General features: G+C 41.8%; 2 protein-coding genes and 1 long non-coding RNA gene across 3 annotated transcripts; 2 read left to right on the top strand and 1 right to left on the bottom strand.

Annotated features, from left to right (window-relative positions):
- Positions 1–246: 246 nt before the first annotated feature.
- Positions 247–12584, top strand: LOC132677569 (glutathione S-transferase A2). Its single transcript, XM_078447002.2, has 7 exons — positions 247–358; positions 5837–5941; positions 6323–6374; positions 7630–7762; positions 9669–9810; positions 11211–11342; positions 12194–12584. Exons 2-7 carry the CDS (start codon positions 5855–5857, stop codon positions 12317–12319), a joined length of 672 nt encoding a protein of 223 aa, XP_078303128.1. The 5' UTR covers positions 247–358; positions 5837–5854; the 3' UTR covers positions 12320–12584.
- Positions 12585–28641: 16057 nt separating this feature from the next.
- LOC132667191 (uncharacterized) lies at positions 28642–52821 on the top strand. Its single transcript, XR_009605032.3, has 4 exons — positions 28642–28920; positions 34478–34529; positions 47089–47230; positions 51700–52821. It is a non-coding gene; the product is annotated as an uncharacterized LOC132667191 (long non-coding RNA).
- Positions 52822–53151: 330 nt separating this feature from the next.
- On the bottom strand, positions 53152–67304 carry TMEM14A (transmembrane protein 14A). The gene is made up of 5 exons (XM_060615733.3): positions 67170–67304; positions 63062–63153; positions 58616–58717; positions 56124–56211; positions 53152–54168 (listed from the first exon to the last, which is right to left on the bottom strand). Exons 2-5 carry the CDS (start codon positions 63129–63131, stop codon positions 54129–54131), a joined length of 300 nt encoding a protein of 99 aa, XP_060471716.1. The 5' UTR covers positions 63132–63153; positions 67170–67304; the 3' UTR covers positions 53152–54128.
- Positions 67305–107069: the final 39765 nt, after the last annotated feature.

The following is a 107069-nucleotide window of genomic DNA, read 5'->3' as shown; positions in this document are numbered from 1 at the left end:
GGTTTTTCATCTGTCTTGGTCCTAGTATGCAATTCATGAAAACCTCACTGTAAATTTCTTCCCAAAGCCATACTTCACTGACTGGCAGAGAGAGTCCAATCAGTCAGAAATTGTTTAATCTTTGAATTGCCAACCTTGAAAAGGAACATATTAAATAGTTGTTTCATAAGAAGATGACTCGCCATTTCCTTCAAATCTGTCACAGAAGCCAAGGCCCTGAACGTTGTGGGAGTGACTTTTCCCCCACTGAACTCTACCCACCTCACAGAGGAGGAGTTACTAACTATCAAAGAGCTTATAAACGCAGGAAGGATTGGCACGCAGCTGCTGAGCCTAGTGGGAAATAGACCTCAGTAAGGTAAGTGCTGCTTTTCTAAGTTTTCAGACATTGCCTTCCATCCTCTTCTCTAGGTCACCAGAAAACTGTGTTCAAATGTGTCCTTAGCACAAGGAAAAGCCTGTTTTATACTCGCATTACATTTCTTGGTGTGTCTGGGGAACAGTTCAAGAGCTGTTTTTTTTGTTTTGTTTTGTTTTGTTTTGTTTTGTTTTTTGAATGTTTATTTTTGAGAGAGAGAGAGAGAGAACACAAGCAGGGGACAGGCAGAGAGAGAGGGAGACACAGAATCCGAAGCGGGCTCCAGCTCTGAGCTGTCAGCACAGAGTCTGAGGCGGGGCTTAAAACCATGAACTGTGAGATTATGACCTGAGCTGAAGTCAGATGCTTAACCAATTGAGCCACCCAGGTGCCCCAAGAGATGTTTATTCACTTGCTGTTGGATACATCTTTACAGAAATATAAAAATAAAGAGATTAGAAACCTAGGACGTAAGAATTTAGGTAGAAAAAACTGAATGATATAAGGGGAAAAAAGAACGATACCATTTCAGCAATCTGAGAATATGACTAGTGCAGGAGAGAGTGCGAGTGTTTTGCCAGACTTACTTTCTCTGTGGAAGCATAGTGGCCCCCTTACGTGTCGTTTGCCTTCTGCGGTTTCAGTTACCTGTGGTAACTGCAGTCTGAAAACATTAAATGGAAAATTCCAGAAAGAAAAATATTCGTATGTTATAAATTGCCCATCATTTTATTATAGCATATCATTAGAATTGTTCTATTATTTGTCATTGTTGTTCATCTGCTGTGCCTCATTTATGAATGAAATTTCATCGTATTATGTATATATAGGAAAAGAACATAGTATATGTAGAGTTTGGTACTCTCCTCGGTTTCAGGCATCCACTGGGGGTCTTGGAATGTATCTCGTGCAGACACAGAGAACCATTATAGTCAACACGCAATAGTTGTGAATTATGATACAGTGATGTGATGTAGGCTGTAAAAATTAAAAATTAAGACTTAATATAAGAGTAAAAATTAATCTGAATGTCAGCAGAACTAGATTCTAAGTCAGTCTTTTCTCTGATTAGCTGACTGGTAAGCCCCATTCTCTTTCTGGGCAACTCATGGCAAACCTAGAGAAGGGCTGGAACAGGGTTTCACAAGCTTGGCCTTCTTGACACTTTAGGCTGGCTTATTCTGTGTTGTGGGGGAGCTGTCCTGTTAATTGTTCTTTTGTTGCCATTGTTGTTTAGTTAAAAATATTTGTTATAGAAATGTGCATTTAATTAGCTTTAAAGAATGTATTTGACAATACTGTTAACATACATATTTTCTCAAATTTGTGAACTTCGACCTTTAAAATATCTACAATGAGAGCTTATTTACAAGTTTTGCAAGAAATGGTTACTTCAGCAGTACTGTTGACACAGTTAAGATTCTCATGGTTTCTTTCTGTTTCACTCAGTACTTCTAGAAAGAGCACAGTGTGGGGGTCAGGCTCTACCCTAGGGCCAGTGACAGGCAGCCTGTGGAGCAGAATAAGTACCAATGGATAATGGGAGAATTACTGCGTTTTCCCAAAATGGCAGTGCATCCTATCCTGGAAAGACTACATAGGTACAATAGCTAATTGCAATCAACCATAAGACATTTTCAACTAAGTATCCAATAAATGTGTCTGTTAGGATAACACGGTTGATGAAAATAAGCAGATAAAATGCAGAATGACTAGTAGGAGACAAAAAGCATTCGGAGGCACATCAAGCATGGTCTCATGCCATAGCAGAGGCATCTCTGATCCCTACCCAGCTGACAATGCAACACTCTCCTTTCTGGTTTTGATACCTAACAATGTCTCTAGACATTATCAGATGTCTTCCAAGGTGTGGGGAAGCAAAATCACCCCTAATTAAGAATCACTAGATCATGTGACTTCTCCAACTCCCAAACTCAAGAAATCTTTTTTTTTTAAATTTTTTTTTTTTCAACGTTTTTTATTTATTTTTGGGACAGAGAGAGACAGAGCATGAACGGGGGAGGGGCAGAGAGAGAGGGAGACACAGAATCGGAAACAGGCTCCAGGCTCCGAGCCATCAGCCCAGAGCCTGACGCGGGGCTCGAACTCACAGACCGCGAGATCGTGACCTGGCTGAAGTCGGACGCCTAACCGACTGCGCCACCCAGGCGCCCCAGCCAAACTCAAGAAATCTTGATGGGAAAAGTAGGTAATCAGCAGAACACTTAATTCACTTTTAAAGGCACAGAAATTCACCTAGCTAGAATGCACGAGTCATTGCAATCAGAATATAAGAGTCAACGATGTGCTGTCCTAAGTGTTAACATTGGTGGGGAAAGACAGGTTTGGACAGGCAAGACTGGAGTTTCAGTGACAGCACTGTAACAATCCAGAAGTTGTCCAGGCATAACAGAATCCACGGGAAAAGATATAGCATGTATGGCAGAAGATATTGAAATGACAGTGAAGAAAAGCACTTTGCAAGATGCTCAAGAGAGCATGGTTGACAAGGATAAGGCACAATCCTAATTTGAAGGGCAGGAAAACAGACAAATGGTGGTCAAAGAGGCAATGAGCATGAACATGTCATGCTGTCCTGGGAGGCAGGAGCCTTGGCTTTCAGCCTGGCAACTTTCACCTTGCTCTGAATTACTTGGGTAAGACAATCATGATTTGGGGGTTGGACCCAATTAAACTGGAGTCACCACTGGGCCTTTTGTGTGCTGCCAGTTATCTCTAAACCCTTTAGGGCAGAGACCAAATCAGGCTCCTGTCTTGTTCCTGTGAACCATCATTTCTTAGTACATGAAACTGATCAATGATGTTAGTCGAGAAAGTTTGAAGGAAACTTTTTGAAAGCAGGATATACGTTACATGTCACCAGAAACAAAGTGTTGAAGAAGGAGCAGTGAAAGGTCTGTTACCAGGTAAGAAACAGGATGTTGGGAGAGAAGGGATAATTTTCAACCCGAGTTGACAGTGAGGCCTTGTGCTAGTGCTGTGACCAGCTGCAGGGAGAAGCAGTGGCTGGAATCCATGCAAAGGGCTGGGGCAGGAAAGACTCCATAGTGCCTGGATCAGGGAGCCAGTGGCATGGGGGATGGGCCAGACATGGAAGACATAAGGGATGCACAAGGCCGGGGCAGAACCAGAAATCTGCTGATATCTTGATCAGGCAAAGTTCTCTGATAACCTTTGCCCCAGCCTTTATCAGGCCTCTGGAGACCTCCCCTTCAGAAGGTGAACAAAGTTGCTTATCAGGGGGAGTCCTATGATAAAATATTACGTAAGGTAAATATCATTTCCTTTAGTAACCTGATCCTCAGTCCATGGGTAAGCAGTGTGAGGGTTTGAATCACAGCTCTGTGACCTGTAGTTCAAAACACACATAGAATGAGCACTATTCTTTTCATTCTGCTGAGTCATAGTACCTCTATTCCCTGTGGTAAAAAAGTACAATAAACAAAATCTCTAATTACACATGACTTGAGTAACTATGTTTCCAAATGGTTCTTTACTTTCTAAAGATTTGACTGTTGAGTCCCAAATGAAAAATGTGGACATTAAAAACATTTTGATATCTAAAATTCTAAAATTCAAGTCACACAGTTTTTCAAAGATGTATCCACTGGGTAAGGGAGGTATATTTTTGTCCCAAACTCCACAACAAAAGTTTGCAAGACAATCTTAACGTTTTGCAAACAGAGCTTGGGATTTGCATAGAAAAGGCAACTGTTCCTTCTTAAGACCTGCCTTGGGGACTCCACCTTTTAATGAGTCCTGTGTGTTTCCATTCACACCTATGATGGCACATCCATTGTTTGAGCCACTGAGTTTTATTATCTGGTTCCCTGCTTTGTTCACTTCCTATGCAGCCTGGGATGGACCAAGGGCTTTCAAACTTCATTGACCAGATACAAAGTATCACAAAGTACCATTATACTGATCAAATGAGTGTGTACTCATGCACAGGCCGGTATACACAACAAACACATAATAGAAGCTAAGACCTCGTGAAACAAAGTTTGTGTTTCTACGTGAATGCACTCTAATATTTTCTATTTTCTCCTACTTCATTTTAAAAATTAGATTTCACAATCCACTGAAGGATGGTCACGCATTTTTTAAAAACACCAATGTAGAAAATAAAGTTTGAGTAGAGGTAGGTTTGGGTCCCAACTTCACCACTTACTTTGGGCAAGTTACTCAAGAAACCTCAGTATCCTCAACTTTAAAATGACACTAATAACAGAATGTATCTCAGGTGATTTTTGTAGGATTAATTGAAGATAAATAGGCGAGAATACCCATTATATGATAGACATGAAGAAATGTTAGTTCTGTTCCATTGACTGTAATGTTAATATGGTAATACCCCTTTTTCAGATTATAAAGTGCACTAAGTAAAGGCAGAATGTAGAATCAAAAAAAAAAAAAAAAAAAAAAAGGAAGGGAATTGAAGGAAATTAGCAATTAGCATCCTGTGTCTATGGAAAGAACCAGGGTTGGGGCGCCTGGGTGGCTCAGTTGGTTAAGCCTCTGACTTCCACTCAGGTCATGATCTCGCGGTTCGTTGAGTCCAAGCCCCGTGTCAGGCTCTGTGCTGACAGCTCAGAGTCTGGAGCCTGCTTCGCATTCTGTGTCTCCTTCTCTCTCTGCCCCTCCCCTGCTATGCTCTGTCTCTCTCTGTCTCAAAAATAAATAAAACATTTAAAAAAAAAAATTAAAAAAAAAAAAAAAAAGAACCAGGGTCTTTTGAGCTGCAGTTAAGCGAGTCTTAGTCCTAACTTTGTTTTAAACAAAAGCAGCATAACAGTCAGGAGTGGAAGCCTGACTCTGCTCCTCATCCTGGTCTTGTCAGAGATGTCCTCTGCTTTCAGTGTCCCTCATAGGCTCCCAGCGCCAGCACTGGAGTGGATTCCAAGCCTGCTCTCTTTTTAGTCCTAGGTGTGGATTTCCATGTCCATCACTAACTAGAGAAGACTATGGACAAGGCTTTTCACCTCTGAGCCTTGGTTTCATTAAGTGAAAAATGGGACTGATAACAAATAGTTCATGGGGCCATTATGATGATTAAAGATATAATGTATCCAAAAGGACTAGCATTGGGTCAGGATCATTAGCAGAGTTTCAAAAAATAGCAATTCTCTAATCCTTCCCCCTCCTCCTTACACCCACACCTGCATCCTTACCACACACTCTCACCTATTAGCCTGCCAAGAGAATCAGACTTTACCTAGTGGAGGTAACAAGCAGGGTTTGGAAGAGTTTCCCAGGACTGGCTAATGATGTATGAGAATTGGGCCTTGAAAGACATTCTAGGGTCTCTTCTAATTCTTCCATGAGGAAGGCATGTACTCCTTAAGCACTGTTGGTGCTATTTGACCAACATCAAAAAGTATGTTTTTGCTTCTGTGATATCGTTCATCTGTTCATTCATTCATTCATGCATTCGTTTGTTGTTTCATTCATGTTTAGAGAAATTCAGAGTCTATCATGGCAGGGAAGCCCAAGCTTCACTACTTTAATGGACGTGGCAGAATGGAGTCCATCCGGTGGCTCCTGGCTTCAGCCGGAGTAGAGGTTAGATCTGAGTTTTGTCATCCTAAGTTAGACCAAAAATTGACTCTATCAGAATACGTTTCTCACATAAGCTAGGAGATTCTTCTACTTTTATAAATGACCTGTCAAGAGTTTTATGTTAAAAGAAAAATTGTCAGCTATTAAGAGATGAACAGATTTCACCTAATATATTATTAAATTTCTTCTCATCAAAGAACTTAAACTCAGAAGCTAAGCATAATGTGTAAGCCTTATCTGGATTTTGATTTAAGCAATCTACAAAATATCATTTTTGACATTTGTGCAATAATTAGAAACATGAATCTTTTTCAAATATCAGATGATTTTAAAGAAGCATCCTTGATATTTTAGGTATGCTAATTCACTGTTTCTGCTTTCCAGTTTGAAGAGAAATTTATAGAAACTCCAGAAGACTTGGATAAGTTAAAGAATGGTAAGACCAGGTATCTAATTCCTCGGATGAGGGGATCAGGTAGAAGTCATAAGTTAGGGTTTGAACACCTACTTGTGAGTGTGGTGGGAGCTGGGGGTGGTGGAATGGAAGATGAGTGGCTCCAAGGTAAGGGGTGGGGCTCCTTGGGCAGATCTTCCACCTCACTCAGGGCTGGGTGGGCTTGAACTCTGAGTGTTTGCTAAAGGAACTATCCCCACCCCCCTACCCACCCCCCACCATGTCCTGTGAATGCCCTCCCCTTGCACTCTCCAGCTTTTCTGCCCCCAAGTGAGCTGGGTCAGTTCAGGATCCCACATAGCCTGCCCAGGCAAGGACTCTCAAACCCACGCAGTAGAATGAAAAGAGTAGAAATAGGCCAGCAGTTGTGTGAGTTCTTTTCTCTGATGGATTATTGCAAGCTTATATCCTAGCAATATCATAGACTCAGATAATAAGATGGTTTAGTTGGATTAATTGAAAGGCCAGGTGACAGTATGAAGATGGAGATGAAGAACAAAGTTCAAGCACTACTTGCATCAGCAGAGTCAGGAAACCAGGGCTTGCCCGATACACACTGTCCAGTGGTAGAACTGGGGGAGCAAGCAAAACACCCTACATAGAAATCTCCCTTCAAATTCGCCTTAATGGCATGAACCCAGAGACTTACTTTGGAATGTTTCATTTGAACTGAATGCGATGTTGGCCCTGGTGTAGCCTCTCTCAACATTTCCTAAAACACCCATGAAAGTAAATCAATCACAAAAAATACAGGAACCTACCATGTATCTGGATGATAAATAAAAAGATAAATGAGGGTCGCCTTGGTGGCTCAGTCGGTGAGCGTCTGACTTTGGCTCAGGTCATGATCTCACCATTCGTGGGTCTGAGCCCCACATCAGGCTCTGTGTTAACAACTGAGAGTCTGGAGCCTGCTTCAGATCCTGTGTCTCCCTCTCTCTCTGCCCCTCCCCCATTCTCTCTCATCTCTCTCTCTCTCAAAAAAAAAAAAAAAAAAAAAAAAATTAAAAAATTTTCCAAAAAAGATAAATGAAATAATAGGTGAAGAGTAAAATGCAGACTGAGATCAAAGAGGATTAGAGGATGCAAAAACCAAAATACAGAGATGATGAAATGTTACCAGGCAATAATTTTTGTTTCCTTTTATATCTTCGGTCATGGCAACAAACGTTTTTCATGTTAAAAGAGTATGATCCATAAAATATGTCACTCTGCTTCTTCTTTCTTTTTTCAAAAGATGGAAATTTGATGTTCCAGCAAGTGCCAATGGTTGAAATTGATGGAATGAAGATGGTCCAGACCAGAGCCATTCTCAACTACATTGCCACCAAATACAACCTCTATGGGAAAGACATAAAGGAGAGAGCTCTGTACAGTACTTTTTTTTATTCTTTCATCAGCAATTAATGTAAAAATTTGGGTTCTTGGGCAGGCAGGACTGTGTTGGGGGGATCGTGGCCAGCAGCAGCACAGGACTTGGCAGTATAGATTGAGGTCCAAAACCACAGAGAGCTGTGAGGATGAGGGATTCCCCTAGGAGTGGATTCACCAAGTGGGATTACAGAAAAGGAAGTGGTCCACATATAGAGCACATATGGTGACAGTCTTTTGCTAACGCTGATGAACTAGGAAGCCAGAAAGATGGTGGAGTCTCTATTCTCAGTACTCAGGCCTTTAGGAGCTGGATATCAGCCAACAGCTAGAGACAAAGGATGAGTCTGAGTGTCCGGCAGATCAGACTGGGGAACAGAAGGATCCAAAGGCGCTGACTCTGAAGGTTCAGAAATGATCAAAATGATGATCAAGAACTTCACTTATCAGCCTGTTATATGGACTGGCCGCTTGACAAGGGTTAGCAGAGCATGGTCCTCAAGATGCCAGGGTTATCACGAGCATTTTGATACAGGACCGAAGTAGCCAGATTTAGTCAATACAACCATATCTGTGGGTTCTCTCTGTGGTTATGGGACCACATGATTGAAATTTAAATCTCAGAAACAACTGTTATGAGTTGCTCAAAAGTGAACCATAGAGTTGCCATATTCCAGCAACTCCATTACTAGGTATGCAAACAAGACTAGCTGAACACATCCACGCTAGAACTTGTACACAGATGTTTATAGCAGTGGTGTTCTTAAAATTCTTAATGTGGAAATGACACAAATGTGCATCAAGTGATGAGTGGTTAGTCTACTTATCAATGCAATACTGTTTGGCCATGAAAAGGAATGAAGTACTGATGCATGCTACAACATGGATAAACCTTGCAAACATCATGTTATATGAAAGAAACCAGACACAAAGGCACATACTGTGTGAATCCATTTGTATGAAATATCCAGAACATTCAAATATATAGAAACAGAAAGCAGTTTAGTGGTTTCCAGGGGCTGGAGGAGGGAAGAAATTAGAATGGGTGTAAAAGCATACAGCATTTCTTTTGGGATTAGGAAAATATTCTGTAATTAGTGTGTGGTGATGGTACAGAATTCTGTGTCTTTACTATAAAAATCACAAACTTAAACACTCTTGAAGTGTACACATTATAGTATTGAATTATATGCTAATAAAGATTTATTAAAAAAAAAACAAACTCTTACAGGAAGCCCAGCTTGGAACATTCAAAACTACTCTGCTGGAATATGTGCTACTTGGAATGCACAAAGTATTTCACCATTTCAGGAGATATTTTAGGTGAAGACTTGAGAAATGCGAACAAGGCCAGAGTTGGGCAACTGTATGTGGACGGAGTGTGGAAACATGTGCTGTGGGAAATTATTGGAAAACCTGCTGACCTTGGTTTAAACAGGCCTGGGTGGTGTAACAGGATGAGAGAGGAAGGGGACATGACTGAGATGGTTGTGCCAGTGACTCTCTCTGGAGATCACTTAGGGGGCACGTCAGCCACATGGAGTCACACTCCATTTGTGCCCAGAACAAGCCACCATGGAGGTGACAGACCCTAGGTATGGTACCAGTAGGTATTTGCAGGATTCCACCAATTTCCCTGTGACTCTGGACAGGTCACCAATGCTCTCTGTCCCTCTATTTCATCATGTGTATAATGAAAGTTTTAGACACATATCTACCTTGATGGCTTGTTCTAGGATGAAATGTTCAAATCAAGTAAAAATCAGAGCTTAATGACTGGTATATAAAAATGCATCAAATGGAGCTGAATTACTTTGCCACTTCCTGATGCCCCATTCTCATATATTTTTCAACTCTAAAATCAAGGCAGAAGACATTTGACAATTTGGTCATTTTGTCTTTCAGGATAGATATGTACATAGAAGGTATGGCAGATTTGAATGAAATGATCCTCGTTTTGCCTCTGTGTCCACCTGATCAGAAAGAGGCCAAGATTGCCCAGATCAAAGAGAAAGTAACAGATCGTTATCTCCCCGTGTTTGAAAAAGTAAGTGGACAGTCATTGAGCACTTTGGGTGCTGGACATAGAGGACAAAGAAAGACAGTGGCTGGCATTCCTTGAACCTTTACGTTCACTTCCAATGAGCCTTCCTGAATACTGACGCAGCACCCTGACTCTCAAGGCGTTTCATAAAAACTGACTGTGAGGAAGAATTGCACCAGTGATACCCAAGTTTTAATTTTCCAACAAGACTTCAACTTACCAGGAGCCAATTGAGAATTCTCTATTTGGCAGACTTTCATGGTCATAGTTAGAGCCTGGGCTGCTGAAGGCTCTGAGAGCCACACTGGACATTGGAGTAGGTCCTGCAGACAGAGCACCACATAGGGGCTTGGATCCAAGAGGACCACAGTGAGAGCAATGCAACAGGAGATACTGTGGCAACATGCGTAGGGAGATAGGGAGACATGAGACCAGCTGCCCTTCGGGAGAAAGTGGCAGTGTCTTGGGGGTGGACAGATGAGGTGTATCTAGTCAGAGATGGGGGCAGTGTGATGAAGAGGAAGATACAGATGGAGAGATGTTAGGGAGAAAAGAATTGACCTACTCGAAGGCATGGCTCTCACACTTCAGAGGACAGCCATGCAAACTAAGGAAATAAGGTTCCATCATTATAGACAGTGCTTATCTCAGTTAATGTTTCTCCTTGGACGTAAGAGGAGAATGTTTCAAGATCCAAACTACCTGAAATCATGCTAAATGGAAACTATGGGCTGGGGCACCCGGGTGACTCAGTTGGTTAAGCATCCCACTCTTGATTTCAGCCCAGGTCCTGATCTCACAGTTGGTGAGACTGAGCCCTGTGCTGACAGCCCAGGGCCTGCTTGGGATTCTCTCTCTCCCTCTCTTTCTGCCCCTGCCCCCACTCGCTTTGAAATCAAAGCGCCCTATGGTAAGTTAAATGAAAAACATATGTTAACATATGGCATTTAAAGTGGTCTTATATTCTTTGCATAACAATTATCCATGTTTCTATATGTGTACATAGTGTGAAAGGGTATTTACCCAAAGTGCCTTAAGCTGGTGATGCCGTGGGGTTTTCTCTTCACGTTATCATTTGCATATTATTGGGATGTTTTAATAAATTTTGTGAATTTCCCCAACATTTTATTAGGAAAAGTTGCATACATCAGAATAGTTGAAAGGGATACACAGGAGCACATGTTTCAGGGAAACGGTAGCTGGGGCTTCAGCTGAGGAGCAGGGAAAGAACAGCAGAGACCTGCTGTCACACTGAGTCAGAGCGCAGCAAAGAGGGTCTGCAGCCAACACCCCCTCAGTGAGGCAGCAGAGGTGGGAAGGTTGGGTTGGAGAGTGCAGGGAGGGGCAGAGGGACCCAGCCTGACCATGCCTGTGCTCATGATGTAATTCCTCAAACCTGCCAGGTGTTAAAGAGCCACGGACAACACTACCTTGTTGGCAACAGGCTGAGCAGGGCTGACATTCACCTGGTTGAACTTCTGTACTATGTGGAAGAGCTTGACCCCAGCCTTATGGCCAACTTCCCTCTGCTGAAGGTAATCTCTCTCACAGCCTTCAGGAGGGAAGGCTCGCATCTCCCCCTCCAGAATCTAACATTTACATTCGGGTCCCATCGTTGCCCAGGACTTGGCTGTCCCCACGTGTCCAGCATTAATTACCTCCTGGGTGCTGGTCGAGGCATGCAGAGAATCTTGTCATGCCCAGAACATTTGAGGTGGATGCTTCCCCAAGAAGAACACTTTGTCTTTACCATGAGAAGGACCCAGGGCTCGGCATCAGTCTCCCCATCCCCATTGCTTTGTGGCATTTGTCCTTGGTTTCTCTGGGATTTCCCTTATCCACCTGTGTCCTTCTCTTTCCTTCCTGTGCCTGTCTGAGGAGGTTTCCTGCCTTCTGATTTCTTCCCTCCGCACCTGCTCCTAAGGGCAGACATCATGTTTCCCTAGGCAGAGTCTCCCTCTCTCAGTGGGATGCCTGGTTTTGGCCAGTCTCATGGTTCAGCTTTCTATATTTTCTGTCTCTCGTCCAGGGCAATTTTCCTACATTTTCATTGTCTGCTTGGAGACTTGATGTGTGTGGATTCTGACAGACACAATCCTCTTCCCTGTATTGCACAAAAGCAATGAAGCTACAGGATTTCGTGTAGGAAAGAAGAAACTGAATAGAAACTGAATAGAGCCTGAAAGAAAGACATCTTTGGGGAAAATGGGATCGAGCTGTCTTTTCTTCCTCCCATCTTCCTGTCTCACTGGCCGTGCATTTCCCAGCCTCACACTGGTGCTGATGGAGGGCACTCAGCTGGTCCTTGTCTAGGAGGGTCTCTGGCTTGTGCCAGGGATGGGGCTGGCCCTGGCTCTGTCTGAGGCTGTGCCCTTGTGTATTGCAGGCCCTGAAGACCAGAATCAGCAATCTCCCTCCCGTGAAGAAGTTTCTGCAGCCTGGCAGCCAGAGGAAGCCTCCTATCAGTGAGGAAGATTTAGAAAAAGCAAGGAAGATTTTCAGGATTAAATGAAGCGGGCATGGATGGCCAGCACTTGCATCTGGGGCTTCCAACAATGACGTGCGTTACCTGATGTGGATCCTGATGATTGTGAGGCTAGTAAAGTTTTCAAAATTATATAATTTCATGTACTATGAAGATTTGCAAAGCAATTTATTTTGTTTTTACCAAATATCAAATCATGATCAGCCCCTAGGACATCTCTTGGACTTAAAAATAAATAAAGGGAGAAAAAAATTTAATGGATTCTTTGATGTATTAAAAAATTGTCATAACAGCTATCATATCATATCATACCATGTCAAAACAATTGAAGTAGAAAGTTTCATGTGGCCTATATTTAGTAACACAAAAAATGCTCTTTTTTTCCCCTTTGTATTTGCTGTATTTCTTTAAAAAATTTTTTTTAATGTTTATTTGGTTTTGAAAGAGAGAACGCAAGCAGAGTAGGGGCAGAGAGAGGGAGACACAGAATCCGAAGCAGGTTCCAGGCTCTGAGCTATCAGCACAGAGCCCGACGTGGGCCTGATATGGGGCTCAAATTCATGAAGTGTGAGATCATGACCTGTGGGGAAGTTGGATACTCAACCGACTGAACCACCCAGGCACCCCTGCATTTGCTGTTTTTGTGATGCAGCCTAAAAGATTCCTCCTCCCTTCACCCTCCTTCCTTCCTGCCTGCCTTTTTCCTTCTTTCCCTCCTTCTCTCTTTCTCTTTCTTTCTTTCTCTCTTTTCTTTTTTGTACAGAACCATTTTCCCTCAGTTGATGAATCTTTTTTCCTGTTTAGTTATGGAGCATATCTTTATGGAGCATTTTATCTTTAATATCTTTAATATAGAACGTTCTGTGTTCCAGGAGCTGGGTTATTAATGATAAACAAGCCAGATATAGTCTTTGCCCTATGGGAGGTTACTATAGCGATAGAAACAAAAAAACAAAAAAAAAAAGGTAATTCTAATCCAAAATCATGCATACCTTGTATATCATGCTCCTAGGGCTGTTGTAACAAATGACTACAAATTTAGTGGTTAAGAACCATAAAGTGTATTCCCTCACACTTTTGAGGTTCTTTGTGTGACATGAAGGTATGAGCCGGCCATGCTGTCTCTGAAGGCTTAGGGAAGGATCCTTCCATGCCTCTTTAGCTTCTGGTGGCTGCTGGCAGTCTTTGACATTTCTTGGCTTGTAGATGCATAAGTCCAATTCCTGCCTCTATTGTCACATGGCATACACATTTGTGTGTGTGTCTATCCAGATTTTCCTCTTCTTATAAGAACACCAGTAATCAAATTTGGGCCCATCCTAATCCAGTATAACCTCATCTTAATTGACTGCAACTCCAAAGACCCTATTTCCAGGTAAAGTCACATTCACAGGTACCCAGGGTTAAGACTTCAACCTATCCTTTCCGGGGGACATAATTTAATCTACAACCTCATGCTGGGGCACAAGATAATGCTGAGCATGAACCTAATCGGGACACCTTTGCCTGAATCTATGAGTCCTTCATGGTCTGTCATGAAGGGCAGTCATAGCTGATGTGAGATCTGAGGAGCCAAGTTGCAGCAGGTAAGGTCGGGGGAGCTTAGGTTGGGCAGTAGGGATGGAATCCAGGCAGGAGGTCAGCAGGATCACTGGCCATGCAAGAGAGAGACTATTTGTATTGGATGAAACAGAAGTCATTAGGTTTGGGTGTAGCATGACAGCACAGGTGGGGAAGGGCAATGATGAGGTGAGATCAGGGAACAAGGCCTAGAGTCTAAGGACTTTGAAGGCCATGGCAAGAAGTTTGGATTTTGTTCCAAGGAAAATAGGGAGCCACTGAAGTGCAGCCATACACCCTGCTCTATGAGCCTGATGTACATATAATAAAATCACATCTTTTCAATATTCATTTTAAGTCACTCAAGCACATATCTTAGACCAGTAGGAATGTTCATTCCCAAAAGCAGTCTCTTTTGCAATGGTACATCCAGCATCCTAGGGGCTCACTCCATTCAAGGAGTCCAGTAGACCCAAGACTGACCAAAACTCCCAGAATCCCTCTGCGGCAGTACCTGTTCTCTGCTGCCCCTCCCACCACATGTAGTTTTTGTTTTCCCAGACTGTCTGGTCTGAGAAGGTTTGGTCAAAACTGGCCACCGTTCGTCCACCTGGGCAGCAGCATCCTCTTTCTCTATAGCTTCAGAGGGAAGGAAGTGGAGGTCTCCCTCCTTGCTGCCACTCAGGCCTGGGATCTCAAACTGTACATGGAGATATATAGTCCTTTACCCCCCGGCCTGTCGCTGTGCAGGGGAGGCTGGAATAGAGTGATGTCCAGCCTCAGTTCTCTACTGAGCTTGAAACTTGAGCTCCCCCAAGAAATGCAGGATCTATGGGGCTGAGCCCAGGGCCCTAGCCCCAACTGGCCATTTTCATAGTGTGAACTTCCCCACAGCTCCATAGGATGGGACAGACACGTACCAGGACGCATGACCTGTGTCCTTTATGCCTACCCAGGGTTAGGTCAGTTCAGCCCAAGCAAGATGTGCCAAGCTGTCCTCCTAGGAGGCTCCCAGTTCCCTTCGCATGGACCTACTCTCTGTCCAGCCCTGGACTCCTCAAGTTGTTTATGAGGAGTTTGTTATCTATTCTTCCTACAATATATTCTTATATTTTGCTCCAGGACAGAGCTTTTCAACCTCATCACATCTAGCCTTCCCCAGTTTCTAACATATTTTATAATCCTTTCTTATTATCCTGAAGTGAACTCCATAACATTTACCTCATTATGGCTGGTGCTCTGAGTACAAGAAGAGTAAGATACCATCTCACCTCAAAAAGGGTGGCTGAAGAGAGGTTAGTGAAATGCCTACTTACAAAGCTGGGGTAGCATTAAGATACCTCAAGGGGTGGTGATACACTTGGGGCTAGCCACAAAGGGAGGCCTCTACCTCTCCTACTCTCGATGGGACAAGGGCAGAAAGCAGTACAGGAACCAAGTTGCAGGTACAGGAAAGGGCCACCCTGACAGAGCAGATGGCCTTTACAGAGGAAGGTACTCACTGGCAACCCAAACTACCAAGGACACAGTGACAATTAATAAACATCACAAATGACTGGAAATTATCACCATGATTTCTGACTGGTTTGCACTATAGCTTTATCCAATATTTTGCCATACATAGTTTGGTTAGAAAACAAAAGGAAATATTGTTTTTTTTTAATGTTTATCTATTTGAGAGAAAGAGAGCATGAGTGGGGGAGCGACTGAGAGAGAGAGGGAGAGAGAGAATCCCAAGCAGACTCCATGCTGTCAGTGTAAAGCCTGACATGGGGCTCAATCTCATGAACTCTGAGATCATGATCTGAACCAAAATCAAGAGTCAGATGCTTAACTGAGCCACCCTAAAAAGAAATATTGTTAATTTTCAGTATATATCCTGCCTTACATATTAATTCATATTTACTATACAGATGTCAAGTGTTTTGAATATCACTCCTGGGTAATCTGTGACATAAAAGGATAGAGATGTTTGTTACAAAATAATTTACATTTGGTATATGACCCTTATACCACCCACCATTTTCTTGGAGGGATTATATAGATATAATTGAAATGAAAATAGATATTAATTTCTCTGACTATACTGGGGAAATTGGGTCAAGATTTGAGGTATTATACATGGTAACTTGCCAATTTTCCAAAATCTTCTTGAAGAACAAATACGTATTAGAAACATTTTGCCAACCAGAGCTGGTTGGACAAGGCATCCATGAGTCAGCACAAGTATTATTAAAAAAAAAATTTTTTTTTTAAGTTTATTTTGAGAGAGAGAGAGAGAGCATGAGCGGGATAGGGACAGAGAGACAGGGGAGAGAGTGAATCCCAAGCAGGGTCCTCACTGTCAGCAGAGAGCCCGATTTGGGACTCAAAGTCACGAATTGTGAGATCATGACCTGAGCTGAAACCAAGAGTTGGATGCTTAACTGACTGAGGCACCCAGATGTCCTGAGGTCCGCACAACTTTTATCTGTATTGTCTTTGATCTATTTTTTCCTCCTACCTTTCTGTCACAATCTTTGCTTACCTCTTCTCTGCACTCAATAGCTATGTTTGAAATATTTGTCCTTTGAAACTTTCAACATAATTGTGACATTCTAAGTCAACAGACCAGCCAAGGATACCTAGTAGAAAAAAAATATTTAGACTCTGATCTCAGAAATTGATGAAATCTTCTCAAGGAAGATATTATTCTCAAGGAAATAATATTTAAATAGTTTATTTTTGTTTCATTCAGTAAACGTTCATTGAGCACCTATTTTGTTCCCTGCATTTTTCTAGGCACAGAGAATGCTATCGTACATATAAGAGCATTTTCCTGCTCAGATGACGAGTAAATAAAGAAATCAATGAAAAATTTATTATGGTTAGTGATAAGTGCTGTAAGGAAAATAAAACAGGGTGAGGTGATGGAGACTTTTTAGGATGGCAATGGAGAAGTGGTTAACTTAAAATGAGTAATCACAGAAGACTGAGTTCTAAATGACAGGAAGAAGCCAGGCATGAGAAGATCCAAGGTAACAGGATATTAGCCAGAGGTATCAGTGAGGACCAGCTCTTGGTCATAAACAACTTTGGTATGTTTCAGGCACAGTAGTCAGGCAGATGTTGTGGGAACATGATGAGAAAGTACTGGAAGATGAGGTCAGAGAGGTAGACTTGGGTGTATCAGTTATCTATTGATACCTAATTAATCAGCCCAAAGTTTAGTGACTTAAAGCAACAAACATTTACTATCTAACACAATTTCTGAGGGTCAGAAGCTTGGGAGAAACTTAGGTAGGTGTTCTGGATCAGGAGGTTGTAGTCAAGCCATCAGTCAGGGTTGTCATCATCTGAAAGCTTGATTGAGGATAGGTGATCCATTTCCAAGATGGTTCACTCACATGGCTGTTGGCAATGGACCTCAATTCCTTGTTAGGTCTGCTTCTCTGTAGGGGCTGCTTCAATATTTTCATGACAGATCAGCTAAGTTACCATAGCGCAAGCAATCCAAGGGAGAGCAAAGCAGAAACAGCAATGTCCCTCATGATCCATTTTCTGAGGTCACACTTCTGATGACAGTGACAGACTAGAGACCCACCTAGGATGAGGAAGCAGTTGGAGAGGAGAAGGCAAGTAGAGTGGGAGCCAGGCAAGAAATCTGAGGAGGTGGTGTCTATGAAGCAGGGGAGAGCCGGGAAAGTGTGGAGTCGTGAAGGAGAGGAGCATGAGGACTGGAGAGTGAACACTGAAGTTGGGGACAGGAGGCCACTGCTGACCTTGATGAGAGCAGCCAAGTGTGGGACAGAAGGCCGACCAGAGTGGGTTAAGGAGGAAATGGGAAGTGAGGAGTAGAGACAGCAGACACTGACCACACTTTTGAGAAGTTTTGCTCCAAGAAAAGGCCGATGAGTGGGACAGTAGACTTTCTCTGAGATCTAAAAAAAGAAAGAGAATGTTAAATAGGTTGGGCTTAGTTTCATTTGCAATTGTGGGAAGTTACCTACGAAGAGCAAGGCTGTGTACTACAGTGACAGATTCCTAAAGGCACTTAAGTTGTTGGTACCAGAAAGGTCCTGTTGCTCTGGAAAGTGTGCCATCTAGTGCTCAGCCATGGCGTCAGAGTCATGCTAACTTCTTAAGAGTAGGTTGGGCCTCTGGTTCACAGCAATCTGTTTGCTGGAACAGAGAAATTGCTTTTTGTTACAAATCTTAAATCTACATTGGAGAACAGCCAAAAGAGAAACTCAACATTTCTGACTGAAAAGCTGAGTTGGAAAGTTCTCCATGCTTCCCCTCAACACCTTCCAGATCATTCCTCTTTATTTCTTACTTCTTCATCTCTTTATCTTCATCCATCAGACCCCTATTAAGTGTCCTTTTCCATTGTCTACAATCTATAATATAGATTGGACTGATGCTCCCACAAGCCAGAGATCGCCATGCAACCACCAGCAGCTAGGGGAGGGGCATGGAACAGATTCTCCCTCACCACCCTCAGAAGAAACCACCCTTGTTGACACCTTGATTTCCAACCTCTGGCCTCCAGAACTGTGTGAGAATAAATTTCTATTGTGTAAGCTGCCCAGTTTGTAGTAATTTGTTGCAGTGGCCACAGGAAACAAGTCCAGCTACTTTTTGATAAACAAGAATGAATACACATCACAACATAGATGAATCTCCAAATAATGATGCAGAGTGGAAGAAACCAGAAAGATCAGAGCACTTATTGTATGCTCCCATTCATATGAAATTCTAGAAAACACCAACTAATTTATCATGATAAGAAGCAGACGGCTAGTATGGGGAGGGGCAGGAGGAAGGGATTCCAACAGGGCATCGGACATAATGTGTTTGCTATACTGATTGTGGTGAGGCTTCCACGGGTGTATACATATGTCAGAACTTATCCAATTGTACACTTAAATTACAGGTACTTTACCATAGGTCAGCTATGCCCCAAACATAGTAATAATACTAATGGAGGCAAATAGCCCCACAAATCTACCCTGTAGATAGTCATTCTAGACAATTTGTCTGCTAACCATTCTGCCTTGCCTGCCACCCTTGCCTCTGGCATGTCACCTTCTAATTACAAACTGACTGAGATCTCTCCTGTCATAACCCCTTAGCCACCTACATCTCCACCCCTCAAAACAAAAACAAAAACAAAACAACAAACCCTGCAAAATAAATCAAAACAGTCCTTCTTTATCCCTGGCTGGTCTCCCCTTTGGCTATTTCCTTCCCTCTTTCTTCTCACTTCCAAGGCTCCAGGAGTCTACATTCTGGCTATACTTCCTCTTGCCAAAGGCCAGAGTCGTGAACTTTTGTTTCATGACCAATGAACTAATCGCCATCTTAGTCCTATCAGTTCAAAGGTGTCTTCTCAGTTCTATGTTGTTTGACCCCTTTATTGCAAATCCAAACCCACTTTCCCTTTCCATCAGCAACTTTCTGCCAGGGCCTCCCTGCCCCCCACCTTCCACCAAACTCTGGTGCTCCCGTAATCCCGGAGCTCCCTTTTCTTAGTTTAGTGATTTATATGCCTTTCTTGCCAACATGCTGTCACACTCATTGCACCCAATCCTGCTTCTTTTCAAAAGGACAGAATTTTCACAAAATTAATAATAAGTTATCAGTGACAGCCCTCCCCTGTCCAGAGCTCGGGCTTGTGAAGAATGTTAGGAAAACCTTCCAGAGTCTGACACTGGGCATCAAATGCAGCATTTGAGAGGGCAACTTGGATGAGCCTCAAGAATGACATGACCACTATCCCACACTCCCTAAGCTCCTTTCCTTCTTATCTTGAAATGTTCTCTCCACTGCTGTCTGCCACTCTCCCAGTGCCTTTTCCATCAAGACACCTTCACTGATGGACTCAATAATACCGGGCATTCCCACAAGTGCTCCTAGATATGAAGTTTCTTTCCATTCTCTGTGTGAGTGTATGTGTGTTCAAATTTTTTAATTTAATTTTATATTTTATTTTATTTTAAGTTTATTTATTTATTTTTGAGAGAGAGAGATGGACAGACAGACAGAGAATGCAAAGACGAGAGAGAGAGAGAATCCCAGGCAGGCTTTAGCCATGTGTGCAGAGCCTGATGTGGGGCTTGAATTCTCCAACCACGAGATCATGACCTGAGCTAAAGTTGGGCGCTTAACCAACTGAGCAACCCAGGTGTGTCCCTTAAATTTATTTTGGAGAGAGAGCACGAGAAGGGGAGAGGGACAAAGGGAGAGAGAGAGAGAGAGAGAGAGAGAATCCTAAGCAGGCTCAGTGCAGAGCCCAATGCGGGGCTTGATCCCACGACCTTGGAGTCATGACCTGAGCCAAAATCAAGAGTGGGATGCGCAACAGACTGAGCCACCCAGGCTCCCCTCCCATTCTGTTTTCATGTCCTTAGGTTATAGTATCCTCAGCCTAGCCCTGGGGAAGATATGCAAGGGAGTGGTAGTAATCAGTAGTGTTTCTACATTTCCTACTCAGTAGGAAGGTGGCTATTAGGCATTGTAGGTGAAAGCTGGGCCCCATGCACCAGAGATGGGGATGCATGGAAGCTGATTAAAATTCTCTCTTTTTTTTGATCAACAGAATCAAATATCCTTCATTTAATATTTATTTTCCTTTCTTCTATGTACATTACAGCAGAACAAAAATTGCAGTACTATTGCCCATAAAACGTTTCACTGGCATATTAACCTCCAAGTTTTCTCTACATAGTTCTCACCCACCTACCCATCTACCTACCTACCTACCAGATGTGGGGGGTGGATGACCTCCCTACTGTGGGGATATGTGTTTATAAGATCCCACAGAAGTCCCCCAAAATGGCTAAAAGTGACCCAAATTCAAAAGTAGTCCTGAATTTTGTCTGGTATCAGCTATGATATGGGCTCCAGACACAATGTGAACCTCTGGATGATGTTATCCTTTGTGCCTATTAACTGCTCAGATTTCAAGATTTCATATTTGCTGGTGAATTTCTATGCCTCACTACCAATATTAGTACAGGAGGGAAGTGGGGTGAACTGTAGCAATGATTTTCAATTTACTTGAGGGGCAGACTGGCATAGTAATTAAGAGCTTGGATTTCTGGCCTTTCAAATTCCAGTTTTGCTTCATACACAATGTATGATCTTGAACAAGCTTCTTGACTCTTTTGCACAGTTTTCTCACGAGTAAATGGGGATAATATTAACAGAATTTACCACATTGGGTTATGAAGATTAAGTGGGTTAATACACATAAACTACTTAGAAAAGTTCCTGGTACTTGGTAAATAATCAATATTATTAGCTATAATTATAATAATAATAATTATTATTTTTTAACTTGTTTTGTTTTTTATTTTTTTAAATTTACATCCAAATTAGTTAGCATATAGTGCAACAATGATTTCAGGAGTAGATTCCTTAGTGCCCCTTACCCATTTAGTCCATCCCCCCTCCCACAACCCTCCAGCAACCCTCAGTTTGTTCTATTTATGAGTCTCTTCTGTTTCGTCTCCCTCCCTGTTTTTATATTATTTTTGTTTCCCTTCCCTTATGTTCATATGTTTTGTCTCTTAAAGTCCTCATATGAGTGAATTCATCCGATTTTTGTCTTTCTCTGACTGACTAATTTCACTTAGCATAATGCCCTCCAGTTCCATCCACATAGTTGCAAATGGCAAGATTTCATTCATTTTGATTGCCAAGTAATACTCCATTGTACATATATACCGCATCTTCTTTATACATTCATCCATCGATGGACATTTGGGCTCTTTCCATACTTTGGCTATTGTCAATAGTGCTGCTATTAACATGGGGGTGCATGTGTCCCTTCGAAATAGCACATCTGTATCCCTTGGATAAATGCCTAGTAGTGCAATTGCTGGGTCGTAGGGTAGTTCTATTTTTAGTTTTTTGAGGAAACTCCATACTGTTTTCCAGAGTGGCTGCACCAGCTTTCATTCCCATAAAATTCTCTTGTTATACCATCCTGACCCTATTGTTCTACCTCAAAACCTACCCATACTTTTTCTGAGGTTGCCCTAAATACTGGCTCTTCCCATGTTATTGTGAGAAAATGAGGAAGGAAGATTCAAGTATCAAAACTTGGCAGCCATCTTACCCTCAATACATCTAATCTCCCTAGTTTAGATGAATAATGGCAGGGGTCCAGAGAGGTTGGGGTTTGTCTAGGGTCAGAGGGCTGGTCAGCGGTAGGAGCAGCCTAAAGGCCAGATCTCCTGACTCAGGCCAAAGCCTCTCTCAGTTACTCATTGATTCAGGAAATACCTTTTGAATCTAGCCTGAGATGTTGCAAGGGTGCAGAGATACTGGGCTGAGCAAGATGGACAAAGGCCTTTGACCTCAAGGAATTTACATTTTAGTAAGAAGAGATAGACCAGAAACAAACAAGCAAATAAATACCACAGTCATAGCTTGTGATAGAGATATGAAGAAAATTACACAAGGACTACAACAGAGAGTAGTTGGGGGGCAGGTGAGGGGAGAGCTCTACTTTATTTTTTCCCAGTATTATGGAGGTATAATTGATAAATAAAATTATAAGATATTTAAAGCGTACAACATGATGTTTGAAATTCGTAAACATTGGGAGAGGATTTCCTCCACTGAGTTAATTAACACATCCATCAGCTCACATAGTTACCTGTCTTTGTTTTATTTTTTGTTTTGTTTTGTTTTGTTTTGGTGAGAACAGGTAAGTTCTACTTTCTTAGCAAGTTTCAATCATGCAGTAGTGTTATCAGCTATAGTCACCATGTTATAACATTGGATCCTCACACTGTTCATCTTATAGATGAAAGCTTATCCTCTTTTACCAGCAAGAGCTCTACTTTAGATGGATGGTGAGGGAACACCACTCTGGGGAAGTGACCTTTAAGATGAGACATACGAAGTGAAAAGAAACCAGGCAGGCAAGGAGAAAGGCAAGAGGGCTCCAGACCAAGGAACCAGCATCCTCATAGGCTTTGAGTGGGAAAGCCCGCAGTGTTTTGTGGACCCCAAACCAGAGGAGGCTGGGCTGGAGAGTGGGGGATAGGAGTGTGGCCTGAGATGGGGTGGAGATGCCAAATGACACACTACTACCAGTCCTGTCCTTTTATTCTAGATGAAATGGGAATCCAATGTGTGGCTTCTTCTGTAAGATTTAGCCCAGATGATACAGTATTTGGGGAGGTATAATTTCACATTATAGATATTTGAAAATATACCTTGAACTATAGAAGAAAAACTCATCTGCTTTTGCACCCCCCCCCCAAAAAAAAAAGGATGACAAGAAAACTGAAAATCAGTCGTAGTGTGTGGATTTGCCAAACTAAATTGCCTTTCTGGAATTTAGTGGATAAGTATGTTGGTATGATTTGTAAAACTTGTAAAAAAAAAAAAAAGAATTATAACATAATGATGTAAAAAGGATGGAGCCCACTAACAACTTTAATTGAGACTACTCTGCTGGATGTAACTCACTGAGAAGGTAACAGTGAATGAAAACATTTTAACAGAATCATTTAAATCTATCAATTCCTATCTATCTATTCCTAAACTTACCAAATCATTTCAAAAACAAAAGGAGCTCTGGAATAGTGGGAATAGTTGCTTCTAATGTTGTACTTTATAAATTAATATTTTAATGCTAAGCTTTCTTGAAATGAAGCTTATAGTACAAGATTGTATTTGTACAGTCACACATATACTCCATGCACATATACATATATGAGGAAAACACATCCTAAATGCTGCCGGGCTGAATTATACCTAAGTGCAAAGTTCCACATTTTAAGATTATTTGACAGTTTAAAAACATTAGATTAATATATAATAGGTCATTGGGATTTGTGAAAAGAATTGATTTTGCTTAAATGTTTCCCAATATAGTGTAAATAAGTTGACTTGTTTGCTTACCTAGCTATTGTCTGATTATTTTCCACCTATTGTAACAATTCAGTTCCAAGAAACAAGCAATCCTCCTGCAGTGATACTGAAGTACAGAATTTTCCAAATCAGAGAAATATGTGTCAGGACAGTCTCTTTATGGGAGCAAACTTCACTTCACTTTATGTCATCAGCAGGCCAAAAATTCTCCATAAACCAGAAAATATGCATTCTATACCCAAGGACACATGAGAATCCACTGTGTGCTAGGCTTCTAGATTAGCTCTTGTAGAGGGGAACATCATTGCTCTTTCTCATAGATTACCCAGGAATCAATGTTACTAAAATCCAGTTTCAGGAGACAAAGCAAAATGGGGGCGTGATGCCAAGATAAGTAGAGATAAAATTCCAGAAGGCTAGGCTTACAATAAAGGAAAAAGACATGCAGTTCCCAGTCTACTTAATTCCTTTTATTCTTACACCCTTTAAACAATGGATTATTACCTTTTTTTTTTTTTTAAATTTCAGATGCTCACTTGAAAGCTATGAAATTATCTACTTAGCAGGTTTACCTGCCTGCTCAAGTTCTTCTACCTAGAATGAAATAAAGCAATAATTGCTTCTAATCCCTTTCCTTTCTGATAATAGGTGCGGGAACGTTGTGATCGGTGCTCTTAGACTCTACTGAGCTTTCTTATGATTTCGCTTGACCTCCATAAAGGACAGATTTGGAAGCAGTTACAAAAGGAACGACAGCTGGAAAAAGTTGGTGGCAGATGGTATTCTATTAATACTTATCGCTGGGAGATCTGTTTGGGGTCCTTTGTAGGAGGAAGTTCAATACTTTCCCTTAAGCAAACAGTTCAGTTGTTCAAATCCAGTAATTATACTACAGTGTGTTTATGTGTAAGTCACAGATACTAATAATATATCTAATGTTTTTATTGACAATAACATGTAGCTTTAATGAAAGCCCAGGTTACAATTTGAATGGTTTAAAATCTATTAACCATATTGATTTAGTTATATTTGCCAAATACTCTTGTTACTCCCTCACCTCACATTAGTATGTACAATTTGGAACAAGTGGACTGGGGACTTAACCATTATATGTTACATATACAGGGGCTCTCCCACCTGTCACCCTGGCCCTTCTCTGGTTTCTTTTTTCTCCAAGGTACAGTTTTCTAGTAAGACTCAGATAAGCTGCCTCCTAGGTCAAATACTCATAAATGTCACAGTCCCCATTTGGGGGGTGAGTGGGCAGATGAGTTGGGGGCAGAGGCCTTTCACATCCCCTAAAAGTTGGGCAGGTGAGGGGGCAGGATACTAGTGAAGCCCTGTGCTGGTCTAGTCACCTGCTGGAGAAGGGGGTGACCCAAGAAATCCCTGGTCCAGAATGCTGGGGATGCCCCCACTTGGGGGAAACCAAGATTTGCCGACCCAAGGGAGAGCAGAGGGGACAAGCACTTGTGCTTCAGGCTGGTGGGTCTCCTGGGAACTGCCCCCAAGAGTGAGTGCTTATGGTGAGAAGGGTCTGGACAGGGCACCCTTGGCAGTCTTGCTGGAGGTCAGGGTACAAGCCCTATGGATGGCAGGTGAAGTTCTGGGTGGCTCGGGTCCTCCCCAGCTCAGGCCCCTACCTGTGCTTATCAGCGCCTCCCCAGCACATGACCCAAGGCTGCCCACTGGCCTCCAGTCTGTGGGAACCAGCCCAGAGCTGATGGAACCAGACACCAGGGACCACAATATCCAGCCCCAGGTCCTCACAGGGGCCTCACCAGGCTCCATGGACTCAGCCCCTCTTAGCCAGCTTCTCAAGATGACATGAGAATCAGAAACTAATTGTCCTTTGGGAGGATTTGTAAAACCTGTAAAAAAAAAAAAAAAAAGAATTATAACGTAATGATGTAAAAAGGATGGGGCTCACTAACAACTTTAATTGAGACTACTCTTTGCGGGATGTAACTCAATGAGAAGGTAACAGTGAATCAAAACATTTTAACCCAAATGGCCAGATGGGAAGGAAGGTCAGCTTGCAAGCTCCCTGGGCCTCAGACTTTTCGGAGAGAACTTTTCAGAGTGGATACCACAGGATGGAGATCCAGGTGAATCAGTTCACAAACTCAAGAGTGCATTTTTTTTTAATATTTCTATAACTGAGTTTAATTTCTATTTTGAGCCCCATTCCACCAAGGACACAAACTAAATCTAGGCTGAGCATTCATCCCACACATTCATCCCTAAATCTGGAATGAATACTGTTCCAGATCTCCTTGTGGTTCAGAAGTCACCCCGGGGCCTTTAAAGCTTTAGTCCTTTATGAATAACATCAGCTTTTGCTGAGCAATTAAAAAATGTTTTTATGATGGGAAATTTCATACATTTAGGAAAATGGACAAAAAGTATAAGAAACCCATATACCCATCGCCCAGGTGCAGTAATTAGCAACAAAATGTCACCTGTGTTATACTTACACTCTCACCCATTCCCCCTCACAACTGGGTTAATTGGAAGCAAATGCCAATATCATACTATTTCATCCATAAATACTTTGATATGAGTGTCTGAAAGATATGGATTTTCTTGGCTTAGAATAACATGCATTTATTATTTCATAGTTTCTGTTTCTATAGGTCAGGAATCCAGCTTTGGGTTAATTAGATCCTCTGCTCAGGGTCTCTGAAGATAAGGATTCTTTCTGAACAACATTCCATAATATCACTATAATACCTAAAAAATTAACAGTAATTCCCTTATCTTAAAAGTCCACAGTTCAAATCCTCCAATTGTGTCATATATTTTTAAAATAATTGCCACAAAAAGTTTCTATATATTGCATTTGTTTAAAGAAACTCTTAAATCTGTTGAACCTATAGCTTCCTCCTGCCTCTCTGATTTTCATGCAACTTTAAAAACTTTTAGGGGCACCTGGGTGTCTTGGTTGGTTAAGTGTCCGACTTCGGTTCAGGTCATGATCTCACGGTCCGTGACTTTGAGCCCCACGTCGGGCTCTGTGCTGATAGCTCAGAGCCTGGAGCCTGTTTCAGATTCTGTGTCTCCCTCTCTCTCTGCCCCTCCCCTGTTCATGCTCTGTCTCTCTCTGTCTCAAAAATAAATAAACGTTAAAAAAAAAAAAACCAAAAAACTTTTTATCACAGGAGTATAAGACTAGAGAGTTCTTTGGGAATGTATTAGTCACTTGACCTGGAGAACAGTGCTTCTCAAACTTGAATGTGCATGTAAAGCCCTTGAGATCTTGAAGTGTAGCTACCAGAGGGTCTAGGCTGGAGCCCAAGCTACCTGCATTTCTAGCAGCTTCCCAGGTGCTCCATATGTTGCTAGCCTCGGGACCACTCTCTGAATAGCAAGCCTGTAGAGTTCCACATTGTAGATTTTGCTGATTTTGCTAATTGCATCCCTGAAGTGCTCATCTGTTTCCTGTATTTCCCATAAATTGGTATCTCGAGGCTTGACTGAATTCCAGGTCAGTTGTTTTGGCAAGAATTCTTCACTGGCAGTGCCGCACACTTTCTACTGTATCGTATTAGGAGGCCTGTCACGTCTGGTTGTCCTACTTTTAGTGATGATAGATGTTTCGAGTGCTCAGCCTAACCTTTCCATGCTAGAGATCTCTATCAGTAGTTTTAGCAGCCATTGTCCAGATCAGTGGTTCTTAATGCTGACTGCACATTAGACTCACCTGGAAAGATTCTAAAAGACACAGATGGCAGGGTCCTTTCCCAAATCAATGTGGGGCCCAGGCAGAGAGAGAGAGAGAGAGAGAGAGAGAGAGAGAGAACATGCATGCCACTTGTGCACCTGCGTGTGTTTTAAGCCCCTAATAGGGTGATTCTAGTAGGCATCACATAAAGCTGAAAAGCCATGATTTTCAAAATGGTTTCCAAAATAATATCCTCAACTATCATTTTTTCTTCATTCATTTTGCTGAGCTTTTAATGGGTAAAAGTGCTGTTTCTTTTTAATGTTTATTTATTTAGAGAGAGAGACAGCACGAGTGGAAGAGGAACACACAGAGAGAGACACAGAATCCAAAGCAGGCTCCAGGCTCTGAGCTATAAACACAGAGCCTGATGTGGGGCTCAAACCCATGAACTGTGAGATCATGACCTGAGCTGAAGTCGGACGCTTAACTGACTCAGCCACCCAGGTGCCCCATAGAAGTGTTGTTTTTAAAACTGAGCCAGGTGATATGCTCCAAAATATATCAGTTCCCATTGAAAGCATGTAGACATGAACTCTTTCTACTCCTAAAGCTACTCCCACCCCTCCACACAGGCCCTGATGCTTCCAGGAACCCCCTTCCAAGTACCTCAAGCCACCTTTAAATGTCCAAAGACTGTCCCCCCACCAAGTCTACCCCTCCATGTCCCATAAACCTCAGATGCTATCTTGGGGTTGTGCGGGATGGGCTTTTGATTTCTATAATACTTTAATTTCTTCAAGGTGAGCAAAGGTTATGTTTCTAAAAAAGATATTTCCATTTTCAGAGGAAAAAGAAAGTGTGAAAAGACCCACTTTGCTTAACTTTGCACTTTTGCTTTAAATCCTAATGAGTCATTGAAAATCCCCTTGATTGCTGTCTCCAGGCTTCAGAGATCGCCAGAATTAAAGTACTGAAATTAATTTGGAAAGTGAAAAGCATCAGCCTCCCCTAATCTCGCCCCATTTAGCCAGTCTGGGCTGTGCCGGTAGGAGAAGGGAGGAGGACCTGGATAGAAAAAAGAAAAAACATTGCAATGCTAACACCTCGCCACCTGCTACCGGAGGAAGAGCTGGTCAGAGTCTTATTTTCAAATTCCTTCCATCTGTCTGGCTTCCTCACTTGTCCTCTTTCTATTTTAAAAAATGTATCAGTGATTCAATTAAGTTTTGAGAACATCAATTTGTGGCGATAAACTCCATTTGTGAGGAAGAGCACAGAACACAGGAAGCCTTGGAGCTGAGGAGCAGCTCTGATTTTGGGCACAGGCCCAGAGCTTTCTGGTTAACTTTGCACTGCTCTCTTCATGTGGATTCCTCTCCTGCTCTGTGTGCAGAACAGTCTTCATCAGTCTCTCTCTGTTGATTTGCAGGAGTCCTTAAGCATGGCGGGGAAGCCCAAGCTTCACTACTTCAATGGCCGAGGCAGAATGGAGTCCATCCGGTGGCTCTTGGCTGCAGCAGGGGTAGAGGTGAGATGCTGATTTATTCATATTATTTTCGTCTTGGGGTCGTTGAATACTTACTTAGGGAGCTGGTGTAGAAAATATGATTGAACAAAAAGCCAATTTTGCCACCTGCTCTTTAGACACTGGGCTGTGAGTGAACCAGTGCATTCTTTTATTAAGAATAAAAGTGCCCAAATAGCGTGGAAATAGCGTGGTTGTTGGCATTGAGCTCACCCAAGGTGAAGCAAATAATGACTAATGAGCAAAGGAAGGGAGGGAGGAAGAAGACGAGGAATAAAGGAAGGGACCCAGTCTGTCAAACAGCTTCTTTTCATTTCATTCTTATCAGCCAAGTATTGGATATGTTTAACTACATTAGTCTCAAGCCTGGGTGGCTTGGTCGGTTAAGCATCTGACTGTTGATTTCAGCTTAGGTGATGATCTGGGCTCAGGTCATGATCTCATGGTAGTGAGATCAAGTCCTGCCTTGGCTTGCACTGACAGTGCAGACCCTGCTTGGGATTCTTTCTCCCCCTTTCTCTCTGCCCCTCCCCCACAGATGCTCCCTCACTCACTCTCTCAAAATAAATATATATGTAAAAGAATATTAAGAAACAGGTAGTTTTCTTTAAATATATAGAACATTCTCATACTGATGTTAGAACATATCATTCATTACCAAAACTATAACTATCCTATACTTTAATGAATTAAAAAAATTCTATTCTCAACATATTTAAAAGCTAAGTTACTGAAGTTTATAAAGACCTTTCAAAGATAAATATTTGTATCTGTAAATATTTATTGTGAGTAGAAAGCATTAGCCTCTTCTGTAACCCACACAATTAAAAAAATTTTTTTAATGTTTATTTTTGAGAGAGAGAGAGAGAGAGAGCAAGCATAAGGGGGGGAGGGGCAGAGAGAGAGGGAGACAAAGAAATGGAAGCAGGCTCCAGGCTCTGAGCTGTCAGCATAAAGCCTGATGCAGGGCTCAAACCCAAGAGCCATGAAATCATGACCTGAGTCAGATGTTTAACTGAGTGAGCCACCTAGGCGCCCCCACACAACTTTTTTTAAAAGATTTATTTATTTTTGGGAGAGCGCAAGTGCTGGCTAGGGGCAGAGAAAGAGAGAGAGAGAGTGACAGGATCCAAAGCGGGCTCTGTGCTGACAGGCTGACAGCAGTGAGTCCGATGTTGGGCTTGAACTCAGGAACACAAGATCATGACCCGAGCCCATGTTGGACGTTCAACTGACTGAACCACCCAGATGCCACCACACATTTTTTTTTTTTTTTTCTAATTGCTCCTAAATGGTCTCTTAGATCCAAAGATGAAAGAACAGGCAGTTTTCTTCACACTTATGGTCAGCTCCACGTGGTTTAACATGAAAATAGCAAGTAACCCCATTCACTTGATATTTGTTAGGATGGTCTACATTCTGTTTTAGCCCTGACAGAATATGTAAGTTAACTTGTTCACTAGGAATGTAGATTTCTCATATGAATGCAGCTTAGAACATGGTTTATTATTTAAATAGTTTGTGAAATAGACCCATTTTATGTTACCTGGTGGTACAGAGGTTTTGAAAATATTTTAGGTGACAATAACAGATGTTTTATACTAAAATCTGAAGAAACCTAAGAAACTATTTGCCAGGAAAAAGTCTGATGTACTGTAGGGGCTCCAAAAAGCCACGAAATACATACCTGGAATCTAGGTCCCCAGGTAGAGAATTTCTGTTGTAATAGGGGCACCTGGGTGGCTCAGTCAGTTAAGCATCTGACTCTTAATTTTTGTTTAGGTCATGATATTACGGTTCATGGGATGGAACCCCACGTTGGGCTCTGCACTGACAATGTGGAGCCTGCTTGGGATTTTCTCTCTCCTTCTCTCTGCCCCTGCCACACTTGTGCTCTCTCTCTCTCTCAAAATAAATAAATAAACTTAAAAAAAAGAATTTCTGCTCTAATAAAGCAAAAAATCTCTGTGAAAACTTCACCAGCACTTTTGTCAAAAATTCCTTTGTTATGAATTTTTTTAATTTTAAATTAAAATTTTGAAAATATGTGAGGTACAAAAAAGCTTATAATGAACATGATGCCACTATGTGGAATGAGCAGTTATTATTATTTTGTCATATTTGCCTCCAGCCATAAAAATAAAACCACAAGGGCAATATATTAATATAATCTTTTAGAAATAAAGCATTAACAGATGAAGCTAAAATTCAGTTGGACTGCCACTCCCATGTCTACTGAAGTAACCTCTATCCAGTCAGTCCAGTCTTTATATTTTTACATTCATGTGTGTGCTCACCAACCACTCGTGTGCCTTTTGAAATAATTTACATAAATGGTGCCTTTGAGCATCATTCTATATTTTCCTCCTTACATTCACTATTATGTTTTTGAGATCTATTCATATGGAGATGGATAAATGATAGATGAATAAAGGAAGGGGGTGAGGAATTAGGGTCATTCTTTTATAATTACTTTTTATTTATTAAAAAATAAAAAAAATTTTTTAAATGTTTTTATTTATTTTTGAGACAGAGACAGAGCATGAACAAGGGAGGGGCAGAGAGAGAGGGAGACACAGAATCGGAAGCAGGCTCCAGGCTCTGAGCTGGCAGCTCAGAGCCCGACGTGGGGCTTAAATTCACGGACTGTGAGATTATGACCTGAGCTGAAGTCGGACGCTTAACTAACTGAGCCACCCAGGCGCCCCCCCAAAATTTTTCAATGTTTATTTATTTTTGAGAGCGAGAGAGAGAGAGAGAGAGAGAGAGAGAGCAGGGAGGGGCAGAGAGGGAAAGAGAGAGACACAGAATCCAAAGCAGGCTCCAGGCTCTGAGCTGTCAGCACAGAGCCTGACACGGGGCTTGGACTCATGAACCATGAGATCATGACCTGAGCTGAAGTTGGATGCTTAATGGACTGAGCCACCCACGCAGCCCTAATTATTTTTTAGATCTCAGTTTTTATGTATTGTTGTTTTAGCATTAGCTCTGAATAAAATATGATAAAACACGTGGGAGACAATGTGAGCCCAAAGCCCACCTGTCAAAAACACTGCAATTTCTTCATGGGGGAGGGCACTATTTTTTAGTATATAATAAAACAATTTGAACTTGTCATTTCTTCTTCCAATGACCTAATTTTTTCAAAACAATAAAAGGCCAATTCTCCTTTCTGAGCCACATGAAGCTCTTTCTGGGATCTCCTGACTCTTCACAGTTCTTATATTCAGGGTTGGTATTGTAGTTTGTCAGAGTTAGAAGAAAATTCTATAGTCAATATTTACCTTCTGTGCCTGACTTTTCTTTTTGATGTAAGTCATAGCAAATTTTCAAAAGTTAAATAATCATGCTCTAGCACAAATGACTTTGCTAAAATGGCTGTGCTTCGTTTATCCTTAGAGCAGAACTTGACAGGGCCCCTCACATAGTAAGTGTTCAAGCAAAAGATATAATTGAAGAAGACACCCCATTAAAAACAAAAACGTTCAGGTGGTAAACCCTTGCTTTGTGGTCTGGTGAAACTCAATCTAAACCTACTAGAAAATTCCTCGGATAGTATGTAGTCTGAGGAATTTCACTGTATTCCATGCTCTTCATGGCCATACCCAGACAATGGGCTCCCGGGTGCTGCCCTCTCCCCAAGTTGCTCTCATGGATTAACCTGGTAACGCCCTGGTTGGAATTGGAGGTTGGGCTTCACGCTCTGAGATCTTGAAGCCTGGCCAAAGCAAATAGTAAAGTTACCCTGGAGTTCCTGACATGAGAAATTTAAGGAGAAATTAAAATCATAAACAAATGTACTTTTCCCCCCATCACACTACATGAAAGTCAAAAGTAATCTTCAAAATGTTTTTTAATGTTTATTCATTATTTTTTGAAAGAGAGAGAGAGACTGAGCGTGAGCAGGGAAGGGGCAGAGAGAGAGGGAGACACAGAATCCAAAGAAGGCTCCAGGCTCTGAGCTGTTAGCACAGAGCCCAGTGGGAGGGGCTTGAACCCACAAACCGAGAGACCATGACCTGAGCTGAAGTTGGAAGCTTAACCAACACTGAGCCAACAGGTCCCTCAAAAGTAATCTTTAAATTTAGGAAAAAAGGGCTTTGGGGGAAGCTTTGTTTTTATACTCTGGTTTCCCCATCTGTATTCTCATATTTGGTGTCAACTTTGGAATATGACTTCTTCCTATAAAAATTACTCAAATACATGCAGCACCTGGGTGGCTCAGTCGCTTAAGCATCTGACTTCAGCTCAGGTCATGATCTCACGGTATGTGGGTTCAAGCCCCACCCATCGGACTCTGTGCTGACAAGCTTAGAGGCCTGGAGCTTTCTTCAGATTCTGTGTCTCCCTCTCTCCTGCCCCTCCCCCTCTCATGCTCTGTCTGTCTGTCTGTCTCTCAAAAATAAACATTAAAAAATTATTTGAATACAAATTACACATTTAGCAAGGTGATAGTGTCTAAAATGTAGTGGGTTTGGAGAGAAGGGACTCTAGCCCTGGTTCTTCCACCTTTTAGCTGAGGGACTTTGGGCAAATCAATTAACCTCTCTGGGCTTCACATGCATCAAATGAAGGCTTGGAAAAGAAGAGCACCCAGAGTTGTAGCTAACGCTCATTTTCAAGGTTTAGGAACAAGGGTGATCAAATACCTCAGTTTAATGTTAACTCTACATATTCAGGAATAACACTGGGAACCACATTGTCAGTACCTTTTCTTAATATTTTTTATCATCCCAAATTGTAAATGTAAAATTTTTAAATTTTTTTTTGTTACAAAGGGGGTAGAATAAAATCTTTGGGGAAAATACTGTTTTCCATTTATGCATTGTGTTTTCCATCTCTAATCATGATAGAAATAATACAGAAAACCCATTGTGTTTAAATTTTACATTAAAATTATACTGTACAAAATGCATGCATTCAGTTTATAGATGTATTTTTTTTTCAGTTAGATTGCTACCACATAGTTTCTGAGATTTGCTGCAGTTTAAGTTCTCTGTGTCTAAATAATAGAATGATCAAACAAACATTTGCTTGTTCTTGAACCCTGGAAATGAGGGACAACAAACACCACCCAAGGGAAAGTCCTGAGGAAAAGAGTAACAATGATCAACATTGAGCCAAACATAAGAGTTCGTCTTCTTTGGTAGGATCTCATTTAACCATCATGACTGTCAGGAGTAGGTATTAGCTTCATTTTCCCACGTTAGGAAACAGAAGAGAGTAACTTGTCTGAGCTAATGAAAGGAGTAGTCTGCATTTAGATTATGATCTGAAAAGTCCATCTGGCAGGTTCCATCCATACAACAGGGGGTATCAGTATTACTCAAGATCAATTGAATTCAGTAAATCCTTTGCTTCGGTTTTATATAAACATTTCCTTAGGTTCACAGAACACAGAAGAGGTCAGCATGGGTTCAATAACTACTTGAAACATTGGTTTAATTGGTGGCTAGACCATTTACTTCTATTCACTTATTTTTCTGTGATATCAAAAGTAATAATAAAGATCAAAATGATGCTGGCAGCCCATTATTATATTCTGTCTTTCATTCTTTAGTTTGGAGAAGAACTTTCTGAAACACGTGAAGAATTTGAGAAATTAATCCAAGGTGAGAAAAAAAGCCTGTTACACATGATGCTGTATTAGATCAGGGATGCTGTATTAGACCAAGGATGAGACAGGTGGTCTCTCTATCTCTGTGAGAGGCACATACCACACACACACACACACACACACACACACACACACACACACACTCTTTCTTTTTTTAGAGAGAGAGAGAGAGAGAGAGAGAGAGAGAGCATGCATCAGGGGGAGAGGAGCAGAGAGAGGGAGAGAATCATAAGCAGGCTCCATGCTCGGCACAGAGCCCAAGCCAGGGCTTGATCTCACAACCCTGAGATCATGACCTGAGCTGAGATCAAGAGTCAGATGCTTAACTGACTGAGCCACCCAGGCGTCCCACACAAAGAGCAGAGAAAATTAGGTAGACAGTATCTGATGTATCTCTATGTCAAGAAGGCAGCACTTGGATCTTGCAACAAGCATATGAGAGTTCAAAGTGGGAGGAGCCCTGCCTCCAAGTTCCTAAATTGTTACAATTTCAGCCCCATCCCCTTGTTTCCTCAGCCATAGGGATGATACTTACTTTCTGCAGTAGCCACTTTCATGACACTGCATTGTCCCTTTGTTGCCTCTCAGTTCTCCAGTGTTGCATCCACACAACTCCTGAAACAGAATGCTACGGGCACCAGTGACAGTCACAACAAAGTTTATTACAATGAGAGGCAAGGCCGACCGATCGGGACCAACACTCTTGATAAGAGTGCGGCCCCAAACAGCCGGGGTACAGAGTTTTTATAACCAATCACATCGTTTTATCATCACCTGGGAACAGAACAAAAAAACAGTTTCCAGATGAGTTAGAAACAGTTGCCTAATGAGGTGTTTACTTTAGACTTTCTGCCTCTAAGTTGCAACCAGTGGATCTCCTTGACCCTGCCTCTGATGCTCTTTTCTTTGAACTTTTGTTTCCTTAATTGGTGAAGCCTAATTTACAAGGGTATGAGGCGTAGTTTACCAGAGCAAAGCAAGGCTGTTATCTTTTAACCTTCAGTGTCAACACAAAGCTGTTATTTTTCAAGGTAAGCATTAGCTCTACACTACAATTTAACCCTTACATTTCCCCCTTTTCTTGTCAGTGAATCAATCCCTTGATTCATCATTAGGAACTAAGGGGATATAATCATCATAATTTTTATTTCACTAACTTGCTTCTTGACATATTGTACTAACCAGTTGATAATGCACGGGCCAATAGTTAACCCAAGAAGTAAGAATAGCAGTGGCCCAGCTATGGCCGTAAGCAGTGATGTGAGCCAGGGGGACCAAGAGAATAAACTCTGATACCAATTATTGCTGGCTCCCCTGGCATGTTCCCTGGCCCTAAGATTATCCCTGACCAAACTGAGAGTGTCTCGGATTACTCCGGAATTGTTTGCATAAAAACAGCACGTTTCTCCGAGGGCCATGCAGAGGCCCCCTTCCTTCATGAAGAGTAAATCAAGCCCTCTTCTGTTTTGTAATACAACCTCGGGTAAAGAGTCTACTTGGTGTTCTAGCCGAGAAATTGAAGTTTCCAAGTAGCCTAGGTCTCGGTCCACTTGCTTGCTTACAGTTTTGAAATTTTGGTCCCCCACCAAGTCACATAAATCAAACAAGCAAACAAACAAACAAGGCACAGTGGAAGAGGTATTAGATGCTATCACCTTCCCTGTGACAGTGTCCCTGAGTTCCCATTGGTATGGCCAAAAAGATAGGGGATGCAATTTCATACAGTCCTCCACACTTATCACCATACAAACCCAGAAAATTATTATTATTCCCACATCAGTCTTAGCTTTAAAGGATCTTCTGGATGCCTTTGAACCTTCCATTGCTGTTTGTTATCTGGTTCTGTATCAGTCTGGGTTGTTCACGCTTCACACAGTTTTTCTTAACCTGAGAGTGATGAATCCAGGTTCGGACACCATCTACCTTCACAGCCGTGGGCGTAGTCAGAATCACGGTGTGTGGTCCTTTCCAGCGTGGCTCCAGGGTTTTAGGCTCGTGCCTTTTTACCCAGATTAAGTCTCCTGGTTGAAAGGAGTGGGGAAGAACAGGAGGATGAGCGAAGGCTTCTCTCAAGGCCCTGGTTATTTCCTTCTGTACATGTTGCAGGGCCATGAGCGAAGCCAGCAAATGGTCCTGTTCCAACTGTTCCATTACATCGTCTCCTAGCCTCGGCAGGATAGGTGGAGGTCTGCCAAATAAAATTTCATAAGGGGAAAATCCCTTGACAAATGGAGTACAACGCGCTCGCAAAAGGGCCAAAGGCAGGACATCAACCCAATTTTCGCCTGTCTCAAGGGACAATTTGGTTAAGGTCTCTTTTAGGGTCCGATTCATCCTTTCTACTTGACCCGAGCTCTGGGGTCTATATGCACAATGTAATTTCCAATCTATTCCCAATGCCTGGGTCAGACCCTGGGACACCTGCGCCGTGAAGGCCGGGCCATTGTCCGATCCTATGCTCAGAGGCAGCCCGAATCTAGGGATTATTTCATTTAATAATTTCTTAACTGTCGCCTGAGCCGTTTCTGATTTAGTGGGGAACGCCTCGACCCACCCGGAGAAGGTGTCTACAAAAACAAGCAAGTATTTATATCTGTATTTCCCTGGTTTAATCTCAGTAAAATCTACTTCCCAAAAGCGGCCTGGCTCAATTCCTCTATCTCTTTTAGCTTCTGAAACCTTCCTATTTGCACCCTGATTTACTTGGGCACAACTTACACATCTTTCAACCACCTCTTCAATCTCTTTTCCCAGCCCTTGTGCCCTGAACTTCTTCCGCACTAATTCCGCCATCTTCATTTTCCCCAGATGAGTCCCTTGGTGGAGCTGACCCACCATGTGCCGCCCGAGTGCCGCGGGTAAGAGGATCTTACCTTCAGGATCCTGAAACCACTTTTGTCCCGGCATCCTACTTCCCCCTTTTCTGGAAATCCACTCCAAATCTTTAGGAGTGTAACTGGGCTCCAGTGGAAGCAGGGGCTCTGTCAAGATCGGTAGCTCCAAGGCACTTTCACTTTTAGTTAGGGCAGCTTCTCGGGCTGCTGCATCAGCCAGGCGGTTTCCGATTGCCTCTAGGGAGTTGCCTTTTTGATGTCCTGGGCAGTGAATGATTGCCAGCCTTGCAGGTTCCCAGATGGCTGCTAGAAGATCTAAAATTTCAGCTTTATTTTTGATGGCCTTGCCTTCTGCTGTGAGGAGACCACGCTCTTGATAAATGGATCCGTGTACATGCGCGGTTGCAAAAGCATAGCGGCTGTCCGTATAAATGTTAACTGACTTGTTTCTTCCAAGTTTTAGGGCTTTTGTTAGTGCGATGAGCTCTGCGCGTTGGGCTGAAGTTCCTGGGGGAGGGGTCTGTTGCCATAAAACTTCACGGTCTGTTGTCACCGCAGCACCGGCATACCTTTGCCCTTGAAACACAAAACTACTGCCGTCTGAAAACATGCTGATATCAGGGTCATGTAAAGGAATGTCCGTAAGATCAGAGCGGAGGGACGAGATCGTTGCCAAGGTTTCTGGGCAAGGGTGTACAGGGGGATTCTGTCCTTTGGGCAGCAAAGTGGCTGGGTTTAAGATTGTGGGAGCACAAAAACGTATTCAGGGCTGGTCGAGTAGCAATGCTTGATAGTGGGTAATCCGAGCATTTGACAGCCATCGCTCTGGGGGAGCCCGCAGTAAAGTTTCCACTTCATGGGGCCCCGTGACAGACAATGCTTGCCCTAAGGTTAGTTTGTCTGCATCTTTAACTAGAAGCGCAGTGGCGGCAATTTGTCGAATGCATGGGGGCCACCCGGAAGCAACTGGATCCAGCCGTTTTGATAAATAAGCCACTGGTCGGCGCCAAGGTCCTAGGCGCTGTGTCAGAACTCCCTTGGCTACCCCCCCCCCCCCTTTTTCAGCTACAAACAAATGGAATGGCTTGATGGGATCTGGCAGGGCCAAGGCTGGTGGGGTCATGAGAGCATCTCGTAAGGCTTGGAAGGCTTTAGTTTGAGTCTCTCCCCACATGAAGGATTCTGGAGACCCTTTGAGGGTGGCATACAAAGGGGCTGCCAGTTCAGCAAAGCCAGGTATCCATAGTCTGCAGTAGCCTGCCGCCCCAAGGAACTCGCGGACTTGTTTGCGAGTTTTAGGCTGAGGAATATCGAGTATAGCCCAAATTCTTTGTTCACCAAGATAGCGCTTACCTTTTTTAAGGTTGTAACCTAGATAGGTCACTGCAGTACGACAGACCTGTGCTTTTCTGGCTGACACTCGGTACCCCAGTTTTTGTAGAAGACTCAAGAGTCCTTTGGTGGCATTCAGGCATTCTAAATGAGAAGGGGCCGCCAGCAAGATATCATCAACATATTGCAATAGAGTTACTTGTGGGTTGGAGACCCGAAATGGCTCTAAATCTTGGTGCAGGGCTTCATTAAAAAGAGTAGGAGAACTTTTAAATCCCTGGGGGAGTCGCGTCCAGGTGAGCTGTCCGGCTTTTCCCTCTTCAGGATCAGTCCATTCAAATGCAAATAGTGGCTGGCTTTGTGGGGCCAGCGGGATGGCAAAGAAGGCATCTTTTAAGTCCAGAACTGTATAATACACCTGAGAAGGGGGAAGCAGACTAAGGAGAGTATAAGGGTTGGGTACAGTGGGATGAATTTCCATTACCCTGGCGTTTACTGCTCTTAGGTCTTGAACTGGCCAGAAATCGGATGAGTTAGGCTTCTGGACAGGAAGAAGCGGAGTATTCCATGGCAACTTGCATGGGATCAAAATGCCAGAGTCACACAAATGCTTGATGTGAATAGCGATTCCCCACCTAGCCTCCCGGGACATGGGATATTGTTTTACTCTTACCAGAAGCGCGGATGCCTTAAGTTCCACTCTTATGGGAGCTTGATGAATTGCCAGCCCAGGTGGATTGGTTTCAGCCCATACCTGGGGAAAATCCGCCTGGAGGCTTTTAAGGAGGGGATCGACTGCATGGACATTTTCATTAGGCACTGGAGTGAGCAGGCCCTCTTCCCCAAGTGGCACAATCACCATTACTGTTGTTGGGCCATCCTGGCCGACTTTAATATGCATACCCCCTTCAGTGAATTTCAAAGAAGCCGTTAGTTTATGCAGTAGGTCTCTACCTAGTAATCCAGGGTAGGGGCATTCAGGCATGATTAGGAAAGAATGTGTAACAGTTTTATGGCCTAAGTCTACTTGGCGGTCAGTGGTCCATTTACAAGTCTGGGACCCAGTTACTCCTTACACCAGGGTTGCCTCTTGCCTGGTGGGGCCAGGATCTTGTTTTAGAACTGAAAATGTTGTCCCAGTGTCCACCAAGAAGGTCTTAGGTTGGCCCCCTATATTAACAGTAACCAACGGCTCAGAAGGGGCCACCGAGCCGCGGCCCCGTCAGTCGAAATCGACTCCCATCATAGATACCTGGGGTGGCCGAGTTTTGCGTTGGGCTAAGTTGGGGCAATCCTTTTTCCAGTGTCCCTCTTGTTTGCAATATGCACACTGATTTTTTCCTAGTGACACTTTAACCCTTTGTTTATCTTTTTTCTTTTGTTCAGACCAGAATTCTTTGGACGTTCCGGGTCCTCTTCCCTCATGGGCATCCAGGACGGCTGCCACCACCCTGCTTAATTTTTTTGTCTGTCTTTCTTCCTGAGAATCCCTATTGTTGAAAACCTTTTGGGCTATTTCAACTAACTCAGATAAATTTTTTCCTTCAAACCCATCTAATTTTTGTAACTTTTTCCGAATGTCTGGGGCTGCCTGTGAGACAAAAGCCAGATTTAATGCCCTTCTATTTTCAGGTGCCTCAGGGTCAATAGGGGTAAAGGTGCGGTAAGCCTCCATGAGCCTTTCTAAGAAGGCTGAGGGGCTTTCCTCAGCTCCCTGAATTACTTCTGTTACCTTAGACATGTTTGTGGGCCGGCGGGCGGCCGCTCGGAGACCTCCCAGTAGAGTCTGGCGAAATAGGGTTAATGATCGCCTACCGTGAGGAGTGTTTGGGTCCCAATTCTCAGGATGCGAGGAAGGAAAAACTTCCTCCAGCACAGCAGGATCCTCGGTGGGTTGCCCGTTTGGCCCCATCACTAATTTCTGGGCCTCACGACGGATCTTATCTTGCTCCTCAGTGGTGAAGAGAACCTGCAAGAGCTGCTGGCAGTCATCCCAGGTTGGCTGATGGGTCACAAATATGGTTTCAAGAAGAGAAATTAAGGTTTGGGGTTTCTCTGAGAATGAGGGGTTTTGAAACTTCCAATTATAAAGGTCGCTAGTGGAGAAGGGTACATAAGTCATAAAGGGTCGGACTTCACCCTGCAGGGGTGGCCCTGGACGAAGGGGTAGGGCAGGGGGAGGGGGATGAAAGGGAGTCCCTGACCAGGTATGAGATGGGCTCAGGGGAGTGTCCTGACTTGGGCTTGCCTCCTGATCTGAAGCATCCTGACTTGTATTTTTTGAGCGAGAACTATAGGGCGGCGGGCAGTAAGTTTCTTCTTCTTCCTCTGGTGCAGGTGATAGAGGGGGCAGCCGCTTAGTCCCTTCAAGATTCTTATTTTGAGCTCCAGATGGGCTGCCTTTGAGTGGTAAAGCCTGTACTTTAGGGAGGCAAGGGGAAAGGGGAAGGAGAAGTTTTAACCAATCTGGAGGGTTTTCGATGAGGGTCCTCCATGCCCCAATATATGGGATTTGGTCTACGTGCCTAGAAAAGACAATATCATGAACCTTATATATCAATGTAAGGTCAAAGGTCCCCTGTGGAGGCCATTCCACTTGAAAGCTGGTCCATTCCACCTCGCAGAGAGTTCGAAGGACTGGCTTCTTAACGTGGAGGCCGAAAACTGAGGCAGCTCTCCTATAGTCCTGGAAATGGGTTAGTATGAGACTCAGAGGGGTGGGGGTACTCTGATTTTGACCCATGACAAAGATAGGCAGAACTGACAAGGACGCACAGACACTCAACAGGAAGAAGACAATTAAGACACGAAGAAAACACAAGTTTGAGATCTCTAGGCCAGTAGGCCGTGGCAGCCACCTGAAAATAGGATCCTTCTTGACAAAAACCAAACCAAATGGGGTCCACCAGCGTCCCGGTAGGATCCCTGACTCTGGGTCTATAGCCGCGTCCAGCAGACCCTCCTGAGTCATCCAAATGGCGCGCCCCAAGAATTCCTTACCTCTCCCAATTCCGAGCTTCTTCCCAGGGGTCGGCGGAGCAATCCGCAGAAAGGGCCCTGTTTCAGACCTTTAACTTTCCCGGCCAATGCACCAAATGTTGCATCCACACGACTCCTGAAACAGAATGCTATGGGCACCAGTGACAGTCACAACAAAGTTTATTACAATGAGAGGCAAGGCCGACCGATCGGGACCAACACTCTTGATAAGAGTGCGGCCCCAAACAGCCGGGGTACAGAGTTTTTATAACCAATCACATCGTTTTATCATCACCTGGGAACAGAACAAAAAAACAGTTTCCAGATGAGTTAGAAACAGTTGCCTAATGAGGTGTTTACTTTAGACTTTCTGCCTCTAAGTTGCAACCAGTGGATCTCCTTGACCCTGCCTCTGATGCTCTTTTCTTTGAACTTTTGTTTCCTTAATTGGTGAAGCCTAATTTACAAGGGTATGAGGCGTAGTTTACCAGAGCAAAGCAAGGCTGTTATCTCTTAACCTTCAGTGTCAACACAAAGCTGTTATTTTTCAAGGTAAGCATTAGCTCTACACTACAATTTAACCCTTACACCAGGACCTAGTTAACTTCTTTGGAACCAGGTTTGGTTAAAGGAACTAAAGTAACTGGTATGGTTCTGTCTCCCAGCTGGACCCCAACTGATGTAATTAGGGAGCAGAGAATGTCCTTACACTGAAACCTGGTGGCAGCAGCAGAAAAGCCAGGATGCTCTCGCCATGGATCCAGTCCAGAGAACTAGCTCAACTTAAGGTGTTAAGTGGGAAAAGTGCCAGCTTTGCTGTTTCCCTTCTGAGGAAGGGTCAGACAGCTGGACAGAGAGGGAGGGAAGAATAGGGACAGAGAGTGGGGTTTAAATCAAACCATTGCTCTCTCAAGTTGTTGTTGTTAAATGCAAAGATTCCCTGAAGGACTGAAACATTCAGCCCAAAACAAAGAGCTATCACCCAGATGGGAGGTCACCGGGATTCTGACTGGGAGAAGGGAGGGAAAGGATGGAAGATTCACACAGAGAGTGGTGTGCCATAATGTGTGGAAAGTGCATGGAGGCACATTTCAAGGAGTGCTTTGAATTCCAGGTTGAGATTAGATATTACTGTCTTATAAGCAAAGAGGAGGAATGGAAAGGTTTAAACAGAGTGCTATGACTCCAGGAAAACAATCAGGCAGTGCATGTGGGGTAGGTAAGAAGGGTCCATCTGATCAACGTTACTCATCGTCAGGCAAATGCAAATCAAAACCACAATGAGATATCACCTCATACCCGTCAGAATGAAACAAAAGGTGTTTTTTAATCAAACAACACAAGAAATAACACAAGAAACCAAAAGTGTTTTTAATTCAAAAAATTAAAAGTAGAATGGCCCTGTGATCTGGTAATTGCCCTACTGGGTATTTACCCAAGGAATACAAAAACACTAATTTGAAGAAATACATGCACTCCTATGTTTATTGCAGCATTATTTACAGTAGCCAAGATATGGGAACAGCCCAAGTGTCCACTGACAGATGAATGGATAAAGAAGAAGAGGTGGTGTATATATATATCTATATTTAAATCTATAGATATGCAATGGAATATTACTCAGCCATAAAAAAGAACAGAATCTTGTCATTTGCAACAACATAGATGGATCTAGAGAGTATAATGCTAAGCAAAATAAGCCAGCCAGAGAAAGACAAATACCATATGGTTTCACTCATATATAGAATGCAAGAAACAAAACAAATGAACAAAGGGAAAAAGAGACAAACCACAAAACAGGCTCTTAACTATAGAGAAAAAACTGGGAGGTGGGGGAGGGGAGAATACAGGAAATAGGTGATGGAGATTAAAGAGTACACTTATCACGATGACCATTGGGTGATGTATGGAATTGCTGAGTCACTATATTGTACACCTGAGACAAATAGAACACTGTATGTTAGTTATGCTGGAATTAAAATAAAAAAACCTTAATTACAAAAATGGAGGGCCCATCTGAGGGCTGAGTTACCACCTAGGACCTTACTATGATGGTTCAGAGGGAAAGAGAGTCTAATTCGTGGAGTGGCTATAGGAATGGAGAGTAAGTGATGAGAAAGGGGCATTCCTGGCCAGAAAGAAAGTTTCTGTGTCTGTACTTTGTTGTATCTCCCAGATTACACAACCTCAAGTCTTGCACTGTACACATTTTTGTGTGAATAAATGCATAAATATTTCTTTTATATCAGTCTCTAAAATATTTTAGTAGTATTTGATTACTTACTCTCATTTTGTAGCAGCTTAAGAGTTTAAAGAATATTTAGTTGCTACCATCAGGGACAGTAAATAATGCAACTTTCCTTTGTATATTTTAAGGTGGAACTCTGATGTATGAACAATAGGGACAGAGAGTGGGGTTTAAATCAAACCATTGCTCTCTCAAGTTGTTGTTAAATGCAAAGATTCCCTGGTCAAAATTCCATGGTCGAAATTGATGGAATGAATCTGGTAGAGACCAGAGCTATCCTAAGATACTTAGCTGCAAAATATGACTTGTATGGAAGGAACATACAGGAACAAGCCTGGTAACAACAATCACTTCTTACTTAAAACAAACAAACAAACAAAAAGAATATCTAACCTTTAGGCATGTTAGCAATCGTAATAGATGCTAGATTAATCATAATAGACGATAGATTAACTGAAAATTCTTTTCTTATTTTTTAACTTCATATTATGGGAAAACTAACACACATCAAAGGAAAGAGAATGGTAAAATAAACCCTATTTACACAATGGTTACTTTCAACAATGATCAATTCATGGCCAATTACACAGTTTATTTCATTTTCTGATTCTTTATCTAGTACAAAAGCAAGGACAAGAACCAGTGAGGGAAATGGGACTCTTTCTCATGAAATCTGTTGTTTGCCTCCACTAGGTGGGAGTAAAGCACAGGGTAAAACACAAGAACGAACAGATTTGGGGCATGAATGTGAAATTGATTCCAGAAGTATCTTTTGGAAACCACCTCGCTAGTCTCCGGCACACCAGATAGCTTCCCAGTCTCCTAGACAGTCTAAATTCTCACGTACACACACCAGTCCTTTTGCAATGGGCAACCTGGTCTACAAACCAGCACAACAGTCTTGTCTTAATCTGGATTTTATTTTGTTTTGTTTTATTTTATTTTATTTTATTTTATTTTTATTTTGTTTTTTATTATTTTTTATCTGGATTTTAAAATAGCAACCCTAAATTGTAAATTATTGCACGGAATTAGAAAACCATTAGTTGGTAAACAACAAACAGTCCATTTTTACCAAATGTGGTGTGTTTTAAATAAATTTCTCATCGTTTTATTCACAGAATGCATTTATTTTCAGAAGCTTAGCTTTAAACTTTTTAGTGCAGTAAGATTTTTGAAATGCATCTTGTATTTTTAAATCTTAAAATAAGTTTTCTCTTGCTTTCTAGCAGATTCTAACTGCCAAATTTCTGCTGATTACATCCCTGCAGTGTATTTTAACACATTCTTCTGTCTCAGTATTTCCTGGCAATTAGTTGTTAGATATTGAGGTTTTATCAGACTCAAATACTAGTGGTTTTTGCAAGGCTATTTCATAAGTATTGGTGCATTCCCTTATCAGGAAGCAAAAAAAAAAAAAAAAAAAATGTCTGCCCGTCTACTCTTTATGATCTTAACAGCCATTGGCATTCAATGCTATCATTCCTTCTGTATTTATTATCTAGAATACTCCTATAAAGAAAAACTCTCCTTTACTATCTGGTTACCTGGAGTACAGTTTCTCAAAAGAAATGCTAGACCTTTGTTTACCAATTTTCCAAATGAGTTGGCTCACCTGCATCCTACAATTAATTATTGTTATTGTTCTAGTATTACTGTGATCTCATCGATTTAAGTACCTTTGATGTGTTTCAATTCATGTTAGTTGTTATTCTTATTTATGCTCAAATTGTCCTACCTTTGGCCAGTGGGAGCCAAGTGGCTCCTGGAAATGTTTGACCTTGCTCTAGTGGTCTCTGATAACTCCCTTATTACCTGGTGTAATATGATGATCCAAATTAATCCTGTACATCTCTTGTTCCAGACCTGGACTCAGCCATTCCTTGAAGGAGCTGTGGTTTTTAAGTACATCTTTCTCACTAATGTTTAAAATGGAAAATGAACTAATAATTTTTAGGTGCCTTCACTGGTATACCATTATAATGAAACCTTGTATGTGTTACATATTTTATATTTTAAAACTCTTTCAACTACGTAATCCCCAAATAACCCTAATGCTCAGAATGCTACTCTTCTGGCTCTCTACTGCTGCAGACACTTTCTCTCACGGTTCTGTGAGTTGACAGGGATCCGCTGGATGGCTCTAAGAGTCTCTCATGCAGGTCCTCACTCATATGTCAGGCACCTGGGTTGGGAGAGCTGGAACAAAGGGCCTGGCAGGGTCTCTCTCTCCCTCCACATGACTTCTCCCTGAGACCAGCTTGAGCTTTTTCTTCCATGAGGTGGCTGACTTCCCTTAGAGCAAGTATGGAAAAGGATCGGGTAGAAGCTGTAAGGCTTCTTATGACCTAGTCTTAGAAGTCTCAGAACATTACTTCCCCACATTGTGCTGGTCAGGCAAGTCCCTAGGACCCATTCAGATTCAAGGGGAAAATGAGACTTAGTCTCAGTGGCAGGAGTAGCAAAGAATTTGAGACCATTTCAAGAGACTCATTGCTATTCTAGGTTAAAGCTAAAAGAACTGTGGCTCCAAAAGATTAAGAGATTCACTGTGGAGCAGGACGGAGGTTTTCCAATGCCCAGACCAGTAGTAGTCTTTTCACTATGCCATGGTGCCTCGCCTAATGTAGTACCTATTTTTCTGTTCATTCTGGCATAGAGATGTGAGTGGCAAGGGGGAACCTGTCGAGTAAGTTCTGTGCCTTCCTAAATTGTTCTACTAAGTTTGAGAACCTTCAATCCAGATGGAGATGTTGTTGGCAGCATAGAGGTCCCTAGTTACCTCCCCCCACCTTGTATAGACATGGGTAATTTCGTTGTTATAACATTTAAGCAGCCAAATACGATCTTTGCCTAATTTATTACTTTAGGACTATTTTAATACATTGTGTTTTAATTAGCATTCATGTCACAGGGTTGAAATTCACACCCACATAATTGCTCACATACTTTAGTCCTAGAATTTTCCTTATTTCTCAAATTGATCTTAATATCTCAAAGAAATAACATGCAAGTAGAAATACTTGCTTTTAACTCATGAGACATTGAGATACCTGCTAACTAGGCAGGTTAAACGGAGGCATTAGTTAACATGCTTCTTTGGCTCATGAAATTATGGTTCCTTTACCTGGAACTCTTTTGATTTATCATCCCTTCTCTAGGATTGACATGTATGTAGAGGCCTTGAATGATCTGAGTGACATGATTATGTTCTTTCCACTCTCTCTGCCTGGAGAGAAGGCGATGAATCTTGAATACATCCTTCAAAGAGCCACTACAAGATTCTTCCCTGTCTATGAGAAGGTAAGTGACAAACTTCTGCCCTGCTCTATGACATGGATCAAGGAGGAGAAAAAAACAACTAAACTGAAAATAAAGAATGTTATTGGTGGATAAAGGTCCCAAAAACACTTTGTGAAAGCAAAATTCTTCCCCCAAGTACAGTGATAAGACAAACCTGCCCTTCTTCCTCTCACTCTGGTCTTCTGCATTATATATTTTTAAGGATTTCATGCTTAATTCCAGGAATATTTGTAGTTCTAGTGCTGACAGAATTTCAGTTACTTGATTTGATTATGGAATAAAACAGAGTCTTATAAAGAGGATTCCAAAGGGAAAATTCCACACTAATTAGAGAGGAGGGGGTGGAAAGGATGGATATTACTTCTAAAATACACTGGATAGTACAGGGCCCAGGACAGTTTATAAGGCTTATCAGAATTCTACACAATATTTTAAAATTAAGTTAAGAAACAAATTGTTATAAAAATAACACTATTTTTCACCTGTCCCCACATTTTTAACAGCTGAAAATAATGTCTGAAAAGCTTGAGCTTTAAGAAAATACTTAGTGCCAGTCCTAACACAAGGGTTGGTTGACTTCTTTAGTATCAGTGCTCTTGACCTCCAGCTGCATTCATTATAATATCAGTCAACATAGGCAAGCATCATGAAAAATGTTAGGGGTTTGGTAAAAATGAGACAGATCAGTTTTCCAAACCTAACAGCAATGCTGGTTTAATCCATCCTTTCTGGGTTGAGTACCAATGGTTGTAATTGAAGGATTTAGTACATACATTGAAATATATTTATATCAACAATTTTACAGCTTAATCATATAATGTAGATTGTTTATTTGATATTTATGTATTTTGTATAGATGATTGATACTCTACCTTCCTAGGTTATACTTTTTCATGTATTATATTAGGTGAGTTATCAGTCCCCTTGGTCCAAGATGGAAGATGAATCAAATTGAATAGTCTATACCTCAGACTTTCTCAGTATCATTTGTTCAAAATCATTTAAAAGATAGTCTATGGGGCACCTGGATGGCTCAGTCAGTTAAGTGTCCAACTTCAGCTCAGGTCATGATCTCATGGTTTGTGAGTTTGAGTCCTGCATTGGGCCCTGTGCTGACAGCTTGGAGCCTGGAGTCTGCTTCAGATTCTGTGTCTCCTTCTCTCTCTGTCCCTCCCCAGCTCACACTCTGTCTCTCTCTCAAAAATAAATAAATGTTAAAAAAAATTTTTAAATAATCTATTCTGGTGTAATTAGCATATAATTTAAGAGATTTTTATCCTACAGTTTCACCAATAGTGGCAATGGAATCAATGTTTAACACCGCTATTCCCAGGACTTAAGTGTTTGTTGTGGGATACTATGAAAAACAGAGACTTCTCTGGTGGTTAAAAATAGTATCAACAACATCATCACCACAAAAACAGTGCTAATCCTATGATGGCTCATTTTTGTTTTGTGCTTACTTTGTGCCAATCACTGTTCTATACATTTTACATGCATGATTCCATGTAATCTTCATAACTCCATCAAAGATGTGCCATTGTTATCCTCATTTTGCAGACGAGGCAACCAGAGCTTAAAGAAGCAAAGTAACTTGCCCAGTGTCATACAACTAATAACACTGAATCCTACAGTCAGGTCTCTCCAACTCCTGATCCCATGTCCAAGCAACACAAAATCACAGAGGTTTAAGGCTAGAAAATACTTTAGTGACCTTTCTACTCCAACCTTTTATATTCAGTTGATTTTAACACAAAGTGACCCATAAGTCAGAGCCTTATTAGAAGAAAATTTTCAGGGTGCTTGGGTGACTCAGTCGGTTGAGCATCTACTCTTGATTTCAGCTCAGGTCGTGATCCAAGGGTCATGGGATCAAGCCCCACCTCTTGGGGAGCCTTAGTGGGGAGCCACTAAGCATGGAGCCTGTTTGAGATTCTCTCTCTCTTTCCCTCTGTCCCTCTCCCTCTCTCTCACACACACACTCTCTCTAAAATAACATAAAAATTTTAAGAAAGAAAAGAAAATTTGTTTATAGAAATGAGGCATGTGTCCCTTTGAGAATCGTGTTCTCCCACAAAGAGCAGCAAATCTAAGGAGCCTGTCCTGAGATGGTGCGAGGAGAGAATTATGATTGCAGACCCAGGAGAGCCACCAATCCAGGCTGTGAGGCGTAGAGGTTCGTAGAGAAGGTACAGGGGATATAATGGAAAGAAGACAAAGGTATATGTGAGATTAGGCTGTTTCTGATGTTCAGAATACTCAGGAGGATTTGGGCTAGTCCACCTCTTTTAGATGAACAAACCGAAGCCCTCAGAGATGGGATTTACTTGTGTTCACACAGCTAGCCAGTGGCCAAGATTAGGGAACTAGGTCTCTAAACTTTTAGAAGACTTTCTGCCAATCACACTTACTTTAAATTATCTTTCCAGGTATAATCCCTAAATCCTCTAATTCTTTTCAACTATGATGCAGGCACTAAGAGACCACGGGCAAGATTTTCTTGTGGGCAACCGGCTGAGCTGGGCCGATATACAGCTCCTTGAAGTCATCTTAATGGCTGAAGAGTGCAAACCCAGTGTCCTCACAGGATTCCCTCTGCTACAGGCAATGCTCTCCAAATAACTCCCAAGAACTGCAGGAAGAATGAATCTTTATCATTTGCTTATTCTTTCATTCAGTCATTCTCATTCTTATTCTCATTCTTATTAGCATTTAAGAACCTACTAACTTCTTTGTGCCAAGCTACAAAGATACCCTCAAAGAACACATCTAGTGGATGAGACAAGCACATAGACAGATAACCTCAATATAAGGTAGTAAATTTAAAAACAAAGTAAGATACAGGAAAGTAGAGGAAGGTCATGTGGGCCAGCATGGGGATCTGGGGCAGACTTCTGGCAGGACTCAAGTCTCAAAGGTTTTGCCCAGAAAGTAGCAGAACCTCAATAAAATGGCTTTCTTTCTCTAGATAAAGTGGCAGGAAAACATTTACGATATTCTCGTCCTAACACAGCAATTGTTTAACAATAACCAGAGCCACTGACTATACTCTTGTGTGCTAAGCATTGTACCAAGCACTGAAAGCACATTACTTCATTGATTTTATTTCATCCTCAAATGGGTAGGAAACGACTCCAAGAGGTCAAAGAACTTTCTTTCAAGTCACACTGTCAGTAGGTGACAGGACTGGTGCACAAACCCTCAGTCTGACTGATTCCATGGCCTGCGTTCTAAGACACTTTGCTATGTTGGTGGATTTCTTTCTAGCCTTTTAAATATATGCGTATTGAAAATAGTTGTATTCCAAGTTATGGTAATTCTGCAGTCTCCATTTCCCACTTCACATTACATTATATGCATGTTTTGGTATTTTTATTTAGTTTGCCTCATTTTTATACAATATGGTATTATATTTTTGAACATTTTCATGATTATATAATATTCCAGTTACTGTGCTCAGAATAACTTACTATTTGTTATTTATTTTTGAGAAAGAGAGGGAGAGAATAAGCGGGGGTGGGGTGGGCAGAGAAAGAGAGGGAGAGAGAGAATCCAAGCTGGCTCCTCAGTGTCAGTGCAGGGCTCGGTGACACAGGGCTCCGTCTCACAAGATCATGATCTAAGCCAAAATCAGGAGTCGGACACTTAACCAACTGAGCCACTCAGGTGCCCCAGAAAAACCTAACTTAAATAGTGAAAATCATAACAACTTAAATATTCAATACCTGAGGAATGTCTACATAAATGAAGATACATCTATTGGGTAGAATTTTATGCACTTACCTAAAGGCATATTTTCAAAGATTACATAACAACATAGAAAAATGCTTATGACATAAAATCCTTATGACTTAAGGACTTCTATTTATTAGTTATACATCAGGATACTCTGGAGTATTTGCTTTTATGAACAATGCTGCAACAGCATCTTCATGGTTATAAATTTTTCCATATTTAAGATGATATCATTAGGATGCAATCTGAAAAATGGGGTCAGTTGGTTACAGCCTATGAACAGTTTTGTGGTTCTTGAGAAATATTGCCAACTTGCTTTGTACAAGGCATCACAATGTATGAAAATTCCATTTTATCCTCTACCTCCACCAGCCATGAGGAATATAATTTTTTTTTTAATTTTTTCTTTTTTTTTTTTAATGTTTATTTATTTCTGAGACAGAGAGAGACAGAGCATGAGTGAGGGAGGAGCAGAGAGAGAGGGAGACACAGAATCAGAAACAGGCTCCAGGCTCTGAGCTGCCAGCACAGAGCCTGACGCGGGGCTCGAACTCACAAACCATGAGATCGTGACCTGAGCCGAAGTCAGTCTCTCAACCGACTGAGCCACCCAGGCGCCCCGTGAGGAATATAATTTTTAAACACTTTCTCTCAGATGCAAAAATGTGCAATGTTTGTATTTTGTCTATTTTGCCCTATTCTCTTTTCATGGATAGTATACTTCTGCATTTTAGGAGTTCAAGGCCAGAATCAGCTGCATTCCCACAATTCACAAATTTCTCCAGCCTGGAAGCCAAAGGAAGCCTCCACTAGATGAAGGCTCCATTGAGACCGTGAAGAACATATTCAGATTTGAACGTGGCATGTTTCTTAAAAACATGGGTACTATAGTAGCCGAGTATTAACAAACGAAGAGGTCTAAAGGCCTCGGCACATCTCACTTCACATTTGTAGCAGTACCCACAAAGGTATCATAAGGTCACTTTGATAAAGATAGGCAAAAGGAAATAAACTACCTAATACTGGCCTGTAAATCAGACAACACTTTTTCTGTTTATAAAACAGTAAAACACCAATCCATCAGAATCATCCAAATAAAGATTCTTCTGCATTCTACTTATTGCAAAAGAGTACAATCCTGAGTAAGCCAATGGGTATTGAAGACTTCTTTAAAAAAGGAAAAGCCCCACATATATACCAGCCATCACGCATTTCCACATCCTTTTGGGAAAAGTCCAGGACAGAGCATAGCTTCAAACTAGTTTCTTAAACGTTCAACCACTAGAGTCTTTTACAGATAGAGCATATATTTTTATCATCAACTTCACACTTGGTTTCTACTTTAGTAATCTAAACTTTGAGTGTAAACTGTTGTCAGTCCAAATCTGAAGGGTCTTCTCAGTCATCTCTATAGTCAGCAAATACACACAGAGCACCCCAGTGATAACCACTTTTTCCAACCTTCTTGTGGTAACAACCTCTTTGCACCATTAGGGTAAGTGGGATTTTTTTTTTTTTAAGTAGAATATTTTTATTTGGTTAAACTCGTAGGCCCCTTCCTGTCTTCCTCCCTCCCTCCCTCCCTCCCTTTCCTGAATTACTTATCACTGGAAGTCTAATAACTTCCTCGAAAGTCAGTGGGGAAAGGTAACTGAACACAAGCATATCAACTCTGCTCTTCTCAGCTGGGGCTCCACTCACCATCTCATGTAAAGAGTGGGTTTGAAATCTGACACCCCTGAGTAAAGACAACAGGATCAAAACTGCGGGCTTTGAGAGCTTTAAGGGACCTGGTCAACCATTTAGTCCAAATTCCTCCTTAAGGATGAGAAACTGAGACCCAGAGAGAGGAAAGACCTTCCAAAGAACATGCAACCAGTCAGTGGGAGAACTGGGCTGGAACTCAGGTCTCTTGATGTTCAGTCTGGGGCCTAAAAGTAAGTGCCCTGGACATTAAGTCATAACTATTTCTAAAAATGAAGTAGTAACTTGGGGACAAAATCATTTTTGTTTCAGAATTATTACTGTTTCAGTGAGAGAGAGTATCTGCTCCTGAGGGAGAGTTCTGGCTTAAAAAAAAACAAACAAAAACCTCCTTTCCAATCACTTGCATTAATAATTGAGCATTTAAATGTTAAAAATCACTTGAGTATATATGGAGAGGACATTAAAATGAGAAAACCAGGTTTAAAACAGAAAGCATTTTATTTAAATACCGAATACATTCAGTCAGTACGCAGAGTGTGCTGAGAAAAAAAATAACACTGGCAGTAGTACAATTAAAATGGAAGAAATATAGTTTCTTTTTTTTTTTTTTAATTTTTTTTAAGGTTTTATTTATTTTTGAGACAGAGAGAGACAGAGCATGAACGGGGGAGGGGCAGAGAGAGAGGGAGACACAGAATCGGAAGCAGGCTCCAGGCTCTGAGCCATCAGCCCAGAGCCCGACGCGGGGCTCGAACTCACGGACCGCGAGATCGTGACCTGAGCTGAAGTTGGACGCTTAACCGAGTGAGCCACCCAGGCGCCCCAAGAAATATAGTTTCTAATACAATGCAAATGACAAACAGATACATGAACATTTTGTAAAGTTCACCTTGGACACTCCATTATCTGATAACTGGCAGTTTAATTTCAACTTCAGACCCAACTGTTTGGAATTATCAAAAAATAAAACACCCCACACATATGAAAACTGGACACAGCGAATGAAAGAGAATGTAATGATTTATTAAATATTTTTAATGAAACCATTATCAGAGAAGTAGAAAAACAGTCGAGGTTTTGTTTAAAAAAAATTACTCAAACTAGTGTTCATATTGGAGTGTTTCTGTTGTTTTTAATGTAGAATAAGACACATAACATTCCATGCTGAAGTTCATCTTTTTTTTAAGTTTACTTATTTATTTTGAGAGAGAGAGAGAACAAGTGGGGAAGGGGCAGAAAGAGAGAGAGAATCCCAAGCAGGCTCTGCACCACCAGTTGCAGAACTTGATGCAGTGCTCAAACTCACGAACTGAGAGATCACAACCTGAGCTGCAGTTGGACGCTTACCCGACTGAGCCACCCAGGCATCCCTGAAGCTTATCTTTTAAATACAAAGTATGTGCTCTGCCCGTTACAGCAGAATCACATGAATTTAGTTTTCAGTTCCTCCATATTTTCAGAGCAGCAGTAAGACAAGTCTCAGAATCATCATGAGGCTGGATTAAGATAAAAGAAAGGCAAAGAGCAGGTCACGCTTACGTGGCATAAGACAGGTTAGTATGTTCACCAAACCCGTACTATTACTAAACTTTGGCTTCCAGGGTTCTCTCTTGCTTCTCCTTGGAGCAGGGGTGATCTCGTTATCCCTGTACTGGAACTTCCCAGACCCAGCTGGATTAGCTACTTAAAAATGTTGATTGACTGCATGAGCAAACTCAGAACTCATTGTTCTGAAAATCTGGGATGAACCTTTATAAGAGAAAGGTTTGGAAAGAAACGCCTTTCATAAACTAGTCAAGGCAAGTGGCTTGAAAAAAATAATGAAGGAGCAATTCTGGGGTGTTATTATTATTATCTCAGCTACTTTCCATTGACTGGGGTCTTGTCTTCTTGACCCAAAAACCCTGCTTCTGATTCTTTCTATCACTAAATATAATTTTTAGAACATAGCCATCACTGGAAGGCAGTCCTTTGTAATCACATTCCTCCCTGACACCCACCCCCAACCAAGCCATAAACATTATACATAGCCACACCAGAAATTTCTATAGTAAAGTAGAAAGGAGAAAATTAGTCATTGCATTACCACCTAGTGATAAACACTATTAACAGTGTGAAGTATTTCCTTCCTATTTTGGTTTTTTATACAAACTTTTGAGATCACACTATATTTGGTTGTTTATTTTGTTTTTATCTCCTATTGTATCATTCTAATTTTCTAACAGAAAGTAGATTTTCTAATGCCACTAAACAGTTTTTGAAAACAGTGCACGTAATGCCTGCTCAGTATTTCATTAAGTAGACAAAACATGTATTGAAACATTTCCTTATTGGTGAAGATTTTTAAAAATGTTTATTTATTTTGAAAGAGACAGAGAGGGAAAGGGAGGGAGGCACAGAAAGAGGGAGAGAGAGAATCCCAAGCAGGCTCCATCCATGTTGCCAGCACAGAGCCTGACATGGGGGGAACCGTGAGATCATGACCTGAGCCTAAATCAAGAGCTAGATGCTTAATCAACTGAGCCACCCAGACACTCCTCAAGTTGTTTCTAATTTTTCAATTCATCATGAGTTCCATTAGAAATAAAGTTGCAGGGGCACTTGGGTAGCTCAGTCAGTTGAGCGTCCAACTTCAGCTCAGGTCATAATCTCGCAGTTGGTGAGTTTGAGCCCCACACCAGGCTTGCTACTTGTCAGCCTGTCAGTGTAGAGACTGCTTCAGATCCTCTGTCCCCATCTCTCTGACCCTCCCCCACTTGCGCTCTCCCCAAAATAAATATTTTTTAAAAAAAGAAAAAGAAATAAAGAAATGAAGTTGCAATAAACATCAGTCTTTGTATACATTTCATTCTTTCTTTGGAAATTCCAAAGTAAAAAAGTAAAAATGTGTAACAAAGGAAATGCACATGTTGAAGGCTTTCAACATAATAAAGACAGCTTCCAGGAAGAACTAAAAATGTTACCTGTAAATTTTTACTTGGTAATATGCTTAATCTCATGGATAGAATTACTAGGATCAAAATAAGAGAAACCAGAGGTTCCCTGTTATCTTTTTTAAAAATATTAACTTTCTTCCCTTAAAAACTCAAAATAAGTGTAGCAGACTATCACTATAACACTCTAAGAGAGACTGAGTATCAGATTGAAATGAATACATTTACTGTTTCAGATGAGTAAATCTTGAGGAAAAATGAGGCTAAATTTAGTTCTTTATTCTGAAAAAGGTAGGCGAGTATTTGTGCTCAGATACTATAGCAACCCTACGTGTACTCCACAAAAATGTTCATCGGTACATCAATACCAAAGACTGACTGATATTTTAAGGTTTTACAGTCACGCTTACTGTCATAAAAATTACTTTGACCTTTCAAATTAAAACTGACTCCTGCCAAAAAGTTAGCACTTCAAAATTATGGCAGAAGAAAGTACAGATCAAAATAGTTTTTCTTACCTTAAACCTGCAACCAGACCAGCTGGCATGATTTTCTTGGATCTCTTATACCTCACTCCCATTATGGTGGCCAGGAAGAAAGCTGTAACTACAAACCAAACCAATGCATGAACTGCAGTTTCAAACACATTCTCAATGCTTGCTTATGAAAAAAAAAATGCATATCATTTCAGCTTTTTAATAGAACTACTATGTGCAAGTACTGAGTTGCTATCTTCTTAAAAAGATAAAGTGCTCTATTAAAAGACTTTATGAGGGGCGCCTGGGTGGCTCAGTCGGTTGAGCGGCCGACTTCGGCTCGGGTCATGATCTCATGGTCCGTGACTTCGAGCCCGGCGTCGGGCTCTGTGCTGACAGCTCAGAGCCTGGAGCCTGTTTCCGATTCTGTGTCTCCCTCTCTCTGACCCTCCCCCGTTCATGCTCTGTCTCTCTCTGTCTCAAAAATAAATAAACGTTAAAAAAAATTTTTTTTAAAGACTTTATGAATTAGCTTATTGAAAAGGTTGTTGAGTAAATAAGCATGTTAAAATCTATTCCTGAAATATCTTCAAAATAAAAAGTCTTGGTCTAACTTAAATGTCTAGGAAGGCTAGGACTGTGTCTTACTCAACTTTCCTCAGGAACACTTGGCGGTATGTCTGGATCCACAAGGGGAAATCGAATAAATGCTTAGTTAACTGAAAGTAAAGAAAATAATTGGTATCTTTTTTTAAAAGTAAGACTTAATGAATAAAAAAAAATACTAGGAAAAAAGGCTGACTGTTTTTAACGTGCAGCATTCAATTTTGGGAAATTGATGCCTGGAGACTAAATAACAATCATCTAGGTAATAATATTAAATTTAGAAGCATCATACCAGCCTTTTAGGAGCTGAACCAATATGGAGAGAGAAGCCGTTTTATTAGGGCACTGATGTCACAATTTAAGAACAGCTTTCAGGGTGCCTGAGTGGCTCAGTCGGTTAAGCATCTGACTTCAGCTCAGGTCACGATATCACAGCTTGTGAGTTTGAGCCCTGTGCTGGGCTCTGTGCTGACAGCTCAGAGCCTGGAGCCTGCTTCAGAGTCTTTGTCTCACTCTCTATCTGCCTCCCCTGCTCATGCTCTGTCTCTCTCTTCTTCAAAAATAAATGAACATTAAAAAAAAATTATAAAAAAATATAAAAAAGAACAGCTTTCAAGGAACAATTGCTTGCTGATATAAAAAAATGATGATAAACATATGTGAAGTACTTAAACACACGAGGATAAAAAGCCTAGTATATCCACATCTTGCTGATATGTTTCTTCCTTTGATACAATTTCATTATTAAAAACTATCCCTAGAGGTGCCTGGGCGGCTCAGTCAGTTAAGCAACTGACTTTGGCTCAGGTCATGATCTCTTGGTTCATGAGTTCGAGCCCCGCCTCGGGCTCTGTGCTGACAGCCCAGAGCCTGGAGCCTGCTTCAGATTGTGTGTCTCCCTTTTTCTCTGCCCCTCCCCTGCTCATTCTCTGTCTCTCTCTGTCTCTCAAAAATAAACATAAAAAAAAATTTTTTTTAACTATCTCTACCTCCTGTTTCAAACAAAGAAAAAAGTAACACACTAAGTCTCTTTCTCTCCCTCAAATACCAAACTAATACAGTTTGTCTTCATTTGTATTTTCTTCCATAACCCACCAGGGCACTTTGAATAATGATCCAATTAAATAGAGACAATTTCCAAACCTCCACTGTATTTCAAGCTGGACTACAGAAATCCAAGCATCCCGGGCCTTTAAATACACATGGGTTTCCATTTTCACTGTGGACATTCCCCTACTAAACCCAACAGGGGAAGAAGCTAAAAAAGAGTCATCCTTGGTTTTTTAGATTAAGTCTTAAGGAAAAAAAACAGGATCTAAAAGCTGCTTGTGAATTAAATAATGTGAGGCTGTCCCTTTTTAGGTATTTTAATAGCAACATGATAACTATGCTAATATGCACTTAGGGAAGTTAACATAAAATCTAGCCATAATTCCTTTAATTTTATAATTTTATTTTTCTAGTAATAAGTTTCACAGAAATATGTTTTGTGTTTGAAAGCTTGGTAGCAATATCCTCATTTTTGATTGGGTCTGTCTAGAAAGGAACAAGAATTGTGTTCAGTCTTGACATATGCATATGCACTTGCCATGTAACTGCGTGTTTTCTTTTTTTTTATATATATATTTTTTTAATGTTTATTTATTTTTGAGACAGAGAGAGACAGAGCATGAATGGGGGAGGGTCAGAGAGAGGGAGACACAGAATCTGAAACAGGCTCCAGGCTCTGAGCTGTCAGCACAGAGCCCGACGTGGGGCTCGAACTCACGGACCACGAGATCATGACCTGAGCCGAAGTCGGCCGCTTAACCGACTGAGCCACCCAGGCGCCCCTAACTGCATGTTTTCTAGTGTACCTGGTATAGGGTATTAAAAAAAACACTCCCAAGGTTTGACCCTTCAGAAGTGGAAAAAAATGCCTTACTTACACAGTGACAGTTTTACATCTCGCTTGTCATTTGAGACTCGGTAAGCTCCATAGCCAGCCAAAAATCCAACAAAAAGACCAGCGATCAAAGATGGAACACCACCTGGGAAAAAAATGGGCTCAGAAAGAGAAATCCCAAATGAAAGGAATTCCTTCCATTCCTTCAAGTATGATACATGCACCTTCAAATGTATTTCTACATTTGGCACTGTAACTAGACAAAGCCAAATTAAATATCAGTCTACTCATGAACAGTTTCTAAGATTTGACTGTTCCCTGCTGAACCTGAAATGCAAGGCAGAGGAATCCCGAATACACAGCAATGCCAGGGTTAGACATGGCTGTATGCCAGTGATGCTGTGAACAAGATACACAGTCATTGCGTCATAGAGCTCACTCTATTTAGAATCTCAGATTGGAATCCATTGGGGTAGGGTCAAGGCATCTTTAGTTTAAAAATATTTATAGGAAATTCAGATTGCAGCCAGGGTTAAATCATTGCAGCAATGAGCACACGCATGCAACACACACATACACACACACACACATACAGAGCAGCATCCTGAATGAGAAGCCATAGGCACTAGGTTCTATTCCTAATTCTTCCATTTGTTGCCTGCAGGACTTTGGCTAAGTCACTTAGTCCTCTGAGTTTTGTCAGCTGCAAAACAGAGTTAATAATATCATCTGTGTCAAATATATAATGGCTTAGAATGTTACAGTTGGAGGTGTTAAATTCTTCATTGTTCCTCCCTTCCCACAAATCTATCTTGCAAACACGGCAACATGATCTCTTAAAAGCGTATATCTGGACAGGTCACTCCCCTAATTGAAAACCTTCAATGCTTCCCACTACGCTTAGGGAAAAATTCAAGTCTGCTCTATTATTGGAGCCTTGGCCTTCTTTCAGTTCCTTGAATATGTCAAACTCTTTATTCCTCATGGCTTCTAGGCACGCTGTTCCTTGCCTGGACTGCTCTTCCCTGCACTATTCACCTCGCCAACTGCCGCTCACCTCCAGATGTCTTTGTAAGTGTTAGCTCCTCAGAGATGTCTTCTGTGATTCACTATTCTGAATGAGGACCCCCGTCAAAGTTTCCTACTATTCGTCATCATATATTTGTACACCTGCCTGTATATTTAAGGTCAGCCCCCTGACTTGCTTGTGAGCACTATCTCTTTTTGCTCACTGCTGTTTTCCAGGGCCTGACATAGTGCTGGCTACTTAGCAGCACTAGATAAATACTGACAAAACGCATGCCTGGGAACTCCCTGTTAGGGGTCATGTTTAAGCAGAAGATGTCAGATTAGAAAAGAGTTAAGGGGACTTAAGTATTTTCTGAAACACTTGACTAGGTCACCTTTATTAAGGTGTCTTCTCAACTCGAGATCTATGACTCTTTTCTGTATTTCCTGATGATTTCTGCACTGCTAAGATCCTCCCGACCTTAAGTATGTGGAGGCGGGAGTGGTGGCATCTGCACCCAAGTCTTGGTGATGTCAGGCAGCAAACAGTGGGGACAGGAATGCACACTAGCAGCCCACGTGAATGAGAACCAGGAAGGCTCCTGGGAGAATTCATCCTGCATGAGGAAGGAGCTGGGACCATGGGCTCTACCTCATAACAAAGCCATGGCTAGTGGAAGGGAGAAAGATCCTGCAAAAAAGCTCACTGTCTATGGTGGGGCTATGAAAAAAGAAGTTCCAAGCTCTGCCCTGCATCCCCTTCCCCCCAGTGCTGACCTGACTGGGGCAGCCTTGGTAGGGGAGTTTTCAAAGGAACTGAAAGGTACACATGGGGGCCTCCCTCCCTCAGAGCAGGACACCAGCTCTCCTGCTCCCCTCCTCCAGAGGGGCTGCTGTGCCCTGACCTTGAACTAGAGTAGAACGGTGTGAAGTCAGGTTCAGTCCTGGTATAGGAGAAGGCCAAGTGAGCCTTCTGGCCATCTTTAGCTTTGGGCACTGGCCACCTGGCTCAGAAAGAGCCTCAAAATCATAGTGTCTCCCTGGCTATGCACTTCTCTAGGGACTTATATGGGAGAGGGGTGAACCCAGAACTCAGTGCTCAGCATCCTGCCACTGTGCTGCCTCTTTCCACTTTCTCTGCCCCCAGAAAGAAAAGAAATCTCAGTCCCTCACTTTGACCCACACTATGTCAGGCAGCTGGTCTAGTATAGGATTCAGATATACTTGTCTTCTTACCAAACACCTTTTGGACATCACATCATTAACCTACCCAACATTGTTCTTTTTTTTTTTTTAATTTTTATTTTTTAACGTTTATTCATTTTTGAGAGACAGAGAGAGACAGAGCATGAGTGGGGGAGGGGCAGAGAGAGAGGGAGACTCAGAATGCGAAGCAGGCTCCAGGCTCTGAGCTATCAGCACAGAGCCCAACGCGGGGCTGGAACTCACAAACTGCGAGATCATGACCTGAGGTGAAGTCGGACACTCAACCGACTGAGCCACCCAGGCACCCCCAACATTATTCTTAATAACTGTCCCTTGGAATGGTCTCCTGACCCAAGTGCACAGGATTCATGTCTCGGGAAGATGTAAGTAAAATCAGAAAGCATCGACTCACTTTATACAAAAGTTCTAAGACATCAAGACCACAAGCAGCTTAGAATATAATACAGAATACAAAACTAGGAAAAGGTATTTTGCTCCACTGGCCCATAGACCCTCCCACTGGCAGGACAGTAACAACAGAAACAACAAGGGTATTAAACCTTTCTTCTGGGCCAGGCACTGTGTGAAATGTGTTACATGCATTATCTTATTTCATCCTAATGAATTAATATACAAACGAGGGATTCAACCCAAAAGCTAAAACAATTCACATGAGTATCTGAGATAGTAAGCAGTAGTGTCATGAGGAGAATCTAGGAATGCTTAATTCTGTGGCCTGTGTGCTCTTAACCTACATTATACAAGAGTGGGCTTCTTTGTGAACACATGCCCCCAGGAGCTTCCCAGATCACTTATTTGGGGGCTCTTGTAGGAGGCCAGGCAACCATATTGTGCAGCTGAGCAACAAGCACGTGCCCTCAGAGACCTTACAGCGAATGTGATTTCATTTGTTCCTGAAGAGATCTGGGGTAGAATGTAAAGTAATCCTTGTCTCTCTGCCCCTCCTCCACCCCTAGCTGCCCCAACACACACACAGCCTTCTTCCCACCCCTCTAAGAGGCAGGCAAAAATGTCCAGGTGTGCTCTTCTGTTCCGTAACAAGAAGTTATTTAGACACATCTTTGACAAGGGAAATGTTTTTCAGTAACAATCCTATCAGAATTTTAAACTCAGTCCTCCTTAAAGTAGATTATAAAACATGAACTTTTGAGTAGTGGTTTACAGGTCTTTGGTGCGATGATTTTTTCATCAAATACATATCCACGATGCTACACATATTGAGAGACAAAATAAGAATAACAAAAAAAAGTCTAAGTGATTTACAGGCTCTTGGAAATCTTAGAAAATAATGTTTTGGGGCTCCTGGATGGCTCAGTTGGTTAAGCATCCAACTTCGGCTCAGGTTATGATCTCATGATTCGTGGGTTCAAGCCCCGCATCGGGCTCTGTGCTGACAGCTCAGAGCCTGGAGCCTGCTTTGGATTCTGTGTGTGTGTCTCTCTCTCTCTAACCCCTCCCTTGTTCACACACACACACACACTCTCTCTCTCAAGAATAAATAAACATTAAAAAGAAAAGAAAATAATCTGTTTAAACCTGCCACCTCTGAGTCCCTACAGAGACCTGTGCTTCTGGCCTTGGACTTTTTAGCAATCTCTAAATAAGGAGTAACTCTAATAACTCTGTAGACCTGGCTTTTTCACTCAAGTTGAAGTCCACCAATGTCACAAATATAACACTCTTTGAAATATAACTTCATTTTTAAAATTTCATGAAAATATAAGAAACAGAAATATGAGACACCATGATTAAAAATACTTCTACCTTAAAACAAAGCAAAATATGAAACTTGGCCTTTTATTTTTCTCCATGAAAGCCCTTTGATTTATCAACTGGGTTTCTTCTTCTTTTGGATACAGATGAAGAGACAACTTCAGATATGATACCTAAGTATTTAACAAATTTTCCTCCGCAAAACATAATCTCAACATAAGTCAGTTTTTGATACCGTGAGTATGTAAACAAATGAAAACAGTCCTTTGATAATAAGCGCATAGCCCTGAGGTAGTTAAATCAATTAATTATGTAATTGATAATGATGGGTGAAGAGAGACCCAGAAAGCCAGGCTAGAATGCTCTGTCACACCCAGCCCCACTTCCCTCTATGGCTCCCTTCCACACACGACATGCTGGTCCTCAGCCACCTCTAGGACATCTTTAGCTTCTTGTCTTACTTACAAACCCTCAGATAATTTTAGCACAATCATCAACCCCCCACCAAGTCCCTTTGATGAAAAATATGGTTAGGGCTTACCTCTCCGCTTATATCCCAAAATGCTTCCAAAAGTCACAAGGGCCGCATAACCAAAACCAATTAGGTCCATTGGCAAGGTTGCAATTCTAAAGCTGGGGAAAGGGATAAGTTTTACAAAATAAAAAGAACTGGGAGCAGTATAAGTATATAAAAATGATACACATTCCACAGAATTACAGAGATTAATTTCTCTAATCTACTAAAAAAAGGAAAGCTCAGTCAAAGACATCCACACATAATCAATAGTAAATCATGGGCGCCTGGGTGGCTCAGTCGGTTGAGTGTCCAATTTTGGCTCAGGTCATGATCTCGCAGTCCATGAGTTCCAACCACACGCCAGGCACTCTGCTGACAGCTCAGAGCCTGGGATCTGCTTGGATTCTGTGTCTCCCTCTCTCTCTGCCCCTCCCCCATTCATGCTCTGTCTCTCTCTGTTTCAAAAATAAACAATTTTAAAAAAATTTTTAAAAATCAGTAGTAAATCACTGAAGAATATTAATGAAACCTCGCACAAAGTTAAGTGAGCTATGAGAATATCTTATCGTGCCTCATAGCAGCAGTTGAAACATGTATCCAGGGGTGAGAAGCTCCATTAAAATCCTGCCCAGGAGTCTATAAGATGTCAGAGAAAGTGTGCTGGCTACAGGCTGGAGATATGGGTACTGGCACTAGCAGGTTGTTGGCCCTTGGACTATGCCCCATCCCTGATTCAACTCGCCCCAAAGCAAGGGGAGTAGACGAGATGTTCCTTGCAGCTTTCAAATTTCTGATTCCTAGTAGTGCTTTACGTATCTTAATGCTTTTACATCTGTATTTCCTCCGTGGGGAAAATATCTTTGTACATACAAGGAATAGCGTATGAGATTTCATTGTAGTTTTATAGTGTTTTCACTGCTCACCATTTAAGTTAACCTGGTCTCTTAACCTCTGTACCAACTGGGAACAAACTGACCCAGAAGAACAGAAGAGAGGAAGCCAGAAGTTAGTGTGAGAAAGGGTCTGCAGGGAGGGAATTTGAGGTCCAGGAGATGATGGCACTGAGGAGGCACTAGTGAAAAATCCTCAATATCCATGGGAAGCAGAATTAAAAGAGAAGAACTCATCTTCTCTGTCCAAGAAATGGTGCTACAGGATTGAACACAAAGGAAGGACCTGTGTTCAAAAACCATTGTCAACTGAATGATATGAACACATAATAATAATGGGGATGAAGATGTTTTGGAGCAATTACCATTCGAGAGCCTTACATCAACACATTTAATTATTACTACAACCCTCTTAGGTAAGTGCTATCATTATTATCCCTGCTTTCCAGATAAGCAGACTGAGGCACAGAAAAGGCCAGCAATACTCCTGAGGCCACACAGGAGAACCAAGATTACAGACTCAGAGAAGTCTCATTCCTAACCACTAGCAATAATACCTCTGATAACTGAGTTAGCTGTTTGAAAAAAGTGAATGTGCAAATAAAACTAATGTTCTTCAGAGTTTTTAAATTCTGGATCAGTCACTTCTGTTTGGTCTCGCTGCTTAAAGCTGTGGCCTTCCATTGGGTGACTTACCATCTTCAGCCCTATGAGCTTCTCATGGTCAGTCCTACCTCCTGTCTTCCCCAAGAATTAATCATATTCCACAATGTATGCTTGCCTCCAAACCTGATGCCACTACTTACTAGCTATGTAACATTAGGCATGTTCCCTAATTTCTCTGCAATTCAGTGTCTCCATCTGTAAAATAGGGATAATAAAATTACCTACCTCACAGAGTTGTGTTAATTAAATGAGATACTAGTGTAAAGTGCTTAGAACAAAGCCTGGCACATACTGAGAACTCAACAAATGCTAGCTGTTCTAATCATGATCATTCTTCTCTTTCACCTTTACACTCATTTTGGGGTTTGACATGTGTAAGGACATAACTATAACAGCACACTGACAAATAACTGAGGTAGTGTGAATTTATGATTCAGGCATTCAATGAATCAAACCATAATATTACAACTTATACTGAATTCCACTTCACAACTATTGGGTGTCTTCTTTGTGCAAGGCAGTAGGAAGCAATGGAAAGCCCTTGGACTTGGCTCTGGTCTTCCAGGACTTGCAGTGCTGCACAGCAGAGGAGGCAGATGTGTTAATGAACCCTAAGAGGAGAGGCATGGGCACCATAACAAGCAGTGGTGCCTAATGAGACATGGGAGCCTAAGGAAGGATTCCTAGAGCAAGTGCGGTCCCAGCTGGGACCTTAGGCAGAGGAGTGAGCCAAGTGAAAAGGATGGCAAGGAAGGGTGTGTTCTAGGCAGGCGGGAGAACATGTGCAAAAGCCCAGGGGCACGAGAAAGCATGGCATGTTTTCAAAATGGACGGGGCTGGTGAAAAAGACAGGGCCAGGACACATGTAAACCCTATAAAGGGAGGCTGGGTTCCGTCTCAAGGGCGGTAAGGGATGAATGAAGGGAGCCTCATAACCAGACTTAATTCCAGCAAGTGCTTCCTGGCTGCAGTAGTGGGAGATGGATGGAGTGAGGCAGGAAAATAAGCTAAGCAAGAGATGATGGCAGCCTGGCCTAGAGACATGGCAACGAGGGTGGGTCAGATTTGAGAGAGGATCAGGAAATAGAATCAATAAGTCTGGATGTGGGAGTGTCAGGGGTGGGGGTGGGAGGATAAGTCAGAGATGACTCATCTCTAGGTCTCTGGCTTGGACCACTAGGAAGGAGAGGTGGGAGGCAGGTGAGCCTTGATGCTATTCTGAGACAAGGAGCACTAGAACAGCAGGAAGCATGTGGTGGCAGGAGGAGGCAGGTCACCAGGAATGATGGGACCTATCTGAGACATAATCTAAGATGTCTGACACACAGTGAGGAAAACACACTTATATAAAGATCTGAAGCTTATGAGAGATCACTCATCATGAGGTAGTAATTTGGGGACCTGATTTTCTCCTTAAGCCAACCACCTGGCATAAAAGGCTGATTCTTCTCCCTCCTCTGAGCCCCCAGCTCTTCTTCTGACTCTCTCCTGGGGCCCCACCCCTTTCTACCTGGTGTAGAGTTAGTTAGGTTGGGCTCCCCTCCGTATCTCCCTCCAAGCCAGTCAAACTCCTCCAGGGCTAAGCTCAAGTCCAGTTCATCTTCCTCCTCCCCACAGCACAAACCTCACTGCCATGCACAAGGCAGGTGCTTAGAAAATACTTGAATGAACGCATGAGTGACCCAAAGGAACAACTGCCTGAAGGAAGACATTCTGTAAGTGAGCCTCAGGATAGCTCTATTGCCAGGATACAGCCTGTTCCTTTAATCTCTTTACTGAACTGAGTGTTTTGAGGAGGCAAAACAAATCTATTCCCAATCCTTGTAAGAAGTCTCTATACTCACAGGGAAAATGTAGACAAAAAGCAATCACCCCTCTTGCTCCATTTCCATGGCAAGACCATATGACCTGCCCAAAACTACACATGAAAGCGATGGAAGTGGGAGACGATGTGCGATGTGCGCTTTGCATCACATGCTCCCATCGCAAACGCTATGCCGGCCGGACACTTGGAAAGGCCAGAAAGCATCTTGGGTGCGATGCAGCAAAATGACTTACTGCACCGCGTACAAACCCAGATGACAGGGCCCTGCCTTGCCCCTAAACCTCCAAAATTTAGGGAACCCGCTAAGAGATTTTTCCGTAAGCTACTATGTAAAAAGCTACCTATCTTTGTACTCGCTGGGGCTCGAAAGACACATTTTCGACTGAAGTCTGGGTGGTACTGGGAAGGTTAAAACTATTTTTGCAATGGTCCGAGAGCCCCATCCCTTCCCCACCTCTCCCTAGCTCCAGGAAAGTAGGAAGGAGGACAGGTGGGAGATTCGGGACCACGGAAGGAAGAAATCTGGGGAATCCCCAAGAGATGGAGCGAAGCGATCCCTGGAAGAAGCAGCCTCCATCCCCTGCAAAATCCTCCCAAGGTCCTCAGCATCTTTGCTTAGAGCAGTGCCTTTACAAGAAAATTCAGGGGAGGACGTTCTCGACTGCGAGGTGTACAGCTCACCAGCAGCCCCGAGCCCTCCCCGCGGATCATAAGTGAAATCTCAGGGGTCAGCTGCAGGCTAACTTCGTACCTGGTATCCGGAAGCGGTCCCCGCTGCCAGCGCCTCCCGACTCTGCGCGCTACCTTCCCGCACTCGGCCCGGGCCGCTTGTTCCGGGAGGCGCCTTCCCTGCAGCGCGCATGCGCCACGGCCTGCCCTCTCCGCTGGGTGTACCCCGCGCAGGCTCGCGGGGCTGAACAGAGGAGGCCAGTCAGCTATCCCGTCACCTGCTTGGTCAGCCGGGCTGGGCTGGGCTGGGCTTTAGACTCTGGACCTGAGCCAGGGGTTGGGCGGGGCGGAGAGGCATCCGCAGAGAGTGGTTTGGGTGTAGCAGGGATCCTAGAAGGTGGAGTTTTAACTGTGAGGCTCATTCATCACTCAGGGGACACTTGGGGACCTCACAACAGCAACCTCGGCCTTTTACAAACTCGATTGTCCTAATTTTCAGTGTAGGGAGCTAAGGTTCAGACAGGTGAAATGATTTAGTTATCCACAGTGTCAGCTCCTAAGTGGGGTACAAAGATTAGAGTCCCAAGTTTATCTGGTTTCAAGGCCAGAGCAACCTCTATTATACTACCCTATCTACAAGGTCATGTAGATGTGGGGAGATTAGGATCCTGATTTTATACCTCAAGCCCAGGATTTGCTGGGCTTCAGTACATGAAGAGAAAGGTATAGACTGGCAGACTTGGAAAGCACTTTAAGTCATGTCCCAGGATAATCCCTGCCTAGGAATGAACCTTAAATGGATTTAGAATTCGGCTTCCTGGCAACAGCTTCTCATCTCACGCCAGTTTTGCTGGGTAAGCCGCATACAGTAGCTCCAACCCAACCCTCTTCCATATAGAACAGCCCTTCATACATTGTCAGAAGTCGGTCATCTAGGAGTCATCAAGCAGCTCTAGGGGTGTTGCTGGACTGGGAATGACAGCAGAGTTTCTTAAAATTAAAAAAAAAAACAAAACCCTAAGAATATTCATTAAATCTTGTGAAATTTGTTTGCCGAACCTATTCCTTGTGCTTAAAAGTGCTTCAGGAAAGGAATGTAACTAACTTATGAGAAGTCTAAGTCCCAGGGAGTTAATATGATTGCTGAAGGTTCACAGGAGAGTTTATGACAGGCAATGGAATATGGAGGAGGGGGGAAGTGGTACCTAAAATTTGACTCTGAGTCCCAGCTGTCTTTTCCATCCCCTTCTATGTCCATCCTTACCCTAGCCCTCCATCCTCCCCGCCCCCCCCCCACGCCCCCTTGCCTCCAGATTCCCAGGACAATTTTCCTATTCATAATAAAACGGAAAACCCTCTTGGAATGCCTCATTATCTTTACCTGATACGACCTTTAGTAAATAACTTGCCCCTGGATTTCAGTGCCTAGATTTATAAGATGCTTCTCAGACTAGGTGCTCTCAGAGATCCCTTGCACCCCTGTCACTGAGGTATTAGAAGCTGGAAACAGTCCCATGCCAGTCCTACTCAAGGCATTTTCACCTGAACCTAAAAGGAACTCTCTATTATGGGAATTCCATATTGTTGGGCATGTGGGATCAGAAAGGTTCTTAGGCAAAGGGGCCAGCGTCCTCTCAACTCATATGCCAGCTAATGGTAAGGTTAGAACACAAGGCAAGGGTGCCACAAAGCATTCGTCTCCACCTATTTGTAAAGCTGTCTATTCATGATCCGCAGTAGAGACAGATGGCACTCCAATGTGCCATCAACCCCCTTTGGAAGTCTGGAAAAATATACACAACCAAATACATAGGACTGCCAAGGAAGCCAGTTTTATTGAAACACAGTTATCAAATTATTAAAAATACATCTGGGATATAATAGATGTGCTGCTGCTTTAATTACAGGATTTCAGAATAGGTATAATAATTACCATAATTCCCAAGTAGTGCTATACACAAACAACACTTTGAAGTATCTGTAACATGTGAATGTCTGTGATTCCTAGTGATGACAGAGCCGCAAGTACTAATCCCACAGGGGTTTGTTGACTGTGAAAGAAATACTAGACTTTAGTTAGAGGTTAGTGGATGTAGAAATTTCTCTTGTCATCCAAGTTCTCAGATCTCCCGAATTCTATCCTCAGGCCCCTTTGGATTTGCAGAACTCCCAATCCATAGTAACACAAGCTTTCATAAATTGTATATAGAGAACTGGAGAAGGGGAGGGCACAGCTGAGTCTGACTGACTGACTGGCCGCTCAGGCAGGACCTCATATTATGTTTACCCCTCAGTGAGTGCTCTGTGGATCTTGAGCCTAATCCTCATTTTCAAATGTTCTGAAACTCAGTCTGCATCAGTTCTTCCACGGGCACCCTAGCTTTGGAAGATTAATTCATAAAAACCAAAGTCCTAAGGGACTTACTGGCTTTTAAGCAAACAACTAAAAGCTGGCTTCAGGTCTGTGACTCTTCCCTTCCTTCAGATCCCACAGGGTTACTTATTATTTAGGGCTCTGCTCATGAGTAAAAGAAATTTTGAACAAGCATCCCTATATGTGTATATTTCTAAATTAGACATATACTGCTGTGCTAATATGCTGTGGATATTTTATTTTATTTTTAATTTAAATCTGAGTTAACATATAGCGTAGTAATTGTTTCAGTAGAATTTAGTGATTCATCACTTATACATACAATAAATATGCTCATACGCTCATCCCAACAAGTGTCCTCCTTAGTCCCCATCACCCATTTAGCCCATTCCCCTACCCACCCCTCTTCAGCAACTCCCAGTTTGTTTTCTGTATTTAAGAGTCTCTTATGGTTTGCCTCCCTCTCTGTTTTTATCTTATTTTTCCTTCCCTTCCCCTATTTTCATCTGTTTTGTTTCTTAAACTCCATTTACGAGTGAAATCATATATTTGTCTTTCTCTGACTTATTTCGTTTAGCATAATACACTCTAGTTCCGTCCATGTTATTGCAAATGGCAAAATTTCATTCTTTTTGATTGCCAAGTAATATTCCAGTGTGTGTGTGTGTGTGTGTGTGTGTGTATACATATATATATACATATATATATACATATATATATGTATATATATATACACACACACACCACATCTTCTTTATCCATTCATCAGTCAATGGATATTTGGGCTCTTTCTATATAGCAGCTAGTGCTGCTATAAACGTTGGGGTGCATGTGCCCCTTCAAATCAGCACTCCAGTATTCTTTGGATAAATACCTAGTAGTGCAATTTCTGGGTCATAGGATAGTTCTATTTTTAATTTTTTGAGGAGCCTCCATTCTGTTTTCTAGAGTGGCTGCACCAGTTTGCATTCCCACCATGCTGTGGATATTTTAAATACAAATATATAATCAAAATAGGATACGTGATGCAAGAATTTAAAAGGAGAACATGAATATAATATGATTAAACAGGTATTTCCTACCTTTAATTAAAAATGACATATTTCTTTCTGTCCCATGGTGCAGTAGACTATTTTTATTCTTTCTGTCTTCTTTTCGAGTAATACTTTTGTAAACTGCTTGCAGCCTTTAGGACATCCTTCTTTTCTTTTATGTAGGGGTAAAAATTGAACACAGGCAAATGTAAAATTCACTCTGACTTGCAGCTTGGCTCTCTGCAAGCCCACATCATACGGATTCCCTGCATCAGTCCAGTGTGATGACATTAGGCTGAATGTCTCCCAGTATAAGTGTCTGGACATGGAATAGTTAAGGTTTTACTATCAACAGTGGGTTTTTTAATTTGTAGGAATTAGTTTCCATTTCTCTAAGAATGTCCACCTACTTTATGTCCATAGTCCACAGGCTTGTTTTGACAAGGCAGCTGTTTGTTAATCAGGTCCTTTGCATCTGTAAGTTCATCCTACAGACTACCCATGTCTAAACTGTCCGTCCTTTTTAGGGGCACCTGCGTGGCTCAGTTGGTTGAGTGTCTGGCTTTGGCCCAGTCATGATAGCATGGTTTGTGGGTTCAAGCCCCATGTCAGGCTCTGTGCTGACAGCTCAGAGCCTGGAGCCTGCTTCAGATTCTGTGTCTCCCTCTCTCTCTACCCCTCCCCTGCTAATGTTCTGTCTCTCTCAAAAATAAACAGTAAATAAAAATAAATAAATAAATAAATAAATAAATAAATAAATAAATAAAAATAAATAAAATGTCTGTCCTTTTTAAACACTCTGAAGCACACTGGATGTCACCATAAGTTAAACATCTCCTTCTCAGGGAAAATGGTTTTAAGGCACAGAGGTAATGTGAACTGGTAAAACTGAAGTTGGATTCCAAATAAGTTACTGCTTTAGTAAAGAAAATAAAGTCACGTTTAACTTGATTGCCCTTTTCTGGTGACTTTTTTGTTTTTTAATTTTAGTTCTGAAGCAGTCTTATTTCTAAAAAATGAATCATTTTTCCACCATACGAGTTTTTGTCTCAACCTACACATAACATCAAACCGCTCAGATGCAGTCAGTTCATCCTTCTCTAAGCTTCTTAGATCATCAAACAGTTTTGGAGAAACAGCATATAAATGTCTGTTTCCTGTTTCTCCATTCTCATCCTCAATATATTTCCAAATCAAAGAAGGACATTCTTCTTGTCCTACATTTTGAAAGTATGATTTTATGGCAGGCAAACAGTTTAGTATCTTTTCTATGGCTTGGAGCAAGGACATCCATCTTGTAGTCACGTGTCTAACGAGGCTATCTCCTTCCACTTCTACAAAGTAAAAAATATCATTAAGAGCTTTTGCACAATTTAAAAAAATGTTTATTTATTTTTGAGAGAGTGTGTATGGGAGGGGCAGAGAGAGGGAGGGAGACAGAGGATCTAAAGCAGGCTCTGAGCTGACAGCAGCAAGCCTGCTGTGGGGCCTGAACTCATGAACTGTGAGATAATGACCTCAGCCAAGTCGGATGCTTAACTGACTGACCCACCCAGGTGCCCTGAGAGCTTCTGTACATTTTGAGGAAACTGAAAAGTGACCCAGACTTTCATTATGAAAGTCTCAATATCACATTTAAGCAAATCACAACCCTTTTTAGCAATGCTGTATACAAGATGTTCAAGACATTGAACAGGTAAGATCTTTTCATTTTCTTTGGTGAGACACTTCTAGACTGAATGGGATTAGCCAAAATTTACACTGGCACTGTTTGATGAATATACAGATAGATGAGCTATGTCTAGTTTGTATTTGGATAAAATATCAACAATCTTCTGCTTTATGATTTCAGCAGTTTCATTAAAATCCTCATAGAAATCCAGAAGACATGGGGCACCTGGGTGGCTCAATAGGTTAAGCCTCTGATTCTTGATCTCCGCTCAAGTCTTGAGTTCAAAATCCACATTGGGCTCCACGCTGGGCATGAAGCCTACTTAAAAAAGAAAAAGAAAGAAAGAAATTAAGAAGACGATTTGAAATCCATTTTTTTTAAGTCAAAGTACCTAAGAATGAGAGGGAACATTTTTTGTTGCCGTGGGTTGATGCATTGCTTAAAGTTGAAGACTGTAGAAAGCATGACAGATGGGGAGAAATGACTAAATCAGCTCTACACCGTAAGGGGCAAACACCTCCGTTATCAAAATTTCTCCTTTTGTTCGCCTGCAGGATATTTTAGTTGCAACCCCTGAGTCAGGAAAAGTAACTTTACTCAGTTTCATAGAGCAATCAAGGGAGCCATATGATAATGTTTGTTTGCGTGGTATACCGAAGCTAATTCAGCAGCTGCTATTTTTGACTGAACATTGGTGTCTTTTGGGGGAATAAAAACACTTTGATTGGTTTAGAGGCACTCGCCTGTCTCACTCTTAACTGGTGAGATTCAGTCTCCATGTGTTTTCACATCCCCTTCTCCACCATGCCTAATCCCCAATTCTTTTCTGCATATTGTGCAGTATGCTCTGTTTTGGTTATTTACCTCCCTGATCCAGTTGTATGTCTCCTTCCATTTGTCATTAAAGCAACACAGTTGATTAGCCTTCTTTTTTGGTGATGGGATTGTTGGTACTATAATTGTTCTCATTTTCATTACCTGACTTCTTAGAAAACATGGTCACGATAAAGTCAAAGACAGACTGTAACATTCATAATTACAACACACTGCAGTCACTCCTCAGTGCAACATGGACAAACCATTACTGTAAACTGCAAATTGTGGTTGACAACACCAGTGGTCAGAAGGAAAGTGGGCAACAGCAACTACAGAAGGTGCAAAATCTCTGCCATATCCATTTGACACTAAAGACAGTGTTGCTTTCAGCCCCTCTTTTTGGGCCACTGGGTCTGGTACTTTTCCTCCAGTCTGCCACACTCATTGCCAAAAACTAAAGCCTATCATACTCCAGGGAAGAGTTTTCCAGGACACGATACTTTCGATGTTAAATTGAGATGACTGATTACCTCACTGGGTCCCCAATTATCCAAGGACTAGCTCTTCAGAAGCAGGATGCCTCTGGACACCTTGCTTCTAGAATATTTATCACAGGTTTCTCTTCTTTAAGAGTGATGAAAACAGAGCCCTGTCTTTTGTTGGACTCTGGATCCAGTGAAAACTCAATGGCCTTGATCTGGAAACACAGACAAAACTCAGGGCTGGTGCCTCCTCCAACTCAGAACCTAAAGGGAACTCATAGGAGGGAAGACACCCAATGTCAGAGGAGGAGAAAGAAGTCCTGCTGAGCAGAACTCCAGCCAGCCAAGGAAGGAAGGAAACAATCAGCCACAGGTGATTGATGGAGAGCATAAACCACACTTTTGGGAGGCACTCACCTCCTAAAATTTGCCAAAGTACTCCCTATCCTCTCCTCTGCAGCTTTGGGGCTCAGACCCCCAATAAAGATTTTCTTCACATGATCCTTCTTCACAGTCATGGCACTTTTGGGGTTCATGCTATGGCCATCCAGCCTGTGCTCCTTCTGGTCTAGGACCTGTTTCCGCAGAGAAGCAGACTGACCAACTGTCCAGGCTTGTCCAGGACGAAGGGATTGGGGGACTTTCAGTGCTAAAACCAGAAGTGAGGGGTTTCTGGGAAGCAGGACTTTCAGCGTGAAAACCAGAACTAAGGGATTTCCCACGTTGAGGGACTAACTAAAACTCGAGACTCGGGTTTCCTGGGCTGTGGGGCTTTTAATGCTAAAACCAGGACAATACCTCCTGAAAAAGGAGTCAGACAGATGCCAGTTCTAATTCTCACTGCCATTTCCTAGCAACATTACCCTGGGCTAGTCCCTTTTCTTTGAGCCACAAGACTCCACCACTGGTACAAAAATAGTTCATCCCATCCAAACACACCACACTCTACCTTGAGCCTGACTTCTAAATTTTCTCTAAACCCGAAATCCAGAAGGTTTACCTAAACACACATAAATCAGACCTTAGTCCCTTAGAGCCTCTGTCCATGCTATATGCTCTCTTCCTGTCCTGGTAGTCCCGATTTAAGCCTTGTTTTTTCCAGAGGTAAAATTGCAGGTCTTAAGAGCACAGGCTGTAGCTGGGCTTCTGGTCCCAGAATCCTCACTGTGCTAACCCTCTACTCACATGCAATCTCTTTTAGTTACCAAATCTTCTCTGGGCTTTAATCTCTTCCTTTGTAAAATGGCACTTAAATAGTATCTATTTTATAACATCCTTGGATGCTTTTCTAATTCTTACATGTGAAGTGTTTAGCACAGTGTCCCAAACAAGCAGATAAACAGATAATAAATATCCACTATCGTCTTCCTGGACCACGTCAACCCATATACCTCTTATTCCCCTCTTAAATCTGTACAGAAACAAGTCCCTAAATTCTGCTTCCCTCAGAGGGCTTGGCCATATATAGCTTAGACACACCGATCATGATCCAGGGATGCTATTCTCTCAGAAATCAAATCCTGTACCCAAGGGCCCTTGATGGACTACATAGCTTGCCTTCTCCACACTGGCTGCATCTTGAAAGAGGATCAGCCCAACCCTCTTGATCTTCCAATGTTGGGATCCATTTTTATAGCATGTCAACAACCTCTCCAAATTTGGCCAAAGCGTCTTTTGAGTCCTTTGTGCTGGTGTCCCAGCTCAGGCCACCAACGAACAATTTTCTGAAATGGTAGGGCAAGACACATGGCAGCAAGAAGTCTTACAAGGAAGAATGTTTTGAAGGGCTTCAAGAAATCCATGAGTTAAGGAAGAAATGAACCTCCCAAAGCTTTTATTGTAAAGAATACAAAGAAATCCACCATCCACAGGAAAGGTCTACACCTACCCATCCTGTCTGTAAAGATTCTACCTTTGACAAACGTTAATAAATCTACACTACCTCCTTACTGAGATCTCAACTCCACACTGACACTAATAAAACTTAAGAGCAAAGCACCCCAGGCTGGGAAGCAGAAAGAAAGGGCAACCTGGCCAGAGGATAGGCCCTGGGCACTCATCACAACTGGAAGTGAGACTGACTTTTAAACACCCTCTGGTCAAAGTGCAATCATCTGTCTCTGTCTTCCCCTGTGCCCATATGGCTCTCAAGGAACTTGGCCTTCCTGAGAGAGTCTAGACAGTGACTCCATTCCCACTTGGAGGGGAGGATGGAGAAGGATGGAGAGGATAGACGGAGGAGGGTGGGAGGGAGAACGGCCCCTCCAGCACGTGGAGGGGCCCAGACCTTGACACAGCTTGGTCCCGGGTCGGAGCGCACACCTTACCCTTGGCCACCTACCCTCTCCGCCAGGCGGCTGCGTGATGGCACCAAAGTCCACCCAACAACTCCCGCCAACTCCACGGCCATCTAACTTTCTTGTTCTCCTCGTTCTTGCTCTGGTTCATCCCGGGGCCATTATCTGGTCGGCCTCGCGCCGTTCTGGCTCCTAGTGGAGGCCTCCTGGTCCCGGCTGGAGACTCACCTTCGGGGGACAGCCTCGTGTTGGTTCTCTGCCGGGCAGGTGGTTCCCACGGGAGGCTCGCCCTCACCTGTTTCCGACATACTGGGCGGACCCGGCCGCTCCCCTAACCGCCGGGAACGCCGCGCAGCCCGCTTGCTCGCCCCGGCCCCAGCCCGGACCATGGTGGCTTTGCCGGAGCCTCCGCTTGACTTAACGCTCACGTTCCGGGACCCGGGACTCTGGACTCGGGGTGGGGGTGGGGTGGGGGAAGGGAGGGCGAGGACTAGCGGGCGGGGAGGGCGGACCCACCTCTGCCAAACTGCATGCTCATTGGCTGAACCCACCTGACACTCAACTCTGCGCCGGCGTCCAATTGGCCTCAACGGCGCGCGCTCTAAAACTGCGGTGTCCAAACGCTGCCGCAGAGGGCCCCCGAGGTGGAGACGGAACTGAAGTGTGTCCCAAATCGCCGGGGCGCCCGGGCGCACCCTCCACCGGCTGAAGTGGTAGCCTTTCGCCCCTGCGCGCCGGTCTCAGGGCTTCACCGGAGTGAAAACAGGCAAGAGTAAGACAAAAACCGGTTCAAATCCCTAAAGCAGAACATCCACAGGCCAATTCAAAGAAGGCAGATACATGAGGAAAGTATAATTAAGTAAAAATCCGCTTTTGCAACGGCAAAGCAAACAACTGAAATTCAAGCGTGGGAATTCCATAAAAGAAGACGTGAATCTAATTTCAAACTTCGGTATACCGGTTTCTGTTTAGACCTCGATAAGCAAAATTTAACTGCCTTTCCGATGAAAAGGCAGCAGGGGGCACAAATGCCCTCGTTTCATTCCGGTAGGCGGGTTGTTTTAGCCTGGTCAGAGTTCTCAAACATCAAATAGTTTTGCTCTTAAGAAAACAGGGATGGTTATGAAACTGAACGGTAAATGGGGAAAACAGGACGATGGGTTACGTAGAAAAACGTACGAGAAAGGTATACGATTAATGCATTACAGTCTGTTGGCTAAGGAGTACAGTTGCCTTAATATTGTTGGTGTGTGAGGAGGAGAGGTCAATTATAGGACATGGGGGAGTTTTGAGGTGGGCTCTGACAGCGAGCCGGGGCAGTGGAGAGTGACCACAGGGCACTGGCCAACTTCCTGTCCTAAGCCTGCCATTTGGACCCATTCTGAACTTTTGCCAAGGATGCAGGACTTCCCGTGTGAAAAAGGGACTGAGGGGTTTCTCAGGGTTGGGGACTTTCCTATAAACAATAATAATAACAACAGCTAATATTTAATTAGTTCCTGTTGTGTGCCAGCCACCTTCCCAGCATTTTACAGGTATCAACTTTAATCTTCACAACAACCCTCTGAGGTAATACGGTATCATCCCCATTGTGTACAGAGGAGGAAACTGAGGCAACTTGCTAAAGGTCATGTAAACAGCTGAGCAGTGTCAGATCCAGGTTTAAGGAAAGTGTGCATGTAGGCTCTGCAGTCATTCTGCCTGGGTTCGAATCATGACTCCCATCGTGTACATTATTAATACAGAAAAGCACATAACATTATGACTAGCACACAGGAAATACTCAAGTGTTTGCTATTCTTACTCAAAGAGTGGTCCTTGGTTTCCAAGAGCTTAAAATATACTTTAAGAGGTTGGTAAGATTGCACCTATCAATGGATGAATGCATATTCATAGATCCATATTAAGTGTTCAGAGGAGGGAACAATTGTGAAACAGTAGTCAGATCTGGGTCGCAGCCTGCTTGGGTGTGGCACCTGCTTAAAATTCTACCCAAGTAATGCTCCAGTCTCTGATCCTCAACGGCTTGAGCTATAATCATTACATTCTCTGTGTTTGATTATCATATGGGTGTGTATGTGTGTTTAAAAAACATAGTCATTTTTTGTTAGTCACTAAAATTCTCTTAATGCTGTGATATCTACTTTTTCAGCAGGAGGAAGCTTTAATTAATTATTAATTTTTCAGAGGAAGCGTTTATTCATTTTGCAAATAGTTATCTATTAGAGGGCAAGCCCTAGAGTAGGACTCAAAAATAAACGGGGTTCCGAGTCAGAAACTGACTCTGGAATGAGGGGGATGGGAAGGGATATTATTTTAATTGAAACATGAAGTCTGAGAGGGAGCCAGTGGGCAAGGAGTCAGGGGAACCACACTGGGGGCAGCAGGAATGGTCTGAGCAAAGACCCTTGGTGGGGAAAGGGCTCCATGCCTTGGGAGAATCAAAGAATGGTACTCAGTTGGGCCTGGAGAATTGTGAATTTGAAGCAGAGTGAATTGGTTCTGCAACAAGTTCTGTTCACAAAGAGCCAGGGCGGAGTATGGTTTCCTGCCTCTGAGTCTTCTATTTAAATCATCTGGACTGTGCAGCCTGCAGATGTTGCTGTGTGGAAACTTTACTTCATGGGTGAGAGGTAATCTTTGTGCACAGCTTGTTTTTCATTGGTCGTCCTCAACTAAGTTTAATGCTATGTGTCTGTGTATACTTAAATCCAGCAGAGCCTCTGTCTTGAATGAAATGACTCTTCACTCTTGTGTTTTGCTTAACTGTAAAAGAATTGTTTGTTTCTATGGCAAAATGGATTTACATACATTCACTAGCATATGTGCCTAACTGCAATTTTTCCAAAAGAGATTTATTTCCCCTTCTTCTTCTCTTTCTTCTTTCTTCTTCTTTCTCCTCCTCCTCCTCCTCTTTTTTATTAATAATTTATTTATTTTTTAATTTACATCCAAGTTAGTTAGCATATGGTGCAACAGATTTCAGGGGTAGATTCCTTAATGTCCCTTACCCATTTAGCCCATCCCCCCTCCCACAACCCCTCCAGCAACCCTCTGTTTGTTCTCTATATTTAAGAGTCTCTTATGTTTTGTCCCCCTCCCTGTTTTATATTGTTTTTGGTTCCCTTCCCTTGTGTCCATCTGTTTTGTATCTTAAATTTCTCACATGAGTGAAGTCATGTGATATTTGTCTTTGACTGACTAATGTCACTTAGCATAATACCCTCCAGTTCCATCCATGTAGTTGCAAATAGCAAGATTTCACTCTTTTTGATTGCCGAGTAATACTCCATTGTATATATATACTACATCTTTATTCATTCATCCATCAATGGACGTTTGAGCTCTTTCCATACTTTGGCTATTGTTGATAGTGCTCCTATAAACATCCTTTGAAGCAGCACACCTGTATCCCCTGGATAAATACCTAGTAGTGCAATTCCTGGGTCGTAGAGTAGTTCTATTTTTGATTTTTTGAGGAACCTCTATACTGTTTTCCAGAGTGGCTGCACCAGTTTGCATTCCCACCAGCAATGCAAAAGAGATCCTCTTTCTCTGTATCCTTGGCCAACTGTTGTTAATTGTAATTGTAGCCCTTCTGACAGGTGTGAGGTGGTATCTCATTGTGGTTTTGATTTGTATTTCCCTGATGATGAGTGATGTTGAGCATTTTTTCATGTATCCGTTGGCCATCTGGATGTCTTCTTTGGAGAAGTGTCTATTCATGTCTTTTGCCCATTTCTTCACTGGATTATTTGTTGTTTGGGTGTTGAGTTCAAGAAGTTCTTTATAGATTTTGGATACTAACCCTTTATCTGATAGGTCATTTGCAAATATCTTCTCCCATTCCATCGGTTTCCTTTTAGTTTTGCTGATTGTTTCCTTCACTGTGCAGAAGCTTTCCAGTTTTCCCAGGAGCACCATTTGCTGGAGAGACTGCCTTTATTCTATTAGATAGTCTTTCCTGCTTTGTCAAAGATTAGTTGACCATCCGTTTGTGGGTCCATTTCTGGGTTCTCTGTTCTGTTCCATTGATCTGAGTGTCTGTTCTTGTGCCAGTTATCATACTGTCTTGATGATTACAGCTTTTGTAATACAGGTTGGAGTCCAGGATTGTGATGCCTCCAGCTTTGGTTTTCTTTTTCAAGATTGCTTTGGCTATTCGGGGTCTTTTCTGGTTCCATACAACTTTTAGTATTGTGAAGAATTCTGTGAAGATTCTGTGAAGAATTCTGGTGTTATTTTGATAGGGATTGCATTGAATACATAGATTGCTTTTGGGTAGTATTGATATTTTAACAATATTTGTTCTTCCTATCCAGGAGCATGGAATATTTTTCCATTTTTTTGTGTCTTCTTCAATTTCTTTCATAAGCTTTCTATAGTTTTCAGTGTATAGGTTTTTCACCTCTTTGTTTAGATTTATTCCTAGGTATTTTATGGGTTTTGGTGCAATTGTAAATGGGATCAATTCCTTGATTTCTCTTTCTGTTGCTTCTTGTTGGTGTATAGGAATGCAACTGATTTCTGAGCATTGATTTTATATCCTATGACTTTGCTGAATTCATGGATCAGTTCTAGCAGTTTTTTGATGGAATCTTTTGGGTGTTCCATATAGAGTATCATGTCATCTGTGAAGAGTAAAAAAAGTTTGACCTTCTCCTGGCCGATTTGGATGACTTTTACGCCTTTATGTTGTCTGATTGCTGAGGCTAAGGCTTCCAATACTATGTTGAATAACAGTGGCGAGAGTGGACATCCCTGTCTTTTTCCTGATCTTAGCGGGAAAGCTCTCAGTTTTTCTCCATTGATGATATTAGCGTTGGGTCTTTCATATATGGCTTTTTTGATCTCAAGACATGATCCTTCTATCCCTACTTTCTTGAGGGTTTTTATCAAGAAAGGATGCTGTATTTTGTCAAATGCTTTCTCTGCATCTATTGAGAGGATCATGTGGTTATTGTCCTGTCTTTTATTGATGTGATGAATCACATTGATTGTTTTGTGGATATTGAACCAGGCCTGCATCCCAGATATAAATTCCACTTGGTCGTGGTGAATAATTCTTTTAATGTATTGTTGGATCTGGTAGGCTAGTATCTTGTTGAGGATTTTTGCATCCATGTTCATCAGGGAAATTAGTCTATAGTTCTCCTTTCTAGTGTGTCTTTGTCTGGTTTTGGAATCAAGGTAATGCTGGCTTCCTAGTAAGAGTTTGGAAGTTTTCCTTCCATTTCTATTTTTTGGAACAGCTTCAAGAGAATAGGTGTTAACTCTTCCTTAAATGTTTGGTAGAATTCCCCTGGAAAGCCATCTGGCCCTGGACTCTTGTTTTGTTGGAAGATTTTTGATTACTAATTCGATTTCTTTATGGGTTATGGGTCTGTTCAAATTTTCTATTTCTTCCTGTTTCAATTTTGGTAGTTTATGTGTTTCTGGGAATTTTTACATTTCTTCCAGATTGCCCATTTTATTGGCATATAATTGCTTATAATATTCTCTTGTTATTGTTTGTATTTCTGATGTGTTGGTTGTGACCGCTCCTCCTTCATTCTTTTTTTTTTTTAATTGTTTTTTTTAACGTTTATTTACTTTTGAGACAGAGAGAGACAGAGCATGAATGGGAGAGGGTCAGAGAGAGAGAGGGAGACACAGAATCTGAAGCAGGCTCCAGGATCTGAGCTGTCAGCACAGAGCCCGACGCGGGGCTCGAACTCACGAACCGTGAGATCATGACCTGAGCCGAAGTCGGACGCTTAACCGACTGAGCCACCCAGGCGCCCCACATTCTTGATTTTATTTATTTGGGTGCTTTCCTTTTTGTTTTTGATCAAACTACCTAGGGGGTTACCAATTTTGTACCTCCTTCTTCTTTAGAGAGAGAGAGATAGGAGCAGAGAAAGAAAGGGAGAGAATCTCAAAGGCCCCACTCTCAGTGCAGACCCCAACATGGGGCTCAGTCCTACAACCCTGGGATCATGACCTGAGCTGAAATCAAAAGTTGGATGCTCAACCAATTGATCCACCCAGGCACCCCTCCAAAAGAGATTTCTTAGAAATAAATTTTTTTAAAAAGCAAAAATTAAAGATAGCTCAATTTTTCCTGTTCTGTTAGTCCCCATGGAGCTACTACTGTTTGTGATACTTGAAGTGTAAAAATCAAAATAGAAAATTGGGTTGATGAGAAAGAGAACTTGATGTACACACAGGGTTAATCCATTCAGCTTCCTTAGATCTCTTTGAGCAGACAACGCTTAATGCAATAAAAAGGGCATCTTTGAGGAAAAGCAGATTATCTTGTCTGATAAGGCTAGTTTTTCTCATTACATTAATGTTGCTTAAACAGTGTTTTTAATTTAAAAGAAAAAGACCTAAGAGAAGGTGTAGGCTGAAAAATAGGGCATGATAATACTTGAAGACATGCAATTGAGGAGCATTCTAAAAATCCTCTCAGCAGGGCAGTGAAGCTGACTGTAAAGGTGAAATTGGGTCCAAATTTAATGAGAGGAAACATTCAGTCCCTTTCTCTGTCCTTACAGTTCAGTCTAAGAGGCAAATTGCTATTGCAAGTTTAGTTGGAGTAGTATCTCCAACAAATTTCTTGGAAAGAATGACAATGAATATTAAAAGAGCTGAAATTAAAATCAGGTGTGGATAGAATGTTACTTTAAAAATAACAACACACCCGGTGCCTGGGTGGCTCAGTCAGTTAAGAATCTAAGTTTTGATTTTGGCTCAGGTCATGATCTCACAGTTTGTGAGTTCAAGCCTCATGTCAGGCTCTGAACTGAACAGCCTGGAGCCTGCTTGAGATTCTCTCTCTCTCTCTCTCTCTCTCTCTCTGAAATAAATGAACATTTAAAAAAAATAACAACACACCTGTATTACCTTAGGCAGGCTCTGGAACACTTAGTAGCATTTGTGTATCTCACCACCAGGTTAGATTTAATGAAGATTATTGGGATGAAGTTAGAGAGAAAGAAGTTTCATTATTTATGAAATGGCTTTTTATTTTTTTTAGAGAGACAGAAGGAGCATGAGTGGGGGTGGGGGGGGAGAGAGAGAGAGCATGGAGCTGGATGTGGGGCTCAATCCCATGACTGTGGGATCATGACCTGAGCCAAAATCAAGAGTTGGATGCTCAACCAACAGTCACCCAGGTGCCCTATGAAATGACTTTTAAAAAATTTTGGTAAATGATTTCAGTGAGCAAAGTGGTTGATCATGTTGGCTGGCTGTTAAGCTTAAGTTCAATTAGTGAAGCTTCAAGGCCCCAGCAGCCTGCCAGATGAATAAGAAATGGCCAAGGCTGGGGCTCCTGGATGGCCCAGTTGATTGAGCATCTGATTTTGGCTCAGGTCATGATCCCAAGGTCATGGGATTGAGCCCTGCATCAGGCTCCATGCTCAACGTGGAGCCTGCTTAAGATTCTCTGCACTCACCCCCGCTTACTCTCTTTCTTAAGAAAAGTAATGGTCAAGACCTCTCCCTCATATTGCCTGGGCCTGTGGCCAGAATGTTACAGGATGCTTCTCTGTAGTTCCCTTTTGCAAAGATGTACCTACAGACAGAACTTTAAGAAAACGTTTTTTCCTCATTTTTCTTAAATATTTCCTTGGAGGCTTCTGAGATGTTTAATTCAGTGGTTTTCAAAAATGCTGCCCATGGGAACCACCTGGGCATCTTTAAAAATTACCAATGCCTGGCTCCCATCTCTAGCTATTGTAATTTACCCGGTATGGGCTGCAACCCAGAAATGGGAAATGTTTTTTTTTTTTTAATCTAACCTTTTTATAATTATAAATAATTTTAGATTTATATGCACTTGTAAGAAATAATACAGAGATTCCTTGTATTCTTTACTCAGTTTCCGCTTATGGTAACATTTTCCACAACTATAATAAAATATCACAACCAGGTATTGACATTGATATAGCCAAGGCACAGAACATTCATCACAACAAGGATCCCTCCCTCATGTTGGCTTTTATTATCACACCCACTTCCCTGCCCACTCTAACCGCTTGTAACTTCTGGCAGCCACTAATCTGTACTCCATTTCTATACTTTTGTTATTTTGAGAATATTATATAAATGGAATCATATATATGTAACCTTTGGGGATTAGTTTTTTTCACTCAGTGTAATTATCTGGAGATTGATCCTGGTTGTTGCCTGTATCCCTAGCTAGTTCCTTTGTATTCCTGAGTGACAGTACATGGTATGGACGTACCATACTTTGTTCACCCATCTGGATTGCTTTCAGGTTTTGGCTGAAAGTTAGTAATAAACTGATATAAGACTTCATCTACATATTATTATGTGAACACGTATTGTCACTTCTCTGGGGAAAACGCCCAGGAGTAGAATTGTTGGATTGTATGATAGGTGTATGTTTGGCTTTTAAAAAAATGCTGAGCTATTTTTTGGAGTGGCCATCCCATTTTATATTCCTACCAACAGTGTATGAGCAATCCAATTTCTCTGCATCCTTGCCAGCATTTAGCATTGTCTCTCTCTTTTTTTTTTAAATTAAAAAAATTTTTTTTTATATTTATTCATTTTTGAGAAACAGAGAGAGACAGCGCACAAGTGGGGGAGGGGTAGAGAGAGAGGGAGACACAAAATCTGAAGTGGGCTCCAGGCTCTGAGCTGTCAGCACAGAGCCCGACGCGGGGCTTGAACCCATGAACCGCGAGATCATGACCTGAGCCGAAGTCGGACGCTCAACCAACTGAGCTATGTAGGCACCCCAGCATTGGTGCCTTGTCTCTCTTTTATATTTTAATCTTTCTGATAGATGTATAGTGCTGTCACGGTGTGGTTTTAATTTGCATTTCCCTAAAGGTGAGTGATGTTGACTGTCTTTTCATGTGCTTTTGTGCTACCATTTGGCAAAATGTCTTTTCGTGTCTTTTATCCATTTTCTACTTGTATTATTTATTTTTTTACTGTTTTGAGTTCAGAATTCCTTATATATTCATATATGTGGCTTGCAAATGTTTTCTCCCACTCTGTAGAGAGATGTTCCAGCCAGATGAGGATGTTCATTTCTGTTTTCTTGTTTAGTTGTGTTGACTTGTTAATAGATACTCATGGTTTCAGAGATACCACATAGACATATAGGTAGACTTAGACTTAGAGCTTCCCAAGATTTGAACTGCAAAACTGCTGCATATCAGATCTGGTCTGTGACATTACAGACAAGATCCTCTCAAAGATCTCTCTACTTGTGGGTGCACGGAGTTGATGAATATAGGGATAATTTCTGCACTGTCACACACAGGCCATACAAGTTCACCAAAGAAATAGTTCATTGTGTAGAGAAAAAAAAGATGTATTGCCATAATGGGAGGAGGTCAGGAAAAGGTTCAGATGTCCCAAATGGAATTATAGCTCATTCATTTGAATGGAGTTACTACTCATTCATTTGAAAAATTAAGTGAGTATATTAAGTACAATCCAAGGGGATTATGAATTATGGGCAGTGTATTTCTTATTTAAAATGTAGAGGGAGGAAGAATTTTTGTATAGTCAGAGCAGTGAATTCCAGTGGCTGAAAGTTTTCAACCAGACCTGAGACCACCACATAGCAGGGCTATTGGAAAGGTGAGTCAGGTACTAGGAAGTAAATTACTCTAGGTGAGCTTTGAGAGTCTATCCGATCCTGACAGTCTCTGACATGATGACCCTTCTCCAAGGTAATATACAGAAGTGTCCTACAGAGGAAGAACATAGGCAGGACTGATCCCAAGAAATTTGGCCAAAGCAGCAGGAAGCAGCCAGATGACTAGACAAGAACCTTCTCTAGATAAAGTTAGATTTATGGAGCTGGGAGAGGCTTTGGAAGGAGGTTTCTCATGCTCTTGATAAAGAGATGGAGAAACTGTATTAATGAGGCTGGACTATGATGCACTAATAAACTATGAAATCTCAGTGGCTTCACACAAGAAAAGCTTATTGTTCCCTTGTGCAAACTCCTTTTTGAATGTTCCTGAAGTGGCTCTCCTCCAAGTGATGACCCAGTGACCCAAGTTCCTTCCATCTTGTTGCATGGCCCTCAAACACATGGCCTCTAAGATCTACATGAAAGGAGGGAGAGTTCAGGAAAGGCACCTGGATAGTTTAGATATCAGCCCTGAATGTTTCATGTGTCACTTTCACTTACATCCATTAAGCAGAATTGGTAATATAGCCAACCTAATTTTAAGGGAGGCTGGCAAACGGATGACCAGACATATCATTGGTGCACAACAATAGTTTTGACCACAAGAAGTCAAGACCCAGAGGGTAATGGTCATGATTTCCATGATTTCATTATGACGACTGTGTTTATGTTGTTAATGTGTTAATGTTGACAGAACTGAGAACAGATAGGATGAGTGATAGGGTTAAATGTGATATATGATGGTATTTGAAGCCTTCCATGGCCTGGTCCTGGACATTCCACCATCCTTTTCTCTCCCCGTGCCTGGAAGCTAGTGCCCCAACAAAGTAGAACTGTTTGTAGTTCTCCATGCCCACCTGTCCATCTGTCTTTGTTCTTCCTGCCCCTTACTTAAGTGTGAATACTTTCTACTTCTTCACCTAACTTCTCTTTGTATACTTAATGTTTCAGACTTTACAATATCTGTTCTTAGGAAACTGATCCCAACTTCCTGATTCTCCACTCTTCAGATTGGGTTAGATATACTTCTATGCTCCCACATTTTCCTATCCATATCTCTTACAGCATAAGTACTAAAGGTTATGTCATTATCCATTTATGATTCTGTCTCCTGCACTAGATTGGGTACTTCTTGTAAGCAACTCTACTTATTAGAGCTTAGATTTTCCTAGTTCTTGGCATGCTGCATAATTTTGGGTTGTATCCTAGATATTTTGGAGATTATTTTATTAGACTCTGTGGAATGTTGACATTCTTTGTTTCAGCAGGCAATCAACCCAACTGGTTTTATTTTATTTTTTTAATATGAAATTTATTGTCAAATTGGTTTCCATACAACACCCAGTGCTCATCCCAACAGGTTCCCTCCTCAATGCCCATCACCCACTTTCCCCTCCCCCCCACCCCCATCAACCCTCAGTTTATTCTCAGTATTTAAGAGTCTCTTATGATTTGCCTCCTTCCCTCTCTGTAACTTCCCCCCTTCTCCTCCCCCCTGGTCTTCTGTTGGGTTTCTCAGGATCCACATATGAGTGAAAACATGTAGTATCTGTCTTTCTCTGCCTGACTATTTCACTTAGCATAACACTTTCCAGTTCCATCCACGTTGCTACAAATGGCCAGATTTCATTCTTTCTCATTGCCAAGTAGTATTCCATTGTATATATAAACCACATCTTCTTTATCCATTTGTCAGTTGATGAACATTTAGGCTCTTTCCATAATTTGGCTATTGTTGAAAGTGCTGCTATAAACATTGGGGTACAAATGCCCCTATGCACCAGTACTCCTGTATCCCTTGGGTAAATTCCTAGCAGTGCTATTGCTGGGGTAGATCTGTTTTTAATTTTTTGAGGAAGCTCCACATTGTTTTCTGGAGAAGCTGCACCAGTTTGCATTCCCACCAACAGTGCGAGAGGGTTCCCATTTCTCCACATCCTCTCCAGCATCTATAGCCACTCTGATGGGCATGAGGTGGTATCGCAGTGTGGTTTTGATTTGTATTTCCCTGATGAGGAGTGACGTCGAGCATCTTTTCATGTGCCTGTTGGCCATCTGGATGTCTTCTTTAGAAAAGTGTCTATTCATGTCTTCTGCCCATTTCTTCACTGGATTATTTGTTTTTTTGTGTGTGGAGTTTGGTGAGTTCTTTATAGATTTTGGATACTAGCCCTTTATCTGTATGTCATTTGCAAATATCTTTTCCTATTCCATCTGTTGCCTTTTAGTTTTGTTGATTGTTTCCTTTGCAGTGCAGAAGCTTTTTATCTTGATGAGGTCCTAATAGTTCATTTTCGCTTTTAATTCCCTTGCCTCACCCCAGTTGGTTTTAAATACCTTTTTTTAATGTTTATTTATTTTTGAGAGACAGAGTGAAAGGGGGGGGGGGAGCAGAGAGAGAGAGACACACAGAATCTGAAGCAGGGTCCAGGCTCTGAGCTGTTAGCACAGAGCCCGATGTGGGCTCAAACCCATGAACTGTGAGATCATGACCTGAGCTGAAGTCGGACATCCAACCAGCTGAGCCACCCGTGTGCCCCTCAACCCAGTTGGTTTTAGACTGCAAGTTCTGACCAACATTCTGTGGGTTGTGGTTTCAAAGTCAGATGTTTTGAAAGCCTTTGCAGTGCTGTTGGGATCCATCTGATGTGTATGCCACCTAGTGGCCAGTCTGACCACCTGGGCAGTGATTGCTCTCATGGTTCATGTCAAGTCTAGGATGCATACACTCTTTATGGTCAAATGCATGCACAGCCTGGGAATAAGCCCAAGTTCTTAAACGATTTGACCACTTCCCCCAGCTGCCTTGTCTCTGAGATATCCCTGGTGCTTTCTGGTTCCCTGAAGTGTCCCTTTTTGGTCCTCACCTGCTGTGCATTTCCTATAAGTGCCCATATCTGGGGATGTTTTCATTCAGCAAAAATGGGATGAACCTCCCCCACTCTGCGCTGTGCCAAAAAGAATTTTTTATTTGGGTATTAAGATCAATGATGCCATACATGCAATAAGGAAGCATGGAAAGGGTTATTATATCATGGAACTTTCTGGAGAGAGCAGAAGGCTCCCAAGCTGGTCTGAAAATGGCTTGAAAGAGCCAGGAATGGGGACAGGCTTGGTGTTTCTCATGGCCAAGGGGTGCAGCTGGGGCGAACGTCCCTGCATACAGTTTGGAGCTCCATGGTCTGAAGTTCCCACTGGTGATAAAGGAGCAACTGAGCCTTCTCGCCTCTTTGCCCAGATGTGGGGCAGAAAGGGAAGGGGGAGTGGTGAGACTTGAATGCTGTCAGCAGTCAAACATCAAAAATAGAGTCAGACTCTTCATTATAGTGGCCAAGAGGCAGGAAGACAGAGAGGGGAAGAAAGCAGCACTCTTCTTGGGCCACAGTTCTTGCAATCAGAGAGAAAGGAACCTTCCTCAGAGTTTTAATCACAGGCTGGGGCTTTTGAGAGATTAAGGAAAAGAAAAAGGAAGAAAGGAAATGGGAAATTTCTTCCATTGCTCTGAATGTTGGGAGATCCTTTTCCCACTGCTCACGTCAAAACAAAAGGGCCTTTCCTGCAGCTCTCTCTTTCCTTGCCAAGGCTCACCTCTAGGTTTTAGGCTGCCTTGAATCTAGGCCAGGGGTATCAGAGGGAGAAAAGTGGTAAGCTCACCACCAGCTGAGTCGTACTTCAGATTCCCATCTTTTCCCCCAAGCTACCTGCTACTATTTACTTTTCCTACTACATACTGGCTCCATGTGTTCTGTCAGGTTTTATAGCTGCATTCAGTGGGAGGGACAAGGTTAGGTTCTCCATCTTATTCCATTTTACATGGAACCCTGGAATCTATCTGATTTCATGTTATTCACCCTGTGCCTAGCACAGTGCCTCATACATGGAAGGGACTTAACAGATGTTCATTGAATAACCACAATGTATGGATGGATGAATGAATGAATGAATGCATGAGTAAACAAATCAAAGTCATATGATTTACTTAAAAATAGCACAGAAATCCTCATGTTTCCAATGACAAATCTCTGATATCTACGCCATGGTCAGTTTTCCTCTATTCTCTTCCTGGGAGAGTATGCAATCCTGTGCAGAGAGGATCTAAACTAAATTAATAAAATTTTTTTTTTCTTGTTTAATCTTTAAATCAATTAAGTATTTCAAAAACCTAAAGTTTCTATGTCTCTGAAAAGGCTTTGGGTTGTATAAGTTTGAATGTACTTTCTTAAACCTTGTTCCTCCCTTGCCTGTTCTAGGATTAAAATGAAATAAGACAAAACTGGGAAAGCACTTCCTTCAGTGGCACATATTTACAGTCTAGCTACCACCCAAACAGGCCGAACTGTATGTTTAAAAAGAACAGTGCAGAGCTCTGTTGTTCATTCATCTCCTTCTAAATAGTCCGCATGTAAATTATGGGATCCATTTACAATCAGAATGCTAGAAACCTCCAAGTATTTGAATAGCAGGCTCTTTAATCTTAAGCTGCTGTGACCCCTGCCTGTGACAGAACTCAGCTGATGAGTCCAACATGAAATCAACTCCAGCTCATCTTTTCCATTCTTGAATTTGGCTTTGACAGGGACCACAGGAGTCAATGGGACCTCTGTGTGTGGATGGGATTCCCAGGAGAGTCAGGAAGGGACTGATGATTCATGATATAAAACATCCCAAAGGGACTCTGCCTCCCTTTTAATTTTGTGTCAGTGTGAGGAATTTTGAAAACTGATGCTGACAGGGACAAAATTCCCATCGTGAGCTAAACAGGATCCCTGACAGAAAAGAAACACAAGCTTCTGAGAACCAGGATCCAATTCTCTTAACAGAGGCCACACCATGGAGAAGGGCAGCTAGCCAAGCGGGGTGCATGCTCTTTTAAATGTATCAGGGACTTGGCCCCCTTCTGCAGAACGTTTTTTCACTGATTCCATAAGAATGAATCAGTTACCTGCTCTGAGTTATTGAATGCCATTTCTCTCTGCATCTGCTTTTTCTCTGCTTCCTTTTTGTTCCCTCTGGGTGCTTTGACTTTTTGAATGCTTTTTTTCTGTCCTGGTTTATCACTGGTATGAATTGCATCCATATCAGGAGGTCTCTCTTATGGCAGATTTGGCATCGAATGGACAAGTTAAAACCTTCCAAATAAAATCTTTAAAAAAAAAAAAAAAAGTGGTGGGGGCGGGAATTCCTGGCTGGCTCAGTCAGTAGACCTGAGACTCTTGATCTTGGGGTTGTGAGTTTGAATCCTACATTAGGAGTAGAGACTACTTAAAAATAATACCTTAAAAAAAACTTTCATAAGTCAAATCCAGTTCCAAGGGGCTCCAGGGAATTATTCATATTCTTTTGACAGTGTTGGTTTTGGTTTTATATGAGCTTTGTATTATTTACTGAAACCTGGAACATCTTTGGTTGTACAAGAATTTTTGTTGACATGGGACTAGTTTAGCCACAGAATCCATTCCTTGCCCCCACCAGCACAGGCCCAGAGGCCCAGTAACCTGCTGTGGTATATCCTCCAAGTCAGCTATGATTCTTAGGTAGCTCCTTGAGAAGGACTCCTATGGGTGCACTTTTGTCCTCTAAAGACCTGGCCTCCTGTGGGGGACCTCCTTGCCTCCACTCCTTTCTGGTTTTTATGTATGGATTTAGCTAATAGAAAGGAGAATAAAACTATCCATTTGGGGTTTTTTTTTTTCTTCCTTTATTTCTCCTCTCCTCCCAAATGCAGAGAAATGCAGATTAGAATCATAAGTGCATCTTTCCCACAAGTGTTGTGAGTCTCTAAATTTTCTTTCATTTTAGAGGATTCCCCACTTGTAAAACTGCTCAAGTAAATTGTGTTTGTCAGAGAAAAACTAGAAGAGATCAGTTTAAAAAAAAAGAAACATCCAAAAATACCTTCGCAATAAAGAAATCAGGCTTCTCAATTACTTTGCTCTTTTCAGTCTTTCTGAGACTCAGTTCCTGCTAATTTTCATCAAGTATTGTTCTTCCCTTGCACCCAGACAGTGCCACTAGCCACCAGCATTCCCTCCACCCCACCACTTTAACTAAGTTGCTTTGAAGAAAGTGTTCTCTCAAAGTGCATGAGGAACATGTGTCCATAAGAGAACAAAATATTTCAATGGGGAATTTAAACAGCTCTCTTACAAGGAAGCTTTGCCTTGATACTGCTTTTTAGGTGGGCTTCCTCTGACCAGCCTCAGTCCTTATGCTTCTTGACCCAGGACAATTTGGCTGTTGTAGGCGACTTTCAGAGTTCTCTTCTTAGAGTCTCTGAATGGCAGTTTCTTGCCAGGCCTGACCAGTCTGTCCCAGCTCTCAGCCTTGTAAGTGACTTATTTCCTTGCATGGTCTTAACTCCATGCATCTACAAATTCCTTTTCCCATTTTGGGGGCAAGTATAGTATATATAAACATCAATCTGCAAATTCAGGAACGCAAAATACTTAATTTTTTTTTGTAAGCCACTTATTTTCTACTTCAAACCTCCATCTCATCTGATCCCACTTGTCAGTGTGGGATTTATACACACACACAACACACACCCCTAGTCTAGGTCACTATCTATCCTTGCTGGCATCCCCTGAACTTCACCTGCTCCTGCTTGTCCTTTGGACTATGTGGGTCACTGCTAAGTCATCCTTGACCCAAGTCCTCCAGCTCCAGCTTGCTCTCAGCTCAATTCTTTACTACTTTGAGGTACGAAGGATGGGTCTTCTCTTTCCACACAATGCTAGGGAAAGTAAGTGAAAACCTCCATGGGGCTATCAATGGCCTTCATCACATCTCAAATATTCTGGGGTCCAAAGATGTCTGGGGCGTATTTCAAACCCCATGCGCTGGCTGCCTACATCATTTGCTGGACCCAATGCAAGATAAAAACATAAAGCTGGGTGGGCGTGGGGAAAGTAAACCTCCCCCTCCCATGGGCCCACAGCACCAACCCACAGCAGACAGATGATCCCAAAGGAATTGCAATCCTTATGCCACACATACGTGCCATACACACATACATACATATGCCCCCATGCCTGGTCTGGGGGTGGACCAGAGACCACACTGAATTGCCCACCCAATGGCTGTGGAACCTACCACCTGAGGCCAAATGCATCTGCCTTGATTCTCACTTTCAGATGCCTTGAGATGTGTGCACCAGGGCCTGATACTCTCTCCTCTTCTCTGCACCTGTACTCAGGCCCATGCCAGGTATGGAAGGAAACCAAGCAGGGCCACCTATGGTACCAAGGGACCAGGGAGTGAGTGGTGGGGAACTCAACCTAGGAGACAGCTGGAAGCAGGATTACATGTGAACCAAGGCTCCAAACCCCAGGTGCATGCTCCATTGCCCTGTAGCACCCATCTTTATGAATCATTCATCCAAAGTTAAAGCTGTTAAGAATTACAAAACAGCCACTGCAGAGCATTAAACCCAAGTGCCAGGCCATTCTGAGCACCGTGTCCTGTGCACCTGCACTGGCTTGCTTATGTACCTAGATACACAAAAGCCAGGAAACAGACTTCTTTCTTGTATTACATCATTCCTTGGGGGCAATGAGAGTAGAACATTTCTAACTTGTTGCCTAGAACAGGGGGGTGGGGGTGGGGTGAGAAGACTAGGGAGGGGAAGTTCCTGGGAGTAATAGAAATTATCAGAACAGGAAAACAAAACACCCAAATTCATATTTTAAAACTGTTTTCCTACCGCATAAGCATTTGCTGATCCTAGCTCTCATGGACTTCTGGCTGTAGTCCTGTACCTGATTCACCAGTGCACTCACCTGTGGGACACCAGGGGCCTCCCCCTCCTACCATTGCCCAGGTTGCACCTCAAACTGTAGCCTGTATCTCTGCTGTGGTGGGAAGGGGACTTAATTTCTAGGACTAGGGCAGAGTGCTACCAAGGTTTTATGTCACCTGGCCAAGCTCTCTCGGAGCTGTATTTTAAAATCTAAATATGTTCTTCAAAGTATGATGCCTCCCAGACCTGCAGCATGAGCTTCACTTGGGAACTTGTTAGAAAATGCAAATCGTCAGGCCTGCCCCACACCCTCTGAAACTGGAATTCTAGGGGTGGGGCTCACAGAATGTTTTAACAAGTCTCCAGGGACTTAATGCACAGTGAAGTTTGAGAACCGCTGCTCTAAACCTGTTACATGGGGAGATGTTTTTCAGAGTTCTTTAGTAAGTTTTCATTTACAATCCTATAAAATAAATATTGGACCTACTGCTCAGAGCTGACAGTTCAGAAAATTGTAAGATGGTTCAGCAACTCCAAAATATGTCCTGTAACCACATAGTATGATATTTGGAATTCCTGCATTAGAAATGTATTCCTCTGGGTTCTTTTTACTGTTCTCTTTAAAAGGTAAAGGTTCTGTCTGGTAAGTTCACATAAAAGTATCAGTGATATCTGTCTTATTCTGCTTACCATCACTAGGAAGGGAGAGAAAGAACATTATAGACAGGGGAATTCACTGAACAAAGGGAAGCATTACTTAGGGGTGGCTTATTGCGTAGGGCTGGTGTTTTTAGAGCTTATGAAATCACATGAGTAAAGACATTTATTGGAAATGGTCCCTATAGCTTAATTTTAAAATAAAATAAGGGGGAGAGAATGAACGAGTGTGTTCATTGGGGTACATGATGAATAAAACCTCATTTCATATGTTGCCACTAATTAGCTAAATTCATAGATAAGTTAAACTCAGTTTTTGTAGAATGTGGTGATACATGGTCTCCGAGACATTATATCACTAGGATGTGGATGCAAGTGACAGAAAATCTAACTCAAATGGTTTTAAACTTTTAAAGAAAAAGGTAATCTATTAGCTTTTGTAAAAAAAAAAAAAAAAAAAAAAAAAAAAAAAAGCTCTAGAAATAGTTCTGACTCTAGAACAGCTCGATCAGTGTCCAAAACAGGCCACAAGAACCCAGTTGTTCTTCATTTTACTCTCTGCTGCTGTGTGTGTTGGCTTCATTTCCAGACTGTATAAGTTGGCAAGATGGCAGCCGCAGCTCCAGCCAACATGGCTCCATGGTTCAAGTCTGGATCTGAGGGCAAACCCAGGAGCCCAGAGAAAAACCCCAAATGAGACCGATTGGCTCTGATTTACCTCCCTGGAATGATGTGCCTGTCCTCGAACCAATCACTGACCACAGAAGAAACTGATGCTCTGGACCATATGCCAAGCCTGGGTCATACACTGTCCCTGGCGTGGTGAGGAGGTACTGTCACTGCCACAAAAACCACGAGGACTGAAAGTGGGAAAGGGTGGCTCCCCCACAAATATTGGAGGCTTTTACTGGAAAAGGGTAAATGGATAGGGGTTGGCCAGGAAACCACACACGTCCACTATGGGGATCTCAGTTCCAACATTCTGTAATTCTGTGAGGTCCTCCTGTGGCCCACAGTGCTGGCATAGAAATCGTATTCACCCCCTGCCCTCCCGGTGGAGCAGAACTAAGCTTGGGAGGAAGGAATCCTGTTTCTATTTAGCATGACTAAACTCATACCCTCCAACAGCCCTGACTGGGAAGGCTGTCCCTCCTGGCAAATCAGTCGGCTTCTCATTTCTCCACAAGAATGTGCCTGGCTGTGTCCCTCTGCTCACTGCCCTCTTCTTGTTCACCTCCATCTGTCTTCTGTGCTCCTCTCTCTCAGCATGTCTGTCTCTTTCTTCCTTTATCTCTTCACCTCTCACCATCTCTGTCTCCTGTCTGGTTTTCTCTGTTGCCTCTCTCTGTTTCTCTCTTTCCATTACTGACTGGCCGTCTCTCTCTCTCTCTGTTTCTAACTCTCCCCGAATTTCCATCTTGGCTTCTTTGTGTTCTCTCTTTCCGAGGTTTCCCTGTCTCTGTCTCATTCACCTTCTGTCTCATATTGTCTGTTCTTTTCTATCTCTGTCTATTTAAGTAAGTAACTGCCTGTCACGTCCTCTACCTGCCAATTTAATTCTTTGTGTCTACTTTCCTTTCCTGTGTGCCTTTGTCTTTATTTTTCTTTGTTCTGAAATAGACCGTTTTCACTGCTTCAGACAGGACTCTAAAATGTTCACAAAATACTGCTTATTCCGTATGTTTCTCAGCCAGTAGACAGTTTAGAGGGATGGAGGGGAGACCTTGAAGGGAGGGAAATTTAGAAAGAAAAAGGAAGCATTGATGAGACACCTGAGGTCTGTCACTGTGAACAAGGGATTGTTCAAACCAAAAGATACGTAAGTAGCACGTGTGTACATGTGTGTGTGTGTGTGTGTGTGTGTGTGTGTGTGCTCTCACACATACACACATAGTAAAGTCACACACTACCTTCAAGCAGGCACTCAGCTTCTCCATCATAATTACAGTTGCGTTTGGTTGAAGTTTTGTTTTTCTTAGTTTAACCAAATAGCTGTTCCCTGGATTTCTAAGTAGTTTGGATATCTGTAACTGAGACACAATCTCAGCACTTTAGCCAGCTACTTTATAACAGAGACAGTGAATGAACTGACACTGTCATAGTGTGCCTTTGTGAGTCCTACTCTGTGCACAGCTCAGCCTCTGTTTTCTTCCTTGTAGCCACACAGGTCCTCCTTCTCAATGACTGAATAGTCTCTAATACCCAAATCAGTAAGGACTAACATCAGACCCTTACCATCAGTCTGCAATTTCCAACTCAATAGGAAACATTGCCGGGTTTTGAACAATAGACTGTGGAATTATAAGGAAATATCTATCCAACAGGTTATGCACCCAGATTTTATTTCTATGTAGCTTAAAAACTTGCTTCACATAGCATCCCAAGGACTGTCCTTTTCATCTTCAACAGAGTTAGTCTTCACTTAATCATGCCTTCATTTCAAAGGTCAATACATTGGCTTCTGTAGACACTAGCATATTCTTTATTACAATGTAAATGGCAAAAAAAGTATGAGGTCATAGGACCTTTTTTCTTTCCAACTTTAACACTTAACTTCTCTATGATGCCAAGCACATAATCTCTCTGAATCCTAATTTCCATATTAGTAAAATAAAGGATAACAGGTGCCTAGCACTTAGTAGGTGCTAATTAAGTGTGTTCATTCATTTAGGACAATGATGCTCAGCTTTTGCTGTCTGTTAGAACTTCTAGGAAGCTTTTAAAAACTCTGAAGCCCAGGCTATAGATTACCAATTACATTTCTGAGTCTGGCAGCAATATTTTAAAAAAATCTTACCACACATTCCACCTCACATGCTTTCAGTGTGCAGCCAAGCCTCATATCATCGATTTAAGAAGAGGTTTACATTAGCTATGTGCTTGCTTTGTACTTAAGAAAGGGTCAAAGGCCCTGATTTTTAAAGTGTGCTTAAGGACCCAGAATTTAAACTTGGACCACAGTTCTCATGAATTAATTTCCCAATTTCCGAAGATTACCTATTCCTATAACCTCATCCAAAATGAAAAGTGACCCATAAAATATTCTTTATTTGGCTAAGGGGAAGTACATGTTAAACATTCAGTTCAATAGCATGTACTGAATATTTTCCAGTTTCTAAGAACTAAGCTAAACCAAAAGTCTCTATCTTCAGAAAATAATCCATAACTTCAGATGGCACACCACAAGTGAAAAGCAGTTCTGTATAAAACAAAACAAAACAAAAACTTCCTCCCCTTCCAAGTTGAGCACACACCCTGCCAGATTAATTTTCTGCTGAACATCAGCTCTCCTACTGCTTGTAATGATGGACCTAAGAAGAGGAACAGGAAGTTTGCAATGATGTGGGAGGTTTACTGGAAAATTCTCTTCTAAGAAAATAATTTCAGTGGTCAACATTGCTAACAAAAATACATGGGGCTGACCAAAAAAAAAAAAAAAGTAAAACAAGCTTTGTTCATGATGGAGTACAGTGGTTTTAATCTAACAAAAGTATGTAGTGTCCTATGTGTACATTCATCAATATCTTTCTCATTTGGATGATACTCTTGACACACTCTGGAAATGATACGGGTTTCTATTGTCCTTTGTTCTTCCCTCTGCATTGGTTGTTCCCAATCTGGAGCAAGGATGTAATCTCAGAAAGGGGATGTATGGGGCGCCTGGGTGGTTCAGTTGGTTAAGTGCCTGACACTTGATCTCAGCTTAGGTCGTGATCTCATGGTTTGTGAGTTTGAGCCCCACATTGGGCTCTGTACTGACAGTGTGGAGCATGCTTGAGATTCTCTCTCTCTTCCTCTCTCTCTGCACCCCCATGAGCATGTGTGTGTGTGTGCGTGTGCATGCATGTGTGCTCTCTCCCTCTCGCTCTCAAAAATAAATAAATAAATAAATAAATAAATAAATAAATAAATAAAAAAGAAAGGGGATGTGTGGAAGGGGATCCCACTCAAGAGAGTCTATCAGGGGCACCTCTTGACTCAGCCCTGCAAGCGATTGCTGTGATGATGGTCATCTGCCATATCTCATGTTCACCTCCTACACCTCCACTCTCCCTCCTCGTTCTCTGGATCCCCACTATCACAGTCTGTGCTTCAGAAGACATTGCCCCAAAGTTTTCTTTTCTGCTGGCCACATCAACTTTTAGTACTACTTTCAGAAGAATTGAAACTAGTATCCAGCCTGGACAGCCCATCTAATGGGAAAGACTTGGAACTAGAAGGCCAGGATTCAGGACCCAGTTTTATTCCTTACCATCTATATGTTCATATCAAGCAAGCATATAACCTCTTTAAGCCTTTCTTTCCTCATTTATAAAATGAAGAATACTAATATTACCTATCTGGTAAAGATTTGTCAACTTACAGGCACATCTTAGAGATATTGCAGGTTCAATTCCAGACCACTGAAATAAGGTGAAGATTGTCATAGAATCCATTGACTTTTTTGGTTTCCCAACGCATATAAAAGTTATGTTTACACTATATGGCAGCCTACTAAGTATGTGGCAGTATTATGTCTAAAAAGCAATGTACATACCTTAGTTAAAAATACTTTCTTGCTAAAAAATGCTAACTATCATCTAAGCTTTCACTGAGTTATAATCTTTTTGCTGTGGGGGGGTCTTGCCTCAATGTCGATGGCTGCTGACGGGTAGTTGCTAAAGTTCGGGCAACTGCAGCAATTTCTTAAAATAAGACAACAATGAAGTTTGCCTCATCAATTGGCTCTTCCTTTCATGAATGATTCTCTGTAGCATGCAAGGTGCTTTGATAGCATTTTACCCAGAATAGAACTTCTTTCAAAATTGGAGTCCATCCTCTCAAATACTGTTGCTACTTTATCAACAAAGTTTATATAATATTCTAAATCCTTTGCCGTCATTTCAACAGTCTTCCCAGCATCTTCACCTGGAGTATATTCCATATCGTAAAACCACTTTCTGTGCTCATTCATAAGAAGCAGCTCCTCATTCATTCAAGTTTGATCACGAGATTGCAGCAATTCAGTCACATCTTCAGGCTCCACTTCTAATCCTCGTTCTCTCACTGTTTCCACCACATCTGCACTTACTTCCTCCACGGAAGTCTTGAACCCCTCAATGTCTTCACTGAGGTTGAAATCCACTTCTCCCAAAGTCCTATTAATGTTGGTATTTTGACCTCTGCCCATGAATGTTCTTAATGACATCTAGAGTCATGAATTCTTTCCAGGAGGTTTTCAGTTTACTTTGCCTAGAGCCATCAGAGGAATCATTGTCTATGGCAGCTATAGCCTTATGAAATGTGAATTAAGTAACATTTGATTTAATTTATATTATAATATTTTTAATATTTATTTATTTTGAGAAAGGGAGAGAGAGAGAAAGAGCGTGAACAGGGAAGGGGCAGAGAGAAAGGGAGAGAGAGAATCCCAGGCAGGCTCTGTGTCAGCGTGGAGCATGATATGAGGCTTGATCTCACAAACCATGGGATCGGGACCTGAGCTGAAACCAAGAGTTGGATGCTTAACCGGCTGGGCCACCCAGGTGCCCTGATTTAATTTATATTATACATCCTGTAATTTATGGAATTTAAATATGAATTAAATAATAAGACTTGAGAGTTGAAATTACTGCTTGATCCATGGGCTGCAGAAAGGATGTTGGGTTAGCAGGCATGAGAACAACATTAACCTTATTGTACATCTCCGTCAGAGCTCCCGGCTGACCAGGTGCATTGTCAGTGAGCGATAATATTTTGAGAAGAATCTTTTTTCCTGAACAGTAGGTCTCAACATTGGGCTTAAAATGTTTAGTAATCATGTTATAAATAGATGTGCTGTCATCCAGGCTTTGTGTTCCATGTGTAGAGCACAGGGAAAGTAGCTTGAGAGTAATTCTTTTTTTTATATATATGTATTTTTAAATGTTTATATTTGAGAAAGAGAGAGAGAGAGAGAGAGAGAGAGAGAGAGAGAGAGAAAGCAGGGGAGGGGCAGAGAGAGAGGGAGACAGAATCCAAAGCAGGCTTAAGACTCTGAGCTGTCAGCACAGAGCCCAACATGGGGCTCGAACTCACAAATCATGAGATCATGACCTGAGCCAAAGTCAGATGCTTAACCAACTGAGCCACCCAGGTGCCCCGAGAGTAATTCTTAAGAGCCCTAGGATTTTCAGAAAGTCAATGAGCACTGGCTTCAATTTAAGTCACCAGCTGCATTAGCCCCTTACAGGAGAGTCAGCCTGTCCTTGGAAGCTTTGAAGCCAGGCAGTGACTTCTCTGTAGCTATACATCCTAGATGGCTTTTCCTTCCAATAGAAGGCTGTCTTCATCTACAATGAAAATTTCTTATTTAGTGTAGCCACCTCCATGAATTCTCTTAGCTAGATCCCTCTGCACTTTTATGTTACAGAGATGACTTCTTGCCTTAAACGTTATGAACCAACCTCTGTTTGCTAGCTTCAAAATTTTTCTTCTGCAACTTCCTCACCTCTCTCAGCCTTCATAGAATTGAGGAAAATTAGGGCCTTGCTCTGGATTAGACTTTGGCTTAAGGGAGTGTCGTGGCTGGTTTGATCTTCTATCCAGACTGTTAAAACTGTCTTCATATCAGCAATGAGGCCATTTCGCTTTCTTATCTTTCATGTGTTCACTGGGGTAGCACTTTTGATTTCCTTCAAGAACTTTTCCTTTGCGTTTATAACTTAGCTAATTGGTGCAAGAGGCCTAGCTTTTGGCCTGTCTGGGGTTTTGCCATGCCTTCCTCACTAAGCTTAATCATTTCTAGTGTTTGATTTAAAATGAGAGACAGTAGCTCTTCCTTTCACTTGAACACTTAGAGGCCATTGTAGGGTTATCAACTGGCCTAATTTCAATATTGTGTCTGAGGGAATAGGGAGGCCTAAGGAGAGGGAAAGAGATGGAGGAAACTCTCATCACTGGAGCAGTCAGCCACCTACAACATTTATCTGTTAAGCTCACTGTCTTATACAGGCATGGTTCACGGTGCCCCAAAACAATCATGATAGTACCATCAAAGATCACTGATCACAGACCACCATAACATATATGATAATAATGAAAAAGTTTGAAATATTGCGAGAATTCACAAAAATGTGCTCACAGAGACACAAGTGAGCAAATGTGGGGGTAATGGTGCCTATAGACTTGGTGGATACAGGGTGGCCACAGGCCTTCAATTTGTAACAAATGCAGTATCTGCAAAGTGTAATAAAGTGAGGTACATAAAATGAGGCTCGCCTGTATAGGCTGACATCATGGTATATAACTATTTTATATAATACTCTGAATCTATTTTCTTTTATTTAAGTTTGGAAACATTTCACCCTTAATACGGAAAACTTGTAATAATGACTTGAATGAACCAATCAAACTTTTTCTACAAACTTTAGCCTGCAAACCACCTAGCACACACCTTAGTGCAATCCTGTTCCTTCTGAATAGATAATCCTGAATACTCCAGGAAGAAAGTCAGATTTCAGAACACTTCACCTTGTTCTTTTCTCTTTTTTCAGCTGTGGCTTCCCAGGTAATTTATTACAGAGATCTGGCTGAGCTTCACAGTGGAGTCTGGAGGCCTTGTGGGGGATGACAAAGGAGGAAACGGATCTTGTCTTTAAACAAAGCTGAAGGAAGGGCAGAGAGCCGGTGTTTGGCTATGTGAGAGGCCTCCATATGCTGGCCCTCCCTGCCCACACACTGGGGACCATTGTTCAGAGTTTGAGAATCATCACTGCAGCCTGTACTGATCAGTGAAGGAAAAAAAAACCAACAACAACCCCCACCACACAACAAGAAATTGCCTTCCAAATACTCTTTCATAGAGAGAAATAGAAACTGCAAACAATAAGCAGTATTTCATCACTAGTTATTATAAAATGTTGCCTATGTTCTTAGAGATAAAAGGTGAAGATCTCTCAGCCTTCCCACCCTTGCCCACCTCGATCCACCCATCCCCACCTCACTTGAAAAATAGTTCAAATTGGACTTGTGTAAGTTACCCAAAGAATGTCCAGATACCTGTAAAATATGAAGGAAAAAATGCTCTTCTATCTTGTCTTCCATTAAGGAGTTCAGGGAAGGCAGTAATATTTAGTGAGCTCCTGGCATATGTCAAGACATTTCACAGATGGTATTTAATTTCCATTATGATACTTTGAGATAGAGATTCTCATGCATGTTGATGTGGAAACTGAGGGTCAGAAAAATTAAGAGATGCATTCAAGATCACATAGCAAATAATTAGTAGGCACAGCATTGTAATGTAAATTTACCTCCTTCCTTCCTTCCATTGATTCCTCTTCCAAAACATGAATGGAGAGAAGTATAGCAAAAACTATCACTATATTTCCTTAGCTGGCAAAATGGAAAAAATATTGAGCTTATTTTAAAATAAATCAATCAATCGTGGTTGTTTTCCTCCTAAGAGGCAACACAGACTGGTAAAAAGTCCTTAAAAAATGAAGCCTTCCTGGTATTTTAAAATGACCACATTTTTTCAGTAGGTCTCTGTGGATCAAATTTTGATTTTCCATCAAAATCCCTGGGAAGGTAGAAGATACTACCATCTCTCAAACCATGAGATCTGTCAAAGAAACAAACAAACAAACAAAACCTCCTTTCCTTTCATTAGAAAGTAAACACAATTATTCTTGGCTCACAAGCGTATAGGGATCAGTTGTGATATGCATCTTAAGCAATTTTTTGCCAGTACTTGAAGTTAACAAATGACTGCTCAAATACGATGGAGTGTACATTCTACTTTTCTTGTGTGTTTAAAAATTTACATTAACGGAAAGATTTATTTTAAATTTTTCTCATTTTTGTTGAAGTATAGTTTATATACAGTGAAATGACAGATCTTAAGTATATAGCTTGACGAGCTTCAACAGTTGCATTCATCTGTATAAACCATACCCTTTAACAGTACAGAATATTGCATGACCTGCAAAATATCCCTTAAGCCCCACCTCGGTCGGTCCCCACATGCTCCCACCTCCACAGACACTGTGGTCCGTCCCCACGTGCTCCCACCTCAGACACCTGATTTCTGATTTCTTTTCCTGATTTCTTTTCCCATAGATTGGTCTTGCCTGTTTCAGAAACTCATACTAATGGAATCATACACTGTGCACCCTTTTGTCCCTGTCTTCTTTTACTCAGTATAATGATATTGAGGCCCATTCACGTATTGTATCAGAAGCGTTTTAATTTTTGTTTTTTATTGCTGAGCAGTATTCCATTGTATGGATACACCGATTTTATTTATTCATTCTTCTGCTGATGGACATTTGGGTTGTTTCTGGTTTGTTCCTAGTCTAGTGGTTAAGGCCAAGGCTGGGAAAAGAGAAAACAAGGTAAAATACTTTGAAATCTGATTTTCTTCCTGAAATGTTCAGGATTAAGAGGAAAACTACTACTATGATCATCCATGCATGAGTCTGTTCTTGTTCAGTGTTTTTTTTCCTTCCAGAAGTGTATTAGCTGAGTCATAGAGTAGACGTGTGTTTAACTTACAAGAAACTGCGAAACCAATTTTCAAAGCGGCTGTACACTTTTACATTCCCATTAGTAAAGTGTGAGAATTCTGTTGCTCTACATTCTTGACATTTGGTGCTATCAGTAGCGGTATCTCATTGCAGCTTTCGTTTTCATTTCCTTGATGACTAAGGATGTTGAGCAGTTTTTTCATGTGTTTTTTGGCATATCTGTTTTCGTGAAGTGCCTGTTCCAGTCTTTTGCCCACTGAATTTGATTTTTAACTTAAAAACCATGTAATCTCAACACCTAGATATAACAACCATCATTAACATTTGGGACTTTTTTGTATGCATTTACTTATTTACACACATATATTCTTTACAAAAAAATGGGTTCATGTTTATAAACTGTTCTGTAAACATTTTTTTTTTTCATTTAGCGATTGTTCGTAAACATCTTTCCCTATCAGTAAATATACTTCTATGCCATCATTATTTACCCAGGAATGTTCACTGTAGCTTCGTGCGCAATAGCCCAAACAGGAAACAACCTTTCATCTGGTGAGTGTGTAAACAAAGTGTGGTGTTTATCTATGCAATGGAATACTACTCAGCAATAAAAAGGAACAGACTACAGATAAATGCAACCTACATGCAAAACTATTATGCTGAATGAAAGAAGCCAGATGTAAAAAGTGTAAATATAAATTGGGGTGCCTGGGTGACTCAGTGGGTTGAGTGTCCAACTTTGGTTCAGGTCATGATCTCGCAGTCTGTGAGTTCAAGCCCTTGTCTGGCTCTGTGCTGACAGCTCAGAGCCTGGAGCCTGTTTCAGATTCTGTGTCTCCCTCTCTCTCTGTACCTCCCCTGCTCATGCTCTCTCTCTCTCTGTCTCAAAATTAAATAAACGTCAAAAAACCAAACAAACCGCGTGAGCGGGGGAGGAACAGAGAGAGAGAGGGAGACGCAGAATCTGAAACGGGCTTCAGGCTCTGAGCTGTCAGCCCGACTTGAGGCTCGAACTCACGAACCGTGAGACCATGACCTGAGCTGAAGTCAGCCGCTTAACCAACTGAGCCACCCAGACGCCTCATGTTAAAAAATTTTTTAAGTGTAAATATAAACTATAGTGAAAATGCAAGTATAGTTACTCCACAAACTTGGGGCTGAGGAATGGACTGCCAAGAGGCAATATGAAAGTTTTGAGAATGGTAAAAATCTTCTCAATATTGATTGTAGCTATACTTTCACTGGTATGTGGATGCATCAGAAGTCACCTAAGAGTACATTTTAGGTGAATGCCTATTGCAGGCAAATTATAGCTCAATAAAATTGATTTCAACAAAAAGCATTCTTGAGGAGATGCATTATAGGATACAGGCTGGGCACTGAAGGAAGTAGGACAAACATGGCCAACACAATTAAAGAAAAGAAATTAAGTAGTAAGAAGCCTGAAATGTTAGGAAGTTGAGGTAAGAGATTATATAGCAGAGTTTAGGTTGCATAAAAAATAGTTTTAAGTTGAATTAGGTTTCTTATTTAAACTGTTCAGCTTAAGCCGAAAAAACAATCATTGCCTCATAGCATACAAAAAAAAAATGAGCAAAACTGGAATCAGAGACTCAGTCAAAGCCAGGACTTAATGTTCAGCTCCATGATCTCTGACACTACCTTACTGGGAGGGTAGGGGAGAGATTTGGGGTACCTCTTTATGACCTCACAAGGATGGATGTCTAGGCTCCCTGCTTGGCCTCACTGGTGAGGATGGGGGTAGGGTTGCAGTTTTATCTTGGGTATTTGGCTGGAGTAGAGTAGTTATTGTCCAACAGATTTCTGTCTTCTAGGCTGCCCCTTTTTGGTCCTTCGACTAGAGCCAGCAGGATTTTCTGGGGGTGGAGGGTGAACACATGTGCACTCATTGGCATTTTCAGGTTGCTGGCTTCTCTACCATCCAGTGTGGGTATATGAGACAAAAAGAAAACCCAGGAACTCACCACCTTGTTCCTCATTTCTGAGGTCTACTGCTGATCTGCCTTCTCTCCACCTTTCAGCCCTTTTAGCTTTGTTTTATGTAGAATGCCCAGAGTTTTTAGCTGTACTTAGGACAAGTAAGGGAAAAATGTGTTTACTCCATCTTTCTGAAGGAGAAGTCTTCCTGACTACTTTTTAAAAATGGAGTTGTTCATCTTCTTATTATTGAGTCATAGGAGTTGTTCATATATTCTAAATACAGGCCTTTTGTCAGATATAGGTCTTTTCTCCTATATGTAGCTTGCTAATTCAATGTATTAACAAAGACTTTTGATGAACAGAAGTTTCAAAGTTTGATTAAGTCCATTTTATGTTTCTTTTATGATTAGTGTTTTGTGGGTCCTTAATAAAGAAGTATTTACCTATCTGTAATTGCAAAAATAACTCCCATTTGTTAGCTTTATGATTTCAGCTTTTACATTAAGAGCCGTGATCCATCTCAAATTAATTTTTGTCTTTTAGTGTGTCAGTTGCAACTGATTTTTTTCTGCATACATAGCCAGTTGTTTCAGCACTATTTGATGCAAGTACTTTGCCCATTTAGTTTCTTTGGTACCTAGGTGAAATCAATATATGTGGCTCTACTTTTGTGCTATATTCTAATCCGGTGACCTATTTGTCTGCCTTTATGCCAATAGCCCATTGTCTTGATTACCATAGCATTATAACAATCTTGAAATCAGAGAGTATACATCCTCCAACTTTTTTTTTTTTCAGAATTGCTTTATCTCTGTTAGGCTCTTCATATTTCTATGAAAATTTCATAGTCCACTTGTCAATTTTTACAAAAAAGTCTTCTGGGATCCTGATTGGGTTTGTGTTGAATCTTTAGATCAATTCTTGAGGAATTGACACCTTAACAAGAAATAATGTCTTTCCATTTTTCTACTTTGATTCTCTTAGCAATATTAAAGGTTTTCAGGGTATAATCCATATATTTTATTATGTGCATACCTAAGCTTTTTGGGTTTTTAATATTATTCTAAATGGTATTATTCTAAGTTTATACTTTTTCAAATGTTCACTTGCTAATATATAGAAATACAGCTGAGTTTTTTACATTGGCCTTGTATCCTGAAATTGCCCTAAATTCACTTAATAGCCCTAGTAGCTTTTGTTAAGTTGTTTAAGATTTTCTATGTACATGACCATGTCATCTGCAAATAAGGACAATGTTACTCATTCTTTACAGTTTTGTGCCTTTTAATTCTTTTTCTTGTCTCATCACACTGTTGAAGACCTCTAATAAAAGTGTCTCAGACCACTACCAACAGTGGTCGGAGTGGACATACTTGCCCTGATCTTCATCTTAGGGTGAAAATGTTTTGATTTTTCTCCATTTAAGTAGTTATTAGCTGTGGATTTTTTAATAGATGTCCTTAATGAGGCTGATGAAGTTTCCTTTTATTCTGTGTTTGCTTAGAGGTTTTATTAGGAATGAGTGTTGAATTTTGTTGAATGCTTTTCCTGCATCTATGGAGATGATTGTGTGATTTTTCTTCTTTATTCTTTGAATTGCATCTGTTTATATTCAAATATTAGACGAACATTGCATTCTTGTAATAAATCCCATTCTATCATGATGATTATTCTTTTTCTATGTTTCTGGGCTCCATTTGCTAAAATTTCATTAAGGACTTCATATCTATGACAGCATTGGTCAGTTGTTTTCCTTTTTGTAATGTCTTTGTGTAGCTTTGACATCAGAGTAACTCTGGTCTCAAAAAACAGGTTT

Source organism: Panthera onca, chromosome B2 (genome assembly GCF_046562875.1).
Source record: "Panthera onca isolate mPanOnc1 chromosome B2, mPanOnc1 haplotype 2, whole genome shotgun sequence".
Lineage (NCBI taxonomy): Eukaryota > Metazoa > Chordata > Mammalia > Carnivora > Felidae > Panthera > Panthera onca.
The sequence above is the reverse complement of the archived record's forward strand: the minus strand, read 5'-3'. Positions and strand labels throughout refer to the sequence as shown.

Bases quoted from the DNA above. Each gene is read 5' to 3' on its own strand.
- TMEM14A (XM_060615733.3), bottom strand. From the start codon at position 63,131: ATGGACCTAATTGGTTTTGGTTATGCGGCCCTTGTGACTTTTGGAAGC. The intron at 58,718-63,061 runs GTAAGCCCTAAC...TTTTTTTCCCAG, and splicing joins TTTGGGATATAAGCGGAGAG to GTGGTGTTCCATCTTTGATC. The intron at 56,212-58,615 runs GTAAGTAAGGCA...TTTGGTTTGTAG, and splicing joins AGATGTAAAACTGTCACTGT to TTACAGCTTTCTTCCTGGCC.
- LOC132677569 (XM_078447002.2), top strand. From the start codon at position 5,855: ATGGCAGGGAAGCCCAAGCTTCACTACTTTAATGGACGTGGCAGAATG. The intron at 7,763-9,668 runs GTACAGTACTTT...TTTGTCTTTCAG, and splicing joins GACATAAAGGAGAGAGCTCT to GATAGATATGTACATAGAAG. The intron at 11,343-12,193 runs GTAATCTCTCTC...TGTGTATTGCAG, and splicing joins CCAACTTCCCTCTGCTGAAG to GCCCTGAAGACCAGAATCAG.